At 38.0% G+C, this 144,179-nt stretch overlaps 12 protein-coding genes across 12 annotated transcripts in view; 5 read left to right on the top strand and 7 right to left on the bottom strand.

Moving 5' to 3' along the window:
* Positions 1–9,922: 9,922 nt before the first annotated feature.
* On the top strand, positions 9,923–11,941 carry LOC134818078 (uncharacterized). Its single transcript, XM_063827492.1, has one exon. The coding sequence runs from the start codon at positions 9,923–9,925 to the stop codon at positions 11,939–11,941; it is 2,019 nt and encodes a 672-aa protein (XP_063683562.1).
* An 803-nt stretch (positions 11,942–12,744) lies between these two features.
* LOC134819017 (zinc transporter Slc39a7-like) lies at positions 12,745–25,129 on the top strand. Its single transcript, XM_063828770.1, has 8 exons — positions 12,745–13,219; positions 13,455–13,508; positions 17,332–17,509; positions 18,181–18,290; positions 22,694–22,780; positions 22,940–23,079; positions 24,633–24,732; positions 24,890–25,129. The coding sequence occupies exons 1-8, from the start codon at positions 12,745–12,747 to the stop codon at positions 25,027–25,029; spliced, it is 1,284 nt and encodes a 427-aa protein (XP_063684840.1). The 3' UTR covers positions 25,030–25,129.
* Positions 25,130–30,907: 5,778 nt separating this feature from the next.
* Positions 30,908–35,341, bottom strand: LOC134818079 (uncharacterized). The gene has a single exon (XM_063827493.1). The coding sequence runs from the start codon at positions 35,339–35,341 to the stop codon at positions 30,908–30,910; it is 4,434 nt and encodes a 1,477-aa protein (XP_063683563.1).
* Positions 35,342–36,919: 1,578 nt separating this feature from the next.
* Positions 36,920–45,983, top strand: LOC134817753 (protein YIF1B-like). Its single transcript, XM_063827047.1, has 8 exons — positions 36,920–36,967; positions 37,285–37,355; positions 42,291–42,429; positions 42,875–42,979; positions 43,281–43,411; positions 43,676–43,831; positions 45,156–45,249; positions 45,486–45,983. Exons 3-8 carry the CDS (start codon positions 42,334–42,336, stop codon positions 45,660–45,662), a joined length of 759 nt encoding a protein of 252 aa, XP_063683117.1. The 5' UTR covers positions 36,920–36,967; positions 37,285–37,355; positions 42,291–42,333; the 3' UTR covers positions 45,663–45,983.
* Positions 45,984–46,620: 637 nt separating this feature from the next.
* Positions 46,621–49,659, bottom strand: LOC134818472 (V-type proton ATPase subunit G 1-like). Its single transcript, XM_063828044.1, has 4 exons — positions 49,558–49,659; positions 47,510–47,610; positions 47,048–47,191; positions 46,621–46,904 (listed from the first exon to the last, which is right to left on the bottom strand). The coding sequence occupies exons 1-4, from the start codon at positions 49,637–49,639 to the stop codon at positions 46,869–46,871; spliced, it is 363 nt and encodes a 120-aa protein (XP_063684114.1). The 5' UTR covers positions 49,640–49,659; the 3' UTR covers positions 46,621–46,868.
* A 745-nt stretch (positions 49,660–50,404) lies between these two features.
* Positions 50,405–53,396, bottom strand: LOC134818081 (zinc finger protein 501-like). Its single transcript, XM_063827495.1, has 3 exons — positions 52,604–53,396; positions 52,352–52,519; positions 50,405–50,814 (listed from the first exon to the last, which is right to left on the bottom strand). Exons 1-3 carry the CDS (start codon positions 53,394–53,396, stop codon positions 50,405–50,407), a joined length of 1,371 nt encoding a protein of 456 aa, XP_063683565.1.
* A 3,314-nt stretch (positions 53,397–56,710) lies between these two features.
* Positions 56,711–64,624, top strand: LOC134818984 (calponin homology domain-containing protein DDB_G0272472-like). Its single transcript, XM_063828731.1, has 8 exons — positions 56,711–56,966; positions 57,284–57,405; positions 58,538–58,612; positions 60,792–60,854; positions 61,308–62,522; positions 63,380–63,419; positions 63,656–64,219; positions 64,369–64,624. Exons 1-8 carry the CDS (start codon positions 56,885–56,887, stop codon positions 64,371–64,373), a joined length of 2,166 nt encoding a protein of 721 aa, XP_063684801.1. The 5' UTR covers positions 56,711–56,884; the 3' UTR covers positions 64,374–64,624.
* Positions 64,393–100,529, top strand: LOC134818983 (eukaryotic translation initiation factor 3 subunit A-like). Its single transcript, XM_063828730.1, has 13 exons — positions 64,393–64,624; positions 88,579–88,678; positions 89,359–89,490; positions 90,068–90,243; positions 91,385–91,516; positions 91,848–91,931; positions 93,025–93,157; positions 96,665–96,762; positions 96,915–97,040; positions 98,181–98,366; positions 98,565–98,784; positions 99,459–99,663; positions 99,794–100,529. Exons 1-13 carry the CDS (start codon positions 64,400–64,402, stop codon positions 100,452–100,454), a joined length of 2,478 nt encoding a protein of 825 aa, XP_063684800.1. The 5' UTR covers positions 64,393–64,399; the 3' UTR covers positions 100,455–100,529.
* LOC134818986 (cholecystokinin receptor type A-like) lies at positions 64,870–72,159 on the bottom strand. The gene is made up of 10 exons (XM_063828732.1): positions 72,014–72,159; positions 71,734–71,805; positions 71,334–71,520; positions 70,468–70,668; positions 70,144–70,305; positions 69,276–69,340; positions 68,914–69,012; positions 68,499–68,617; positions 66,495–66,637; positions 64,870–65,473 (listed from the first exon to the last, which is right to left on the bottom strand). The coding sequence occupies exons 1-10, from the start codon at positions 72,078–72,080 to the stop codon at positions 65,287–65,289; spliced, it is 1,302 nt and encodes a 433-aa protein (XP_063684802.1). The 5' UTR covers positions 72,081–72,159; the 3' UTR covers positions 64,870–65,286.
* A 23,302-nt stretch (positions 100,530–123,831) lies between the features above and the next one.
* LOC134818160 (uncharacterized) lies at positions 123,832–129,427 on the bottom strand. The gene is made up of 11 exons (XM_063827594.1): positions 129,275–129,427; positions 128,968–129,149; positions 128,652–128,806; positions 128,036–128,121; positions 126,509–126,636; positions 126,180–126,299; positions 125,721–125,849; positions 125,389–125,565; positions 125,004–125,115; positions 124,733–124,838; positions 123,832–124,349 (listed from the first exon to the last, which is right to left on the bottom strand). Exons 1-11 carry the CDS (start codon positions 129,421–129,423, stop codon positions 124,173–124,175), a joined length of 1,521 nt encoding a protein of 506 aa, XP_063683664.1. The 5' UTR covers positions 129,424–129,427; the 3' UTR covers positions 123,832–124,172.
* Positions 129,428–130,379: 952 nt separating this feature from the next.
* On the bottom strand, positions 130,380–140,502 carry LOC134818085 (uncharacterized). The gene is made up of 21 exons (XM_063827501.1): positions 140,451–140,502; positions 140,149–140,287; positions 139,061–139,529; positions 138,038–138,214; positions 137,401–137,626; positions 136,899–137,237; positions 136,390–136,686; positions 135,940–136,278; positions 135,550–135,846; positions 135,100–135,438; positions 134,710–135,006; positions 134,201–134,539; positions 133,811–134,107; positions 133,302–133,640; positions 132,912–133,208; positions 132,403–132,741; positions 132,013–132,309; positions 131,510–131,848; positions 131,120–131,416; positions 130,697–130,949; positions 130,380–130,488 (listed from the first exon to the last, which is right to left on the bottom strand). The coding sequence occupies exons 1-21, from the start codon at positions 140,500–140,502 to the stop codon at positions 130,380–130,382; spliced, it is 5,877 nt and encodes a 1,958-aa protein (XP_063683571.1).
* A 3,660-nt stretch (positions 140,503–144,162) lies between these two features.
* LOC134818086 (dentin sialophosphoprotein-like) overlaps positions 144,163–144,179 on the bottom strand; it is a 696-nt gene continuing 679 nt past the window's right edge. The window contains exon 1 of the mRNA XM_063827502.1: positions 144,163–144,179. This exon is cut by the window's right edge and continues 679 nt beyond it. Within this exon, the coding sequence (XP_063683572.1) occupies positions 144,163–144,179 (17 nt within the window).

The following is a 144,179-nucleotide window of genomic DNA, read 5'->3' on the forward strand; positions in this document are numbered from 1 at the left end:
ACATTTGGAGGACAAAACTTCATCACAAGAAAAAAAAGGCCTTTGGTAAAAAAGTATTTTTTTTTCTTTTCACTGACTTGGGTTAAATGATTTCCCATATTTTCACAAAAAATTACGTCGGGTCAAAAAAGGGGGTTTGGGTTTGGGTGAAATTTAAACTCGGGGCCAGGGGGCCCCCCCCCCCCCCTTTTTTTTGGGAATTTTTTCCACATAAGAAAAATTGCCAAATAAAAAAATTTTCCCTAAATTCTGGACAGTTACCTAATTACCTTAAACAAGTATTTCTTCAGTCAGTCTTCTATAACCACGAGAAAAAAAAAGCGGGGCAAAAAAATTTTGGGAGACGGCGAACGGGGAACACCCCAAATTTGAAGACAGTGGCTGCTGAGTGCTGACCTGCATAAAAATCTATCAGCATCAGTAACTTCAAAACGGGGAAAAAAACCTCCATTTCATTTCCGACAACTACACCTGTTTTTCCCTAGTTTTTCCCAAATATTAAGTAACTGCATTAGTTTGGGTTTAAATTTTTAAAAGGGCCCCTACATCGAACAACCCTAAAAATTAAAATTTAAATGCAAGAGTGCACAATTTATCACAAACAAATTTTTCCCCTTTTTTAAATTCTAATCAACCCCCGGGTTTTTCGTCTTTTTTTTCCCCCCAATCGGGCGATAATCAGAAATTTCATAAACCTCTCCCACTCTAACTTCGAGATTTTTCCCAAAAGGGTTTCCCCAAACGTTTTTAAATTTATATCAAAATTTTTTTTTTGAACATAAATCTATTGGGGGTTCACCCAACCCTATTTTTGGCCCACAGGTAACAAATTACGTTTACTGACCCACTTCCAGCATTGACAGGACCGAAATCCATAAATATAATCAGTTGTAATAATAATTATGCACACCTATAATTAACGATTATCCATCTGCCGATGATCGATTACCATTTAATATTTATCATCGTCCGGATCATCATAATATTTTAATTTAAAGTTACAATTGAACGGTGTTAAGAAAGATAATTTAAGAGAAATGTTTTGAAAGTGCCTGATTTCGAGTATAAGATCTGTACTGATACATTAATTTTCAGATTGTTATTATATAGTTTATTTGTATTTGTTATATTATCTTATCCGCACAAGTTCGGAAGCCATCTGAACGGTATTGCCAGACACAGGCATATATTTATTTTGGGGTATCATGCTCTCAGAAATTTCAACTCAGTCCGATATTATAGTTATACTAACCTGCATTGCATAAGGTTAATTGTCTCTCAGTCTAGTGCATAAACCTTTTATTTTGCATAAACCCTTTATTTTGATTGGGAAAACTTAAGTTTAATGTGGTTACCGTCTCTAAAGTTGGCATGATAGTTAATAAACTCTTATCTATTATGTCACTGAAGATGACGCCTTTCAACATGTTTGACGATAGCCTGTAGATTGATAGTTTGATCTCAGTATTTACAACAATTCATCTAGTTCGATTGATTCAAAGGGAAACAAATTCCTCTCTTATCTATTATGACTATATTTAAATTCAATCCTGTAAAGTAATACTCCTTTTTTAGTAATTTATACATGTGTTTTCTCCTTCTGATTTTTAAACTATTACCGGTCACGCTGAATAATAATGACATCAGTGAATTTAAAGCTATCGTTAACATCACTCAGAAAATGCGCGTCTTTAGCGCGTGTCTTGTTGTTATGCATCAATCCTTCGGTAGATCGGCGAGATGCACCACTGTGCCTCACCGAGCTGCGAAGGATTGACATCGTGAATCAAGGTGTTGAAAGATTTGTATCCACATATCAACAACATTTCAGAGGTTCAATAATTTTTTCCGCGCAGCTTGTTGCATGGAACTATTTTCACGTTTCAAAGTAAATTACCCAAATCACAAATACGCTTACTGGGTCGCGCTTACCCTGTCATTCCGCCTAATCTCTAATATGTTTATAAACATAATAGCCTTTGTCATACATCATACGTTGTATGACCCGCCGCGCACGAGTGCGCGGCTCCCCCTGCATCGTCGAAACTCTACAGGGGTGAAGCGACAGTGGGCGTCACCACGTGATACAAAATAGCCTGGGATCCCCAGGTAAAAATACGCGAGTTATTTAGTTTCAAGTATGCTAATCTATTATCTAGCATACCATTCCCATCGTGCGAATTGATATCACTTTTGCTACCTGAGAGTAATTTTTAAACAGTCTTTCAAAAGGTCTTTTAATGAAAAACATTTTCCAAGTTGTTTAAAAATTGTTTCGCACAGCTTTGGCGGCTTTATAATTACATCACATTTTTAACTTTCTTTGCTGCTCGGCGCCTAGCTTGTCATTCCGCCGAATCCCCATTCGGGCTGAGTGAGTTCAGAATTACAACCTCCATCGCACTGAAAAAAGTTTTTATGCTCATTGGATGTTATGTGTTAGTGCGCGCATGACCAGCATTCACGTGATGGCTTATGATCAATTGTGGTCTTAAGAAACCATGTGTACGCTAACGAACTACCAATTGTAAAGAAAATGACGTATACGCTACAAGAGCCGTGCGCTGAGTTAGATAGTAAAATCTGACTATTGGATCGTAAAATCGCAACAACGCACCCGCTTGCGCGTTTGAGAGGGTTCAAACTAGTAAGTAAGATATATAAGTTACTCGGGGACCTGGGGTCTCCGAGTAAGACTATTCACAAAACATGAATTACTTGTTACAGAGAACCTGTACCGATACCGTTGTTTAATGGAACTTTTTAAGATCATTAAGTCACGAGAACCAATTTCGTTATACTACTTATTCAACATATCAAATAGGAAAGATAATCTGTTCATTACACCCTCTCCAACTAATCAATTTATTTATAAATCTGCATGGCTGTGGAACGAATTCCGTAAAGTTGGCCCGTTAAATTTCACCTCCACATGCGGATCTGTCAAGAATTTACTTAAACAGTCACTTCTAAGAGCTCAAAACCGGTATGGAACTGAGTGGTGTGACAGAAATTTCACTGAATTCTGATTATGAAGTGATATTTATTTGCCTGTTATTCCCACTTAAGCACTTACTGACTGACAAGCTTATCTATGAATACCATGCTTGAATTTAGGTAAACAACATACAACTCATTCCCAGTAACGCTGAGCGCAACCGCCGAATGACACAGTAATATGAGACCGCGCATAGCATTGCGCGCCCATGCTGTGCGCGTTGTCGGCCGAAACTTGGGAAGTTCCCGCTCTAATATTCAGACGACAGTGATGACTCATTAAGAGCACTAATTTCGACCACTTTCCCGGTCGAGCCATACCAAATCAAACTAATTGACCCACGTGTATAGCCAATGTCCTGGCGGTGCTGAGCCGATGTAAAACTCTTCTGTAAACTCTTTTGTCTCTTGTAACTTGTTTATATTTTATATTTTAGTTATACTGTGTACTGTGTACAATAGTTATAGCGTATAGTGTGTGTAGTGTGTAGTGGTTATTTTGTTGTGACGTGTCACTTTATACTTTGCTACCAACGTCAGCCTTGACTTACCATTTATTGTAATTGGTACAGCATATATCAAAACTAAAACACTGTTTTCGATCTGACGGGTGATGGGCTCTCTCTGATGGGACACAGTTCTAGGGGGTACCCGGGGTACGAGTTAACGAATAGTGTTCGTGTCCTTCCACAATCCCCTCTCATTGTGTTTTTGACGGAGGAGAAGCCTAGTTCATCCGTCTGCATCGCTTAATCGAGTTGAAAATTTAGCCAATAACAAACTAAATTACATGTTAGACTGATAGCAGGTGTAGAGTTTATAACATACAAATTCTAAATTTTTGACGGCTGACGATGGTAAGTCGCTACGTTTAATTCGGGACTTTTATAGTCTTGGAGCTCAAAATGTCTCGTGCTGTAGGCCGTATAAACGGCGCACACCACCGCCCCGCCTTACTTCACGGTTGCGGGGCGGAGCTGGTGCCGTTTGTCTCGGCCTCAAGTGGCGAGTGCTTGCCCATCGAATACACGATTGAAACACTAATTATTTATTGGAATTCTACAGTTTCCAAAACGAAGTACGAAGATATATTAACTTTGAGCTTTGTTTTGGCGACTGCTTCATCGATGGGCGAGTAGGTATTTGTTGTTTAGCAGTGTTGAATATTGGAACAATTATATAATGTATATCTCCATCATAATATAGGCTAGTGTAAAGATATATAATCAAGAATACAAACAAACGCGAACGGTATTAGTAACTCGCTAGATTATAGATGTTATTTAAACACATATGTTTACGTCAATTATTACTAAAATTAATATTCTTTTTTGTTTTTGCTTTAATATAATTACATTGTACATGTCACATGGATTAATGGATTAGTTGAATGAAACGTGTGCTACAAATGTCTACGCCTCACGCAGAACTGCGTACCGCTCAGTACTAATTCATGCTCATGCTTGAGCGGTACTGCTGTTCACAGTGGCGCGCACTCAATTTAATCACAATAAATAACGAGCGCGCGGTTTTTTGGAATCTCTCCATTATTATATTAATTAGATCGCAGTGCTCACGGCCTGTACTTAGTAAAACAAAATTTCTAGTAATTAAGAAATGTGACATGTAATTGTAAGTTAACAATTAAATAGATCCTGTGCGCGGCGCCTACATCTGACCTACGAATTTCTGAACAATTTTAAATTGTGGCTGTGTGCGCGGCGTACTGTATATGTGTTTGAAATTGAAATTTGAATTTATTTATGAATATAACATTATGTATTGATTATTTGTGGTAAATAAAAATTTTTCTTTCCAAAAAAAAATTTTTCTTTCCTTTGCGAGAAGCAGGCAATATAATAGCAAGCTAAGTATTATGTAAAGGATTAACACTGTCAATCAATTGAAACGGATGTTGCAAAATAAGGCAAAAATTTTGATACTGATTTTGTTAGATTTAAAAAATAAGATTTTCAAAATTTTAAATTCTGTGTATATGTTATTATTAAGACCACCTATCAAGAATATGCTGTCGCATACTTTAAGAGACTGTCCAAAATGTGTTATATTGTTAGCTATTTTAGATTTAATAATAATACAAATTTTGTTTTACTTAAAATTTTGTTTTACTTAACAACACTAAACAATTACTGTTTAATCTGTCTGTACCACCAGCACTTACATTATCATATGGTACCAACGAACAAGATGTGCAAAATAATGACAACACTTATATTCTGAAGTTTATTAGGAATAAGATAGGCACATAATATTATATGTCATGACAGACGTTTCTCAAGCCATGCACCGGTTGCATGGAAATCTCTTCCACTGATGTGAGATTTATTACTGATATTGACTGTTTCAAGCGAATGTTTAAGAACCATTTATATAACAACAAAAGCGGTAGTAAAGTTAAGATATCAGATTTAGATATTAATTTAGAGCCAACAAATTGAATTGGCTACTTTTACTACTACAACAAAGGGTTTTTATGAAATTTTCTAAGATTTTTTATTGAATTTCTATATAGAAATTTTATGTAGGGTTATTGTTATATTATGTGTATATTGTTTTAACTGACTGTTTACTCTTTATATAATAATAAATAATAATAATTTTAAACTTTTAAATTATAGTGGCACAACAATTTAAAATGCACAAGTGTGGCACGAAAACAGTTCAGGACACAATAAAACCTGAAAAAGCAACCCACATTTATGTTCTAAACCAGGCAAGTTAAGGGTAATAAACTTGATACACTAAATAAACGTTAATGTGTATGCATTTTCTAGAAATATGTAGGGAAAAACTTGATAGTGGCAGCAGGCTAAGACTAGGTTCAATCAGATAGATAAGATGATTAATATAGTTAAAAAGAAAAGCAGATATGGACTGCTTTAAAACTTTTATTTTGGAAAAAGTTTGTTTCAGTAACCATTGAGAACCAGTGGCCTTTTGTAACTGCATCTTTAACCTCAGTTTCACTTTGAAACGTCAAGTGACTGGTAAAGTCAAGTATTCTGTTCTATGAACATTTATTCTAGTATTTTGAAGTGTAGAAATTGTTAAGATCTTTAATTTTGTACTAAATTACTGATGTTTTATAACGTTTTAACGGGGTGTAATTTTGTTAGGTAGGTATTTAAAATTATTAGTCTTTTGGAAATTGAAGTTTTGATCTTTACTATTTATTGTTAATAAAATGCTCATTGTAGCCAGTTATTTTAAGATTTTCATCATCAATAGGTTGACGGGGAAAAGGAGTGTGTGTGTGTGTGTGTGTGTTGTTCGCTATTGCTCACACCAAACGGCAACCTAGTAAAAGAATGAATAGAATAAGTTACATTCAATTTCAGCAATGGCCAATTGGCTGACTATAAGGTCATGGCCTGAACAAACAATTTTTTTAAATAGTCAAGTGATGCTAAAGCAGAGCACAAATGTGTAATAAGTTAATAGTAAAAGTGTTGTACTGGCACCAGTCTCCATCTTGGCTACTACTGGGAACTGTCATATGAAATCTTTGATAGGATAGATGAGTCTGTCTAATAGGAATAGTTATATGAAAGAGAATCCAATGATAGCTAAGAGGAAGAAAGTTAATATCAAAGGTATTTAGTTGAATTTTTTTAGTTTGTAATTATGGTTTTAAACGTAAATCGTTAATTTTCTGTGAATTTCCTGTTGAGATGCCCAGAGAGGCATTATTTATATTTATAATCAGGTAAACTAAAGGCTGCAATCTGGCAACTTTAAAATTGGTTCTTTTTATCATTTATTAAATGTTATTAAATATTCCATTAAGACACTTACAATCAAGGAGTTATAACTTGTACTGAATTATGTTATGTTATGTTATGTTGTGAATTCTGTAACTGATAGGCAGCCAATGAAGGTCTTACAGAGTATCTCCTAGATGATCATGTTTGTAAAGTCCTAATCAGTTTTGATGTTTTTTCTTTCCTTTTGTCTTCACTTTGCAAGATACTTAGTCTTTTCAAGAAAACAACAATTTCAAGAAATTGTTGCACTGCATTTTATGGTATATTGTCCTTTATCTGCGTTCTGCTTTCATAGTTTCAACAATAGTGAGTTCTAAATATACAGCTTTAAACCGACTATGTATGAATGAATGACATTCCGCACTCCTGCAACTCAAAAGCATGAGTAACTCGTAATAGTATGATGTATGATCAAATTAAATTTGGCGCTCACAGGTCCTCGTGATCATGTGATTGCTGCGTGAGGTTTTATACATGCGTGGCGCACCTTCAAGCTTAAATTATTCTCCTTATTGAGGCAGCCAACCAATGCAATGCGCGGCTCTATTTCTATGATATGATATGTTTTGATTGTGGAATCCAGTTGCGGCTCATGGAAGTTTGGGGATTGTTTTGGAGCTGGAGAGCGTCCAGAGGCAGTTTACCTGTCTTATTGATGAGGTGGGTACTCTTCCTTACAGCCGTAGACTGGAAATTCTCAATTTGACAACGCTGGCAGAGCAGATAATACGTGGGGACTGTATTGAAGCTTTTAAGGTTATTAATGGTTTGACCGATTACGGCTCAGATTTGTTCAAAGTGAGCAGATCTGGTCTTAATCTTGTATCATCCAACAGATGTTGTAAGAGTATGGCAAAGATTAGGAATCTCCAAAGTTCATTTCTTCCAGAGCGAGTTATTCCTTACTGGAACAAACTCCCTCCAGATTTTAAGAACTCAGTGACTGTTTTAAGTTTTAAGACTAAATTAGAAGGGTTTTAGAAAGATATGATTTCTAAGGATATTTCTAATGATTCACATTTTTGGAATGTTTCAAACGAAGTGTTAGGGAGAATTGAAGGACCTAGCTATGTTAGTAATAAAGAGAAGCATAATGATTATCTTTATTTCCACCCTTTCGTGGCAAAAAATCGATTTGTAAATCTTTATTCCACTGGGAAGTATGAATAGGGTTATCTTTTGTGGATGCTTTTTGAATTTATTTTAATAATGTTAATAATTTATTAATTTTGGTGGTAAGATATTTATATTTTTCCATATAGTGATTTGATACTTTGTAGACATGTGTGATGATGTTATGTCATAATTTTTACTTTTCTTTAAGTAAGTAAGTAAGTAAGTAAGTAAAGATTATGACATAACATCATCACAAGTGTCTACAAAATATCATTGCACTAAATAAAAAAATAATTTAAATAAATATATTTTTCCATCAACATTAATAATTTATCAAATTCAATTTTATTAATTAATAAAATCTAATACTAAATCTATAAATAATTCATTAATACTTCCCAGTGGAATAAAGATTTATGAAACGCTTCTTTGCCACAAAAGGATGAAACCAAAGATATTCATTATGTGTCTCCTTATTGCTTAAATAAATTACTTAAATTTACTTAACATTGTTTTTAATAAATACCAAAATTTAAAACTTGTTTTGTCTTGATCTCTACCTTTCTAGGATCTGTTCCTCTTTTGGTTGATTATGTCATTGTACTAACCTTTATTATACCTACATGTATTGTATGGCTTCTGCTTCCTTTTAGTTTAGTGTGGTTTACAATAAAAGATGTTTTAATTTTGTCATAGCCTCATAATGAGTTATATTTTTGTTCACTTTTACACATTTGCTCACATCACTCACACTCAGCCGCTCTGACATGGTAAACCACCTTCCTTGTGTTGTTGGTTAATCATATGAGCAGGATATAAATACTTCATTTCATTTCATTTCATGTTTGAGATAAATGAATGACAGGTTTATCATGAAAGGTATTTTTTGGAGAGGTTGGGCCTGAGTGGCCCACGGGAGGATAGCAGAAGTCATTTAGTTGCCTTTTTTAAGATTCACTTGATTATGAGGTAATCACAATCCAACATTCTGGTTATATATAGTATATTGTAGGTACTGTATATAATTCAATATGTATTGATTCTTCTGTGGAAAATAAAAATTGTATTTTACTTAAATTGTATTTTACTTGTAAAAGCTAGTTGGTGTATTCTTCATATATATTTATTTATACACTTGTTATCATTTAACTTACTAATTTGTAGTAAGTATCAACTTAAAACATGAAATAAAGTAATGTGTTGTGAATTTGACTAAATTATCCATTTAATCCATTTCAGAAAGAATGTTCAGACACAGTTAAATATAAATTGTGTCAAAATGTACTGCTGGCGATCCAACTTTAAAGCCTTATATCAAAACTTGTTTCAGATTTATGGCTGCACATTGCTTACAACCCACTGAGCATAGTGCTGTTAATATAGTTGATGTTCAATCAGAAAAACGGAAAAAGAAGCGCAAGAAAAAGAAGGAACCTTCTTACTCTGTTCATGGGGAAGTGATTTGGAATGATAACATTTGGGATGATAATGAATTAACTTACTATAGGAGACTTAGAGAGTTTTGGTCAACTCTATGTATTGATGATCGAATTCAAATAGCATCTTTAGAAAAAGACTTAGTTGTTTTAAAAATGAAAGAGCAGCAGCGGATAACTTGCAATTGCGACTGTTGTACTCAGGAAAGGCGGGAATTTGAAGTTGATGTTGAAGAGTGTTTTGCTCTTTATCATGACGAATTAATTCGAATGGATATGAGGAATGATTATGGTGATAAGCTTTCTCAAATGCCATTGGAAGAATGTGCTTTAAATGACACTGAATTTGTTTTCTATTGGAGTCTTTCATCGGATGGACATCAGATATCAGTTAGTCCTGAATTAGTTGAGGGTGGTGCTTTGTTTATTGACCTTTTAGAAAGTAGTCAGTATGATGATGTTGATGAAGACTTTTATGATAGGGATTTTGAAGATATTCAAGAAGCTACAGATGATCTTACAGAAGTTCAACTTGCATGGGCCAGGTTATTAGTGGGTAGGAAATTTTTTCAGACATTTATTGCCAGAATGTTTGAAGAGAGATTACTTGTAGCTTATCGAGAAAAGCTTGCATTTGACAAGCAGCAAAAACTTATTGCTGAAGAAGAGGAGGAAGAGAGACTACGAAAGGAACGAGATGAAAATAGACAAATTGCCCGGCAACGAAAACGTGAAAGGAAAAAGGAGCAGAAAAAAGCTGCTGCAGATAGGAAAAAGGCTGAAGTTGAGGAATTTCAAAAAGCTGAGCAAAAGAAGATTGAACAAGAAATTCTTCACAAGCTTGATGAAGAGAAGAAAAGGAAGGACAAAAGAAGATTAACTCGGACCTTTTCAAACAATGATATTAATGATGATGGTTCTTCTAATTCCAGTGGGAGTCGAAGCTCTAGTGTAGAGCGTGCTCTCATGGAAAATGTACCTGAACAAGCAAAGCTTTCAGAATGCATGAAGAAGAAGAACATATCATCAGAAAAGAAGAATCTAGACTCTTTAAAGCCGTCTACGAAGTTAAAGAAGGAAAATAAACCTCCATCAGCAGTGCCTACCAAAAATGGACTACAATCTTCTCCAAAGAACAGTTCGGTGAACATTATTGAGGAGGAAAAACCTTTGGAAACATCAAGGTCAAACAAAAAGCGCAGGCGGAAGAAGAACCAAAAGGTCAAAGATGTGGATACAGACATTCTTGTGAACAACACAAACATTCCTGGAAGTTCTAGCATTATTCCAAATACTGCCACTAAAAAGGATGATCCACTGAGGATAGTCAGAAAGACAGCTGAGACTCCCATATCTAAGAACATAACTGTAGGTTCTAATAGGGTTTCTCCTCCAAATATTACTAAAGCTGCTGCTGCCGTTTCTGCCACATCACCAGAATCTCCCAAGATAGTTGCTTCAAAGCCTCAAGTTATTCCTGCTGCCCCAAAACCTGGTAAAGTTAGTCCCAAAGCTTCTTCGAAACCTCTATATGAAAAGTCTATCCAAATACCTATTCCTCAACTGAAACCTGTATCTAAAAATTCTATTCCTAAGAATATCACGATCAAGAAAACTCAAGCTCAGGTTGTAACAACAACTACTACAACAACTGTTGTAGCTAGCAGGGCTGCGCCTGGTTATGAAAGGTCTATGAATTCTGCTGCAGTTTCTTCTTATGTAGCGATGACAACTTCTCAGGCAATGCAGATTCTTAACTCGCATACCTCGACAGCAGTGTCAATGGGAGCAACTACACAATCCGTGTGGGGAAATACTAGTCCAATTCCAATAACATCTGTGATAGGTGATTCCAAGACCACGCCAGTGAAGTCAAAACCAATACAAATGGAGAGTGAAATGCCTGAGCCTAGAGTTCCTACTCCTAAAGCTATCGGAAGTGAAAGAGCTGCAGACAGAGCAATTGGAAGTGAACGGGCTAAGTCTTACCATAAAGAAATGCCTCTCAATGGTTTTGGTGATGCTACAAACTGCTCTCCTTTTGCCAATTCGAATCCTCAGTTCTTTTTGGGTCTTCAGGAGATTTTGTCTTCGGCAAAACCGAATGATAAGAATCCTTCAGAAATGCTTTTTGAAAATTTGGATCCAGATTTCAGTTCAGGGTTTCCAACGTCTTGGACAGCAAGTTCTCAGAATTCACTATGGTCTGCAACCTCTCCGTCTTTACAGCAATCTAACATGAGCAACGCTCCTGTGTCAAACTCACTTGACTCCAGCAACAGCTCGAGGAGTAGTCCGGAAGTGAACTCACTGTGGATGCAACAACCTCCGCCCAGTCAGACTCCGCCGTGGTCTTGCACCCCAATTGGTACGCCCAAAGTTCCTTTAACACCCCCTCCGTTAACTCAGCAGCAGCAACAGCAACAACAGCAGCAGGCAAACTCGAACATGCCCATTCCTGGCATCATCCACATACCTCGGTCTCTGGCACCCAGCCTGTCACCATTCCAAGCTTTCTCAGGGCTGGATCAACGTGGTGTCCGGCAGCCTTGGACTCAACAAAAGTTGCACTCGGGGTTTGAAATGCAGCCGATGAGACCATCATGAACGATGTTGTGATATTGATGTATTGTAGCAATTTGGGTGATGTCTCCTGCCGAGTATGTTAGTTTTTGTTTAAGATTATTTCTTTTCTGCCTGATATTATGAATAATTTAGACGATAGTGATGATAATTTGTGTTCAAGAAAATATACGAGTGTTTTTTATGAAAGCATTTAATGTACACTAATCTTAATCTTTGGTAAATTTAAGTTATGCTTTTTTAAGAAAATTAAAAGCTATGTATTGATATGAATGTTGTTGAAATACGAGTACACTGTTTACTGCTGCATTGAATCAAGAGCTTGTTGAGTTTATATGATCTGCAAATGAGTGCCATCCCATTCTAATGAGTACACAGCATGTCACGTGAACAACTTCCCATGACCTTCTGAGAGTTTGAACAATTTTAAGCTTTTGATAAAATATATGTGTCGACTGGGTATATTGTTGTTTTGAAATTTGTCGTTAGGTTTAGAAATGCGAACGTTCGTGTTGAATTACTAATACTGGGTTTGAGAAATAATTGAACTGATCATGTCTTAATTACCAAAAAACTGTAGTTCAATTTGTGTGTTTCATTGTCGTGTTACAGTTTTCTTCTAACCTGACTTTTATTTCAAAACCTGAAAAAGTTGATTCAACTGGAATTATAGCGATTATTCGAAAACTAAATGCTTAAGTTTCTCAGTTTTGATTAACATTATCAATTACATATATTTTAATTTCATAATTTGTGTGCATATTTTTATGTATAAATTAAAATATCTCATTATACGATTACTGACAATATTACTTTATTCTATTAGGATGGTTCCAACTCGACTACTCCTCCTCGCTGTTCTCGTTGCTGTTGTCAAGATAACAGATGGGAACGGTAAAAGCAAATGGACTGACCCGTCACTAAACACGCCTGAACAGAATGAACGGGTTTTAGAGGAAGTTCGACAGGGTCTCCACAAAGACCATGGACATGAACACGATCACGGACACGATCACCATGGCCACGATCACGGACACGACCATGGGCACGATCATGGACACGATCATGGACACGACCATGGACATGATCACGGACATGATCACGGACAGGATCACGGACATGATCATCACCACGAAGCTCCTGCGGAACCAGAAAATGTTTGGCTCAAAGCATTTGGGGCCACTATACTTATATCATTAGCTCCTTTCCTTGTTTTATACCTCATTCCTATCGACAGAAAAAACAAAGAACAAGAAAACTTCCTTAAAGTTCTACTCGCATTTGCCTCTGGGGGATTATTAGGTTGGTAAGTAATTTTACTAACTTCATTTTGATTGCTAAATTCAGAACCTTGAAATTGCAACAAACGTCATCGAATCAAATCAATGACCAAAGCTGGTTTTATTTAATGTAAAAGTAAGATTAGTTCCAATTATCAGCCCACCGACATGACCATTAATTTCTTCCCGGTTCAATATTTTCTTTCAATCTGTGTATTTTAACCAAACACTTCTTCATTGATAATTTTATTTTTCAGGAGATGCGTTCCTTCACCTTATACCTCATGCCATATCACCGCATAGTCATGGAGGTTAGTAGACAATTAACATCTTATCAATTCTTATCTCTTTTTTACTATGTCTGTTGAGACTTTGTAATAGTTCCCTCAGTCGAGCTATCAATTACGTAATTTTTAGCCGATTTAGGAAATTCTTTGCAGTTTGCTAAAATAGAAATTATAGAAGCTCAGAGCTGCATTAATTGCATTCCAATACTATCGAGTATCGGCTACAATACTAGCCACTACATTCCATAGCATGCACGAACTTGCAGCCGTAGTATTACTGTGTAGCTATAATAGTATTTCAAGTTTGTGAGGTTTTGTAATGAACTAAATTACTCATACCTCTAGACACAAGCTGTCAAAATATAGAAAGGGAAATACCTGTAGAAAGGGAAATACCTCAATCTAGAGAGAAACAGTCCTGTGAAACCTGTTTCTAGTTAATAATCCTGGACACTGTAACACGTGTGTCACAGTGTAACACGTGACACTAAACACAGTGTAACACAGTGTGACACTGTGACACGTGTGTCACAGTGGGACGCCACGTGTAACACAGTGGGACGCCACGTGTAACACAGTGGGACGCCACGTGTAACACAGTGGGACGCCACGTGTAACACAGTGGGACGCCACGTGTAACACAGTGGGACGCCACGTGTAACACAGTGGGACGCCACGTGTAACACAGTGGGACGCCACGTGTAACACAGTGGGACGCCACGTGTAACACAGTGGGACGCCACGTGTAACACAGTGGGACGCCACGTGTAACACAGTGGGACGCCACGTGTAACACAGTGGGACGCCACGTGTAACACAGTGGGACGCCACGTGTAACACAGTGGGACGCCACGTGTAACACAGTGGGACGCCACGTGTAACACAGTGGGACGCCACGTGTAACACAGTGGGACGCCACGTGTAACACAGTGGGACGCCACGTGTAACACAGTGGGACGCCACGTGTAACACAGTGGGACGCCACGTGTAACACAGTGGGACGCCACGTGTAACACAGTGGGACGCCACGTGTAACACAGTGGGACGCCACGTGTAACACAGTGGGACGCCACGTGTAACACAGTGGGACGCCACGTGTAACACAGTGGGACGCCACGTGTAACACAGTGGGACGCCACGTGTAACACAGTGGGACGCCACGTGTAACACAGTGGGACGCCACGTGTAACACAGTGGGACGCCACGTGTAACACAGTGGGACGCCACGTGTAACACAGTGGGACGCCACGTGTAACTTCATGACCAGTCCAGTGTATACTTTACAGAAAATGTTCAGTTAGATTTCCCAGATTTAGCCGGTCGTATTGTGTGACCAGTTTTAGCCGGTCGTATTGTGTGACCAGTTTTAGCCGGTGGTATTGTGTGACCAGTTTTAGCCGGTCGTATTGTGTGACCAGTTTTAGCCGGTGGTATTGTGTGACCAGATTTAGCCGGTCGTATTGTGTGACCAGTTTTAGCCGGTCGTATTGTGTGACCAGTTTTAGCCGGTGGTATTGTGTGACCAGTTTTAGCCGGTCGTATTGTGTGACCAGTTTTAGCCGGTCGTATTGTGTGACCAGTTTTAGCCGGTCGTATTGTGTGACCAGTTTTAGCCGGTCGTATTGTGTGACCAGTTTTAGCCGGTCGTATTGTGTGACCAGTTTTAGCCGGTCGTATTGTGTGACCAGTTTTAGCCGGTCGTATTGTGTGACCAGTTTTAGCCGGTCGTATTGTGTGACCAGTTTTAGCCGGTCGTATTGTGTGACCAGTTTTAGCCGGTCGTATTGTGTGACCAGTTTTAGCCGGTCGTATTGTGTGACCAGTTTTAGCCGGTCGTATTGTGTGACCAGTTTTAGCCGGTCGTATTGTGTGACCAGTTTTAGCCGGTCGTATTGTGTGACCAGTTTTAGCCGGTCGTATTGTGTGACCAGTTTTAGCCGGTCGTATTGTGTGACCAGTTTTAGCCGGTCGTATTGTGTGACCAGTTTTAGCCGGTCGTATTGTGTGACCAGTTTTAGCCGGTCGTATTGTGTGACCAGTTTTAGCCGGTCGTATTGTGTGACCAGTTTTAGCCGGTCGTATTGTGTGACCAGTTTTAGCCGGTCGTATTGTGTGACCAGTTTTAGCCGGTCGTATTGTGTGACCAGTTTTAGCCGGTCGTATTGTGTGACCAGTTTTAGCCGGTCGTATTGTGTGACCAGTTTTAGCCGGTCGTATTGTGTGACCAGTTTTAGCCGGTCGTATTGTGTGACCAGTTTTAGCCGGTCGTATTGTTTGACCAGTTTTAGCCGGTCGTATTGTGTGACCAGTTTTAGCCGGTCGTATTGTGTGACCAGTTTTAGCCGGTCGTATTGTGTGACCAGTTTTAGCCGGTCGTATTGTGTGACCAGTTTGACCACACCCTCTGAAGGCTTCTGTAAGGGAGCCTTTTATACCAAGCTTGGACAGTATGAGCTCAGTTATGTGTTTTGTAAATTGCTCAATGCTCTTTGACTATATAAGAATAAAAGCTGACTCGAAAATGGGACTTTCCCACCCCTCATTTCACAATAAGGGAAATAAGGGACATTTCAAGATCACCTGAAATGCGGTTATATTTTGCAATCCTCAGCCAGTCAAAGCTACATATTACACATATATTATGTTTGTTATACAATGTATAAATGTATGTTCAGTTTAGATTCGGATGATAACGTGTTGTTACTAATCTGGCCACGCCCCAACGAGATAAGAAATTGATCTAATGAGTAAGCTCAGGAGAGTACAACATCATCTGAGTTATATGTTTTACTAAATGCTTATTTAATAGTTCTTCACTTGTAGATCAGGTACTACAAGTTATTCAGATAGTCACTACAAGAACTACAAGCGAAGAAATATTAAATAAAAAGGGGTTCCAACGAGAACATTTTGTCTAGTTTTCTCTGATAATTACTTTTATACCATTGTATGTAGATTATAGTGTACTGTAAACATAGTACTACGCTCTGACTCTATAGTTATTAAGGAGAACATCTTAATTCTTCGTATTAACTTTACTACAGCCCTGTTTTTACTCAACAACAGTTCCACTGTATCTGTTTAATAACACTACACGTTATGTAATGTTACATCACACGTGCTGTGACGTCATCACACGTGCTGTGACGTCACCATCCTACACACCATCCACACAATAGCTAAATCTTTTAAACCTGTATGTAACATTACACGAGCTTTAGGAGCCTGCGTCATTCAACACATGCTGCTAACGCTTACTTTTACTTCTGCTGTTTAGTGTTCAGCTGAACTTAAGGTAGTTCCCCGGAATATAACTAAACATGTGACGTCATCACACGTGCTGTGACGTCATCACACGTGCTGTGACGTCATCACAATCAAAACTAAACAACAATATTAGCACTCTCGCGTGTTAGATCGAAATGTGTGTGTGAAGATTGCGTGTAACCAAACAATTGGAAGTTATGATACTTTGAAAGTTTAGTTTAGTTACATATAGAATAATAATCTAGAACTAGGAACCCTTGCTGCTGCTAGTAGTTGTCCACACACAATAGGTGTTGTGTTGCAGAGGGCGGCTCTGTTTAGTTATCCTTGTCAATCAATTCCTTAAGTAGATTTTTAAACATATTTCCAGCTAACATTGCTGAATAGTTGTTACTGTGGGACTGTAGAATCAGGTTCCATATCGATTAGGACTTAAATTTTACTCACCAGCATTTGATTTTCTGATGCTACACTATGTACGTAATTATAGTCTGTAATTTATGCTAGCAAACTTACGTCACGATTTCTGCTATTTAGTATTCTGCTATTTAGTAATATGTACTCAATTTCTTTGTTTCAGATCACGACCACGCACACGACCACGCACACGACCACGCACACGACCATGGACACGACCATGGCCATTCTCACGGAGCCGAAATGGCCGTTGGAATGTGGACGCTTGGTGGAATACTTACATTCTTGCTTATAGAGAAGTTTGTGATCGCAATAAAGGGAGGACACTCACACAGCCACGGGTAATTAATTAGTGAACTACTCATTAATTAGCGAACTATCAATTAATTAGTGAACTACTATATAAGGATTAAGTTTGCAATTAAGGAACTTTGCTTTATGTTGGGAGTGCTGTCTCGGGCGACTCTGTCAATTGGACATGCATGCAACATTTCTAATTGCTGTTCCGAAAGAGAATAATAGCAACGTCCACTAAGATGTAGTATACCCAATACCCATGTGTATAGTACCTATGTCAAGTAAGTAGTAACCCTGTGTAAAGTGTGGTAAACCTATGTCAAGTAAGTAGTAACCCTGCGGCTACTGGCTTAGTATTCTACACTTGTTGGACATGTCAGTGATGGGTTTATAAGCTTAAGCAACCAAACCTGAGAGCAATTGTTACGTGTCCTAAACAAATATACTCCTGCGAGAAACTTAGGCAAGGTGGAGTCCAACTTCAATTCTAAAATCAATTTGATCCTTTTTCATCTAACAGAAATTGAGGTGGCACCTAATTATGTATCTGGTATTTTTGACTCAAACCTTGCACGTTAGTTTGTAATGCTATCCTTAGATACAAAATGGGAGGCCGACCCTTTGTCGTGCAGCCTACAAAATGATGAGTCACCTCTATTTTGTTTCATCGTTACGTTTGCTAGTGATCAGGTGATATAATATCTTTATCTTACAGGCCGGTAGCACCTGTAGAAACACCTAAAGAAGCTAAGAAGAAGGAGAAAGACTCAGATGATGAAAGTGATGAAAAAGAAGAGAAGGAAGATGAGAAGATAGAAGAACCAGGTACTGATCAATATTACTCATCAGGATCATACCACTCCCACCGCCGCGCTAATTACGCTTCGGTCAAACGGTCGAAAAAGGTCTTTTAATCTCGATCGTTGGAACCAACAGTTGCGCTTCCTACCTAACATTACAACTTTCATGGTATGTTGGGCAAGCATAGTATACAGGTAAATATATGTGCTTGCATACACCCCACAGTGGGCTGTGAGTGGGGGTCATGCTAGCATAGGGTATTTTAGACCATCACACATGCCCCTAACTTTGTTTCTAAGGTAATTTGGGTACAAAAATACGATTCCAATCATTTACAGGGCAGAAAATGTCTCAGAAAAAATTTTTGGGCCGATTTTGAGCAATCTTGTAGTCCAAAAATAGGAGGCTGATCCCAGGAAAAGTTGTTTTTTTAGAGGTTTAATCAATTTTAAAGCTCTTCTATGAACTGTAAACGAAGGACAGCTATCTTAGGAACTCAAATCTTTTTGAATTATGAAAAAATATTGATCAGAACAAAAGTTGTGCCCATTTATATGACCAAAATTTTCTGAAACACCAAAATTGTTCCTGTTATTTTCAAAAATTTCGTTTAAAATCACGATTTTTTGGATTTTTATCAATTTTAACTATAATAATTGTGATATTTTGATTTTTCATCCATATGCATCTGGTCTAGGATGCAAAAAATGCCACAAACATGGAGAATAACTAAAATATGTCAATTTAATAGCAAAATTGAGCTCATAAATTATCTAAAAATGCAGCAAATTTTACCCAATTTTTGAGTTTCTTAATTTTGTAAACAGAGTTCCCCCAAAAGTGCCCAAAGTGATTCTTATTGCATCTGATAGGGAATTGTCTAAGCTTTCTGATGATACCATGCATTATACCGAACTATTGCAAACCAACAACGATTTCTGTCGTTAAATACCCCAAAAATTGCCTAAAATACACGCCATAAAAAAGGCGCGGTCAAAAATCAGGTGAAAATGTTAAAGTCACACATTTTTTTTTAGATGGCTGAGTATTCTTAAGTACTATACTATATTTCAATTATTAAAAACTGCCTTGATCAGGCATTTTAGCCCAAAATAATAAATATTAGGCAATTTTTGGCTAAAAAAGGCAAAATTTCTTGACAGTGAAAAATGCTATTTTTTCACGCGACGCCATTTTGGCATCTTGCAAAGTTTTTAATTACGGTTTCTTGCATGAAATCGGGCTAGCGTTTTACAATAAGGAAAGCTTATTTTCAAAGAAATTTAAGAAAGTCGATTTTAGGCCTATGCTAGCATGGTAGCCCACTGTGCACCCGCCACTTGACACGCTGGCCTCTGGGACACAACCCGTCGCAGTTTCCGCCATATTCGTTCTCGAAGTTTCTACTCGATCGCTTACAGACAGGACTGCGTTTAGCATTTCGTGACGCGCGCAATTTGCGCGCGCTCGTAAACTGGATTGCTACTTGTATGAAAATATGTGCGTGTACAAACCGTTGAAATTCCGATGTAGGATTACGAGTTAGATTACTAGTACAGACAGATCCGTCTGAAAAAATCGATTTGCCGACACACAAAGCTTACAAAGGATTTTTGACGTTTTTGAGTCCTAATAGATGTCCTTTATGGCTGACCAACTTTTCCAAACTTTTCCACGTGTCTTAAGGCCACTTTTTGCCACTTTACCACTTTTTACCACCTTTCTTGTTTGTCGAATATCTTTAGTTGTGAACATCGTAAAAGGTTGCGGATCAATCGAGTGTGTTCATATTACCATGAAGAAAAACTTTTGTTCTAGCAATTTTTACGTCAGATAATCATTTAATTGGATAATTATCAATTACTATTAGCTAATTAGCAAAATTCTAAAAATTTTTATTGGCTCAAAATGATCGGAATAGCTTAAAACACGGAGAAAAGTAGTTTTTAGAAAAACTTTGAAAATTTTTCACTTACATTTTTTTTCGAGACTTGGAAAAATTTCGAAAATTCAAAAAAAAATTTTCCGCCAAAAGTGATCAAATCGCATGAAACGCGGAGAAAAATGCTTTTCAAAAAAACTTAGTGAATTTTTCGTTTCAAGAATACTTAAATCACCAATATTTGTAGTTGGAGTTCAGTAAATCGCGGCAGATTTTAGTAATCAGGAATTAATAAGTGGAAAGGTATGAAACTGAAAAACGTTAACCATACGATATAAGAGTTTCATAACTAATTACAATACAGCCTTATCGATTTTCACAGAAACTGCACCAATGGCACAGTCAAGATCGAAAGACGAAACGATAGCCTGCTGTACTATCATTTTATTGACTTCAATGATGAATCAGTGGGGTTAAGATAATCACATTTGTAATGAATAAAACCTCTCTGTACCGTCAATTGTGCTAATCTAAACCGGCCTACCTGGATTACCAGACCTCTTCTTTTCCTCAACAATCAAACCAAGTTGTTCATATAGTATTTGGTGGGCGATGTAAGTACTTATCGAGCTGTATTCAATCACAATACGACACAATACGTGTATATTATATGGCTCTTAATGAGGTTTATGAAACGCTTAATACCGTGAGAAACCCGGTATAGAGACGTTTTACAGTTTATCACGAAAACGTATACTTGGCCTCATGGCTCATTTACAGTTCGAAGAAGGCAAGAACAGACCAGGGAAACTAAGGAACAGCCAGATCCAGGAAGCAAGTGTAAATACACCTTCCAACATCTACTGTGACTTGTTTTGTATTGTACTGCATACCGCTTCATTTGCTATGCGGTATAAAATCACCCCCATATGTCAGGGTCGGCTAAAAGTAAAATCAACAAGGGTAACATACGGGCAAGGATAAGATTTAGATACGAGCGTCGGGCAAGGGGTAGTAAAGAACCGGTAATAATTCATTCAGTAAAATGTTCCACGAGGGCCATAATATAATATACACGTATTGCATTGTGTCGTATTGTGATTGAATACAGCTCGATATGTACTTACATCGCCCACCAAATGCGATATGAACAACTTGGCTTGATTGTTGAGGAAAAGAAGAGGTCTGGTAATACAAAACAAGTCACAGTAGATGTTGGAAGGTGTATTTACACTTGCTTCCTGGATCTGGCTGTTCCTTAGTTTCCCTGGTCTGTTCTTGCCTTCTTCGAACTGTAAATGAGCCATGAGGCCAAGTATACGTTTTCGTGATAAACTGTAAAACGTCTCTATACCGGGTTTCTCACGGTATTAAGCGTTTCATAAACCTCATTAAGAGCCATATAATATACACGTATTGTGTCGTATTGTGATTGAATACAGCTCGATAAGTACTTACATCGCCCACCAAATACTATATGAACAACTTGGTTTGATTGTTGAGGAAAAGAAGAGGTCTGGTAATCCAGGTAGGCCGGTTTAGATTAGCACAATTGACGGTACAGAGAGGTTTTATTCATTACAAATGTGATTATCTTAACCCCACTGATTCATCATTGAAGTCAATAAAATGATAGTACAGCAGGCTATCGTTTCGTCTTTCGATCTTGACTGTGCCATTGGTGCAGTTTCTGTGAAAATCGATAAGGCTGTATTGTAATTAGTTATGAAACTCTTATATCGTATGGTTAACGTTTTTCAGTTTCATACCTTTCCACTTATTAATTCCTGATTACTAAAATCTGCCGCGATTTACTGAACTCCAACTACAAATATTGGTGATTTAAGTATTCTTGAAACGAAAAATTCACTAAGTTTTTTTGAAAAGCATTTTTCTCCGCGTTTCATGCGATTTGATCACTTTTGGCGGAAATTTTTTTTTGAATTTTCGAAATTTTTCCAAGTCTCGAAAAAAAATGTAAGTGAAAAATTTTCAAAGTTTTTCTAAAAACTACTTTTCTCCGTGTTTTAAGCTATTCCGATCATTTTGAGCCAATAAAAAATTTTTAGAATTTTGCTAATTAGCTAATTGATAATTATCCAATTAAATGATTATCTGACGTAAAAATTGCTAGAACAAAAGTTTTTCTTCATGGTAATATGAACACACTCGATTGATCCGCAACCTTTTACGATGTTCACAACTAAAGATATTCGACAAACAAGAAAGGTGGTAAAAAGTGGTAAAGTGGCAAAAAGTGGCCTTAAGACACGTGGAAAAGTTTGGAAAAGTTGGTCAGCCATAAAGGACATCTATTAGGACTCAAAAACGTCAAAAATCCTTTGTAAGCTTTGTGTGTCGGCAAATCGATTTTTTCAGACGGATCTGTCTGTACTATACGAGTGTTCAGCCTTCTTGTGGCTTCATCACTGTTAAAAGTATTGGATCTGAGAATTATGATTGTATTTTAACAAATGTACACAAGCTTTTAAGCGCGAAGAATCTTGCTAATAACCTCTGAAGGTATAATTACCGTGTTTTTCAGAAGAACCACACAGAGAGGTAAAAGTGTCTGCTTACCTAAACATGGCAGCTGATATGACGCACAATTTCACGGACGGGCTAGCTATCGGTATGTTTTAAACTGATTCTTGTAAAATTAGCTTATCTTCGTTCAGTTCCCACCAAAACACGAGGTGATGAGATATCTGATGTACACATTGCTTTCTAGCATTTACTAAGCCGCAAATTTGATTTCGTACAGAGAGTTTGATATCCCTCACTCTCCCAGGCTCCTCCTTCTTAATAAGCGATAAGATGGGATACATCACTACATTCCTTATCTTGGTACACGAAATACCTCATGAGATCGGTGACTTTGCTATCCTTGTACAATCTGGATTTACCAAGAGTGATGCTATGAACTTCCAGGTATGCGATCTAATCCTGTGTTTCTCAGACTGATAAATATTTTCTGTTGTGATCTGATTTAAAGGCTCTAACTCTGTTAGAAATATCTGATAACGGTCGTCTTACGAGCCTACATTAAATGTAATTATACCAAATGGCTCATATCGTTCACTTGCAGAAAGTGGAAGTTTAAGATGTGGCAATAACTAGTAATACTGACGTTTGACATATAAACGGACCTCTAAATATTCCTCTTAGCCCAAATGTCAGATATATTTTATGTTACTACTATAACATCTATATATATTATATACCTGACACAAACATATTGTAACATCTTCCCATTTCCAGTTGTTAACAGCCCTTGTAACATCTTCCCATTTCCAGTTGTTAACAGCCCTTGTAACATCTTCCCATTTCCAGTTGTTAACAGCCCTTGTAACATCTTCCCATTTCCAGTTGTTAACAGCCCTTATAACATCTTCCCATTTCCAGTTGTTAACAGCCCTTATAACATCTTCCCATTTCCAGTTGTTAACAGCCCTTGTAACATCTTCCCATTTCCAGTTGTTAACAGCCCTTGTAACATCTTCCCATTTCCAGTTGTTAACAGCCCTTATAACATCTTCCCATTTCCAGTTGTTAACAGCCCTTATAACATCTTCCCATTTCCAGTTGTTAACAGCCCTTGTAACATCTTCCCATTTCCAGTTGTTAACAGCCCTTATAACATCTTCCCATTTCCAGTTGTTAACAGCCCTTGTAACATCTTCCCATTTCAGTTGTTAACAGCCCTTATAACATCTTCCCATTTCCAGTTGTTAACAGCCCTTGTAACATTTTCCCATTTCCAGTTGTTAACAGCCCTTGTAACATCTTCCCATTTCCAGTTGTTAACAGCCCTTATAACATCTTCCTATTTCCAGTTGTTAACAGCCCTTGTAACATCTTCCCAATTCCAGTTGTTAACAGCCCTTGTAACATCTTCCCATTTCCAGTTGTTAACAGCCCTTATAACATCTTCCCATTTCCAGTTGTTAACAGCCCTTGTAACACCTTCCCATTTCCAGTTGTTAACAGCCCTTGTAACATCTTCCCAATTCCAGTTGTTAACAGCCCTTGTAACATCTTCCCATTTCCAGTTGTTAACAGCCCTTGTAACACCTTCCCATTTCCAGTTGTTAACAGCCCTTGTAACATCTTCCCATTTCCAGTTGTTAACAGCCCTTATAACATCTTCCCATTTCCAGTTGTTAACAGCCCTTATAACATCTTCCCATTTCCAGTTGTTAACAGCCCTTGTAACATCTTCCCATTTCCAGTTGTTAACAGCCCTTGTAACATCTTCCCATTTCCAGTTGTTAACAGCCCTTGTAACATCTTCCCATTTCCAGTTGTTAACAGCCCTTGTAACATCTTCCCATTTCCAGTTGTTAACAGCCCTTGTAACATCTTCCCAATTCCAGTTGTTAACAGCCCTTATAACATCTTCCCATTTCCAGTTGTTAACAGCCCTTATAACATCTTCCCATTTCCAGTTGTTAACAGCCCTTATAACATCTTCCCATTTCCAGTTGTTAACAGCCCTTGGTGCTCTAGTAGGAACTGCTGGAGGGTTACTCGCTGAGAGTTTCTTCGCTTCCGCTTCCCTGTTCATCTTGCCCTTCACTGCAGGTATTTTATTACACTTTATACAGTTGTGGAGCTCTTTAATGGGCTCGGAAAAACGATTAGGTTGCTTGTATCTCAATCTCTATATTACTGTAAAGCACTTACACCGGGACAGTCAACTCTTGCTTACTCTGCTCTAGCTAATTTTACCTTATTTCAGGTGGATTTATATACATAGCGACAGTAACTGTCCTGCCTGAGTTGCTGCATGGAGGTTCCTCGCTGTGGCAAGGAGTAAAGGAGATATCAGCTCTGACAGTTGGAATCGGAATCATGGTTTTAATCGCAGAGTATGAGTAGTTTCCTCTGTTCTTTTAAATTAAATTTTGGGTATTCAGATCATAAAAATGGTTTTAGCTGTTTTGGTATATTTATTGTGTTTTAACTAATTTGCATGCGAGGGGTCATAAGATGCTTTCAGTCTACTTTTTGCTGAGTTTCAATAAAAATGGTTCACAATTCCTTGTAAAGTAAAGCAGTCAATTGTTATTGAGACAACATATAACTGTGGACCGCTTCCAGCTTCACTAACCAGAATTATATAATGTTGACTAAAGGATTGACATTGTTAGTTTATGATTGATCTGATCTACTTAAATTGATTTTAAAAGTTACCCAACAAAATCGAAGGCTCCAATTTGAGTATTATAGGCTTACCTTAGGGCCAAAGACCGTTCACAAGTTACGTATTACTACAGAATAAGGTGGAATAAAATTAGCGACATCATTTCCCCACTTTCACCTTTCTTTTCTACACGTAAAATTTTACAAAGACTTTCTCCCCGCTGCCGTGAATACATTATCTAAAATCAGAAAACGTATTTGTATTCTATACACTATAATTGATATGATAGTATTAATCTTATTATATGGTTTCGGCATTTCTGCATGAAATGAATGATTTGTTAGGTATGTACATTGTGCTTACAATTTGCATTATATGCATGACTTTATTTTTCCATTTTTATTACTGGTAAACATTTATTTTAACCCTTCTTTTGAATCCCTGTTAACCAATATTTTTATGTAATATAATTTATTATTCTAATCCAAGTTACAGTTGAATTTTGGCTCGATGGTTCTGATTTGCATTGTAGTGGTTTCGAATTTCCATGCAATTTTTATGTTAGATAAATTAATTCGGTTGTAAACAGTAAAAGAATTTTGATTTTAATCATTGCATCACTTAACTATTTTGGCAAAACATTTCTTTTTTTCTGAATATTCTATTGCTTGATGTGAAACCAAGAATTATCATTTTGTCAGATGAAATAGAGCACATACACCACAAGGTGTCTGTCGTTACATATTCATCCCATTTGAACGAAAACCTATTAAATCTTAGTTAAATTTGGCCATTGTTCAGTCGGGAGAAAGTACAATTCTTAGCCTTTCAAAAGTATTCCAAGCGATCTGTATAATATAAGTTTGATACACGTTGTAACCCGCTTTCGCGCGCTCCGACAGGAGTCAGAAGTGCACGCTTCACCGTCGCGTGTATGGTGTACGAGAGTTTTAGCGCGATGCACTACTTAACTGGGCCGCGCATCTTCTCGCAACCACAACCTTCGGTAGATCGGCGAAATGTACCACTGAGCCTCGCTGAGCTGCGAAGGATTGACATCGTGAATCAAGTACGAGTCAGATAAGAGAGGCTTACAACGTGTAATTGCATATATTTAATGTGGTTACCTGCGCACCCAGGCTATAATGTTCAAAAAAATAAAGAATTGGTAGAATGACAGGCCGCGCCGCCCAGTGAGCACGAGCGAAATAATAGGAGCCCTTTCTTTTGTATTGCCAAGCTTAACCACATAATTAATAATGATAAATAATGGTCGGCTACAGGCTAAGCAACGTTTACCTGGGGACCTCAGGCTATCATGTTCATAAACACAATAGAGATTAGGCGGAATGACAGACTGAGCGCGGCCCAGTAAAGCAACGTGAAATCTTGTAGCACGATGCACTACTGCGCCGCGCATCAAATAATTATTCTCGCAACCACATATGCAAATCGGCGAAATGCGAAGGATTGACATTGTGAATCAACGTGAAATCGTGCATACAAGTCGGCCTCCGCGAGCGAAAAGAGGCATACGCGTACGACGTGTATTTGGTATGTGTCCATTGTTAGTGGACTTACTGAGCGGCGCTCAGTCTGTCATTCCGCCGAATCTCTATGTTTATAAACATTATAGCCTGGAGTCCCCAAGTAATAATAAACTAGCCCTAAGCGCGTTACTTCGTAGCAATTGCTTAGGGCGCTTTCAAGAAAAAAGCGGCGCGCGCTACTTCGAAGAAATTTAGACGAGTAACATTGAACATCCGTCAAACAAATGGTTGTAGCGTGATGCGTTACTGGGCCGCGCCGCGCACTCAATTATGCTTCTCGCAATCAACCTCGCCGAGATGCGAAGAATTGACATCGTCAATTAAACAAATGGCAGTGTTTGATCGAAAATTTGGTTTCAGCCCCCCGTGGTTGCTCTAACCAGAGCCCTCTCGCTTGCAGTATAGTAGCAGTACGCAGTACGCGTATACACATGGCTATATGAACCCCTGTGGAGTGAAAATAATCAAACTTCGTTCAAGTGGGTATTTCTCGGAAAGGAAAAATTTAGGCAAACATAATACGACTATTATATTTTTGAGCTGATTTAATACGATTGCAGATTGCAGATTGCAGAAAATTATTTCAAATTTAAGCAAAAAAACACATTTCGACCACTTTTTTGTATTTTTAACCGAGAAAATTCTGGAATAGTAGCTTAATTTTAATGCCATCATGTGCGGCTGTGTTTCAACTATATTCATGCAAATTTCGTTGATATGCCAACGAAATTAACTTGCTCAAAACTTTTAAAAACATGGTTTTCGGCTTATTTTTGCCCCAAAAATCGGTTAAAAAATCAAAGTCATTTATTGCCATACTAGATCTTAACTTGGAGCCACAAGGCCAAGGGTAATTTTTGATTTTTTAGGAAACTTTTTTAATTCTTAAAGGGTGGATTTTATATAGGGTCATTGCTATATTATGTGTATACTGTTTGAATAATTTTATACTATATATTTATTGCCTTTAATAAAGACTGGGTACTGTCCTTATTATATAATCTGTCCAGTTCGACAATGAGTTTATCAAGTAAAACAAATTTTTTTTAGTAAAACAAATTTTATTTTATACCCACAATCAATTCATATTTAGTTCAAATATTTAAAGTCAAAATAACTATTTCACATAAGTGGTTATATTATAATAAAATAATTTGTGATAAATTAATAAATTAATTTACACTCAAAAATGAACAAAATATACGTACAATTTTTACCTAGTGCAACACTGGTTCAGCGCGCGGCTGATCGAAAAAGTTTGATTTGATTTACTAACTACAGTGTACAGCGTACATGAAAAAATTACTTACTGAATCTTTTAATACTAGACACATTTTAATTCAGATGTTGTTCAATGAGTTAGCCACAAAAATGTTCAAATTATGTAGGAGGGTAAAGGACACAATTGCTAGTAGTGCTTCTTTGTGCCCGTTGACTACAATGAACATTTTGCGGAGTTTCTCCAGACGGCTTTTATCGGAGTGCGTGTTATTTACTTGGTTATGCACAAGCCAGGCCAACATTTTGTTTTTGTGTCAGCCGTGCTACCAGGTTGCAGAGTATTATAAACACTAAACAATTATACACTATACAAATTTGCTAATACAATATCATGCAGAGTCCGATCTAGCTGCAAACGTCAGACACCACAGTTCAGCCGCCAAGTACCGTTTAAGTGAACACCGAAACACGAGGTTTAGGTGTCATTTTGTAAATCACTTTATGGATGGATAATTCAGTAATTGTTGAAGAAAATTACAGTCACTGCCACCTATAGCGTTATGTCATGGGTCTGATTAACGGCCAAGAATAAACGTACGTGCGCGCTTAAGAAACCCGCGCAAATGTTGAGGTAGGGAGTAGCTGCGGCGCGCTTTTAACATATATTACGTATAGCGCCGTACGGAAACGGCAATATTTAAGTAATTAAGTATTTGTTTACATAAATTCCACGTTTTTATCAATAATCTAGCATGGTCCAAAACTGTTAAAGTTGTCATTATGCCACTCATTATCGAACCTGCTTTGGGCATCTAGAAGAGATCGGTTTAGCCTTGATTTGATTGAGTTACAGGATGTGTTCACAAAGTCAGGTTTATTCTGTGGATTGGAGTCCTTGAATTGATTCCAAAGCCAAGAAGATTTATAAATAAAGTTATGGCTTGGCTTTGGTGGTATTAGACGGTCATCCCTCAGTTCAGACATGTTAAGTAAAGAGTAGAGAGATATGGGTACCCTATATTTCACTATTTTAAAAAGTTCAGTTATAGTACGAAGTTTGTAAAGATTATGAACAGTAAGGAGTTTATGACTGTTAAATAATGGTTTGGTTGATTCCTTGGAATAGAATTCAGCTCCTAGTTTTTGACAACATAAGGGTCTAACAAGTTTATTATGAACTACCGATTTAGAGCGGACACACTTTGCACATGGTTTAATACGTGGATTAACAGAGTTATTAACATTAGACTCATATTTACCCAGTATTTTACATTGAATAGGTCTAGAACGAGCACATGTTTTGAATTTGTTTTGGTATGAGTTTGCATCTCCAAAAATTATTCTAATACATCTCTTCTGTGTTAAGAATACAGGGTTGATAACTTGGTTAGAGACACCACCCCATACTGAGATGGCGAACGTAAGGTGTGATTCAAATAGTGTGTGGTATATCTGCTTGTGCAGTTTTATAGGTAGACAGTTTTTTATGCGGTAAATACGTCCACAAGCACTTCTTAGTTTCTTATTTAGTGATTCGATGTGAGGTTTCCAGTTCAGTTTATCATCAATCAGCACACCTAGAAACTTAGTTGTTTTAACACGTATTATTATGGAGCCGTCTATGGAGAGATTTAAATCATCGGGTGTACTGCATATCAACTCCATCTTCAGCCCGTAGTACATCTATTGTCATGTTTATAGAGACCTCTTGTAGCTTTCCTTTCATGTTCATAATCAGTTTACTAGCTTGTTGTTTCTTTGTTGCTGCGGTGCCAAGCTGCCATATTAAAACTTGTTTTCCATGCGCTATAATCAGCGCTGTCGTCTAAAACTGGTATCTTACAAAGACTTAAAATCTATCTCTAAAATTGTCTCTAATAAAAAATTAGTCTCTAATTGTCTCTAAATAATAAACAAAGTTCCATGTACAAAACCTGTAAAACAAATACGCAACTGCCTGCCCCAACCGGTTATCTCTGGTGACTTGTCATTGCTAGAAATGATAAACTTGGTTATATTGAAGTCTATCACAGAAAAGGAAATAAAGGTGTTATCAGACTAACATCTGTGGCGTTGCTCTAACCAGAGCCCTCTCGCTTGCAGTAGCGCGTGACCGCCGAAGGTGGAAAAGATATTCTACTTGTGAAACAAGCGCGTCATGCAGTACGCGTATACACATAGCTATGTGAATCTGTGGCGGGTGTAGTGGAAAGACACAAAATCGTCTTTCAGCCGATTAAAATGTAGCACGCACTTTAAACACAACTCAATTACCATAAGACCAATCAAAATGTCGCTCTCAAATCTTTGCACATACACTTTTGAACACCGTTACCATGGTTACTATGCAACTTCCTATTTTTCATATTAGGACGTTGTGTGTGGGCAGCCAATGTTAATTCAGAGAAGCAATGACACACGTTGATAAGTCAGGAAAGAAGTCAATAGATATACAAAGACCCCACGGCTAACAGAGACATCATATATATAACATACTCCTGAAATATAGGGAGTTAACTCACATTCAAATATAGATACAAACATATAAAATATAATAGGAGAATATCAAGTTCACAATCTCCCTAAACTTTCTCTCAAATATTAAAAATGTTTAAATATTAAAAATCCCTAAAAACAACATACCCAAGTATCAAACTGGGCTACCTTTAAAACACAGATTCTGCCGTGGGTCAATTCAATCAAAACAATAGAATTATATCAAATAATTCATTCTCATTCATTCACACTTTTTATTTTAAAAGTTCAGTTCTAACTTTCATTATACATTACAGTTTAATAGTTCAATTCCAACGTTCATTACACATTACATCAATTACTGAGCTTACAATACAGAGTACTGTCTCAGTTCACTAGGAAGTGTCCCTTTTTCTAACACCTCACGCAACAAAGACGAAGATGCACCAGCCTTTGTCAAACAGTCTGCAAGCTGGAGATTTGTTGGAACCCACACATAACGTACTTCATTTCTGTTGAATCGTTGTCTTAGACAAGCCATGGGAATCCTCAACCCTTTGTCTTCAAGGGTGTTTGTTGTTTTCACAGCATCAAAGAGAGACTTGCAATCCGTTATACAGACTATAGGAACATCTATTTTCACAATTTCATTCCACTGCGCTTTAATCAGCTCAGCAGACTCCAGGCCGTCAACTAATGCCCAACTTTCAGCAGCTAATGTGCTCTTACATACTTTCTTTATCTTTCTACTCTGCCATGTAAGTGGACAGCACTGACCAGATCGGTCAACCATCAATACAAGATGCCCACCTTGTGAGGATCCATCAGCCAGGTTACCAAAGGAAGCATCACTGAATACAACCATTGTTGTGTGTTGAAGGTCAAGTGAAGGAAACCTGATTGACAGTGGGTTTTTCTGCATAAACACAATTGTCTTGTTCACCAGTTTCAGATCTTTGATCGTTCCCGAAGCATAGGAGTTGGATGCAATGCATGTGCCATACGCAATATCTGGTCGTGACTGTGTTGCTGCCCAGAGCAGCTGTCCTGCTACTGATCGCAACTGACTTCTTTCTGCCTCATTGATTGGACATGCATTCAGTTTTACTTTGTTCTGGTCGATTTTGATTCTGCTCACTTGATTTACATAACCCAGCTGTGATATTTTGATTGCCCTGTAACTTTGACTGAGATCGAGCCCAGTGTACGTAAAGGATGTATCGACTTCCATACTGAGCTTGTATTTCATTTTTAAGGCACCAATGACCTCTTTGATGAATATTTCCAGTCCTCCAAACATAAGATCATCAACATGGATCACTATGATCCCACACGGCTTATCATTTCTCTGTAAAAAGAAAAATGATTCATCGTACACTGACACTGTTACACCAAGCTCTACTAGGGTATCTCTTAGTTCGACATACCACATTCTTGGACCATCGACCAAGCCATAGATGCATTTGAGGAGTTTCCACAATTTTCCAGATACCTTAGCTTCATTTGGTGGTTTAATGTATACTGTTCTTGAGATATCTTTTCCCTGTAGAAAAGCAGCCTGTACATCAATGTGCTGCAGTTTCCAATGCTCTGCTTGCAAAAGAGTAATTGCCAATCTGATTGAGTCCCTACTGCATGTTGGGGAATCTGATCGTATTGCTTGATTTTTCTCCTGATAGCCTAGAGCAACTAACCGTGCCTTGTACACATTCGTGGTATTCTTTATCTTCTTTGTGATTACCCACCTCACACCAATCGTTTTCTGACCTTCATCAGGAACTTCCTCATAGACTTTATTGGTACAAAACTTTTCAAGCTCTGCCTCCTTAGCATCAACAATTGCTTGTTCACATGAATCTGTAACGCTTGTAAACATAACTTCATGTTCCTGCTCCTCTTCTGTATCTTCGTGCCATTCCTCTGTTAACTCAAACCAGTCGACACAATGAGTTTCTTCCTCCCCATCAAGCTGAATGTTCAGGCAGTTTTTGTATTTTCCTCCAGCCTTACCTGCTCTACTAAGGATGTAAGCCTTCTCCCAGACATCCTCTTCTCCCTCTTCAGGGTACTTGGGTTTGTACATCACAGAAGTTTTCGTCTTAGGCAGGTTTTTATTTCCATTACCATTAACACTGGCTGTGCTTACAGGAGCACTAGAAGGAGTATCTATTTCATCAGTTATTTGCGCCTGAGCCAATGGCAAACTGTCATTTTCATCCAGATTTCTTTCTTCTGTTCTTGTCATATTTTTCTCAAAGTCAGATAATTCATCATCGTTCGATTCTGAAGGAGCTTTGACACTGACGGGATCACTTTTGTCCTTCAAATTACCAGTTTCTTCTAATTCAGGGACATATGTTGGCTTAATGTGACAAGGATGTACCTTGATGATTTGAAATCCATGCTTTACAACAAACGTCTGACCATCCCGACCTATGACAACACCTGGTCCATGCCAGGAGTCACTGTTGTTTCTTTTATAGAAAATCTTTTCCCCTGGATCGAGATGAACATCATTACATGTTCTGACCTGGCTTTTCAAAGCTCTCATGATCTTGGAACTATTCTCTGCTCTTATAAACCCCTCTCTGGCAATCCTCATTGCTCTTAGATGATTCTCTACAGTTTCACTACAGACACTACTACTCGATTCCATTGCAGGAAGCTTACTGTCTATCACATTGGGGAAAGATGGATTTCTACCCATAACCAACTGCATGGGTGAATACCCACCCGTCATTTGTAAAGAGTTTTTAGCACTAAGTGCCCAGCTCAAAGCTGTTTTCCACGAACAATTCGAATCTTGCTTTGTCTTTATCATACTTTCAGCTAGAACTTGATGATGGCGTTCAACCATACCATTGCTAAAAGGACTTTCAGCTGCCGATTGTTGTGATTCGATATTGAATCTCTCACACATTTCTACATATTCTGCATTAGAAAACTCCCCTCCATTATCGGCCATAAAACGGCGGGGAGGCCAGAACTGTGCTATCCACCCAGAACAGATTGCCTCTACAATTGTCTCTTTTCGTTTATTTGGAACCAACAATGCAACTGAATATCGTGTAGCACAGTCAATCATGTGCAGAAATGTTACCTCTCCCTGGACCGTTTTCAAGTCCATAGCTACACAATCATTAAACACTGTTCCTCGTGGGAGACCAACTACTGGTCTGGGCTTTGGCTTAGAGTATCTTTGACACACTTCACACTTTTGGCATACATCCTCTAGTACCTCAAGAAATAGTTTAGAGTCAAAACCTGCATTCTTTAGGAGGGTCTTTAGTTTGTACATCGGTGCATGGGCAAACTGTCTGTGGAGTTTAAGTGCCTTTTTCGCCATAAGCTTTTTGTTGTTCCCACCAAAAGTTTCATCTGTAACTGTGAGAAATACTTTCACACTGGAGTCCACAAGACTCCTCTTTTTGTTACAGATAGGCACACAATAGTGTCCAGATTTGCACTCCAAAAGGGGTATTTTCTCTCCATTGAACTCGAGAGTATCTTCAAGAAAGTTAAGGATTGCACCAACCTTTTTTAATGCAGGCTTGCTCAGCAGAAGAGGAATATCACATTTGACAACATTTGCCTCAATCAAGATTCTTTTGCTTCCGATTCTTCCAGGAATTTTAATGAGCTTATTTGACACAACTGACTTACCATCTCCAAACGTGAAAGGTGTCTGGCAGCTAGTTGAAGACATCATGATCCCTCTCTCAGCATCATCAAGTGTTTCTATGTACTGGCTGACCCAATTCTCGCCAACGACAGATTTTGTACAACCTGAATCGATAACTGCACAAGAAAGAGTCTCAAAAACTAGTGAATTCACTTCACTGTTTTGCTGGTAAAGCACAGACTCTGGATCAGCCACTGTAGTAAGCAATGTTATGTATGTACGTGACAATGAGTCATCTACTTCCATCTCAGCAGGTTGACCTTGAACCAAGAAATTTCTCGATGTCCCTTGTTCAGATCTCCAATTTGGGTTTGGTGCTGCTTGATTAGTACACTCTCTTGAGTAGTGACCATTCTTCCCACAGTTGAAGCAATTGATCTGAGATCTGGGCCTCTTACCTCTCACATACGGATTCCCCTGATTTCTAAGAGTTCCCCTACTCCTCATGGGACCTCCTCTATCTTGTCCTCTACTCCGTCTGTAACCATGGGAGGTAAAATTACATGACTCTTCTGGTTCAGTCTTGATACAAGACCCCGTCACTTGGTCAAGTCCTGATCTGTTCACATGTACAGAAAAAATCTTTGATATCGTTGAGATCATTTCTGCATATGTAAACGCTTTAACCGTTGCCAGTGCAAGATCCACTTTTTCACTTGACAGATTTGCACTGTTTAGAACTCTATATGCTAGTATTGCATCTGGCAGTTCCATCTTGTGTTTCCTCAGGTCTTCATACAACTTAGCGAATTCAGAAATAAATGCCTGAAGATTCATACCCTCTTGACGTTCAAACTTTTCAAATCGACAATATGCTCGATATGCCATGTGAGATGAGTCCTCCTGGTATATACTGTCCAGGCGTTTTATAACTTTGTCCAACCCGTCATCAGCAGTTAAGACGTCTATTCCTAACGATCTCACATGGTTCTTCACCGGTCCCTCAGACAATTCCAAAAGGAATGCAGTTGCCCGACGCTTCTTTTCGTAGGATGTGAAAGTATTCCATAGGTCAATATCCAACCGCCAGTCTTCATAATTCTGACCTTCCTTGTATGCCGGTGGGGCCTTTTGTGGTCCAACAGCTTTCCTTTCTACCACCTTATCTTCACCTGTCATTTTTGAACCACTTCCTGCTACCAATGTTAATTCAGAGAAGCAATGACACACGTTGATAAGTCAGGAAAGAAGTCAATAGATATACAAAGACCCCACGGCTAACAGAGACATCATATATATAACATACTCCTGAAATATAGGGAGTTAACTCACATTCAAATATAGATACAAACATATAAAATATAATAGGAGAATATCAAGTTCACAATATATACATACAGAGATGATTCTTTGAATTATAAGTAAGATACCTCTCTGAACATCTCACCCATCTATCAGCAGCCATCAGAATTTAAACACCTTTAGATTTAGCTCAACGGTGGGAGCATTCATATTCTGTTAAAAATGCTTACACTCATCGAAATCAACTACTTGTTGCTCCATCTAGGTTGTTATCACAGTTTGTCAGCATTTTTTTTGAAAACCTTTCTCTCATTGGACCCTTGACACCCATTGAATACCCTGGGTTTAACGCACAATGATGTTACCAAAACATTGGGGTATTTTTTGTTACAAAATTCAAATAAACTTTACATCAATGCAATGTATTACAACTTTATATTTAGAAAAGACCACAATATCTCCTGTGAGGCTAGAAAAATATGGCTAAAAAAATTTTGTTTTACTTAATAATAATATATCAATTTATCTAACCACGTAATGGACCGGACCTTCGCATACTGCATAACGCGCTTGTTTCATATGAAAAAGAATGGCGCATTCTACTGCAGGTGCAAGGGGTCTCACGTTATAGCAAATATAACATTTATAAAGTAAAATATATAATATTCCAAGATGGGCCGTCTAATCAGGCCAGCATAGTGCATACGTCAGAAGACCACAGAAATTCAGTTAGCTTTGTTTTGAAAACGGAAATTTTCTCAGTCTGTCTAACATAGGCTGGTTATGCATTCCACAGAAGCATTGTTCTATAAAAGAAGCTGTTTCTGAAACTATCGCAGTTCAGTACAACAGAGCAGGTATATGTGCTGGTGTCAAGTCCTTCAATGACTGACGCTGTGCTCCTTGTGTACCTCATTGTTTTAGCCTCAACAACAGTAATATATTCAGGTAGAGATATACTTTCTAAACCATTTACTATTTTATAGAAGAGCGTAATTAAATTATGGATGAACTTACATCTAATCGGTAGAATTTTAAGCTCCTTCTGCTTCTCATAGAATACAATATCACTATAATGATCAAACTGTTGTCCATTAATCCATTTGATCGCCCTTTCCTGGATTGCCTCAAACTTCGACAGGTGTGTCGATCACTGAGGACACCAGATTGTTGTATTGATTTTTGATTTTTTTGATTTTGTATCGATTTTTATATTTTATATTTCTGTTGGAGAGGAAGTCAACGAAAGTTTTGGGTGCTTTTTCAACTTTTAAATTATCATGAGACCAATCGATTTGGTTTTAATCAGCAAAAAATGACTTTCTATAATAATTTGATATTGATTGTGACCAAACATTTTGGCCAATTTTTGTGTGCTGAATTTGATTGTAGCTGAAATAAAGATGTAAATAGTGGAATAAAACTAAGTTTGCAGTTTTAAATAAATCACCTTACTACTTAGGGTGCATGCTTGGGAGAAGACTTGGTACATGGACTTTAACGGTAAGACATTGGAGATTTGTGTAGTTAGATAACTAATTAAATAACTAATTAAATAACTAATTAAATAACTAATAAAATAACTAATTAAATAACTAATTAAATAACTAATTAAATACCTAATTAAATGTTGTTTATTATCTGTAATCCTGTAAACTGGCAAACTACTTAAAGTATAATGCTGCGATGTCATATTCCAATGGTTTATTATCTATAAAATGTAGGAATTTATATATATTTATATATAAACTAAGATAAATTGAATTAATTTTCTGCTTTACTTTGACTGAAGTTGTTCTTAAATTGAACTTTATGTTCAGTACACCAAAGGGCTCCAGCAGCACCAGCAAGCCAACCAGAACTGTTTGAAGATACCAGTACTCCGCAACAGGTATAACATAGTGGTTACTAGTGTGGTTACTAGGGTTACACCTTTTAAACTGATGTTTCTTTCATTCAAATTTCTGATTGTTTGATTTCAACACTACTAAATAACAAATAATTTGAGAATATGAGTATGACGTAAAAATGTCGATACGTTATTCAGCTATTTATTTTCATTAGAATCTGTCTTCACTGAGTCTATTCAGAAACAATCAGAAATTTGAATGAAAGAAACATCAAATCATGCTCGACTCAATAACTCTACACAAATCCACCAGAATACCTGTTTAACTGTGAGAATGTCTAGCGTGGTCGTATGTGGTTACTAGGTGTATACTGTAACTAGGGTGGTTACTAGGTGTATACTGTATACTGTAACTAGGGTGGTTACTAGGGTGGTTACTAGGTGTACACTGTATACTGTAACTAGGGTGGTTACTAGGGTGGTTACTAGGTGTATACTGTATACTGTAACTAGGGTGGTTACTAGGGTGGTTACTAGGTGTATACTGTATATTGTAACTAGGGTGGTTACTAGGGTGGTTACTAGGTGTATACGTTATACTGTAACTAGGGTGGTAACTAGGGTGGTTACTAGGGTGGTTACTAGGTGTGTACTGTATACTGTAACTAGGGTGGTTACTAGGGTGGTTACTAGGGTGGTTACTAGGTGTATACTTTATACTGTAACTAGGGTGGTTACTAGGGTGGTTACTAGGTGTATACTAGGACGAGTGGGTAGACACAGTACTAATTTGTATGATATCATTGTGAAAAAGGACCTATTTAAGAGACAAATTTATTTGAAAAATGAAGATGATTTTACCAACTTAGTGAACTTAGCAAGAGATAGAGTAGGATGGAGGAGTTTATTTACTTTGAGACATATTGAACGAATGAGTCTTCGTAAGCGTAAATAGGCCAGCACTTTGCTGAGCCTCTTTAGGTGCTCTTTTGTTTATAGATGTTATTATATATATATATATACTAGGTGTATACTGTATACTGTAACTAGGGTGGTTACTAGGTGTATACTGTTAACTGTATACTGTAACTAGGGTGGTTACTAGGGTGGTTACTAGGGTGGTTACTAGGTGTATACTGTATACTGTAACTAGGGTGGTTACTAGAGTGGTTACTAGGTGTATACTTTATACTGTAACTAGGGTGGTTACTAGGGTGGTTACTAGGTGTATACTGTATACTGTAACTAGGGTGGTTACTAGAGTGGTTACTAGGTGTATACTTTATACTGTAACTAGGGTGGTTACTAGGGTGGTTACTAGGTGTATACTGTATACTGTAACTAGGGTGGTTACTAGGGTGGTTACTAGGTGTATACTGTATACTGTATACTGTAGGTGTATACTGTATAATCACTGCCCTGATTTAGTTTAAACAAAAAGTTATGAAATAAATAACAATTAACCAGCATCGAAATTTGCCAATTTAAGTGAAGATTATATCTTATAATATTAATAGCTAATGCGGTTAGATGCATAGCATTTTCTGCAAACGTTTGCGGATGTAAAACACATATTTCTCCCGTATTTCTATTTTCTAAGTACATATGAACTGATCGATGCATTAAATATAATGGCTTATACTTCATCCGCCATTTTCACTTGAATCTCGAGAGTTAGGCCCGGAGAGTACTTAATTGGGTGACCTAGGAATTCCAGGTGCCGTATCTATTCGGAGCTAATCCTAATATTATAACATTGTTATCAATAACAGGGAATTATTCCACAATTATCATCATAATAGGCATTGTCCATCGCAGATCAAGTTTTAGAAGCATCATTTATAACCTGTATATTGTATATACATATATTGTACATACATATATTGTATATGGACACGTTCATTTGAGTTTGAGGATATTGGTAAACAAAAATAATAGCGTTTTTGACGATAGTGGCTTAATTTTGACATCTATTAACCTAACACGTTCAGAAGTTCTGAACATTAGCCACGTAACCCATACTCCCATATGCACCGCTCAGAAATAAAATCTATTGTTGTTAGGCACTGTAATGTTTCAAATGTCACATTTTGTGTGACTTAGTTAACTGCAGTTGTCTAATTATCATTCCTTGGTCTGAAATATAGTAAATTAGGTCAATCTAACAATTATGATACAACATTGGTTAATGGGCACGGATCGAACGGTTACAAGGCAATATTTGGGTAACTTTGTCACACTCATGATACCATACCTCTATTCTACTGTGAGGTGTCCTAAAAACCCTTTCAACTCATTATTTGATGGTTGCTCTACCAATCATAGCCCTAAAATATGTTGTTTTGAATAGTTAGCTAATACAGGCACTTGGTTATTGGGAAATGAGGTTAATTCTGTCACAATATATGAAATTTAAAATTTTGGGCGAATTATTTATATCTGATTTTGGTTTGAAAGGCGGGAAAATTTTATATGATGACAATGTAGTTGATGCAAGTTAAGATCAGTTGATGTTTAAATTGTCACAAAAAATTATACGAAATCGTAAATAGATTAAAAACAATGATTATAGAATGAAATAGTCTCTTATAATAACTCTTATAATAACTGATGTGACAAAGTAAACATGTCTTGCCCCTATTTTGAAGATCTATATTCTATACCTCTATTAGAATATTGTCCAGAACGTCAGAGCTTAAGTTTAACAATTTTAGGTTAAATTTGTCCAAGTCACTAAAAATGTGACAAAATTAACTTTTCATGCCCCAACAATTTCAAGATAGTGTGTAAAAATTAGCATAGGCTGCTTTATTACCTATATAAATCAATCCAAACTACAAAAAAATATATGTTAATGTGATGACGATTACCTAACTCTTATAATAACTGATGTGACAAAGTAAACATGTCTTGCCCCTATTTTGAAGATCTATAACTCTATTAGAATTCAACATTCTTTCAGAAACGATTGGAAGAATATTGTCCAGAACATAAGAACTCAATTTCTAAAATTTAGATTAATTTGTCAAAGACATTGAAAATGTGACAAAATTAACTTTCCCTGCCCCAACAGTATCAAGATAGTGTGTTAAAATTGGCATAGGATTTATTACAGGTATATTAAAGTATTAATCGATCCAAACTACGAAAAATATCTTTTAATCTGATGACGATTACCTAACTCTTATAATAACTGATGTGACAAAGTAAACATGTCTTGCCCCTATTTTGAAGAACTATACCTCTATTAGAATACTATGTAACTTTATCATCAAAAAAATTTCGATAAACTAGTTATTTTGCCAGCAAGGAGCTAACAGAGCTAAAATAATTTTTTGTGACGAAATTACCCTATTTTTGACCATGTAGCGGTAGTTTAATTGTGACACTGTTAACATATTACCACCTGATAATGATTTATGTGACTGGTGCATGGTACTAGCAGTGTTGTTTGATCCATAGTACGTATAATATAAGGGGTTTAAGCTGGTATATCATTATTTGTTCAATTTCACACATGTTCAGATATCATCAAGATTATGTGACAAAGTAAGCTTGGTTGTGCCTTCTGTGTTTTAATTCCTTACGACTATATGATATAATAAAAATTCCCAGCACTTCCAGGCCATCAAATAAACTTACACTACTCAGCATTGCTTATCAGGGTGCCCTAAACATTCATCACATATTTTCTTTAATGTGTGACAGAGTAAACCTGAGTGCACCATCTAACGAAAAAAGTCGTCAAATATGTAGGTAATGGTCATATGAACCCATCCAATCAACTGGACACTCAAAAATTTGGTCAAAAACGGCAGCAAGGGGTCCATATTTACTCCGTCACATGTTTATAGTGTGACAATGTAACCATTTCCGTGCCGGCCGTATTTGAGCGATATCTTATCACCTGATTAAGATATCGTTATGTGACAAAGTTAGCCTGGAGGATGAGACGATTATCCTAACCATCAAGGGTTTAAGTAATTTCATAGTGTGACAAAGTCAACTACACTGTGCCTTTTAATAGGGTCACTTATATTTACCAATATCCTCAAACTCAAATGAACGTGTCCATATACATAATAAGACCTATTCAGTCTTGGTCTGTCAATGATCAAAAATAAATAAAATTGACAGTACTAAGAGATGATTTGAGACGAACAGTTCACAGTCTAAAAATCTCTACGACCTTCAAAAAAAATTGGACTTCTCAAATCTCATAAAATTTAGAAATCGGCCAACAAACTTAAAATTGGCAAAATGTGCAGATTTGCTGCCTTAGTGGCACTTCCTGTTGGGAAATGGCTTTTAACAGTTCTAGTGTCATCGGATCCGACCTAACTATTAGATAATCTATACGATCTTATGTAGTAGTAGTAGTAATGTACTTATGATAAGAGATGTTCATCTCAGCCGGTGATATTTGGTGGATTATTCTGGATCTATCCTACAGTAAGCTCATTTTGGGAGAGCATGTTTTATCTTGTATCTAACAAGATCCAATTTACATGGTTTATAATTTACTGTTCTTTGTTTCCTCCCCTCTTCTCCCCATCATATTCTTACTGCAGCTATATTTTAGTTTACTGTAGACACAGTACTATACTATCCTGTGTAATCCTGTGTAGTACTATACTATTGTGCTATCCTACACTATATAACTTTGACAACTATTATAAACCTCGCCGTTATATCGATTGAACACCACAATTTCAGTCCTTTAAAATGAGTTTCAGTCTAGAACAATCTGACATTTTCTCTCGACTGACAGACAAGGTGTCCTCCCCTCTCCTCACTAATTAAAATACATCGCGAACTATTGATAAGTCTTCTGGTTATTATCATGTATATCTCGCTACGGTTTACTTAGAGTTTTAATGGAAGACTTTATTGTATGTGATGTTTTTAACGTGAATAGTTATTCAGTATTGACTACTTATTAACAGTTTGATATTTGAATCTCCCAACTTGTTTCAGGTAGGCAGACCGCAGCCCCAGGCTACACCCTCATTCCAACAATATGGGACAATACATCCAGGACCCTATAGTGGCCAACATGGCCATGGAATACGGCTCCTCTTTAGCTACCTCGGGCAAAGCATACGTGGAGCAAAATGTAAGTTAACTTTTGTTTTTTGTGCAATTAAGTGGTTGGCTGAAGTTAATTTGCTATTTGAAAGTAAGTTCATATTTTAACCAAATATGATTTTGTTTGAACTGTGTGCTTACAATGTATTATAATAATAATGATAAAATTATTCTACTGTGACATCAAGGAAGTATAAATATATAAATTATCTTATACATTAAATAATCCTAGTACTGTATTATAGTACCGTATAGTACTGTATAGTACTCAGTACTTAATTCTCCGGGAACTTAACTTCAGCCTTGAAATGTACCAAACTAAATCTCAATCTTGTAATCATAAGTCTAAACAGGGCTAAAATTAGATTCAATGTATAACAAATTACGGACTCTAATTTCCCCTCCAGCAAGATTTTAATTAACGATATGGCTAAACACATTTGCACATGTTTCTTATGTTTAGACTATTTCAGTTGGATCGCTACATACCAGTGTCACGTGTAAAGTTCTATTTCGCCGTTACCACCGACTATGTGATCCACAAGTTGATGCTGCTTCTCTTTCCTTTCCTCAACAAGGTACGCTTTTATTTTTTTCCTCTACTTATCTAACCGCTGAAGTTGATGATTGATTTTAGAAACACCCCACTTTTTAAGCTACTTACAAGGCTATTGTATAGAAATTGCACTTACAAGCTTTTCTAACCCCCTCCACCGAAACAATATAATATGGACTATCCCTCTAACTCTTATATCTCAATTATTAGCTCTTATATCTCATTTAACAGTGAAATGTATTCTGTAATATGTAATGGTATAGTATAGTAATATGGGGCTGTGAAATGTCCTCAATCTAACTATCTAACCAACTTGTTCCTAGGAGTGGGGAGCCTATAACAATGCAGGAGGAGAACCGACCAGACATCTCAACTCACCAGATCTCTACATCCCCGTTATGGGCTTCGCTACCTACGTTGTGGCTGTAGCTGTCGCTCTCGGCAGTCAGGGGAAGTGAGTGTGGGAATTACCAACTTAAACAAACATTGATTTCGGCGATTTTCCTGTAGAGAATGCGCCTGAAAGTTTAATTCTTGAGTACACGAGGATTTAATTATGTTCGACTTTTAAACGAAACAAACTTTCTTATCACGTTTATGTTTCAAGAACCACACTACAGACTACAGTTCTAAATTGCGGCTAATTAAAAGAACAATTAGTTATTTACAAAAATAAAACAATTATTTAATTGCTAATTAAACATTGCAATTGTTCCAGGTTCTCACCAGAAATGCTAGGAATAACAGCCACCACAGCATTTGTGTGGCTCATGATAGAGATCGGAATAGTTCAGCTAGCTATGTACCTGATTAGTGTCAGTACCGATATCAAGATATTCGACCTCGCCTCCTTCTCTGGATACAAATTCGTTCAGTAAGTCACAAAGTATTTTTATTTCTTATTATCTGGCCACTTATTTCATTGAAACAATTGGTCCCAGTTCAACTGCAGAACTTACATTTCTGCGAAGACCTAATTTGAGAGAAGACGTAACGATAATAAAAACGTGGCAATCTAAGGAACCGACAGTAACGCGCAGCGCTCTTAAAATGGGGAAATATCACGTACATTCGCGCGCACCAATAAAGAGATCCGTCAATACAATAATATTAGCGTACATATATACGCTACGTACCTGATTAATGATATAAAAGTATAAAAGTAGATACTATATTGTAAAGAAGTTAAATAATACATTTAGACTTATAGATGATATTACTACCCTTAACTCTGATGGTTACTTAGAGGAATATTTTAAGTTAATATATCCAGACTCTCTTACTCTTAATAAGGAAAATGAAGTAGATAGTGCCGCAAATGTATTAGATCTTGATATTTCGATAAATAGCGAGGGGAAGTTTTCGTGTAGAGTTTATGATAAAAGGGATAAGTTTGGTTTTAAAGTGGTCAAGTTTCAACCTTTGATGAGTAATCAAGCTAGTAGTGTATTATATGGCACGTACTGTTCACAGGTTGTGAGATATTCTAGGATATGTAATAACGTTGTTGCTTTTTCTGATAGGGTTTTGAAGTTTACTGATGATTTAATTGAGTTGGGTTTTAGACGGGATCGTCTTAGTAAAATATACTTATCAGTGGTAAAGAGGCATGGGCTAAAGAATAAGTTTGGTATTGGGTGTGGAAATATATTAATGCCATAGCTTGACCTATGGCATCCCTTTCTAATGGTACGAAATATTTGTCGCACGTGTTGAATTTAGTTTTATAATAACTTTGCGGCGGCGCAAATCGGAGTTCTAGGATTACGCGGGAAATTACGCGGGAGTAATTGTAGTTTGGGTCAGTTCGTTTTATGACGTGTTGACTACGTTTACTTAGTATACTTTATTCCTACCGTTTTATTACACATTTTACTTTATCTACCTATCACTATACAGTATACATATTTAATCTTAAATTATCATTTTAGTGGAACGATGTAAAAGGGGATCGTTGCTAGCGTTAAAACTGTTTTAACCCTGCCATAGTCAGTTGAAAGTCTGATAGCATATGTTCCATTTGATTTGACCAAACTAATGCCTTTCATTGCTTTATAATAATCCTGATGCGATTATTATATCAACAATCCAGCAACTTAACGTCACAAGAAACTGCCCCTTGTTTTATTCAAAATATTAGACCCAGCTAAGTGCCCTCGTTAACAGTGACTAAAACGAGTAAAACCCCACCATTTCAGTATGATAGTATGTGTTGTTGCCGCCATGGTTCTCGGGTCGACCGGTTACTATCTCTCCTTCATATACTCCAGTGCTGCTATTGTATACTTCCTGGTGAGTCAATCTAAATGTTTCTCCTCTTTAATCGTATACTTCCTGGTGAGTCAAACTAAATGTTTCTCCTCTTTAATCGTATGCTTCCTGGCGAGTCAAACTAAATGTTTCTCCTCTTTAATCCCTCCGTAAAACTGACTGAGGACGCTAAAGTTAAACAGATATTGCCCTTAAGTAAAGCATCATTTGAAATTAATTAATTATAATTACTCTATTGATGACTAACCAACCTCTAGATCTGCACGTTGCGGTATATAATCCTCCCTGACTCTAACGAAGACAGAATAGCCCGCGGCAGTAAACGCCGAAACAACCTCCTTCTTCTCATCGCCTTTATTCAGCCTCTTATCATATTCTGGCTGACACACCATGTCACGTACGGGCCGGATCCTGTTCCTTTAACTAAAATATGAACTGGACTCTGAATTTCTTAGTTTTGCTAGCTGGGCTACGATGCATTGATTTGCTATTAATTCTTATTTCTTCATTTTCAGACGTTTTCGTGAATTTTCTGATTTTATTCAATTTAATACCTGCCTTCTCTCCGACCACTAACATTTCACGATGAATTTTGTGGTTATTTCCTAAAAACTTTCCTAATATGCAATAGCACTAATACCAGTTGTATTGTTAAAGGTAAATGATTCTAAAGAATATTTGCTTTTGAAATTGTTTGTTGTCGCCCAACACTGTAGAAATATCGTATATATGTATTTGGTTTATATCACATTAAACTGTTTCATTAATTGTTCTTACGAAACGAAACGAAACACTGTATTTACTACCCCGCTACTATGCGACAAAGATATTGTATAAAGATAACTAAATGATTTACACAGTACGGTGTCCATGTCTGATTTAATTGGCTCTCCTCAAAAAACTGGTCAACTCTGGCGAGATGACCAGCGAACCTCCTCTCAGCTATCTTAATACTTATCAGATGCTCTTTTAAATGAGGTACACAATTTGGTATTAGTCTGCCCATCCTCAGCATTCTCATATCCATTTATACGCTTTGCGAGGGTCTGGCTGACAGTCTATGAGTTTATGATTCAGAGCCATATAGAAGGATGCAATGGGCTCTACTTTAGCCAGGAACAGTCGTGTCTCTCATTCCATGGAATTCTATGCGTTTTCCGTTCGTTGGTGCCGTACATAATACAGTCTTAAATGAGTTTCGAAGTTTATGCATTGGCGAAATGAGAAATTGGGATCAGTTTTATTCAGGTGTGCCCAAACCGGGCTCCAACACCAACTACACTCTCTCATTTCTAGGTATCGCGGAAAGAAATTTACGTGCCGCGCGGTAAACATTACAAATTTGCCATTTGGGTAGACCCTTCTGACCGGAAATACTAGTAATAGACCGGATGTTGACATGAGACGTGAAAAAGAAAACTCTTTTCTAGCAAAATTACATTAATTCATATTGGACCAGCCAATTCATCATAATCACATGAAATCTGCAGAAACTTACAATCTCTAATTTAAATTAAGTTCAGTTATCAAAGTCAGGTGAAATTCTAATCACAAAGAAAGCAGATAGTTATATATCAGTTTTTAGTCTGTTTAAGCGGAGAAATCAGGAACCACAGCGGAAAACAGTCACAGTTAGAACTTTAAGCGAATCCAGTTGTAGAGTAATTCCGGTGTACCTGCAAGAAATAATCGGTGAAAATTCAACAAAAAGGTTTGAGTGTCTCAAACATAGAGTTATGTCTAATGTTTATGCATTTCGATTCTAGAAACTTTCCAAGTCCTAAGTTTTCAAATATTCGAATCAAAAACACGAACAAACCTCAGGTTTGATATCAGAAACATGATCAAGCAGCCAATCCACAACTTTTCCCTGATTTGAAGCGAGCATCTCATCTAACTTAGCCGCCTCTACTTGTCCCTCCTTGTTGATCTTTGCAGTGTAGTCGTCTCCGTAACCTTGAGACTGAAAAGTTTGAACAAAATTAAAAACATTAAATGTAATATAGAACTGCGAACTCTGATGCGGGACAGGGATATATGGAGCAGGGGTGTAGGTAAATCGCCCCCCCCCCCCCCCCCCCCATAAAATCCGGACAAGGGGCCAAAAAGGGCCAACTTTTTTAAGGTTTCTAAAAAATGTTGTGAAAAAAATTGTCAAATATTACTCGAGCAGGAGCGAATGTGCGGGGGGGGGGGGGGGGGGGGGGGGGGCAATGTGGCCGTAGTTACAGCAGTTGAAAACAAGGAAATGGACAACACACTGTCATGTAGGCATACTAACCTTAGCCATTTTATCCTGAAAAGCAACTTCCTGATTGTTCTTGAAAAGTAGGATTTCCTTCTTGGCTTCCTCTTTCGCCTCTTTTAGTCTCTTCTGCTTCTCTGAAAGTTGGCTCATGTTAAAATTAGACTAACTGTTATTATTTGTAGCAGAGAGTTTATTTCGATCTAAACTGAAGACCACCATTTCGCCAGTGTGAAACTGCATTATATATCACTGTATATTATGATCATTTTGATGTTAATTGTACTATAGATGTAAAACTAAACCGGTAAGAAGTTTATGTCTGCTACTGATAAGGAAATCATTCAATACAACGTTTGCTGAAAAGGATATAAAACAAAAATTTGGTCAATAAATATTTACACTTATTTTCAAAATCATTTCCATAAACGGGCTCTAAGTTAGTGATAACCAGGTAACCGAGTAACCAGGTAGTGATAGTGCCAGTACCCAAAATGTAGAGGTTTGGTTGTATTCAGGATACACCTCTAGTAATAGCACGACATCAGGATCACATACTATACGGCTTCTGGACTTGGTGTTTAGAATACAAGCTTAGCTCCACTAGCTCGGTATCATGGATTGTATCTAATTTGAGATATGGATTATGAATATAAGGCTAGGTAACGCTTCAGTTACTATGGTAACTAGCAGTGTTACTATGTTTTAGCACCAGGCTTAAAACGTTGAAGACATCAGGAATCAGGATCAGTATCACACATGCGAGGGTCGAGGTAAGGTTCTGGATGCGGTCCTGTGCGTAAGCAACAGGAGGTTTTGATGGCTAAATTAATCTGTGACAGGATCTGGATTAGGAACATCGTCAGTAGGGTAGCGTTGAATTGAACTTTAAAATTAGGGACTAGGGTCAGGCAGCTTTTTATTATATAGCTTCAGAAACTGTCACGTAAGATAAACTCTCCAGCTTGTATCCAAAACATCTTCTTTTCGCTTTTGGCAGAGCTTTTCGTTTCCCAGTAAGATCGTTCTGTCGAGCGGATGTAGCTGACTTGAGGGATATTACCAGAGTAAGGAGATCGTTGGTGGTAGCATCGTGTCCCAATCTGGAGAGAGCCACTTCAGCGTCATCAGCAGTGTAGCCGAGTTTGATAGCGTACTGAACGAAAGTGTGCATCTTACAGAATGTGATGTTTGAATAGTTGTAGGAGAGTTTTTAACTGGTAGTTGTTGAGAAGTTGATAGTTTGTTGTAAGAATGCTGAACTGTTAACGAGTGATAACAACGAGAAGATATTACACTCTTATATACTATTATTGGTTTGATAAACGATAACTAAGCGTGTCTGATGTCTAAGAGTCTGAGAGTCTGGTTACAATATTGATTGGATCGGATAGTCTGAATCAATATACTTGTTATGATGCTGGCAAATCATGTGATCTCTCGAATAATCAACATCACCAATCACCAATGAGTGTCTCGTTCAAGTTTCATAAGAATTACCTTATCAATAGCAAAGATCCTTGATGGGGAAAAATACCAACTCGCTCACATCTTTAGCTTTATTTCCATGTTGTACATTATTAAGTTTATTAAGGTTTGGCAAGCCTCTAATAGAATGTTTTATGAAGCAACTTAAAAGGAAAACAGATGGATGGGAGATTGGCTGTAAAGTTTAGTTTAACCAATAAACATTAAACATCCAAATAAAACTGCAAGAGGTGCATTTTAATATCCGTGATGAAGTAATGAATGAACCAAATGAACTTAAATTATTCTTTTTTATCTCGTATAATACTCGTATAATAAAGAATAACACAATTAAACATGTGTCTCTGATTGGACGTCATATCAGTGGATTTTTCCAGTGTGTATTTGTACTTGTATTGTAAAGGTAAGGCACCAACACTGTGCAGTAGCCGTGGCAGTTAACATTGCCGATATAACAGAGACAAGGGAGCTATGTTTTTAAACTACAATACTACAAAACTCAAAAAATAACGTAAAGAATAACATTTGGGGTACGATAAATGAACATTAAAATAATGGAATGAAATCAAAGATTTAACATTGCAAGATTAACTTACTTTTCTTTGCTTCAGCAACCTTGGCATTGGCCCTCTGTTCTGCCTGCAGTAAACGTTGAATTCCCTCTGACTTTGTGGCCATCTCCTAAATTGATATATAGTTAGTTAGTACTCACAGATGCTGTGTTTATATGCGTATATGGCATATTGACGGAACCAACAGTTTTAATAAGTGGTCAGTCAAAAAAGCGATGGAGTGTCAGTTAGCAGAAAAACGAAAGCAATTGTCAAATAATTAAAAATATAATTTTGTTGTTGTGCAAGCAATGTGTCTGTGAAGGTATTTTCACTTGTAGATAAGGTAACAGGGAGCTAGTTAATGAAACTAATTTATCCACCCACATCCAGAAAGTTACTTCTAGCTTACAAACTATATTAGACACTCAAATCACTTTTTGATCTACTAAAAATCAAATCATATAATAGTAGCTATTTTAAAACTTATTACGGGGGGATTTCAAACAGATACAACCACGACGATGCCCCATTACTTAATGTCACCAAATCATAATGTCTCACCATCTTATCAAGAACTGAACAACATCTTGCAGGACTGCCAATTTAGTTTCTCACCATAGTGGATTCTAATATTTCTTGTAGGATCACTCATTTTTCTTGCAGCATAGGAGCTCTGTGAACAATGAACATTTGAATCATTTCTCCCCAGAGTGAGTTTCTATAATGTGTTTAGTAAGATGCATTGCTTGTCTTGTAGCATATGAACACTCAGAACATTTGAAGGGTTTCTCACCTGAGTGAGTTCTCATATGTCTAGTAAGATCACCTGCTTGTCTTGTAGCATATGAACACTCAGAACATTTGAAGGGTTTCTCACCTGAGTGAGTTCTCATAAATGTCTATTAAGATTACTTGCTTGTTTTGTAGCAAATGAACACTCAGAACATTTGAAGGGTTTTTCACCTGAGTGAGTTCTCATATGTCTAGTAAGATCACCTGCTTGTCTTGCAGCATATGAACACTCAGAACATTTGAAGGGTTCCTCACCTGAGTGAGTTCTCATATGTACCGTAAGATTACATGCTTGTCTTGCAGCATATGAACACTCAGAACACTTGAAGGGTTTCTCGCCTGAGTGAGTTCTCATATGTTCAGTAAGACGACTTGCTTGTCTTGCAGCATATGAACACTCAGAACACTTGAAGGGTTTCTCACCTGAGTGAGTTTTCATATGTTCAGTAAGATGACCTGATCGTTTTGTAGCATATGAACACTCAGAACACTTGAAGGGTTTCTCACCTGAGTGAGTTCTCATATGTCTAGTAAGATCACCTGCTTGTTTTGTAGCAAATGAACACTCAGAACATTTTAAAGGTTTCTCTCCAGAGTGAATCTTTTGATGTTCTATAAGTGTTCTCGAATATGCTGCACTGAATATACACTGTGAACACCTGAATGGTCTCACAGGCTGACTCTCACTAGGAGACAGAACTAATGTCCTCTGTGGATCTGTTCCAGTCAAGTTATCTGAAGTATCAAAGTGGTCAGGAACTTCTGGGCTGCTATGATCATGGTGCTGTTTTATATGTTCTATTAACTGAGTGTCTGAGTAAACATGTTCAGCACAAACTGGACACATGAAAACAGATGGTTTATTTGATTCAGAAATAAGTTCTTGTTTTATTGCACAATTTGATATTGTTTTATGTTCTTTGATATGCTCAACAAAGTAGTCTTCTGAAAAGTAATGTGCTCCACACATTGGGCAGAGGAAACCGTTTGACTTTTCTGGGTTCTCCACTTGTTCTGATTTGATCTCTTGTTTACAGTCTTTAGACATTCTGAGGTGTTGAAATATAAGAGATACATTTATTTTAAATTCGATCGGGAAGGAATTTGGCATTCATAACGTGCCTTATCCAATGAAAATCACAAATATTTGCCCAGTTAAACCAGGGGTTAACTAGGTATCCATGGTGAAAAATTGTGTAAAATGGTGAATGATTTTTATGGTGAATCAGGTTTCCAAATTGTAAAATTTCACTATTTTCTGCCGTTTTTTCGATGATTATATTTGCCTTCTAGTTTTAGTTTTGACCTGGTGTTATCACCCTAAAACAATATTTCGTTATTAACTCAGATTTTGAGGATATAAAGAAACAATTAAACATGTGTTTCATTAAATTTAAAGTAAGTGTAGGTTTTACAATTCGGAAGCTCGATTCACCAAAACTATCAATCACCATTTTTCATCAAAACTAGTGAACACTAAACATGGTGAGAAAAGTACATTGAAAATGGTAACTTTAAATGAAAATGGTGCAGTGAGAAAGGTACATTGAAAATGGTAACTTTAAATGAAAATGGTGTAGTGAGAAAGATACATTGATACTGGTAACTTTTGGTGAACATGGCGAGTAAGGTAAATCAAAATTGGTAACTTTAGTTCTTTAGTGAACATGGTGAGTAAGATATATCATATATAGTAACTTCCAAATTATTACGCTCTAGTGTAATTTTGACAAAATAGCTCTTTGTAAAACTGATTACGGAAGGATTTCAAACAGATACAACCACGACGATGCTCCATTACTTAATGTCACCAAATCATAATGTCTCACCATCTTATCAAGAACTGAACAACAGGACTGCCAATTTAGTTTCTCACCATAGTGGATTCTAATATTTCTTGTAGGATCACTCATTTTTCTTGCAGCATAAGAGCTCTGTGAACATTTGAATCATTTCTCCCCAGAGTGAGTTCTCATGTGTCTAGTAAGATGCATTGCTTGTCTTGCAGCATATGAACACTCAGAACATTTGAAGGGTTTCTCACCTGAGTGAGTTCTCATATGTTCAGTAAGATGACCTGATCGTTTTGTAGCATATGAACACTCAGAACACTTGAAGGGTTTCTCACCTGAGTGAGTTCTCATATGTCTATTAAGATCACCTGCTCGTTTCGTAGCAAATGAACACTCAGAACATTTGAAGGGTTTCTCACCTGAGTGAGTTCTCATATGTTCAGTAAGATGACTTGCTTGTTTTGTAGCAAATGAACACCCAGAACACTTGAAGAGTTTCTCACCTGAGTGAGTTCTAATATGTACAGTAAGATTACTTGCTTGTTTTGTTGCATATGAACATTCAGAACACTTGAAGGGTTTCTCACCTGAGTGAGTTCTCATATGTCTAGTAAGATTACTTGCTTGTTTTGTAGCAAATGAACACTCATAACACTTGAAATGTTTCTCACCTGAGTGAATTCTCATATGTACAGTAAGATCACCTGCTCGTTTTGTACCATATGAACACTCAGAACACTTGAAGGGTTTCTCACCTGAGTGAGTTCTCATATGTACAGTAAGATCACCTGCTCGTTTTGTAGCAAATGAACACTCTGAACATTTTAAAGGTTTCTCTCCAGAGTGAATCTGTTGATGTTCTATAAGTGTTCTCGAATATGCTGCACTGAATGTACACTGTGAACACCTAAATGGTCTCACAGGCGGACTCTCACTAGGAGACAGAACTAATGTCCTCTGTGGATCTGTTCCAGTCAAGTTATCTGAAGTATCAAAGTGGTCAGGAACTTCTGGGCTGCTATGATCATGGTGCTGTTTTACATGTTCTATTAACTGAGTGTCTGAGTAAACATGTTCAGCACAAACTGGACACATGAAAACAGATGGTTTATCTGATTCAGAAATAAGTTCTTGTTTTATTGCACAATTTGATATTGTTTTATGTTCTTTGATATGCTCAACAAAGTAGTCTTCTGAAAAGTAATGTGCTCCACACATTGGGCAGAGGAAACCGTTTGACTTTTCTGGGTTCTCCACTTGTTCTGATTTGATCTCTTGTTTACAGTCTTTAGACATTCTGAGGTGTTGAAATATAAGAGATACATTTATTTTAAATTCGATCGTGAAGGAATTTGGCATTCATAACGCGACGTGCCTTATCCAATGAAAATCACAAATATTTGCCCAGTTAAACCAGGGGTATCCATGGTGAAAAATTGTGTAAAATGGTGAATGATTTTTATGGTGAATCAGGTTTCCAAATTGTAAAATTTCACTATTTTCGGCCGTTTTTTCGATGAGTATATTTGCCTTCTAGTTTTAGTTTTGACCTGGTGTTATCACCCTAAAACAATATTTCGTTATTAACTCAGATTTTGAGGATATAAAGAAACTATTAAAAAGATGTCTTTCATTATATTTAAAGTACGTATAGATTTTAAAATTTGGAAACTTGATTCACCAAAACTATCAATCACCATTTTTCATCAAAACTAGTGAACATGGTGAGGTACATTGAAACTGGTAACTTTAAGTGAAATTGGCGAAAAGGTACATCAAAACTGGTAACTTTTAATGAGCACTGAACATGGTGAGAAAGGTATATTGATACTGGTAACTGTTGGTGAACACGGCAAGGAAGATAAATAAAAACTTATAGTGAACATGGCTAGTAAGGTTCATCAAAACTGAGCTCTAGTACCAGAAAACACAGAAAAAAACTAAAATGATGAAAATTGGTGAAAAACGGTGAGTGATTTGTATGGTGAATCGGTTTTCCTTACTGTAAAATTTCACCATTTTTCACCATTGGATACCCCCACTGTACTGCTGCAATTTCAAGTCAACTGTACTTTCACATCCATTTATCATTTCTAATCCACTTCAATGAAACAAGAAATTTCAATGAAACAAGAAATTTAATTACAGAAATTACAGAAATTTTACAGAATAAAAAGATGTAAAACAACTCATAAAATATAATCAATGAAACAAGAAATTTCAATGAAACAAGAAATTTAATTTTAGCACATTTTTACAGAATAAAAAGATGTAAAACAATTCATAAAATATAATGCCCATTTGGTGTATGACTTTTTGTCCTTGACTGCTAGTTTGGTTTTGGAAGGACAGGTAACTAACGGGGCGAGGAATGCGCGTGCCTGGAAGCTTTTGCACACACCGAAACGCTAGTTCAGTTCAGTTTTTAGAGACGAGGTTCATATTAGGACTAGAAGAAAAATTGTTAGCAGACATTAGGGGTTCTGTTTATAGTTGTTACTATAGGTTGCAGTCTTGTTGTGACAAAAAGTCTACACTATATAATATGCTTAAGTTTAAATTTTGTAGTTTGAGGATATAAAATGCAACTTTAAGATTGATATTGGAGAGCTGGTGAAAAATTATGGTCTTTGTATCAATGGTTATAATAAGCTATAAATATCTTAAACTATACAGTGCTAATTAAAAATTTCTTTATACTTCATTCTCAAATTAAATTTAAAAAATTCAAAAATATACATTCATTTTATTAAATCTTTCTCACACATACTTTACTCACAGGACAAGACTTGGAAAACAGTAGCCTAGGATAATTTAATTGAGATATGTGTGACCAGCCAGTTATAACTTATAATGTTTGGAAAATAACATTTGTGCAGTCAAAATCTTTTATGGTCCAATCAAGCAGGGCGTGCTTATGTAGATTAGCTAATAGCGCACGTTTTAGCTTACCTCGCAAGCACATTACACTAGTAGTAAAAAATGCCCATTTGGTGTATGACTTTTTATCCTTGACTGATAGTTTGGGTTTGGAAGGAAAGGTAACTAACGGGGCAAGGAATGCGCGTGCCTGAAAGCTTTTGCACACACCGAAACGCTTGTTCAGTTAGGTTTTTAGAGACAAGGCTCATATTAGGACTAGAAGAAATTTGTTAGTAGACATTAGGAGTTCTATTTATAGTTGTTACTATAGGTTGCAGTCTTGTTGTGACAAAAAGTCTACACTAAAACATACTTTAGTTTATATTGTGTAGTTCAAGGATATAAAATGCAGCTTCAAGATGGATATTGGTGCAGTTTAACCTGATATAACCCCAGTACCAGTAATTGTAATCTTTAACACATGTTGGTTTACCACACCAGGATATAGGATATAGCTTTGAGTTTGAACCAGAGCTGTCTAACTTTTCAATAACAAAGTGAAGTTTTGGCATGTCTGGTAAATGTTTCTGATCTGAATGCAACAAACCATATTTCATGCAGAAAGTGTCTGGGTCTTCTCCCTCTACAGCAGTTGCTGTTAAAACATACTGTCGATCTGCATATTTGGTATCTGACAACTGAAAATTGAACGAGTTGTCCTGCATAACAATATTCTTTACTAAGTCAGTAGAAGAAAGGTAATAAAAAATTATGACTTTGGCCTTCTTTCTACTCTTTGATACAAGCTTATCACTCGACTTAAGATGAAGAATTAAATGGCATGTATCTTGATCACTAAAAAGTCAGCTGATTGCCTCAACTTTGATTAATAGTAATTTCAGTTGACAGAAGCTGAAGGATGGTGGTTCAAAAGGCACAGTGCACTATCGACAAGATCAAGGACTCGAGTGCCAGTAATGGCTTTTCCGAATCAATTTTCGCCGATTTGCTCAGTGCTCCTAGTGAGCCGCGTCCAACTGCTAAACGGCACATGATGGTTTTTGTATTAATACTTATTAATTTAAACAATAATTCAGTTGATGGTTTATAAATTATAGATCATGTTTCTTTTTCGTTTAATAATCACACCTCACGGCTTGACAATTCAGTCATACCACAGTCAATAGTGTTGAAGCAACCAGTGTCGGCTGATTGCCTCAATTTGGATGATAATTTCATTCTATGAAATTTAAGAATTATTAATGTAAAATTGTTAAGGTAAATTTTTTGCTAAAAGTCTGCTCTAAACAAAAGCATTTAAATAAAAAGTACAAATTCATGTTGCAAGCTGACAAGTGAATTATAAAGGGAGCTTAAAGTTAAAACGAATAGTAGTAGTTCCTAACATGTTAAGCAAGATTGGCCTCTTTGCATCAGTCCGAGTATAGCGCTCGACTTGTAATAATATAACATTCGAATTAATGTGAATGAACTTGAAGATGCGCGGCTCAAGACAGAAATGTACACCAATAAAACTAAAATTATCATGCATGCTGTAATAAATTTTAATAAAAATATCTAGTAAGAATTAATATAATAAAATTGAGTTACAAAATAAATATAGGAATAAATGTTAAACATTTGAATGAATATAATTTATTGGTGAATTATAGTGTACGCCGCGCACTCAGCCACAGTAACCCGTGAAGATTACCATATCCATTTACCTCCGCAAAAGCTGTGCGCGCATTTTAAATTGTACAATCGGCTATTTTGCGTCATTTTAGTCTATGTGGCAAAATAAGACTGGCAATGCTTGTTTAGGCTGGTAAGCTGACGCCTTTAAATTGTGCTACTGTCTACGGAATATGCACCTGAACTGTAACATTTGAAAGTTTTTAAAGTTGTCTAAATAGAATAAAATGTTTCGCTTTTTGTTGTGCTTCTTTTTTGTCGTAGCCACCAACGCAAAAGTCAGGATGTGTGGTAATCACTTCTGCACAGGTAAGTCAAATTATTGATTGTAAGTCTTCTTAACATTGTTCATTTCGTAGGGATTCATTTGTATCATAACATGCATTCATTATTATTGTACTAGTGCCACTATTTATGAATTTCTTAAAGGGTTAAACATAAGTCAAGATTTATAATAATGCCTCTCTGGGCATCTTCTAGCAGAAATATGTTTGTTGGTAAGGTATATTAATCTTGTACCCACTTACCACCGTACACTATTCAATGGTAAAATCAATTTCCCAAAAGCTAACCAGTATTTAGCAGGTAACTAGCAGTGTTACCATGGTAACCATTATTTATTTCAGTGGCTCTGTACCGTGGTCACGCGTTAGATGATTGGGGAGAAGAAACTCCAGGCTTTCTGAAATTGAATAAGGGTGCTTTTGTAACTGTGTTTGGGGTTGAAGGAAAATACTTTGATGCTGAGGTAAAATGTGCACCTGATTACCATGGTTACCTTGGTTACTACGGTAACTAAAACTTGAGGTTATAGAGCTACAGAATTATAATAATTTATAATGTAATTAATGTAATACATTTAAAGGTATGCACCGAGTATGCCAACTTAACCATTCAAGGAGATCTGGTATTCTTCAGATAGCATGGTTTGCATGTATTGACTAATGGATAACTGACATTATGCAATTCAACAGTGTTAAAATATTTTGTAATACTAGAGTCGAACTTGGAGTTGTTAATTACCTGACGAAACCTTAGAAATAGAACTGCATTGCTTGAAAGCAGCATCAAGTTACAGTGTTGAATGTCTGGAGCAATTTACTCCGGATGTATCTCTCTATTTAAAGAAGCAACAATATGAACTGCCTAATATCGGACTAAAATTCTAGGTATTGAACTATCTTTGAAATTTTTCCGAAACTACCATAGAACAATGAATATTAAGCACCAGTTTCTTGTAGAAATTTTAATAAAGGTTCGGGTAATCTTCGCCTGAAAGTAAAATTATTCTTAGTATTTGAATAAATTACATGCAAGTCACACATTTTCTGACATTTTCATCATAAAGACATAATTTCGTGACATATGTTTACTCCCTGCCACAATGTTTATTGTTTATAAATAATTAAACTTAAAATAAACACTTGCAAAGTTGCCATTAAGTCACACGTGACATTCGATAACAAACATAAACTTCCTATCTTTAGCTATAATAATGTTTTAGTGAACAATCACTAATATAAAGTATTCTTGTGTAAATTTGTATTTATCCCGTTTGATGCGACAAGGAAAAATGCTCCTATCTGGAAAGGAATTTACTCAACGTTTCAATGTTACAACATCGTATTCATGATCTAAAAATATTTCTATCAAAAATTCAAAACGTAAAAATTTGCAAAAGAATACATTGCAACCATTGCATGCGACTCATAAACAACACTCCAATCCGGATTTTACAATCACTATTATAAAGGCTGTACAGTAAACTTTTATGAACCTAGAAAACTATAATATACATTATAATGAAACCCCTTTCATCGATATATATTTCTATAAAGTGTTAATGTATTCTAAAGTAAATAAATTGTTTTTACTTTCAGTCGGAAGGAGTTCGAGGTTTTATGCCCAAAGAACTGGCCGTTATCTCGGAGACCCTGCTCGAGCCTACTGTCGAGGTATATGATCACCATGGCAACACTTCACAACCACTCACCACTTTATTCACCTTTCTCACTAAAATATTCAACTTTTATGTGAGTATCGTGCTCTGTATGGCCCACATATTTGTACATCAGGTACATTATTGTATGCAGTTATATTCATCAGCACTGAAATTTCAGTCAAGTATAAAAACTGTACTAAAGTACTATGTAGTCTGTACAATGTACATATATTTGTATATCAACTACATTCCTATAGCTGTTGTATTCACCACGGAGTCTGAAACCAAAAGTATAACCGCTGTACTTACTGTACTACTATATGTAATGTACACGAGAGAGAGGGAGAGAGTACAAGTTACCAATCACAAGTAGTCCTCTGCTCTCACCAGATACAGCTTACTATTACAGTGTATATTATTAGTTAGATACAGCTTACTATTACAGTGTATATTACTAGTCAGCCTCTAATAACCAAGTGTCAGTATGTTGTCCTGTACGTAGTTAGAATACAATATACCCGCGTTTAGTTGTCTTGTGATTGTTCTGAAGCTGTCTTGTAACTAGCAGTGTTACTATACTAGTATATAATATATATAGTCTTGTGATTGTTCTGAGGCGCTGGCCTCTGAGTACTTTTCAGTGGCAACCTGTTGCGAATGTTGAATTATTGTGGAGTAGATCCTTACTTTGTGTTCTTCCCTATACATATTACACACCATGTTGCACTTGATAAAAAGCTTACAGAAATTCTAACTCTTGGAAAAGCTTTCCATTTAGTTACTGTCGGAAGTGTCTGTATTTCCTGTAATCACGTAGTGTAATGTGGGAACTCTCACACAAGCTATAATTACCCACTATTTCCATGAGTACAATATCATATCAGTACACAAGGTATACACAGCATCATAACAAATATTGCCGCAATATACCTAGCGGAGCTATCGCTAGTTTTAGCATATCACGTGTTATATAAAGTTCAATATTGCCAGCCTTTATGTCAATGTGGCGCAGGTTAGGTTACTGTAGTATATACTATACGTATGTCTACTAATCCACAGCGTTAGGTCGACTACTCTTACCAACTATATAATACACTGTAATACAACTGTAATGTACACTTACCAACTAATATACGCTTCTAAGCTAATTAACAAATTAGTAACCTAACACGCTCAATTTCTGTTGCGCGAGAGCAGATGAAGTGTTAAATGTAAAATAGCTGAATAAATGGTTAATGAAGGCAATGAATATCTAATTATAATGTTTTGCATAAAATCCGTTAAAAGTTAATAATGTAATGATTCCTGACAAATCCTAAGCTTAATACCTTACTCTCGCCAGCAAGTGTATATAATATAACAAACTATAAGGAAGGAAGTATTAATTAGAACCACAATTAGAACCACAGTGTAATTACCATGGTTACCAATTATTGCAAATCTCTCTTCCCAAACATGGCATAATCATAACCTTATGAATAATAACCACTTTGTTACTATATGAGACAGTGTGCTGCTGTCTTCTTGTACATTTTCTGTTGTTCGGCCAGACCCTGTATTTCTTAGTAGTCATCAGTAAGGGTTGATTAGTAAGAGAATCCTGCACGGACAAATTCCGAACATTTCGTCTGAGTACGTTGTGGTACTGATGTTCCCTAGTAACACTGCTAGTTACTAAGTAACACTGTTAGTTACCATAGTTACCAATGTTGACGGAGCTTTCTAAAGCTGGAGCCATTATTTTGTTCGCTGCTTTCCTTTTGGTACGAGATTGGAATGTTTTTACCTCTCCCACATTTCATGCTTACCCACACTCACAACTGACATTCGATAATGTTAATGACATAATGTACATAATGATACCATGTTGAAATATCCGCCTTCTATCAACACTGTCATTCACCCAAATAGCATAATTAGTATTAAATAAAATACTCAAAACCTATCATGCTCTTTGGATAAAACAGTAAACAGTTTTGCTAATACCCTCCTAGTTACCATAGTAACAATGTTAGTTACCATAGTAACACTGCTAGTTACCATAGTAACACTGCTAGTTACCATAGTAACACTGCTAGTTACCATAGTAACACTGTTAGTTACCATAGTAACACTGCTAGTTACCATAGTAACACTGCTAGTTACCATAGTTACACTACTAGTTAGTTTTGCTAATACCCTCCCGTCCTCAGTTCAACCCGTACTACAAGGAGGAGGAGTCAGCTGCAGATACCTCTCAGGATCAGGTTGCCCAGGTAACAGAACAACATGACCACCACCTGACAAACTCCACCTCCCAACTCTCCACTACTGATAATACTAACTCTGACGACAAGACGACAACTAACTCTAACGACAAGACGACAACTAACTCTGACGACAAGACGACAACTAACTCTAACGACAAGACGACAACTAACTCTGACGACAAGACGACAACTAACTCTGACGACAAGACGACAACTAACTCTGACGACAAGACGACAACTAACTCTGACGACAAGACGACAACTAACTCTGACGACAAGACGACAACTAACTCTGACGACAAGACGACAACTAACTCTGACGACAAGACAAAATACTCACCTCGGGAGCATGATGATTTAGACGACCTAATGTACGGCGAGGAGGAGGTGGACGGTGAGTTTGAGGGTCTGGTGTTTGACAGAGGTGTGTTAGTTGACACAAAACAACCCTCCCCTCAGAATGGTGACAGTAGCAACAGCTCTGAAGAGGATATGGTAAAGCGAGAGGCTGGGGAGGAAGAGAAGAAAATGGCTGAAGAAGAAGAACTTAAACGTTTGGCAGAAGAACTGGATGTGACACGGCTTACTGAAGAAGCAGAGGCAAAGCTGCTTGCTGAAGAAGAAGAAGCAAAACGGCTTGCGGAAGAGGCAGAAGCAAAACATCTTGCTGAAGAACAAGAAAAGATACGACTCGCCAAAGAAGAAGCAAGGCGGCTAGCTATAGAAGAAGCAAAAAAGCAGGCTGAAGAAGAAGTCAAAAGAAAAGCTGAAGAAGAAGCTAAAAGAAAAGCTGAAGAAGAAGAAGCTAAACGTGCCGAAGCAGAGATGTTGGCTGAACAACAGAAGCTTGAAGCGGAAGCTGAACGTTTACGTGTTGAAGAGCAAGCTAAAATAGACCGGGAACGTGAACAAGAGAGAATAAGGAAAGATCAGGAGAAAAGAAAGGAGGAGGCGGCAGAGAAACATCGCGAGGGACTAGAGAGATTGGAGCAGGAGCGGCTGGAAAAAGAGAGGCTGCAGCAAGAAAAACGAGATAATGATAGGCTGGCAAGGGAGGAGCAGGAAAAGAAGAAACAAGAAGTAGAACGTCTCAAGGAGGAGAGAGCAGAAAAGAAAAGACTGGATAAAGAGCGCAAAGACAAAGAAAGAGCAGCCAGAAAAAAGTTAGAAGAAGAAAGGTTGGCACATGAAGAAAAGCTCGAACAAGAAAGACTCGCCAAGGAACGAGAGAGGCTTGAGCAAGATCGACTGGAACACGAAAGAGTCGAGAAAGAACGTGCTGCTATAAAAGAGGCAGAAATAGAACAAGATCGTATTCACCAGGAGGCTATGGAGCGAGAACTGAAGGAGAAGGAGGAAGATAGACTCCGTCGGGAGCAGGAACAGCAAGAACTAGAGCAGCTGGAACAAGAAACAGCTGCCGAGGAAGCGAAGCTTGAAAAACTCAAGGCAGAGCAACAAAAGCGCATGAGGGATCAGAAACAGCACGACGACAGAATGAAAAACGGCCGTAAACAGAAAATGGCCGACAAGAGGAAAATGGAGGAAGATTCCAAAAAGTCAGAGTTCTTGGCAAAGAAACAGCAGCTTCAAGAGCAGTACCAACTGAAACGAGAACAGATGAGACAGGCTCAGCTGGAGAGGGAGCGGAAACAGAATATTCACCGCACTGGCGTAAGTTCATATTCGTGGCACATATTTGTAGCATCCTTTCAGCTTTGTTTCGATATGTGACGGAGTTCAAGATATTGTGTTGGTTTTGTTAGTGTATTATAAAGTATCATACTCCCTGCACTGCATGGTAATTAATGTTGACATGCTTAATGCCCGTTGACATAGTTGATTGTTTGATAAATGTAATTTTAGACCGCCTCAATATATTTTGTGCTTGAGTTGATACTTGAAGTAAAATTTATATTTTCGCATATTAATTATTTCCCTTTCTAATCATAATCCTGTCAATTCATATAGCAGAAACCTTTAATCGATTACTTCTAGAGTCCGTAATAACCAACGCATGTTGTTCGACGCTTGTTTAATGTTTAAGTAATAAACTTTTCATGTTTAGAGTACGCATTGAATTGTAACTGTAAGCATTGTAAGCATTGTAATTGTATAAATATTAAATACAGCTTACCTTTACATCCCTCAGTTAAGATTGCTCCACTGCATCAGTAATTAAATGTTCCATGTGCTTTTCAATGTTTGAACTGGTTTGAAATGTAAATTTGCATGACAGATTCATTGGCGTAACGTTGGTTACGCCACTAGACAGATTGGAGACCACTTGAACACTGACTGACTTGCAGACTTTTATTTCTTTGCAAATGTAGAATAACGGAATGTTGTTTGATTTGATAGAACCAACAATAATTATAATATGGTGATCTATAAATCCCAAAGCACGTTCATGTAAATTCTTTAACATATTTAATTTCCTGATATACAACACAATCGTGTGAATATTTTTCCAACTGCAACTGTTCCCCCTGTTTGGTAATATAACGCGACAACATGTTTCTATTATCCAGGTCGCTAGTAACGAACAAGTTGTTGCTCCGAATACCGAAGGTTTGTTTCTTATTCACACGATCTCTATATTTTTTCAAAACTTCTGAATTCAAGATGTCGAATTCGTATCTAAATCTTTATCAAAACGTCGTCAATAACTCATTTTAAATGTAGATAAACGTGATTATTACGCACGATGAGCTGTATTGTAACCATGGTAACACAGTGTTGTAACCATGGTAACACACCATCGCCAGAGTAGTTAGGTTTTTAGATCACTAATTTTACATTTTCAGGAACTTGCGATGGCGAATCTTGTGGTCAAGAAGTAACTGCAGACAAACCAGATGAACAACATATTCATCAGGATCCTCCTCAGCAAGAGCATCAGGAACAAAATCCTAACCCCCCTCAAGAGATCGCTCATCAGGAACCTATCCACAATCAGGAACCTCATGAACCTCATGAACATGTTGAAAATGTTGAAAATGTTGAACATGATGAAAATGTTGAACATGATGAACATGTTGAACATGATGAACATGTTGAATCTCATCACGAGGAATCTAATCAACACCAGGAACCCCCTCCCCAAGATCAGCAGCACCAAGCTGAACAAACTAACCAAGAAACTAACCAAGAAACCCAACAAGGCACTGAAACTGAGCCTCATATTGTAGAGACTAAACCTGAGGACACTGATCTGCCAGCACAGCCTGATGAATCTCAACAAGAAGCTAGTAGAGAGGGACAACAAGAGGACAACAAGGAGGCCGACAAGGAGGCTGACAAGGAGGCTGAGGTAACGAGTGGTGAGAAGCCTGTAAAGGAGGAATACGATGAAGATTTAGATGATCTAGGTATTTAAATATAGTTTAGAAAGTTGTATTAATTTTATTTCTTGTTATCATTTGATCAGGGTACTGCTGCTTGTCAACATGTGACTGAGCCTTATTAGTTCAACTGAAAGTCATCAGCCATGTAGATTAGAACTAATTCCTAACTCTAGGTTAACTATTTCAGGAGAACTCCCTGATGAGATGAAGGATGAGGAGGCACTAGAAAAAGAGGAGGAGGAAAAAGAGAGGGATCTCCTGGAGAAGGAGAAGGAGGAGGAGAGGAGGGAGTCGGACAAGGAGCTACACTACGACCACAGTAAAAGGGATCTGGGGATACAGCAGGGGGTAGACAAGTTGAACAGGCAAGATGGCATGGAAACTGCCGTGAAGAAACCTGCCCTTCCTTTCTACTGCAGCATACCTATTGTGAGTCGTTTAGTTTTATCTATATTACATTTTCATGTGGTTATATGTCCAGTTATAATACCCCTGGCCCTCCCCCTCCACCTCCTTTAGCTTATACCCCATTTTTAATGTATGTCCACTATCCTGTCTGAATGTCTTGTCTTGTTTATTCAGATTTATTGTGTTTCTTAGTATCTAGCCTTTACACCTCTTCTTGTCTAGCGTTATCATATTATTATGAAGCTGATGAATAAAAAACTACTTTTAGTAAAGCAAATTATTCAAAATTAAAATAGCAGCTGCAGGGTCATTCTGTTACCATGGTTACATTCTGGAATTTAATATTCATCAAGTGCAAACGTCATCCCAAAAATGATTGGTTAAAATGATAGCCAAAACAAAAAATAATACACAATTAATAAATGTTATCTCATCGGTTCCAAAACCGTCCGTTATCAATATTCAATAACAACATACAATTGGACGTGACGCACTTTTAGCTGCCTTGGATAGCAATCTTCAATATTCTATAACAATTCCATTATTTAAAATTCGACTGTGTATCGCACAGAAAATAATAAAGTGACTGCATTTCAAGTTCTCAGCATCTGAACAAATAAAAAGCAAAGCAACAAACAAATAAACAACTAGAAACTGAAAGTGTAGTGTGTTACCATGGCTACTCAGTCCCTAATATTCTTCATGATCAGGAATACAGGACTCATAAGAATTGTAATGAAAGTGCGGGCTGTGTCCAACATGGACTCCTTGATAAGCGTACATCTGCTGTAATACACTATAACGTTAACCGCTGCGTCAAAATACACTATTATTATCTGGCCCGTCTTCACACAGGATAGAGCGATAAACCTGAAGGTGTGTAGTTAGTGTGTTACCATGGTTACAATATTGTAGTTAGTGTGTTACCATGGTTACAATATTGTAGTTAGTGTGTTACCATGGTTACAATATTGTAGTTAGTGTGTTACCATGGTTACAATATTGTAGTTAGTGTGTTACCATGGTTACAATATTGTAGTTAGTGTGTTACCATGGTTACAATATTGTAGTTAGTGTGTTACCATGGTTACAATATTGTAGTTAGTGTGTTACCATGGTTACAATATTGTAGTTAGTGTGTTACCATGGTTACAATATTGTAGTTAGTGTGTTACCATGGTTACAATATTGTAGTTAGTGTGTTACCATGGTTACAATATTGTAGTTAGTGTGTTACCATGGTTACAATATTGTAGTTAGTGTGTTACCATGGTTACAATATTGTAGTTAGTGTGTTACCATGGTTACAATATTGTAGTTAGTGTGTTACCATGGTTACAATATTGTAGTTAGTGTGTTACCATGGTTACAATATTGTAGTTAGTGTGTTACCATGGTTACAATATTGTAGTTAGTGTGTTACCATGGTTACAATATTGTAGTTAGTGTGTCACCATGGTTACAATATTGTAGTTAGTGTGTTACCATGGTTACAATATTGTAGTTAGTGTGTTACCATGGTTACAATATTGTAGTTAGTGTGTTACCATGGTTACAATATTGTAGTTAGTTTGTTACCATGGTTACAATATTGTGGGTGTTTATCAGTTTTATGAGACCACGGAATGCGACGTCGTTTTAACTTTAAAGATGCCTCTTCCCCAAACATACGCTTTTCTTAACGATATACGTCAATAATATGTCAAAAAAGCAATCATTTGTTCGTTATACTAAAAATAGAAATTTAATCTCGCTCCAATTAAAATGTCATTGTAACAAAACCGAACCTTTACATCATTGAAGTTCAAGAAAATGGGGAATTTAAAGCATGGTTACTGTTTATTTGGTAACTTATTTGGTAACTTATTTGGTAACTTATTTGATAACTTACGAAGTGTTAGACATTAACTTGACGTCGCTGAGAGAGTCTATCCCCTTGAAGACATCGTTATAAAGTACCCAGTACATTATGTGCATCACGTGGCACAGCACAAATGCTATAGACACTATTATCATCGTCTGTATTGCTCTCCACTGGGGGTGGTGGGGTCATGAGAAGGAGATGATGGGGGGGGGGGGTGTTGGGGTCATGAGGAGGAGATGATTGGGGGGGGGGGTCATGAGAAGGAGATGATGGGGGGGGGGGGGGGTGTTGGGGTCATGAGGAGGAGATGATGGGGGGGGGTGTTGGGGGGTGTTGGGGTCATGAGGAGGAGAGATTGGGGGGGGGGGGGGGGGGGGGTGGGGTATGAGGAGGAGAGATTGGGGGGGGGGGGGGTCATGAGGGGAGTATGGGGGGGGGGTAGAGGAGGAGATGATTGGGGGGGGGGGGGGTGGGGGGTCATGAGGAGGAGATAATTGGGTGAGGGGGTGTTGGGGTCATGAGGAGAGATGTATAGGGGGGTCATAGTATGTGATATTGGGGGGGGGGGTGTTGGGGTCATGAAGGTGGGTATAGATGATTGGGGGGGGGGAGGGGGGATGGGGGGGGTCATGAGGAGGAGATGATTGGGGGGGGTCTGAGGAGGAGATGTGGGGGGGGGGTGGGGTCATGAGGAGGAGATGATTGGGGGGGGGTCATGAGGGGAGATGTTGGGGGGTGGGGTCATGAGGAGGAGATGATTGGGGGGGGGGGGTCATGAGGAGGAGATGATTGGGGGGGGGGGTGTTGGGGTCATGAGGAGGAGATGATTGGGGGGGGGGGGTGTGGTCATGAGGAGGAGATGATGGGGGGGGGTTGTTGTGGTCATGAGGAGGAGATGATTAGGGGGGGGGGTCATGAGGAGGAGATGGTTGGGGGGGGGGGGTCATGAGGAGGAGATGGTTGGGGGGGGGGGGTCATGAGGAGGAGATGATTGGGGGGGGGGGGGTCATGAGGAGGAGATGGTTGGGGGGGGGGGGTCATGAGGAGGAGATGATTGGGGGGGGGGGGGGGTCATGAGGAGGAGATGATTGGGGGGGGTTGTTGTGGTCATGAGGAGGAGATGATTAGGGGGGGGGGGGTCATGAGGAGGAGATGATTGGGGGGGGGGTCATGAGGAGGAGATGATTGGGGGGGGTTGTTGTGGTCATGAGGAGGAGATGATTAGGGGGGGGGGGTCATGAGGAGGAGATGGTTGGGGGGGGGGGGTCATGAGGAGGAGATGATTGGGGGGGGGGTCATGAGGAGGAGATGATTGGGGGGTGTGGGGTCATGAGGAGGAGATGATTGGGGGTGGTGGGGTCATGAGGAGGAGATGATTGGGGGGTGTGGGGTCATGAGGAGGAGATGATTGGGGGGGGGGGGGTGGGGTCATGAGATATGAAAGTTGATGATCAGTTTGAGCGATGTGATGCAAACAAAAAGTGTGGTAATATGGATTATTGGGGATCGAAAAACTAAGTTAGGAAGCATGTATTATCTAATTAAAATTGAGCAGTGATTGGTTTGTTCAATACATCAAAATATTACAACTTAATAAAAAATGTGTTTAAAGGGACGGTCGTGGGTAAATGATTAAATTATTAAATCGAATAAAAGCGATTAATTGCTTCACTCAAAACTTACATATAACATAGTCCCAGAATCATCATCCTAAATTTTCAGGCTTAGTTTGTCTCGCAATCACACAATCACACAATCACACGTCACTACTCAAAATTCACTCTTCATCATGACGTCACAGTGACGTCACGTTCCTCTTAATCATGACGTCACAGTGAGTCACTATGACGTCACGCCACTCTTTCATTTCTCACGCTCCTTATCTCGCTAGTCTCACACAGTTCGCACAATATTCGTTACTATTAAAAATAAGTCAAAATTAAACAGTAAACCAGGACAGCTCTAGGATTTTCAATTGTTATCTTTATGGATAATTGAAATTGTAGAGTTCAGTGTATTTGGTTAATTTACCTGATTTCGTTTAAAGTGCGTTCTGTTGACCTGCTTGGTGCCTGTATGAAGCTTCAACATGTTGTCTAGCATAGAGAACCTGCTCTTCCGTCCTGATTTAGGAGACGAACAGTTCACACCTGAGAACAATAATATACTTATTTAATATTAATTATTAATTATTATTAATTATTTATTATTAGTTATTAATTATCATTATAGTTATTAATATATCATTATATTATATACTATCACCCTTCTACCAGTGCAATGTATAGCTGATACACCTTCTATCTGGTGTATCACTTATAAGCCAAATGTTTAATAGTAGTATACTCATTAGGTAATTAATTAGAACTAATAATCACATACTAATTATTACTAATTATTACTAATTTTTACTAATTATTACTAATTATTACTAATTATTACTTACCGTTAGGTGAGATGTTAGCTAGCTGATTCTCGTCCCCAATTGTTGTGAGGTCCTTCTCCCCCATAGCAGTGGAGTTAGCGATAATAACTGAACTCTTAGCTGTAGAAAAGCAAATATTAGGAAAATGGAACAAATTGTAAAAGTGTATGCAAAGTAGATTGTAATATGTATTACTAGTAATTATTACTATGCTAACAGCACAATAATTGGTATCATTGATAGGATAATGAAGTTGTGTTAAATTAGAAAAATTTCTGCAGAATTAAGAAAAAAAATCACATTTTTGTATATTCGAAGTATTCACTTAGTAAATATATATAAATATTTACTTACTTACTAAATATATATAAATATTTACTTACTACATTCATGTAATTTCCTCTCCGCCATTATTCGTGGAAGTAGCTTCTTCATAACAAGACAAGTGCTGAAAAGTAATCAGTTTTAAACTTTCAGTAAAAACGTTCTCGAGCCTGCGAGCCATCATATATTAATCAGGTTTGCGGAACTATAGTTAAGGTGTAACACTTAGTGTAACACTTAGTGTAACACTTAGTGTAACACTTAGTGTAACACTTAGTGTAACACTTAGTGTAACACTTAGTGTAACACTTAGTGTAACACTTAGTGTAACACTTAGTGTAACACTTAGTGTAACACTTAGTGTAACACTTAGTGTAACACTTAGTGTAACACTTAGTGTAACACTTAGTGTAACACTTAGTGTAACACTTAGTGTAACACTTAGTGTAACACTTAGTGTAACACTTAGTGTAACACTTAGTGTAACACTTAGTGTAACACTTAGTGTAACACTTAGTGTAACACTTAGTGTAACACTTAGTGTAACACTTAGTGTAACACTTAGTGTAACACTTAGTGTAACACTTAGTGTAACACTTAGTGTAACACTTAGTGTAACACTTAGTGTAACACTTAGTGTAACACTTAGTGTAACACTTAGTGTAACACTTAGTGTAACACTTAGTGTTACACTTAGTGTAACACTAATGTAAAGTGTAACACTTAGTGTTACACTTAGTGTAACACTTAGTGTAACACTTAGTGTAACACTTAGTGTAACACTTAGTGTAACACTTAGTGTAACACTTAGTGTAACACTTAGTGTAACACTTCTTCAATTTAGAAACTTAAAACTATCTGTTGCTTGAATCATGAAATTGTTCTATTAACAAACACACCAAACCACAATTAAACCCTAATAAGTACCATGTGACGATGACAAGTATGGGCAGCATGTAGAGTGTAGAGTAGTACAGCACCACATACACATCCAACTTCTCCATTTTCTCTCCGACCAGCGCGTTCGCGTCCCAGATATCAAACACACACATCGGCATATAGAGATCCGGTAGTGAGAACGGGGATTTTCTGATAGGGCGGTTCAATTTTACTTTATATTACTAATTATTACTAATTATTACTAATTATTTTTCTTCATATTTACTGAAATCCCGTTTTTGTGCCTTCTAATAAACGGGCCATTAAGCTGTTGAAACTCAATCCCAAGCACCTAGTCCCACCCTTACTCACGCGTTAGGTCCAGTCTGCAGAAAGAAAGGCAGAGCAGCAACGAGAGGAACAAACAGCCAGGTTATGAGGATGAGATACTGAGCAGGACACCGCTTGAGGTTGTTGGAGTAGTGGAAGGGGAAGTAGGTGGCGTGTACCCGGTCCAGTGCCACACACATATTCGAGATTAGTCCCATCAGCATGGTCAGGTGGAATATGTACCTGGGAGAGGTCGGGTGAGGGGTGAGGGGTTAAAGGTGAGGGGTGAGGGGTTAAAGGTGAGGGGTGAGGGGTGAGGGGTGAGGGGTGAGGGGTGAGGGGTGAGGGGTGAGGGGTGAGGGGTGAGGGTGAGGGTGAGGGTGAGGATGAGGGTGAGGGTGAGGGTCAGGGTCAGGGTCAGGGTGAGGGTGAGGGTGAGGGTGAGGGTGAGGGTGAGGGTGAGGGTGAGGGTGAGGGTGAGGGTGAGGGTGAGGGTGAGGGTGAGGGTGAGGGTGAGGGTGAGGGTGAGGGTGAGGGTGAGGGTGAGGGTGAGGGTGAGGGTGAGGGTGAGGGTGAGGGTGAGGGTGAGGGTGAGGGTGAGGGTGAGGGGGAGGGGGAGGGGGAGGGGGAGGGGGAGGGGGAGGGGGAGGGGGAGGGGGAGGGGGAGGGGGGAGTGGTCGGGAGAAGAGGGTGAAATCCTATTACTAAAGAGTTACAGTTTAGATTGTAGGAAATGTATCATGTTATGTATATCAAATATTTTAGACAGCCCTATTGATGACGAGTAGACATCGCATAAATTATAAATGTGTTACGGCATAATTTGATAATTTCTGTTTAAACTTTGCCTGTCTACGCTAATTCCACGTACTTACCTACCTACCTATGTGACCTACTTAAACACTTACCCAAATATTTGGCACTTGGTATCGTTCTCAAATCCGTCGGAGTTACTAAAATAGTCTGATTGAGTGAGGTAGATGGAGTAAGGCATGCAGAAGAGGGTCTTTAGAAGGTCGGAGAAGGCTAGGTTGAAGAACCAGGGGTACACTGACTTTCTGTTGCGACTTAGCGAGCTTAGTGCTAGTGCGTTGCCTGGGTTATTGATGCTACTTTTAGCTTAGTTATAGCTTAGTTATAGCTTAGTTGTAGCTTAGTTGTAGCTTAGTTGTAGTTAATAGCAGTCTCACGAGTTTTAACGGAAGATTAAGATAATACGAAGTTATCGTTATTTCCAATAAAGAAAGTAAAAATATTAAAAAAGTAAGGTTTAAATAGTTTAAAATCATATTTAAGTTTGATACTGACCGATCAGCGAGAATAGCATAATGAGAGCTATTATCCATACGACCACGGTAGCGTAGGTGTCCGGTAACTCATCTGATGAAGCAGACTTTGTTAATATAATGCTCATAATATTATAATACTAATATCATCCACAAGTAGACATTATCTGCCATCAATAAAGTTCGCATTAATATTGGGAGTATAGTTTTCAAGACAGTTTAATACTTATCATATGGATAAGGAAGTTATTAATTATTAAGACATTACTTACTTGGAAGAGGAAGTTTAAGACATTACTTACTTGGAGTGAGAGTGGTGGAAATGTGGTCGGAATGGGGGATGATATCGGTGGTAGGGTCCACATTCATTATAGCGAAGCCTAGAGAAAATAACGGAACGTAAGAATGTGTTATTTGATAGAAAATGAAAATGAGATTGGGAATCAACTTTTTAACATGCACATAATGAAAAACTTTACATTGCAACTGAGTACAAATTCAATCAACATAATAATGGTCCGATAGTACTGAAATTCAAGATAAAGATTAAGCAAGGAACGCGATGAACCTAAGCACAGAAACTAATTAACACCCTGAATTTGGGGTCACAGATTTGATGATCACAACATAATTTGACTTCAGGATGAAATGTATATTGAAACATGTTACTGTGGTGTCCAGTGGCAAGGAGAGGTAGTAGATTATCCTCTAGGTGACATGAACGGGTCATGAACGGGGTGGCACTAAAATTGGGTGCAGAATTGACTATGACGCAAGTCTGGCCAACCTCCTCCCTCTCGAATCCCGCATTATTAGTACCAAGATCATACAGAAATTATGGGAGCAATATTGACTCGAAGCACCACCATTATACAGCTATAGAGTCCCTATAAGCTTGATAACTAGACAACTACTCACGAAATTAGCGCGGGATTCCAACAATCTGCCGTATAATATGGGGAAGGTTTAATAGCAATTTAGAATTTTCAGTCGGTGGAATTTAAGAAAGGGAGACGGCGTAAATTCGCTTAATAGTTCTTGCTGAAACGTTTGTTAAACTTCTAATAGCCAGGAACTGGTTGCAAGAGCCAAAATGAAGTTAAGAAAATAATAAGCATTACAGGTACAGTTCATAAATCGTATCAACGAAGATAAAAGAAAATACAAGGGTAGTAGTTGTAGCTCGTACCGCTACTTAACGACATTTTACCGCAACTTTAACGACCTTGTACCGCAACTTTAACGACATTTTACCGCAACTTTAACGACATTTTACCGCAACTTTAACGACCTTGTACCGACGGCGTATACTGTGTAATAACCTGTAGTTCCATAATGGCTCTCACGAGTACCAGACCTCACAGGACCTTACATTTATTACAAGGCCTCTTTTGTTTTAGAGACGAAAATTGTTGCGGTCTAGGTCCTTCTTTTGTTGCAGTACATAGAGTTAAGTTGTTCAAAAGAGGACAAAAGAGGTGTTGCGACACAATCAGGCTCAAATCTTTATAAATGTATATTGAAATGAAGCAATCCTTATCTTTCAAACGATGCTAGACACTCCAATGATTATTGGGGCGCGGCTCGTTTTGACGTCTGAGACATTAAAAATATGAAAACAATTTACGATCGCAAACAATAATATTAGAACATCAACAAATGTTTGGGCTCTTGTGTTTACCGTCCTCGTGTCTTATGCCCATCTTAATTAAATATGAATTATGAGGGCTAAAACGAAATTTCGGGTATATACGAAGCAAATGTGACAATAAAAATGGAAAGATTTTGTAATCTGCAGGAATTCCCAAAAGCAAATTTGCTCTGTCCCCCGACCTGCCTATAGTCGTAGTAGTACACCTGCCTATAATATAACACATAACATACTAATTATGTCGATTATTATTCCAACAAATGGAAGGTTTGGCGTGACGAATGAAAATTGTATACCTTTACGACTAATGTTGATATGGTAACGGCAAGGCTGTTGTCATGGCAACGGCTATTGTCATGGTACCTTTACGGCTAATGACTTTGTGCCGTCACGAATTTACATTTTAAGTAGCATTTATGAACCAGAGACAGGCTCAGTTACAAAATCAAGCGCTCAATCACCCCACAATGTGATTGCGGTTGTTTGGTGTAATCCACTGCTTGAAATCCTCAATTAGCGGTCTAACTCTAATCGTGCGGCTTCACAAACAACAGCTGACCCGGAGCCTCCTCTACTAATGTTATGTGACATCAAAGCGATGGTTAGAGTTGTGATTATCAGCCAGAGCACCGGTATGAGAAACAGAGCTGAGCTGAGAGTGATCTGGATAATCATTAAAATTAATGTATTGTTGAATCACGCGAAAGAGCATTCTCAGGGTTGTGTATGATTCGCCTCTCCAAACAAATCTAAAGTTAAACTTATCTCGACTTGCACCCTTACAGATCTATAACAACACAAAATATCTGGTGAGATCTTATCTCCGAAATGGTGAGTTATATCTCGACTTGCACCCTTACATCTACAACAACACAAAATATCTGGTAAGGTCTTATTTCCGAAATGGTGAGTTATCGCAATTAATGAAAGCTGTATCTCCACTAACCGGACAAGCAGTGAACATGAAGGTATTTACTCATGAACCATTCTCTATTAGCTTATTACTCTTCTTAACGTGAAATGAACAGGATCTCCGACTCATAAGTTGTTTCTTGCTGCTTAGAGTTACACGAGGTGATACTGATATTTACTATTATATAATATACTATTTACTATATCACTATACGATATATTATGTAATATAATGGCTGTTCGTCATCATCCCCTCCTGGTCTCGTACAGATTGTAATAAATTAATTGCGCAGGGCCGGTTAGGGGGGTTGAGCAAGCATTAAGGAGTTAAGAAACTTGACGAACTGGACTAGTTCCTCTGGCGAATGTTATAAACGTAATTATTTACCGTAGTTTAGTCACGTGTTAGCCACGTGTTAGTCACGTGTTATCGTGATCACGGAAGGTAACTCCTCATACGAGCAAAAGTAGGGTGAGCAGCTGGGTTCCACCCTCGTACGAAACTATGATTGTTATTCTCTCTCTTTTTACATTATTCTCTCTCTTTTTACATTATTCTCTCTCTTTTTACATTATTCTCTCTCTTTTTACATTATTCTCTCTCTTTTTACATTATTCTCTCTCTTTTTACATTATTCTCTCTCTTTTTACATTATTCTCTCTCTTTTTACATTATTCTCTCTCTTTTTACATTATTCTCTCTCTTTTTACATCATTACATTAAGAGCCCCATTTTCATGTTGCTAAAATAATTATATCCATTCAGTCGCCTTCTCATTCAGGAGAATTTAGGATATCATCATAGTAATTGAATGCTCTGTAACTTATGATGACTTGCAAGCTGAACATTTCTAGAAAGAAACTTAAACAATATGTCGATGGACTGTTTAAAGGTGATAAAGCAGACTCATCTGCCATTTAGATGTCTGCCATATCTGCCATTAAGATGTCTGCCATTATAAATAGAGCAGATCACCAAAACAACAGCAACGAACAAAATACTCCCATTAAAAAGCTCCAACAGACGCGAAAAAAGAAGAAAGGACACCTGGCGGCTGGCGTACGATTTATTTTAGATTTAATTGGCGGTTAAACTAAAACTGAAGCTGTTAAGAAATACAAAAAAGATATGATTATAGAAGACCGCGTGATCGCAAACAGTTACAGCTACTTGAACAGTTGGCAGGGTGGTTGGTACCAAACACCGGCTAATAAAAATAGGTACCACTATCTAGTCTAATAATCCTGGGTGGCTGCTAATACCAGATAGTTTTTATGATAAAAGTCAGGGCTGTTTTTGTGTCCACCTGGCAGAGCTGTTATAAATATAATATTGGACAACTAAGAGAGGGGAGAGAGGGCTTACTAAGGCTCCTTCAAGCGGTCTCTTTCTTATGGTGTTAGGGCAGATGAAACTCAAGCTGCGCTCATTTATAAAGTCACGAGGCATAGGGGAGAGGGGAGAGGGGAGAGGGGAGAGGGGAGAGGGGAGAGGGGAGAGGGGAGAGGGGAGAGGGGAGAGGGGAGAGGGGAGAGGGGAGAGGGGAGAGGGGAGAGGGGAGAGGGGAGAGGGGAGAGGGGAGAGGGGAGAGGGGAGAGGGGAGAGGGGAGAGGGGAGAGGGGAGAGGGGAGAGGGGAGAGGGGAGAGGGGAGAGGGGAGAGGGGAGAGGGGAGAGGGGAGAGGGGAGAGGGGAGAGGGGAGAGGGGAGAGGGGAGAGGGGAGAGGGGAGAGGGGAGAGGGGAGAGGGGAGAGGGGAGAGGGGAGAGGGGAGAGGGGAGAGGGGAGAGGGGAGAGGGGAGAGGGGAGAGGGGAGAGGGGAGAGGGGAGAGGGGAGAGGGGAGAGGGGAGAGGGGAGAGGGGAGAGGGGAGAGGGGAGAGGGGAGAGGGGAGAGGGGAGAGGGGAGAGGGGAGAGGGTTAGCGAAGGGAGATGTGAGGTAGTGAGAGAGGGGAGAGGGGCTGTCTTAATCAACACTGAGAGCTAGGAAGTAACTGGGTAAATTTCATTTTCCCTAGAACGAAGATATTTGAGGTATTTGTAATAGGGAAAGGATTCGCTAAGCGTAAGAATGATTGCTGCTATTGGTATGCCAACTTGTAAGAAATGTCACGTGTGTTTGTCCTTGTCATGAGTGATTGTCAACCTTTAAATTAAATCTCGAGACATCTAACATTCTTGAAGTTTATGACATGTCCCTCATTAATTCGATAATGAAAACAACCACCAATACACCTTAGCGACTCCCCAGAAAATTAATTTGATCTATAATTCATTACTTTCAAGCAGTTTAAGTCGTGTTCATTAATTTCACCAAAATAGCAAAATTAAGCTCGAGATTTCTCAAAGGAAGGCTAAAGAAGACCCATACCACTACCAGCGACCTTATGATCCAACCCCAATAAAAAAGCTGGATAATGGATAGTGCTGATAGTGTTCTAATACTTAATCAGGATCTACTAGTAGCTAAGAAGAATAACATGCAGATTGACCCACCTTGAGTACTTAATATTTAAAATGAACATATATATATTTCATATTATGTGGGTCAGGTGCAAGTTGTCACGATTTGATCGTATACTCGGCAGGTTGACCTCATAACTACATATATATAGTAAGTAAGTTTGATTTCCTGGTAAAGTAGGGACCATTATATACCAACAAGCACTCTGATTTACAATTTAATGTTTAATGGGTTTTGGTCTAGCCAAGGTTGTCAGAGTGACACTGACTCAGAGTGGGAGAAGGGAGAGAGGGACTCATAGTCACTTGTTTCAGATTGCAAACGGGATCTCCTTGACTCCTTGACAACCGTATACGTTCTCGCACTCGTAGTGCAGTCTCAAGTCTTGACAGCTACGTTGGTTAATCGTGTAGTGAAAAACAAGCATCAAGCTGTAAAGTTACAAGAACAAGCTGTAAGGTTACAAGAACAAGCTATAAAGTTACAAGAACAAGCTGTAAGGTTACAAGAACAAGCTGTAAGGTTACAAGAACAAGCTGTAAGGTTACAAGAACAAGCTATAAAGTTACAAGAACAAGCTGTAAGGTTACAAGAACAAGCTGTAAGGTTACAAGAACAAGCTGTAAAGTTACAAGAACAAGCTGTAAGGTTACAAGAACAAGCTATAAAGTTACAAGAACAAGCTGTAAGGTTACAAGAACAAGCTGTAAGGTTACAAGAACAAGCTGTAAGGTTACAAGAACAAGCTGTAAGGTTACAAGAACAAGCTATAAAGTTACAAGAACAAGCTGTAAGGTTACAAGAACAAGCTGTAAGGTTACAAGAACAAGCTGTAAAGTTACAAGAACAAGCTGTAAGGTTTTTTTATTTTTATCTAGACACTTATTTTACTTCGGTGTATTCCAACAGCCACAATGTTACACAAGTGCAACCAGCCAATTACAGGAAGCCGAAGGATCTTTTTGGCCAGTGACGGTTAAGGTAGTGTGTACCATACTTTAAGGTTTTTTTTTCTGGGTGCCACAGACCCACCCAATGGTGCTGACTTTTTTGGGTTAAAGACCCACTTTTCCATTGAATGTGGCTCGCTGGCTGAGCTGCGCTCGCAGTAACAGTTCACCACCAAATTTTTTAATCCAATTTTTTGAACTTTCCCTATCAACAATCTTAGAGATTGGACTAAATATTACATTCCATAATTTAGGACTTGAAGTTGATGACCTTCTTCCGTCAGAATGATTATATGTACTATTCATATATGCAATATTCCACCACATTTTGGTTGATAATTTGATTTCCAAAGTCCACTCATACATATGTGGAAAACTTACAAATACCCCATAAAATGCTGGCTTTATACTCATAGTATAAAGATGTAGGTATAGGTCAGGGACGTAGCCAGGATTTTTATTTGAGGGGGGCTGTCGGCGAGCGAAGCGAGCCGACGCGTCCAATCCAGCTGCGCAGCGAGCGAAGCGAGCAAGCTGTGGCTGGGGTCTGGGGGGCGCAGCCCCCAGCGGGGTCCAGGGGCGGAGCCCCCCGGAAAATTTTTGCGAAACAGGGTGTTTTAGACGACATTTGGCATTAAAGAAATTTGTAGGACAGCAATAAACTGGGATTGAAAAGAATCAAGTAATCACGTACAGGGACGTAGCTAGGATTTTTCTTTGAGGGGGGCTGTGTCCAATCAGGGGTCTGGGGGCGCAGCCCCCAGCGGGGTCCAGGGGCGGAGCCCCCCGGAAAATTTTTGCGAAACAGGGTGTTTTAGACGACATTTGGCATTAAAGAAATTTGTAGGACAGCAATAAACTGGGATTGAAAAGAATCAAGTACTCACGTACAGGGATGTAGCTAGGATTTTTCTTTGAGGGGGGCTGTGTCCAATCCAGCTGCGCAGCGAGCGAAGCGAGCAAGCTGTGGCAGGGGTCTGGGGGCGCAGCCCCCCGGAAAATTTTTGCGAAACAGGGTGTTTTAGACGACATTTGGCATTAAAGAAATTTGTAGGACAGCAATAAACTGGGATTGAAAAGAATCAAGTACTCACGTAAATTTGGTAACTTCACAACAGCAATCTGCATTCTCCAATCAGAATTTACGACTAACTCAGGCCTCATCGTCTTAAGATTTTTACATTTCCTACGGTCTAGGGGACACTATTGACTATTTATAGAAGTCTTCGATAGAATGTTTGCTTGGATGTTATGACAGATATTTACTAATCCACAGTTCAAATCTTTGACTGACTGCAGTCATAAACACAGCCCAGTTACCAGGCGACCATGGGGGAGTAGACACACAGTTGATAACAACATACCCACTATCAATATCAACAGACCCACTATTTCATCTTACAGACCAATTTCAGAGTAGCAAAGACCCACTATTAAGCGAGTAGACACACACTTAATAACAATAGGCCCACTATTTGACCTTACAGACCCACTGCCAATAACAACAGACCCACTTTGTAACCTTACAGACCCACAAGTCAATCTACAGACCCATTTCAGAGTAGCAAAGACCAACTATTAAGCGAGTAGACACACACTTAATAACAACAGACCCACTATCAATATCAACAGACCCACTATTTCATCTTACAGACCCACAGGTCAATCTACAGACCCATTTCAGAGTAGCAAAGACCCACTATTAAGCGAGTAGACACACACTTAATAACAACAGACCCACTATCAATATCAACAGGCCCACTATTTCATCTTACAGACCCACAAGTCAATCTACAGACCCATTTCAGAGTAGCAAAGACCAACTATTAAGCGAGTAGACACACACTTAATAACAACAGACCCACTATCACTACCCCCCCCCCCCCCCCCCCCCCAAGAAAATATGTTTTTTTTTCGTTTCAGACAATTTTAATTTGTCGATGAAAAAATTTGAGGCAAGGGTGCTGGCACCCTTGGCACCCTTAAAAAAAAAACCTTACCATACTTTCTTCGTCCGAGACTTTGCTGCAATGTGCAGCTCCTCATTTAACCCTCACACCCGATTTCTCGAGTATTCGGCTGAGTAGACCGGGGGGCTGCATAGACCACTCATGATCCTTAGCTGAACGTCGACGACGCTCACCCCACGACCAGGCAGTCAGTGGGTTTCGAACTCGCAACCTAACGATTGTAAGACAGGCGTTCTACCAACTGCGCTACCTGGCCGTTACAAGAACAAGCTATAAAGTTACAAGAACAAGCTGTAAGGTTACAAGAACAAGCTGTAAAGTTACAAGAACAAGCTGTAAGGTTACAAGAACAAGCTGTAAGGTTACAAGAACAAGCTGTAAGGTTACAAGAACAAGCTGTAAGGTTACAAGAACAAGCTATAAAGTTACAAGAACAAGCTGTAAAATTACAAGAACAAGCTGTAAAGTTACAAGAACAAGCTGTAAGGTTACAAGAACAAGCTGTAAGGTTACAAGAACAAGCTGTAAAGTTACAAAAACAAGCTGTAAAGTTACAAGAACAAGCTGTAAGGTTACAAGAACAAGCTGTAAGGTTACAAGAACAAGCTGTAAGGTTACAAGAACAAGCTGTAAGGTTACAAGAACAAGCTATAAAGTTACAAGAACAAGCTGTAAGGTTACAAGAACAAGCTGTAAGGTTACAAGAACAAGCTAGAAAGTTACAAGAACAAGCTGTAAAGTTACAAGAACAAGCTGTAAGGTTACAAGAACAAGCTGTAAGGTTACAAGAACAAGCTGTAAAGTTACAAGAACAAGCTGTAAGGTTACAAGAACAAGCTGTAAGGTTACAAGAACAAGCTGTAAGGTTACAAGAACAAGCTGTAAGGTTACAAGAACAAGCTGTAAGGTTACAAGAACAAGCTGTAAAGTTACAAGAACAAGCTGTAAGGTTACAAGAACAAGCTGTAAGGTTACAAGAACAAGCTGTAAGGTTACAAGAACAAGCTGTAAGGTTACAAGAACAAGCTGTAAAGTTACAAGAACAAGCTGTAAGGTTACAAGAACAAGCTGTAAGGTTACAAGAACAAGCTGTAAGGTTACAAGAACAAGCTGTAAAGTTACAAGAACAAGCTGTAAGGTTACAAGAACAAGCTATAAAGTTACAAGAACAAGCTGTAAGGTTACAAGAACAAGCTGTAAGGTTACAAGAACAAGCTGTAAGGTTACAAGAACAAGCTGTAAAGTTACAAGAACAAGCTGTAAGGTTACAAGAACAAGCTGTAAGGTTACAAGAACAAGCTGTAAAGTTACAAGAACAAGCTGTAAGGTTACAAGAACAAGCTGTAAGGTTACAAGAACAAGCTGTAAGGTTACAAGAACAAGCTGTAAAGTTACAAGAACAAGCTGTAAAGTTACAAGAACAAGCTGTAAGGTTACAAGAACAAGCTGTAAAGTTACAAGAACAAGCTGTAAAGTTACTAGAACAAGCTGTAAGGTTACAAGAACAATGCAAGCTGTAAGGTTACAAGAACAAGCTGTACAGTTACAAGCTATACTTATCGCTCCTACATTTCTAATTAAAGCTAATGTCACCTCACCTCGTGCAACCCTTTCATTCTTTGATCCGACAATTCATTATTACCATTGCATTAGTTATTATAACTGACACATCATATGTCATGTTTATAATTAATTTATCTTAAGTAAACAAATAAGGTTTTCGCCATTTATTTGGAATAATCCACAAGTCGATATCGAAAATGGGGATGATCTTCTTTGGCCTGAGTTGACGAAATTCCAATGATAAAACGACGAAGATAAAGTGCGTTCATGTTAAACATGTTCATCATGTTCAACATGTTGATCATGTTGATCATGTTCAACATGTTTAACATTGGAAGATTGGCAGTCAGATTTGCTTAAAAATAATAATGCTAGACTTCACCCAATACTCCCTACAAGCTCAACCTAGGTCGACCTCTAAATTAAAACTGATTTATCGGACCTTTACCGATAGTTGAAATTCGACATCTAGCGTCAGATAGCGTCAGATAGCGTCATTGAAAGGGTGCACGACAATTGGCGGCATTGTCGCTAATTGTCGCTAACTGGCAGTATCTAGCATCATCTCGCGTCATTTCACGCTAGATGACGCTAGATGTCGAATTTCAACTATCGGTAAAAGTCCTATTTATCATCACAAAAGTCTTTCAGTTACTGCTAAGTAGTTCATTCAAAGATGAAATTTATATATTATATTACACATTATATAATAATCACCATTGAATAGCTTAAATATCCAAAATGACAATAATATAAGCCAAGATAAAGTAAAGCTGATTTTAGAACTGTAGTTCGACTGAACTAAATCGTCAACCAACTGTGGCCAAAATTAAATTACTGCTTGACGATTCGCGGGAAATCTTTAAAAACCAATACAATCAAGGTATTGTCTGTACTCAGTAGTTATTATTAATGGGAACTATTTCTCTGTTCTGAACCATCGGGTCATTAAAACTTGTGCTGATTAATTTATTTGATTTGATTCGAAAATTTCACTAATAGAACATATAAAAGGAAAGACACGCAGGGTAAAAAGTGTCCTTAAAAGACCATAATATTTTATAAATAGCGAGTGCATGGTAAAGTGGTACAAGTTCTGGAGATATACCAGGTAACAGTTTTACCCCAGACTCACTAACACCACCTCACTAACACTACCCCAGACTCACTAACACCACCTCACTAACACTACCCCAGACTCACTAACACCACCTCACTAACACTACCCCAGACTCACTAACACCACCTCACTAACACCACCCCAGCCTCACTAGCACCACCTCACTAACACTACCCCAGACTCACTAACACCACCTCACTAACACTACCCCAGACTCACTAACACCACCTCACTAACACTACCCCAGACTCACTAACACCACCTCACTAACACTACCCCAGACTCACTAACACCACCTCGCTAACACTACCTCAGACTCACTAACACCACCTCGCTAACACTACCCCAGACTCACTAACACCACCTCACTAACACTACCCCAGACTCACTAACACCACCTCACTAACACTACCCCAGACTCACTAACACCACCTCACTAACACCACCCCAGCCTCACTAGCACCACCTCACTAACACTACCCCAGACTCACTAACACCACCTCACTAACACTACCCCAGACTCACTAACACCACCTCACTAACACTACCCCAGCCTCACCAACACCACCTCACTAACACTACCCCATTTAAGAACGCGCACAATTGTAAAATCACCAACAAAATATTGATAGAGTGCGTGTATTATATAAATATAATATAATAATAAAAATATAATATAATAATACCTGTGTAGAGTAGGTTTCATAAATTAAATGAATTTGTTATATATTATTTACGTTACAGTCTTTAAATATTCAGTATCACGACTGTATAATCGGTGGCCCACTTTAATAAAACAACATTTTAGTAAAACAAAAGTTTATATTACCTTACGAGACACATTTAAACGGCAAGTAGTAGTAATAAGTAGTAGTAGTACGGGGTTTAAATATTGTATCGAATAGTCATACTTTAGTGCCTTTAATGGAACAATCACAAGCAACAAATTGCTCCCCCTCTTAAATTAAATGTTACTATGAGACTATTGTCCAATATTTGTAGTTCTAATAACGTTAACATTTATATTTAATACGTATAAGTGAACAGTATGATATGGTGTGTCTCGGCTTAAGGAATAACCAGATATCAGGGTAGACAAATCAGAGAGTAGTGGGGGGGGGGGGGGGCTACATTGTGTTGTAACCATGGTAACAATGTGTTGTAACCATGGTAACAATGTGTTGTAACCATGGTAACAATGTGTTGTAACCATGGTAACAATGTGTTGTAACCATGGTAACAATATGTTGTAACCACGGTAACAATGTGATGTAACCATGGTAACAATATGTTGTAACCACGGTAACAATGTGTTGTAACCATGGTAACAATGTGTTGTAACTATGGTAATAATGTGTTGTAACCATGGTAACAATATGTTGTAACCACGGTAACAATGTGATGTAACCATGGTAACAATGTGTTAGTTCTCACTGCTAGGATCGGCTAAGGATTGGGAACAACTCTTGTAACATTTCGTGAAAGAAAAACCAACATTCGTATACAAAAGTGCTAGTAAGCTTGTGCACGAAAAACAAAGTTACCTCAGAAATAAGAGGAAGGAAATGAAATTTTGTAGAATGTTTTACTCAGGTGCAAGTTTAGTACTGGAGCAATGTGGCTCACCTCCGGAATGCACTACTTTCTGTAAAAGTGTTTGAAACAATGTACTGGAGCAATGTGGCTCACCTCCGGAATGCACTACTTTCTGTAAAAGTGTTTGAAACAATGTAAATGTAAAAATAAGTAGCCTGGCCCTTCGATCTGAGTAGGCTCAGTTAGCCCTGAGTAGGCTCAGTGTGGAGAATGTGGTCTAAACATTAATACAACTACTAGATATGTATAGGAGTGTGAGTTAAAGTTGTAACCATGGTTACAACACATTGTTACATGGTTACAACATATTGTTACCATGGTTACAACATATTGTTACCATGGTTACAACATGTTGTTACCATGGTTACAACATATTGTTACCATGGTTACAACATATTGTTACCATGGCCATGGTTACATGTTGATGTAAGACAACTTAGGATAAAGTCTCGTTTTAATCCCTGATATAATAAACAGTAAATTTGTAAATTATCACTTCTGAGGAATAACTAAAATGTCTCTACCAGCTGTCGTTACCATGGTTACCATGGTTACCACAGCTGTATCCTTCACGACAGATCACAAGATCCAATCTTGAAATACGCGACTTATTAGAAATATGTAGTATTTGTAGTATTTGTAGTGCCCAGTATGAAGCAAGCAAGCGCGTGAGTAGACACGTTAATAACCACGTCAATATCTTGTAAATGGTTGTCAAGTTAGGTTGATTTATTTGGCCCTGATCTCATAAGGGGAGTTAACTAATTCTGTGAATATACGAGTTACCATGGTTACGTGAATATACGAGTGTCAGGCCGGACCTCACAGGAAGTTTATTGATTTCACGTAAAAGATTTTATTTCTGCCGATATTGCACTTAAGCAGATAAATGTCTTGTCACATAGCCTTTGTCGTTAGTAGCAAAATATTAAAGTTGTCATACGAAAAAGAGATTCTTGACTTCCGTCGACGCAACCAATCAAGGGCTATTTTTAGCATCTTCATTATGGGAGTGACTACGAGTGGGTGGATAGTTCTAATGATATAGAGTGAAACAAGTTGCGAAATCTGGGCCTAGTTAAGAAGAAGAGCACAATTTGTTGATAATCCTGACCCAGGTCGTGGTTACAAGACACGGATGATATCAAACCACTATCAACAAATACTACAATATATAAGTTATAGGGAAAATAAATATGCAAATTTCATTACGCGATCTGCTTAACAACCCGTTAGCGGTATGAGCAAGAGATATCCGATAAAGTTAATAATCCTAATAAATAATACTCTCTCCCCATAAAACTTATCTTGATTAATTGAAACTATCTCAGATCTAGAGCTGATGACATGCTTCGTATCGTAATAAATTATAATGTCACCCGTGCGTTATGGGCCACGCGTTATGGGTCACGCGTTATGGGTCACGCGTTATGGGTCACGCGTTATGGGTCACGCGTTATGGGTCACGCGTCATGGGTCACGCGTTATGGGTCACGCGTTATAGGTCACGCGTTAAGGGTCACGCGTTATGGGTCACGCGTTATGGGTCACGCGTTATGGGTCAGGGGTGGTGAAAGTATTACAAAATAAGAATTTCGTAAAAATGAAGTTAGCCCTTTCAGACCCCGCCCCCTCTATTTACCACTTTAGACGTCATACTACGTACATAGTGATTGTGTAGAATTTACAATTAAGTTGTGATCTTTAGGATAAGAGTTACATACTAGGAAACATGTTTAGTTGGCAAAACGTGCGTTTTCAAGATAACAGCTACAAGTTACAACCTTGAAAAGATACAACCCCCACCTACTAAGACACTGTGTTGTAACCATGGTAACAATATGTTGTAACCATGGTAACAATATGTTGTAACCATGGTAACAATATGTTGTAACCATGGTAACAATATGTTGTAACCATGGTTACAATATATTGTAACCATGGTTACAACATATTGTTACCATGGTAACCTACTAAGACAATGTAATACTTCATCCTGCTGAACATTGGTTGAAAAAATGTTGGAACTCTTAATAATAACGAGGACTGAATAAAACTGAATAACTAAGCGAATTTACAAGTACAGACAAGCTGAACAGTACACGTGCAACATAATAAAATTGCACGTGCAATATTACCGCACGTGTGGACTCTATAAATCTCATTTGACCTTTTTTCATCAAATAAAGCACCTTGCACTCCAAATCCTAATTCCTGAACTGTCCGATTGATACAGGCCCCAAATCTAAAAATAGGCCCATATTTTAACAAAAATTGATCAACAATTCGGAAATAAAAAGCCGGATTCCGTTCAAATTTTACCGCTGAGTGATTCATGACAACGTACTAAAGTATTCCAAGTTTGAAATAACATATTACTTAATAACTAATAATGACATAACTAATAAAATTAAACATATTATAGCATATGCATAAAATATATCATTTTATCAATAAATATCACGATATGGCTGACATCTGCCACGCTGCGAGGGTCCATTAAAATTGAAATGCTGTCAAAGAAATAAATATGGCAAATATTAACTCTCCAATCTGGTCATTTTAACGTTATGAAGCTGCATGCAACCATGGAATAGTTTAAGAAATAAATAAAAGCTGCTTAAATATATTTATTTAAATATATTTAATTTCACCAACATGGCCGTTCGTCCAATATAAAGGCATGTAGCCGAAACGTCGACAAAATATGATGCAATCGATTTGGGAGGAGGCACTTAATCGTCTTCTTTGTAAAGAATAAAAGCTTAAATCCTAGGATCTAATGAAAATATGATCCATTTTCAAGAAGGACTAAAACGAAATTTAAACTCAGTTGCAGTTATCATTGTGAAGCCCAAAGATATAAAACATTTAAAATATTTAACAACAAAATGTTTCAACAAAAGAAAGATATGCTCCAAACTGTGAACTGAAACTCACGTAATAAAGGTGCGGTTAAAATAGAAAATTACACACGTGTATAACAGTGTACAGGTTCTATTTATTGTTATTGTTTCCAAGTATCAGTGCATAGTACATGCGTCACTACATCCGTCATTGTCTTTAAAACTGTTACAATGTGACGCGCGAAGAGAAGCAAATACAACTATTATTTTTGTGCATGTTGATTGTTTAATTTGCGTAACAATATCTCGTAGTTGGTTTTGTTAGAAGTTTTTCTTTGAAATGCCTCATCTGTACAGTTTTCCGTCTTAAAATCTGATCCTTAACAACTCTTAACTCGATTATACCTTTCTATCAATAACCGTTTATAGTAATAACTGATAATCTAGTTGAAACTTTGCAAATCTCGACTCTTAAAAACATGACCTCTCACTTCACAAATCACGTGACGTTACAAGTAGTGAGTCAACACAACACGTGACGTGTAACACGTGTAACACGTCACGTGTTATGACACTACGTGTTACGTTATACACTACGCGTGAGTTACGCTGAAGCAATCAACATGCACTTCAATGAAACAAGTACAAGTGTACTCTAATCATCATACGTTTTAGTTTAACTAAACAGGCCTTTTACATTTACCAGGCCTTTTACATTTACCAGGCCTTTTACATTTACCAGGCCTTTTTCATTTACCAGGCCTTTTACATTTACCAGGCCTTTTACATTTACCAGGCCTTTTACATTTACCAGGCCTTTTACATTTACCAGGCCTTTCACATTTACTTGGAATTGTGAAGTTCGTTTGCTTGAGCGATTAAGTATTCCAATTTTGAAATTATTGTTGAATTCTGTGAAATAACTACTTTATAGTTAGGGTTTGGCAGAATTTCTGTTTGAGCTATTACAGCGAGCACTTAATTAGAAATGTACATGATTCGTATTTACTCTTCAGTACCGCTACGTGTCCTTATTATTGATGTGTTTTGTAAGCAATAGTGCATCGCCTCCCTTTCAAGAGCAGATCTTGTAATAATGATTATGTCAGTCGCCTGGTGTTCATGGTGTTGGTTTAGTCTCTTGTTGCAACTTAAGTAGACATTCCTGGGTATAGTAATTGATCAGATATGTAGTTGTATAATTGTATTATGTATAGACCTCCGCTGCGCAGTCTTGCAGACAACTATTGGCTTTGGCAATTTTTGCCAATTTCCGTAATAAAAGCAAACCATTGCAGAATTCGTATTGCGCGCGCTTCGGATTAATATAATTAGGGCAACCAAGGAGAATGATTGCTTCATCGACAATTGAATGGAGTGTAAAGTGATATGTGCCTTAAATTTTTGTTTAGTTAGCGCATTTTCCGCGGTATGCAGGGGATTTGTGCAGTTTATTATCTGTTGTGGCCCCGTTGATTGTGATAAAACTAGTTGTAGACACGTCAGCAATTATATTGGATCACCTGTTCAGTTAACAGTTTAGGTTTGTTACATTCTCTAGATTACATGTTGTTATGTCTTGATGTTATGTCTTGATGTTATGTCTTGATTGTTCTCTCAGCTAATCCCCCAATGCCCTCATTTATGCTTATTTGCAAGTTCTGATATATTAAAAATGCTTATATCCAGCCAACTGGGCATGAAATCACGAAATCTGAAATTCTATATGAGAATTAAACACGTACTAGATACTTTGTGTTCGACAGAGAACAGAAGTTTTTACATTCTATTCCCCCAGATATCAAGCTTATGTGAAAGTGAAGGAAGCGAAGCAGCCATTCTCATCGTTCTTGCCACGATATTCGTGGCTGGCCTTGTAGCCGTGGTCTTCTTCATGAGTAAGTTTAGGAGTAAGTTTAGGAGTAAGTTTAGTAGTAAGTTTAGTAGTAAGTTTAATAGTAAGTTTAGTAGTAAGTTTAGTAGTAAGTTTAATAGTAAGTTTAGTAAGTTTAGTAAGTTTAGGAGTAAGTTTAGTAGTAAGTTTAATAGTAAGTTTAGTAAGTTTAGGAGTAAGTTTAGTAGTAAGTTTAGTAGTAAGTTTAATAGTAAGTTTAATAGTAAGTTTAGTAAGTTTAGTAGTAAGTTTAGGAGTAAGTTTAGGAGTAAGTTTAGTAAGTTTAGGAGTAAGTTTAGTAGTAAGTTTAATAGTAAGTTTAGTAAGTTTAGGAGTAAGTTTAGTAATAAGTTTAATAGTAAGTTTAGTAAGTTTAGGAGTAAGTTTAGTAGTAAGTTTAGTAGTAAGTTTAGTATGTTTCTTTAAAGTTCTCTAAATCAACTTTCTCGGTTGATCATTTAGAATCTCTCCAAACAATCAAGCATCCCAAGTTTGAATTGGATCAGCCCGGTCAGGCCTTGCCTTGTTCAATAATATTTCTTAAAAATTGCCCAATGTTTGGTCGTTCCGTTTTTGTTTTTCATTAGATATTTAGTTAGCATCAGCATCTTAAATTTATATATATCTTATATTTATATTATCAATATTTATGTCGATATGAGCGGTTATTAACATTCCTTTCAGGCCCCAATTCTGATACCACTTTGAAAGGTGGTGCTGGACCTCGTGAGATCGTTGCTAAGTCTGATCCAAAGGTTATGGAGAGTTTGAAGGAGCATACCAAGAATCAGAAGCAGCTTGCGGGAAATATTGACGGTAAAAAATCCCATAAATTACACCTTTATTCGAATCTATACTAATAATCTCAAGATTATTAGATCACTTTGATCTCTAAGTGCGTTTAAATGGAAGCATTTCACACGTTCAGAATTTGCAATAATCATGTGACATAAATTGCATTAAATTGGAAAGCATGGAATCAGCATGATTAAATAGTTAAATCATGGTGATATCTTTGAAAGTAATGCTCAGCCCAATTCTCATAAGTTCTACACTCTACAGCTGCACATGCATTTATTACAATATTTAAAAAAAGTATTTTACTTTGAAAAAGTGTATTCTGGGTAAAATTATCTTTATCCCGGTTGTTGCGACAAGTAAAAATGCTCTTATTAGGGAAAGGAGATTACTCGACGTTTCAATGTAACTACATCGTATTCATGATCTCAAATTATTTGTTATATAGTAGTGTTGAAAGTATTAAAAAAGTAGTGTTGAAAGTATTGAAAAAGTGTCAGTCTTATTTATAACAGACTTTATCGGAAACTTAAAAATCATGCATTTATATAAATATTACTCATTATTAATAACTTAACGATAATTTTGATTGCAGATGTGACGAGTAAGCTAGTGGAACTGGCATCCGAGATACAAGATATAAAATCAGAGAACAAATCCTACAAAGAGGAACTGAAATCCACCCAAAACAAACTAACAGGATCTCTGGAGAAAACAATAACTTTGGAGCGAGACGTTAGAGACCTAAAGAGTGAGCTGGACAAACAAACTGTGCGTAACTTTAGTAACCATAGTAACCATATATATGTAGTAACCATAGTAACTTTAGTAACCATATATAATTGGGAACCCTATTTACTGTTACAAACTGTTTTGTACTTACCCTAATCGTAGTGACACTCTAATTGGGGAGGGGGGCAAAAGTGTAGTTTAAAATACGGTAAAAAAGTGAACCCCAGTGGGTTTTATAGTTTATACCCTTGCCCTAATCCAAATGATGGGGTATTGAGGGGTGGTGCTGCAAGTTTTTATGCGCCGATTCTGAAATTTTATTGATCAAAGCTGCTCGCTGATAGGTTTATCGGGGTCACGTGACTACGACAACGTGCACCTATAATAAGTAGAAATATGAGGTTAATGTTTGTACTTGGCTAGAGTGACTTTGTTGAGTTTCTGAGAAACAACGCTCTCAAGAGTGGGCGTGTTTTTAAACATGCAATATCACTGTCAGAATCACGACTTGCTAAAGCAAGGTTACTCTAAAATACGCAGAAAAATAGAAAATAAATGGTTTGACCTGAATATTAAAAAACTGCAATAATATTGTGCCAGGCGGACCGTTACTACAAAAAACACCTATTATTCTTCCGTTATTCGTCCCAATGTCCCTCACTGACGTCAGAGTGACTCTTTGGTTCATGTTACTTTAGTAACCATTTATAGTAACCATAGTTACTTTGTCTAGACAGGACCAACTGCAGTAGAAGTTATCCTTGTTCCACTGCCACTCTATCAATGGTAGGTTTCATACCTTTGTTACCATGGTTACTATGCACTACCTTTGTTACCATGGTTACTATGCACTACCTTTGTTACCATGGTTACTATGCACTACCTTTGTTACCATGGTTACTATGCACTACCTTTGATCTGCTTCTTCGAAACTCGACAGGCTGTTGCTGTCCACCCCAGATAGCAGATGCCTCTCGATCGTTACGCAAGTCCAGTATAGAATTGGAGTTCGGTGATGTGAAGCCCCGGATTGGCGGTTTATCCTGCAAGGAAAGCATGAACGCCGTCATATGATGCTTGAAGCCAGTTTAGCGTATTGTCTTCTAAACATTACAAGTTAACTTATAATGGTAGTCGAACTTGTTATCTTCTAAACATTACAAGTTTATTAACCCAACAGAGATACAACGCTGGTTTCGAAGAGTTAGAAAAGACCCTGAAAAAGCAGATAAGAGACCTAGAGGTAAAACATGAAACCTCTCAAGATATCATCAAGACTCAGGAGTTCACAGCTAGTTCTACCTCCGACCAAGTAAGCTATAAATCTCTCAAACTGTCTCTTTAAATAGCGGTATTTGCCTGTAACTGGGAATTTAGGATAATATTTTAGCATATTTATAATTTGATTAGGTTGGCTGTCTACGGTAGTACGGTTTATTTAAATTATCGGATCACGACAGATTGGACATGGCAGCTAGTTTACTTGCAGCAACTGTAAATACTAGAACTATCGTAAATCGGCAGATTCAATTCTATCCAGGATATTTGGTGGACGATGTCATATTTATATTTAAAACCAGACATAATACCACAACCCGACTGATACTGCCAAGCTAACCAGTAAACAGTAAACACCCTGTCAGATTGCGGAGCTACAATCTCAGCTTGAGCTTACTATCGAGGACCGGAACACAACACGTGAAGAGCTTGAGTCTGTCATGTTGCAGGTAGGCTTATAGTGTCACGTGACTGTATTCTACCGTAAATTGACATGTCCCTTGCTGAGTTGCTGAGTTGCTGAGTTGCTGAGTTTAGGAGGATAAGTAGTTTGACTAGGTAATTTAATCATAAACTGGCTACCAGAAATATCAGTATCTTACTTTATCCTAATCCTCGGCTCAAATGTTACCATGGTTACTATGCACTATCCAGTAAAACTATGTCCCCACTGTAGCACTATCTAGTAAAACTATTACCACTGTAGCACTGTCTAGTAAAAGTATTACCAGTGTCCCCACTGTAGCACTGTCTCGGAAAGCAGGCCTTGTTACTATGGTTGCATAGTAACCATGGTAACGGAAAGCTTGCGAGCTTTAGTGACAATAACTCTAATAATTCCGTTGCATTTGCGGCGGAAATATAGAAATATAGTGCTATGAGAAGCTGTTCAATGAAATAACCTCTTAAAGCCGTCAACAACAAAGCATAGTCAACGTGTTTCGGTTGAGAATTCCACCAACTACTTGTCAAATGCTCGCCATATGCTTGTCAAAATTTTGGTAGTTAAAGTTGACGCCATCGAATATGATTTTGAGACAAATCATAGCAATAATTATTCTGACCGCTTAAAAATATAATCACCCGAAAATCAAAAGTACAGCTCTCTCCGTTAGACTGAGTTGTGAGTGGGCGGCCAAATGGTTGTCATAATAACGAAAAGGAGCAGGTACAGGGTGCGTAAAAAAACTATACACTTTGATTCTTAAAATTCCGGAGGAAAAACTATATGAAGTTGGCACGAATCCATTTGTATGGTATCAGTTATATGCCTTGAGATAGCTTTTAATAGTGGTGTTATTTAACTTCAATTTATTATTGTACTATATGACGAACTCCAGGAAGCCATGTTCTAACTACCATCTAGTTGCCATATTAACACTGCTAGTTACCATGGTAACACTGCTAGTTACCATGGTAACACTGCTAATTACCATGGTAACACTGCTAGTTACCATAGTAACACTGCTAGTTACCATGGTAACACTGCTAGTTACCATCTAAGTAACACTGCTAGTTACCATGGTAACACACATTAATCAGGTTGAGAAGCTCACCACGGAGCTGGAGAGCACAGTGGAGAAGCTGGAGACGACCCAGGACCTGCTCGAGCAAGCCCAGAGTGACACGGAGGCCTGGACTGTTCGGGTTCAGATACTCTCACTCGAACTCGGAGGTTAGTTTTGTGTAGTTCTGTGTAGTGAGGTACAGTTAAACCTCTGTATAGCGACATACCATGTTCCTCGATATACCTTCCTTCCTCTCATAACTGTAGTTAATTAATGTTTTGCAGTAAATTTGATTTATCATAGCTTATATCGCATTTGAGGGCCGGTTTATAGAGGTTAGACTGTATTACAAATTGAAATGAGTTACCTTAATAGTTCGTGTATTTATGGCGGGTAGTATTGTGGGCTTGTGGCGGGTAAAATAATGGCGGGTAAAAATAATGGCGGGTAAAAATATGGCGGATTTTCCGAAAGCCCACCAAATTTAACCCACCACTAATTTACCTGCAAAATTATTTTCAGAAAAAAATTTGAAAATCCACTGCCATATTGCAAAATTGTACCCAATTTTCCTTCCAGACTCTGTTTTTGCTTGCAGTTTCAAAGTAAATATCATCTAAAATTAAAAGTATTGTAGTATAATATCTCTGTTGATATGAATAGGTACTAGGTAGTAAGTTTGAATAGTATCATAGCATGATATCGATCAGTTTAACAGTACTTGTTCGTCCATTACAACCAAAGTATTTGAATAAAATCACCTCGCTATGGTCGGACTACCTAGAAAGTGAGTTTGTGACGCTTGTTTCAATGTAAAAAAAGGAACGATAAAATTATTATGCTATATATACCCTGTCAGAACTCCAAAAGTTGACTCGGCGGGTTTATTATAGTGGTTAAAATAATGACGGGTTAAAATATGGCCACATTTAACTCGCCATAATTAAACGAACTAAGGTATATAATATTAATAAGTTATGATTTCATGCGCCGAAACTCCATTTATTTGGACAGGATTGCTAATGCAATTTTGGTTGTTCAATCATGAATACTCACTTTTCATTGGCTACGATGCTTTACTCTGTATAAACTATTAAACCAAGAGAAAATTGGGGCTCCGTTATTAAAACAAGAGAACTTGTCGGTAATTTCCTCAAACTGATAACAGCTATACAATACACATGAACTCCTGCTATAAATTACAAATATTATTACAATACTCAAAAGAAATGGTTCAGTACAGACGCCGGAATGAAAGGGAGCTAATCTTTCTAATTTGATTACTCATCCTGCATAATTATACATAATTATCACGGGTCATGTTATTATGGAGTCTGCATTAATCATGAACTATTCTTGGGTTGGACCATAAATATTTGAATACTAACTAACACTGCCCACATCGCGAAACTAAGATCTTTAAAAAAAAGATAAGAGACTCCAGTTGTAGATGTGCCAGAATGATATCGATGATATTGATAACCTAGATATTGAGCCTGAAAACATAAGCGACGATAAAAAGTCCATCAGATAGAAAAGAAATGGTAATATCATCAAAAAACAAAGTTCATATTCATCTCAGCACTGAATAAGCTTCTATTGGGTCTCTCGATATCATGGGAATAACCAAGATCATCACAGCACGAACGTTTACCCCCTTTACTTTTATTTTTTCAGTTAGACTCCTCAAAAGTCGTACTACAGGATTAAAGATGACAGGAATAAAAATAGCCGTATTGAGGTTTCTAAGAAATTTGTACGAAATACGCGCCAGCATGCAGCGCTGTCATACGAAATTCTGTTAAATACCCCCAAAATTGCCATATTTATATTTATATAAGATATTTATACATTTATATTTATATATTTAGGCGCATAAAAAACGCGAGTGACCGATTTAATTCTCGGTTTCATTTTGCGTTTGGGTAAGGGTAGCTGTTTGAAAAAAGGAAACAATGGTGACGCGGAAAGAAATGTTTCAGGTTGTTCCAATTTAACGCTCAACATTTTATCGTGGGCTTGTCGAGATCCACGAGCATGTCTTTTGAGTCCCCTTAAAAATCGCTCATCATATTAGATTCTTCTCTTTATAATTATGATTGCTTTGAATGCAGCGGGCGATGGATTGAAAGTCAAAGACGGATTGATCTGATTGTAAAATCAAGAAATAGTCCGGAAACTTTGGAACGTGAGGCAACTCCCGTCCAGAATGTGCTCCCGTCCAGAATGTGCTCGGGAACGAAGTTAATTTGCTTAATTGCACAATGTCACGTTTCTAACCCATCTCTAATAAAAATAAGCAAATATCGAGTGGATGTGGGGGAGGGGGGAAATTTAAGAATCATTTTAGAGAGAGATAACAAATATTGTGGTAATGAAACAAGAGATGAAGTCAGATTTTCGATATAATGTCATGATTTTTCTGCTGTGATGTTTTTAAATATTCTCATTACACGATAGATATTAAAATAGATAAAACTACACTAACTCCTCCCTTGCCAGGCCAGGGAGCCTCTGGACTAGCACGTGTTATAGCCAACCACTGGGTTAAACCTAAAAACAATCTAATCAATAATGTCTAATGGATTGGTAAAGGACGTGTTCAAAATGTCTCACTTAGTTAACTGAGCAGGGCTGATAAACTGAATCTGTATTACTCACTATTTTATAAGTCATAATATATGTGCATAATGTAATATGTGCCTAGAGAGGGCAGTTAGCTAATACTGAATCTGTATTACTCACTATTTTATAAGTCAAAATTTATGTGCATAATATAATATGTGCCTAGAGAGGGCAGTTAGCTAATACTGAATCTGTACTACTCACTATTTTATAAGTCATAATATATGTGCATAATATAATATGTGCCTAGAGAGGGCAGTTAGCTAATACTGAATCTGTATTACTCACTATTTTATAAGTCATACTATATGTGCATAATGTAATATGTGCCTAGAGAGGGCAGCTAGCTAATACTGAATCTGTATTACTCACTATTTTATAAGTCATAATATATGTGCATAATATAATATGTGCCTAGAGAGGGCAGTTAGCTAATACTGAATCTGTATTACTCACTATTTTATAAGTCATAATATATGTGCATAATATAATATGTGCCTAGAGAGGGCAGTTAGCTAATACTGAATCTGTACTACTCACTATTTTATAAGTCATAATATATGTGCATAATATAATATGTGCCTAGAGAGGGCAGTTAGCTAATACTGAATCTGTACTACTCACTATTTTATAAGTCATAATATATGTGCATAATATAATATGTGCCTAGAGAGGGCAGTTAGCTAATACTGAATCTGTACTACTCACTATTTTATAAGTCATAATATATGTGCATAATATAATATGTGCCTAGAGAGGGCAGTTAGCTAATACTGAATCTGTATTACTCACTATTTTATAAGTCATAATATATGTGCATAATGTAATATGTGCCTAGAGAGGGCAGTTAGCTAATACTGAATCTGTATTACTCACTATTTTATAAGTCATACTATATGTGCATAATATAATATGTGCCTAGAGAGGGCAGTTAGCTAATACTGAATCTGTATTACTCACTATTTTATAAGTCATAATATAATATGTGCCTAGAGAGGGCAGTTAGCTAATACTGCAATAACAAACAGTTTTACCGTTACTTTCCACAGAAGCGAATAGTGGGATAGCAGATCTGGAAGAAGAACTGGTAACCAAGTCACGTGATGTTGATGTTATCAGAGAGTGCCTGGTTGATCTTCGTGCACAGGTAACTACCGCATTATATACGTACTTACAAGGAAATAAGAAATATTTGAGGAATACGGGTTTTAACAGAAACTACCAGATTCACATTCTCTCCAAATTAATAACTCCTCTATTTTAATTACTCACTAATTATTAATTACTCCTCTATTTTAGACAGAAGAAGATGAGGAGCTAGACTTCGCCTCTCACTTCAAGGACATGATAGATGTGAGCACTGTAAAGAGTGAAAACGAGCGGCTTCTGGAGACGAACAGGGACTTGGCTGAGGAATTCGAAAAGGTAAATTAATAAAGTGGTGCTCCTTCAACAGTGGTGCTTAATTTAAATGGTACAAAATTTAATATTTTAATACTACAATTTCATTGGTATGAACTATGAAAGTTGATGGTTACCATGGTTATTGCGATTGCGTTTATTTCTCTGGATTACTCCTTATAAGTCGCGGCTGGTATTTACTGGCTGGGGGCCTTTGACCGGATTATTTTTAAAACTGCTAGTGATTAGTGAGCAGACATTGGGTTTAGTAGATTAATCTGCCAGACACTGTGCTGGATCACTGCTTCCCAATTAATTTGAGTTCTTTATTGAATGTTCTGACAAAATATCTGAATTCAGTTAACATGTTTGTAATTCAGTTAAAAGAAGACTGTGACGTGTATGTATGTATTTCAGTTAAAAGAAGACTGTGACGTGTATGTATTTCAGTTAAAAGAAGACTGTGACGTGTATGTAATTCAGTTAAAAGAAGACTGTGACGTGTATGTATTTCAGTTAAAAGAAGACTGTGACGTGTATGTATTTCAGTTAAAAGAAGACTGTGACGTGTATGAAGAACGAGTTAAAATGTTTGTATTTCAGTTAAAAGAAGACTGTGACGTGTTTGTAATTCAGTTAAAAGAAGACTGTGACGTGTTTGTATTTCAGTTAAAAGAAGACTGTGACGTGTATGTAATTCAGTTAAAAGAAGACTGTGACGTGTATGTATTTCAGTTAAAAGAAGACTGTGACATGTATGTATTTCAGTTAAAAGAAGACTGTGACGTGTTTGTAATTCAGTTAAAAGAAGACTGTGACGTGTATGTAATTCAGTTAAAAGAAGACTGTGACGTGTTTGTATTTCAGTTAAAAGAAGACTGTGACGTGTATGTATTTCAGTTAAAAGAAGACTGTGACGTGTTTGTATTTCAGTTAAAAGAAGACTGTGACGTGTATGTATTTCAGTTAAAAGAAGACTGTGACGTGTATGTATTTCAGTTAAAAGAAGACTGTGACGTGTTTGTAATTCAGTTAAAAGAAGACTGTGACGTGTTTGTATTTCAGTTAAAAGAAGACTGTGACGTGTATGTAATTCAGTTAAAAGAAGACTGTGACGTGTTTGTAATTCAGTTAAAAGAAGACTGTGACGTGTATGTATTTCAGTTAAAAGAAGACTGTGACGTGTATGAAGAACGAGTTCAAGAAGTGGACGATGAACTAGAACAGCTGAAAAACGAAAAAGAGGAGGAAATAGCGAAGAGAGTGGAATATGCCACTAAATATGATACTCTGTCGACTTACTTCAAAGAGAAGGAGGACGGTCTCCACTGCAGATTGTCTGAGTTGCAGGTTAGTAGTAACGGTCTGCACTGCAGATTGTCTGAGTTGCAGGTTAGTAGTAACGGACCTTGATCACGTGATTATTCACATCTGGTATATATAAAATACTTCTCTCGTTCCTTCTTAAGAAAAGAGGACACCCAGGATTGTAGATAGGAAATTTTACTTTAAAATAATGATCATGAACTGTAACTCAAACTTCACCAGGTAAAATGTAAGCAGTTGGAAGAGGAAAGCAGTGAAGCGAACATCTTATTCTACAAAGAAGAACTGTCCCGACTGAAGAAATCCCACGCCGAGGTTGAGAGAAATCTCACTCTGCAAATACAGACAAACGAACGTAAAGCAAAGGACGCCTTCACTCAGCTCAGATCCAAGGATACTAAGTTGAAAGAATCGCAGGAGTTAGTGAGAAAACTCAAGAAATGTGAGTTTCCACCATGATTTTGTGTACATTATAATTTGTCGTCAGAGATCTTGTTCAGTAAAAACCAGAGAAACTTAACGACTGGTTACATTGAGAAATGGACCATATGTTCAGGTAAATACTCCAGGTCCACAGCCAGAAGACTTTTAGGATTATTGAAAATTTATCACTTGGACCATGAGCCGTGTAATAGTCTGAACTAAGATCTATCAGGCGATTATAACGGTAAAATTAGAGTGACAAAACACTGGCGTAGTGGGGTCCCGGAGGACGCACTTATATATTAGAGTAATAGCCGTCAACTTTTCATCACCACCAGCTGACCCCGTCTACAGAGACCTCTATAATACTTGATAATCCCAGTAATAATATGGGGGGTCCCATTGTTGAAGGGTCCTTTAGTTTATCAGGACTCAAGACTAGACTCCTTACTGTTGTGGCAGATAAGTGGCACCTGGGCGTCCCCCTCCCAGGTTATTTGGTGTATTTTATGAGAGACTCTCTCTGGGACAGGTCATTGAGCTGTTTTAGTGGCTGTTACTATGGATCCACAGAGGAGATGTGACAATGTTAATATAGGACGCCTTGGTAACACTGTTATTGTACACACGGTGGGAGATTAGACACACAGTATCCTCGTTTTATCCCGTCGTTAACAACTGTTTTCATTACAGCAAACGGCAGCACCACTGTTATCCCGGAAGAAGGTCCGGTACCTGGTCCCCCCTTTATAGACTTTCCTCCTCATCTCCGGAAAACTGGGCCTCCTGACTCTCCGTCAGAAAGCAGTTTAACATCCGCGGAGGACCTTGAAAATAGAAGATTGGAGAGGAAAATGGATTTGGATAAGATAAAAGACCACTTTCCTCCGGACATGCGGTATAGTTAATTTTGTTAAAATAAATTTTAAAATTTAAAATTGATAATTTCTCTTTACAATTGTAAATGGATTATCGTAAACCGATCGGAAACAGTAACAGTATGTGAAAACTAACCATCAACTCTCTAGATCGTACGATGACGGGAGGTACGTGCCCCGACCGTACTCAGACGAGATGTACCGTGACCCCCGAGATATGGTCTACAGGGACTACCCCCACCCTCCCTTCGACCCCCGAGTCCTGGACAGGTCCCGTCCTTCCTCCGTGGGACGAGAAGATCGCATCCCTCCAGCCATGTATCATGGACCACCTAGAGACTTGCCATCTCGGGACTTTCCTCCCGGCGGCATGGACTTACCTCCGAGAGACATGCCCCCAAGGGATTTACCTCACAGGGACTTGCCTCCAAGGGATATGCCGCCAAGGGATATGCCGCCAAGGGATTTACCTCTCAGGGACTTGCCTCCAAGGGATATGCCGCCAAGGGATATGCCGCCAAGAGATATGCCTCCAAGGGATATGCCTCCAAGGGACCTCACCCCAAGGGACTTACCGCCTCGTGATTTCTTGCCACCGCGAGACAATGGAAGTGCACTGCCTCCAAGGGGTGCGATGCTGCCTCCACGCGAAGTTCCCAGACCCCCGTCCCGGGACGGCAGTTTGCCACCGCCCACAATACCTTTCAGAAACTCTGGTGGTAGGGCAGACAGTGGGGACCTGAACAGGTCCGGGAGTAACAGTAATTTAAATAAAGTTAATAGTGGCAGTAATCTCAGTTTAGGGATTTGATTTTAGATTTGAAGTTATATGTGTGCGGGGGTATAGTTCGAAATCCAAATTTATTTTATTTGTTAGGAATTCAACTTTTAGTTAAATTTTACTTTATCTCAAAAATTAGGATTAGTTCATTGGAAAATCTTCAAAGAGACGCTGACTTCAATATCAAATTTGATACTTAAGCTAGAATACAGTGTGTATAGTACAAAACAAAAGAAGTTATATTCGGTATTCTGTAACATGTTTTACTTTCCTTAATGATCACTAGGCGAGGAGATCTGTTTCTAAAATATGGATGACTCTTCACTCTTCACTCGCTTAATATCTTCAATCGCCTCATAATAGCAAAAACTTTGAGAATATTTGGGTTTCATGTGTCTAGACGGGTTTCCGTGATAAATCTGTAGTTTGTTAACTGTTCGTATTGAATCAAAATAATAACTTAAATTTAAATTATCGGTTAAAACACTTTAAGTAAATTATTTGATTTTTTTCGAAGATTGGTGTTGCAGTATGGAATTGGAAATTATTATGAATTTGCGATGTTTTAAGATTCTAATTTGATTTACCAAAAACTATAAATGCTTATTTGTCGCTTGGCTTAAATTGTGACCTTGAAGTAAAAAAATGCTTATGTTATGATAAAAATGAAGAGTTATAACAAGCTTGAAAACGATACGAACATATCTAGGTGAATCAAAGTTTCTGCAATCAAAACCTTCGTGAAGTATCCTGTACGAAGAAGAACATTAATAGGCGGAAAATTTATTCTGACTAAAAAGTATAACAGGAAACAAATTCATAAACTGTGACAAAGAAACGTGTGAAGCTGATCTCGACAGCCTCCAATCAGACTGCATTGAGATTACATTTCCGAGATCCTCGACACCGCTCCAACTAAATCGTTCGCCCAAATTTTAAGAAACTTCTTGTGAAAAGGCCCTGAGGGTATGACAGTAACCTTGATCGGTGTATTTTTGGACGAATCACCCCCATGACGTAGGGTAAAAATGCTTCCCTGGAAAATTATGGGCAAAAAAACCCTTGATAATGATATCATTTCCTTTTGTTTGGGAAAGGCCGGAGACACTTGCAGCGGTCCACTACCCAGGCCATGATCGAAATGTATTAATATTTTAATTGTTAAAAGGTGAAATTAGGCCAACCTGCAAGTTGCTTAGTTGCAGTGTCTTCTGGTACTGGTAGTGGTCGGGTCTACCTGGGGGACCCCAGGCTATTATGACAGGCTGAGCGCCGCCCAGTAATGGTCGGGTCTACTCACATATTAACGTGACAAGTCAACTATCGGTTTGTAACGAGTCAGCCAGATTGGGAACCGGTCACTGCGGCGGAAGTCACTGCGGCGGTGGACGGTACAGCGGAGGACGGTACAGTGCAGCGGAGCTGATGACGGTACGGCGGTAGTTTCCAAAAAGGTTGGACGGTACGGCGGATCACATGACACCCACTTTACTTTGGATAGTACGGCGGTACTACTACTACTAGAAACTGTACCTAAGACAGAACTTACACATTCAACTTGTTTCTAAGTTTTGTTCTAGATTCGCATTATAAGTTTTATATCCTTGTAGATGGTGGTATCCTTGTGGGTGAGAAGGATGTAGATGCAAGGAAAGACCCAGGTAGCGTCCTCGTTGAAGTTGACCATCTCAGCGTGAATGGTGAGGAGTTGGTAGAAGAGCTGAGGAGAAGAGGAGAAGGTCGCGTCCACGTACCAAGAGCTGCTGTCCTCCAGGGCTCGCAGGTTCTTCTCCGTCCCAAAGATGATAACTCGTCGCTCGTCGTCTTTGTTATCAAACTGGAGCATAGGTTCGCCAGCCAGAGACATGCAGTCGTCCTCCTCCAGTTCAAGGTCTGCCAGGTTCGTCGGAGCTCTAGGGACAGGGTTCTCCTTCCGGTGGGCTCTCTGAGCTTGCTTCTTCACCGCTTGTTCGCTGGGGAGGAGGAAGCGAGCAGTCTGGGACAGCGAGCCAGTAACGGAGCAGTAGATTCTGTGGTTCTGAGTAATCGTAGTCGCAGCCAGATCGTGGACTTGGGAGAGGGTTTCTCGGACTTCGCAGTCAGCTATGTCGGCACTGTGGTTGTGAGGCTGGGTGACTGACACCAGGGATCCGTTGAGGGTGTAGAGTCGTCCCTTGCATCTGTCGTTCTTCTTCACGCACCTCCAAGCCTTTCGTCCATCCAGAGTCGGCTTTCCATCTTTGGAGTAGCGGAAACCACGGTGTAGAAGGTTCTGACTCTTAGCAGTTCTCCCTCTGACCACCTTCACCGTATCTTCATCGAACATCGTTGTAGCTGTTGTACTCAAGTTGTAGTGTTGCAGTACTGGAGAGTGGAGATGGTGGACGGTGGTGCTAATGAGATAATCTCCTCAACTTTGATGCCTCTATCATTATCTACGTTTCACTGAGCTACGGTTGATCAGATTCCTGGATGCGATCCCTCGTGACGTGTTCTCATGCCCTTGTTATTACCCATTGCATCTCGGCGCAGTGATATGAGATCTCACCGTAACAACAAACAAGCTCATCGTGCACTCGCTTAACCACCGTTGTGCAGACCGGACGCGATCTGATACGAACCAGAAAGTGGAACAAGAACTGCTCTTAGTAATCACAATGCATATGTCAAACTTTATCCAATTTAATTTTAATTAAAATTAATTTCGAAGTAACAAAGAGGAAAATAGAACTTTTTATATCTAATCGATATTAGCAGTGCTAGGTCTATCTTATAGGTACAGTTTCTAGTAGTAGTAGTACCGCCGTACTGTCCAAAGTAAAGTGGGTGTCATGTGATCCGCCGCACCGTCCAACCTTTTTGGAAACTACCGCCGTACCGTCCTCCGCTGTACCGTCCACCGCCGCAGTGACTTCCGCCGCTGCGTCTTCAGATTAGTTTGTTGAAAATAAAGCTGCTAAGTCAAAGTGCTAACAGTAACAGTAACCTGAACCAGTAGTCGTAGTCAATATTCAGTCGTCAGTACTACTACTAGTAGTCAGGGTCATTGTGACCTGTAGTCACTAGTCATTTTGTAAATTAATCGTTATTCATATATTATTTGATCAAAACCCATAATCATCACTATCCATTATTATGAGTTTTTTTTTCAAGGAGCAGGCTTGCAACATAGGTTCGGGAGTTTTGAAAGTTTAGGCAGGGTGCTAGGTTGTGGTACACACTCAACTAGGTAGTCTGCGAGTCCGAAAATCTCCAAAAAGAGATGTCATCAGAGTGTGAGCCACCGCCTGACTAACCTGTGGGTAGAGTTCGCTATACTCTAATTTATGGCAGGTAGTATCTTTTGTGTGTTGTTGAGATCCTGAGTATCCATTCACCAGGGTACCAATTAACGACTTTTGGTGCAGATGGTTATAAAGGGTCAAGGGTGGTGGGTAGTAGGAGGGTCATCAAATCAGAAAAGGCAGACCTGAGTTGATAGCACGTGTACTTGTAACGGTTTCCTCAATCTGGTATACGTTGTCTCAGTCTGACTAATGTCTCTTGCTAAAATGATCACGTCTCCGATGTTGGGGATTGATGTATTCTTTAACACAATCGAGCCAAGACTTTCGAGGTCTACCTTTGGATATATTTCAATGTTCCGGTTTCCACTTCAGCAATTTATTGGACAGCTGTTCTTGAGGCATTCATGTCACGTGTCCAAACCACCGCAGTCTGTTGTTAGAGATGAAGGTTGCAACATTTGTGATAGCAGCCCGCTGTAGAACTGTTTCATTGCATCAGCATGTCTTCGTAGAATCCGTAGAATCCTCTTCAGACACCTCTGATGTAACACCTCTACTCGGTGCACATGGCTTTTGATGTTTGGCCAAGTCTCGCTTCCGTAAGGCAATACTGTTAATACAGATTCTCTGTTGATTCAGGATTCTGATCTTTGTCTCTGTAAGGATGCCTTGCCAATCCTACTAACCAGATCTTTATCCAGGGTCCCAATAGCAGATATGAAACAATGAGAACAATACAAAGCTAAGAATTATAAACATGACTTACTTGACTTAAGGCGGGTGGTATTCCCGAGATCCATTGACAACAGTTCTCCACAGCTTTCTGTCCTCCATCAGTCTAGCTATCTCATCTACTGACTTCAGCCCAGTATCTGCTTTTAGGTTATCTAGTAGTGTTAAATGAGGTCGCCCCCTGTTAGTATGCCCATGACTCGGCTTCCAGAGGATCAGTTTGTTCAGTGTCAGCTCCGGATGTCGGTGAGCATGACCTGCAAGTCTGAGCCTTCGTTGGGTTATCTTGGAGCTGACTTTGGGAAGATCACCGTACAGGCTGTGGTTGCTGACATGGTCTCGATATTGGTTGATGTTAAGGGCCATTCTTAACATTCGCGTATAGCAACCATCAACCATCTTCTCTAGCCTTTTCGTCATTGTCCAAGTCTCGGAACCGTACAGTAGCACCGACTCCACTAGTGCTGTAAACACTCTGATCTTGATAGACTTTCTAAGCTTAGAATTCCAAAGCTTTTTGAGTGTGTGGCATGCTCCCCATGCTCTTCCTTTCCTAACCCTGATATCACTCTCACTGTCTCTGATTCTAGAACCCAGATAAGTGAAGTCTTCCACATGCTCTATTATACTGTTACCACCCAGGGACTTGATGGTATCAGGGTTCTCGATGTTCTGAGTAATGAATTTGGTTTTCCCTTCATTCATTCTAAGTCCCACTGTAGCAGCAACCCTTTCTACCTCTAGCATCAGCGTCTCTGCCTCCTTTACAGTATCTGCTATCAGAGCAATGTCATCTGCAAAACCAGTGTCTGATATCTTCTCCGCCTTAACTCTCCTACTCCTATAAGGCTTAATGGTAAATCCTATTTCAGGGTGCTTGCTTAAGGCTTGTCTCATGCAATAGTCAAGGGCTATAATAAACAAGTATGGTGCTAACGTATCCCCTTGAAGAACTCCTGCCAGGATATCAAATAGCTCAGTATCCCCATCAGGTGTAATAACTTTGCCCTTTGTGTTTACATAGAGTAGATTAATGATATCCACAATACTGTCTGGTATCCCATAGGCCTTTAGTATTTGCATCAAAATTCCCCGGTGAAGTGAATCAAAGGCCTTCTTAAAATCAACAAACACCATAGCTGCCGGTAGGTTTCTCTGTCTAGCCCCCTCTAGTATCCTTCTGAGTGCCAAGATATGACTAGTAGTGGACCGTCCTTCCCGAAAACCATTCTGAGTGTCCCTAAGTACCCCTTCTATGGCCGGCTGGATCCTATTAAGCACCATTCTATTAAGAGTCTTTGCTACAAGTGAAGTCAAAGATATCCCCCTCCAGTTTCCAGGGTTTGTCAAGTCTCCCTTTTTGGGGACCGGAATGATGTTGCTTATCCTCCACTGATCTGGCGCAATACCATCTGTCAGGGCTTTGTTGCAGAAGGACAACACGATTTCATCCAGGTCGCATCTTTTGAGGACTTCAGGTGGTATACCGTCATCACCTGGTGCTTTACCTTCTTTAATCCTGAGTTTAGCAGCTTTGAGCTCCTCTAGAGTAAAAGGTTCTGTACTGATGTTGAGTCCTTCAAATTGAGTCTCGATCCTAGGATGTTCGTTTTCCACATCAGGTGTACTCCCTAAAAGATTCGTGAAATGCCTAAGCCAATTTTCCTTCCTCTCTTCGGCTCCGTTGCCCCTTATTTGAGTTGCCCCCTTGGCCTTCCTACCAGTAATCTCATTTATGACATTCCAACTTTCTTTATTTTTGCATCTGTCTGCAGCCATTTCGACCCTTTTAACCTTGGCAACTAGATCTTCTTCAAAGATGTCCTGGTACACCTGATCCAGTTCAGTTTTAAGTACGTTAACAGAGAGTCGACTGTCTTCACTAGGATCCCGGTGATAGACAGTCTCTGCTTGCTGCAACGCTGTACGCACGTTTTGAACTCGCTGATCACCCGCGAAATCGTCACGTCTCTTCTTTTCTCTCTTAGGCAGTATGGCTTTGTTGGTATCAGCAATCGCATCAACAAAATGCCCATACAGTTCCGTAACCTCACTTTCATCAGTTTGCTCGCATAAAGCAGAGTACCGATTCTTGACTTCTACTGCATATCTCTTCTGTAGGTCTTCATCCGATTTTAGTGCTCCCCAATTATACCAGGTTTTCTTGGGTTGCTTTTTTGCTCGTCGAAGAGATAGCTTGATCTTAGACAAAACAAATCTATGATCAGTACCCAATGTACTAAAGAAACTGTAGACTTCAGTGTCTTTGATACTGTTCCTCCACTTCTTCCTCACTAGAATAAAGTCTATCTGAGACTTATTCAGGGTTCCATCCGATAGGTGAGTCCACATCTTACCCCGCTTCTTTCTGAACCTGGTGTTTGTAATCTCCAGATTACATTCCAGGGCAGTATCCCGAAGCAGCTCCCCATTTCTGTTGGTTCTCTCATGGAAATACCAACCACAGTCATTCTCGTCCCTCTTTGATAGGTGAGCGTTAAAATCCCCAATCACCTCCAAGAAGTTGTGAGCAGGGATCTGCGAGACTGCACACCTTAGATCGTTATGAAACTTTTCTGCTGCTTCTACACTATCTGCCTCCGTAGGTCCATAGACACAGACGAAGGTTGGTTTAGGATTCCCATTGAGAGATATCTTAAGGATTCTCTCCGTCACTGGTGTTATCTCCGTAGTTGCATCAAATGCCTTGCTTGTTAGGATGAATCCCACTCCGCCCACTGATGCCTGGGCCCTATTCCTAGTAGCTGATGAAGTAATTAGATAGCTGCTCTTGCCAACTCTCTCTACTCTGACAGGCTCTTCATGAACTATCCTGTGCTCTTGGATACCTACAATCTCTGCGCCACTCTTCTCGAAAAGATGTACCATCTCCAGTTTCCTCTGGGTAGTTCTTATCGTTCTAGTGTTAAGAGTGCCTACCCAGGTAATGTCGGTACATGAAAATAAACTTTTTTTGTTGTTTTCGTTTATGCTGTTGGGTGTTTCAGGTTGATTAGGCTCATCATTCACCAACCTTCCATTCGGATTTAAGTTGGCGAAATCATTACCACCTTCTCGTCCAGAAACAAAAGTAGGGGCTGATACCCTAGTGCTGTAAGAACTATTCATCATGTTTCTTTTCTGTTGGCTATGTGACACGTGAGCCACCTGCGCCACTGGAATGGCTCTCTTGATAGCTACTTCATCAGTAGATGTTCCCACATACAGTAAATAAAACGGTAAGATGACAGATGGTGCTCCCATAGTTCCGGAATCTGTTACATCTAGATTAACCCACATCACCATCATCACGGGCTTGTTCTGAGGATGCCCGGCTTGTTTTTCGGGGGTGCACCCCTAGATCCGCTGTGTTCAGTTACAACTCCATCACTGAAGTTGCATGCAGCCCCACCTCGAGCAGGATGTGGCTCTTCACCACGCACAGACGGTCTGAATGTACAGAGTTGAATCTGCAGCATCCTAGGTTTACCCGTAATAGAGCAAAACCTTTGGGGCCATCAATAACCAATAAAGCAATATGACTATCAATAACCAATAAAGCAATAACCATTAGCCATGCCTCAAGATAATATTAACAAAATGCTAGGGTCTAAATCAAAATGTTTAAGTGTGCTTCAAATTAACCTGTAAAAACAGTAATAAATATAATGTATAAGGAATAAATACCTTGACTGAAATATTTCACGGCTTACGAATTTTAATAAGTTTCAATTAATTACATCAATGACATGCTGTAAAAATCTTTTTGGGTTGTTCTCAGGTCGATACCTAATGTTTTGGGATAAGGGTGGTGGTTAGTGTCCAATTAGCTGATGTTTATTGAATCTTTATTGCCGAGTACAGCTGCCTTCGGATAGTTCTTCTTAATCTATTACAATTGTATATGTCATGTCACTATATGAATGGGAAAAGCGAGCGACCGATTTCATTCTCGGTATCATTTTGCATTTGCGGACGGTTGTCGGTTATTCAAATTAATATCACTTTCAGAAATTCTAAATATGATATGACCCATATCTATATTCTCTGAAATTTTTGTGAAAATAGATCAATGACATGACACGAATTACGTTAATTATTAAAGGGTTGCGTGTGGGTAGTTAGTGTTAGTGTTACTTTTGAGCCACCCTGTACAATATATTGATATTACACTTAATCATTAATATGATAGATCAGTAAATATGCTACATTCGTCATTCAATATTTGATATTATTTGAGGACGCAGCCGGCAGTACGCACCACGCACCATTGGCATTATTATTAGCAAACTCTCGACTTTCATTGACATTATTAACTTATACCTGGCTTTGGATTTTGATTTAACGGGTGATACTCTTAAAATATTTGCAATTTGTTCCAAATATTCGACCGGCGTCGATCGAGTCCAACTCGGTGCGCGTCTTGGCAGGTTATAAACCTACAAGATTTTTATTCGTATGACCATATATAATGGAATAATATAATGGAATAATAGCACGTGATGAAACCGTGCGCATATATATGTAAGGTCTATTTAGTTGCCTTCTCACTTCAATTCTGTTTGCTTTTGTTGAGAGTTTGACTTGCGCAACGTTGACCTTCGATCTTACGTCATTTTAAGTCCACACTTATGAATTGATCTTATCTGTTATCGGTTTTCAAGGATGTATGTAATGGCTATAACGTTCTTCGGACAAATGTTTCGTTATTCTCAAAATCTAGATTTAGGTTCTATAAGTAAATTACTTAGTCAAAAAAAATTAGACTCCATACTATTTCTGCTATTATGAGTAAATCTAAATACTAATAGCCAATAGAATTAGATTAGGCAGACTAGTCCCGTTTTTAATATTTTTACATTCTTCATTATTTGGGGTAATTTTTTGTTGTTTCCAAACCACGAATGACGAATGTAATCACTTTGTTTATTCTATGTTTATTCTATGTTTATTCTGGCCCATTCATATTATTTTATAAAAGTAAACATTTTGATACAAAACACTGTAATATCTAGCAATAACTCAGAAAGGATACGAAAGGATACACAATTAGATAATAATAAGTTAGTAGGTGAAATTATCTGCAAGTCATAATTGCTAGCCTAATATATTTGTACAAATGTCACCTCAGTGGCGTTATTGGTTAATTGATAGCCTTGGCCCTTTGCACTTTGACCTCAGTGGCACAATTAGGCTCTTTAACCCGGAGGTAGCGAGTTCGAAACCCGGCTGGGTCGAAATTTCAAAAATCGTCAATTAGTTCACGCATTAATAAAGGCTTTGTATACATGTTTCAGAAAAATAGAACTAGTCACCCACCAACGTTATTACACAGAAATATAAGATTTAATGCCATATGATACGAGCAAAGCTACTCAGTTTACGTAACAAAGGTAACATGTAATTGTCTAATGTTTCACCCTCCAATGGGAATATAAAAACAGAGCAGTAAACACGTGCTCTGGATAACGCTAAGTAAAGTTTAGTCAGGTCCTCCTCCCTGTACCCCCTCACAGTATTGTGCAGTACTATTACAGCTGGCCACTGAGCAGAATAACTAGACCCACTGTTACACACTGCAATATTACTATCAGTGTTCTTACATCTCATATTAACACTGTCCTTAACCCGTGACATTACACTACTAGTGACATAAGTAGTAACTATACCTATATCAGAATGATTTAATCCATCACACAATCTATCTAATTCATTATTAAATACATGCATAATACTAGTAATTACATTGTAATCATTAAACACATGTATGACAGGTAATGTACCGTGTATAAAGTGTCCTGGTAATTGTGTAGGTAAAACTAAATCTAAAATATCTGATTCAAAAGAGCATAATTGAACGAATTGATTTCTAATTACAGATAAAATATTCGATAAATCTACTGTATTTCTCAAGTTCATAGATAAAGTAGTACTCTGATGAGGTGCTAACATATCAGTATTTACATTAGCTACGATTGAAATGACACCTGTGTTTAATATCGCCCAAGCCTGAACATAATCACATGCTATCCACACAGTCTTATCTGCTGATAAATCTTTTAACTTGTTAATCAGTTCACTCCACATTTTAGATGTGATATCATATCTAATTATTGTCTGTATATCATCAACAAACAAATGATAACCACTCAGTACACTGAGTCTATCTGTTAAATATGTGGTATTTGGACTACCTGTTATCTCCACAATAATAACACTACACAAACTCCCTGTAATCAGATCAGCTAGTTGTGCGGGAGTTTGATCATCTTGTGCACTAGTGCTTATCAGTTTATATTCTATACTAGCTTTATCCAATGCATCTTGATAGTGCTGCGAATTGTTCCCTTTTCCTGTAAACTTAAATACAACTACTTTATTGTCACTATCAGATTGTATAAGTTGTATTATCTTACCACACAATATGACAGTCTTTCCCGCCCCCGCGGGTCCATTGATCCACAACATATTCTCATTTGAATTAAACACATCATTTTGTTGTGTGGTTAAATTTTCAACCCCAACATATCTGCTTATGACATCAGGAGCTTTTACAACCCCGGGATTTTGTTCACGTTTTTTACCTTTTTTAGGCTCGAAAGTGATGCGACCCTCCTTAAGTTGTTTGTTGACATTCACAATACATTGTCCTAAACTGCACTTGGATTTATCACACGTGTCTCTTTCTGTGGCCCATATGGCTAGTAAAATGTTCCTTGCTTTCTCATGAGAATCTTGATTGTATCCAGATATTGGTATTTCTGTACTCGATACTGTTTCTTCAGAAGCTCTTCTAACAGATGGTATGGCCTGAGTTTCTGCCAACCAAGCATTAAAATCATTTACGTCTTCTTCAAACATGATAGTCGACAGTTCATCATCACTTAACCGGAGTTCTGTCATCTCACTAAGTTGAAACTCATCTTTAAACCGTTTACTAAAATTAGGATAGGCAGTAAACTGAAGAATTTTTGCATCCTTATCCATACACTTGATCAGTCCCACTATCTTGTTTCTTTGTTTGACTGATTTCTGGAACGTACCATTCAATGCTCTCAACTTATTAGTCGTACACTCTCCATAAATATGCTCCATGTTCTTTACCTCGATAACAATGAAACTGTCCGCACAAATGATAAGAAAGTCACATTCCCCGTCCAGTTTTCCTGCATTTTTGCCTTTACATTTAGAACATTCTTTCCGAATGTGACTTTTACCTACACACGTACGAAATTGATGATGCGTGTATTTGAAGCTGTGGAGAACAATAAAGTTTCCATCTACCTTTTCCAAAGCCCTATACACCTTAACTTCAGTCTCGTAGTCTGACTGATGTCGTTTGTCATCTCTAAAGCTGGGACCAGGTTGATCTTCTTCTGGATATTTGTCTACGTAGGTCTGCTCTGGCGCTCTTGGAAGCATCGTGGGCAGGTTTTCTGCCGTTGCGCAATATTCTTCGAATATTTGTTTGCCATTTTCCAAATATTTATCCATTGCTGATCAGTTGATATATCTGAAATGAAAAGAGTATATAATGAGGGAGTGATGTGGATTCCAGGATTGATATAATATGTTCTTATCTTACAGCTCTCAACAGTATAACATCATTATAAAATTTCAACTAACAAATTATTTAAATTGGTCGTTTTTAGTGCTTTTGAAAATGGTGGGTCCGAAGTTTGTTACAGTGACAGAATTCCTTAATGTCCTATAAAGCATTAGTTAAATTGCTCGAATAGTTTATAAAGCAATGAAAGGCATTAGTTTGGTCAAATCAAACAGAACATATGCTATCAGACTTTCAACTGACTAAGGTAGGGTTATGTCATTACATACTCTGAGCAGTCTTTAAATAATAAGTACTGCCTAAAGTTTAGTTACTTTTTTGAAATTAGGAGGAGGTTTTTTCCTCCTATTATTTAATTATCAAGCAGTATATTCCAAAAATGTATATATTCTGTAGGACGCTCCTACAATTGCTATTAAGTTGTTTGTAATACTTTTCCCCCAAAAATGTTGGCACTTTCATGTAGTTAGTTCATTTTATTTTTGTTAAGATTACATAGATATAAATTGTTTATATTCATGAATCAAGTGATTTAGATGAAGTATTGCTTTTATATATCAGGAATTACCTTGAAGCTTTTTCTGATCTGAAATCTCTTAGTCCGGATAAACTATATTAATCATATTTATCATTCTCGGTAAAGCTATAACTCTCATTTTTTCAGGACAAACGTAATTTAAATGACCAAACACCATTCAATAACATTTGGCTCGATCCGACTATCCACCCTATCTAATAAATGCGAAAATGAACCTTCATTTGAAAAAATAAACACGAATATTTTTCGATTTGACAAATTCCTCGAACCAGTGGTAGTAGTAAGTCATACCAGAAAGAATGAATTCAATTGGGCACTCAGTGACTGAGCTATTAAGGCCAACGTATGGGTACTGACTTTTGGCCCCCCCCCCCCCCGGCCCCCTGTATATTAATCATATTTATCATTGGCTCCAGAATATTTCTATTGTCCAGTGTCTACCTTAACAATCATACAAATGTACCGTCACAATAGTGACTTAAATATACAAATTACATAACAAATATTTTAATTTGGTACCTGGTGTTGAGAGACTGTTAAAATTGGTAATTAATTGAGTTAGTGAGTTGGTTTGATCCTCTCTTTGAATCCTGAAATACTCCATGTTATTTTTCTTATACTTTACTTCAATTAATCATGGCAGCTGTAATTTATGATAATATAATATAAGCTGTAACGTTATCAAAGAGTATTGCTGGGAAATGGGGAGATTAGGTTTGGCCTCTATACAGCCACGATACAGCCACTATACGTCCTTGATACGGCCACCATACGGTCTCTATTAAATTACCTCTATACAGCCACGGTACAACCACTATACGTCCTTGATACGGCCACCATACGGTCTCTATTAAATTACCTCTATACAGCCACGGTACAACCACTATACGTCCTTGATACGGCCACCATACGGTCTCTATTAAATTACCTCTATACAGTCACGACACAGCCACTATACGTCCTTGATACGGCCACCATACGGTCTCTATTAAATTACCTCTATACAGCCACGATACAGCCACTATACGGTCTTGATACGGCCACCATACGGTCTCTATTAAACGGCTTCTATACAGCCACCGGCCACGATACGGCCACGATACAGCCGCTATACGGCCTTGATACAGCCACCATACGGTCTCTATTAAACGGCCCCTTGTAGTGTATCTTTTGTTGAAGCAGTATTATTTATTCTTAACTTTATATTGCGCTCTATTACCTTGCCAGAGAGCTGAAACCCTATCTGTTTGGCTGGCAATTATGTAGCTGTTGCTACGATAATGCCTGAGCTCTCATGTTAGATCCATTGTAGGGTATATACGCGCCCTCCAAACAGGAAGTGTATGAACTCATGCATCACAGAGCTAGTGGTATTGGATAAATGAGCTCAGTTCTTCTAAGGCTTTTTGGAGTTGGTCACTTGTCCTAAACAGAGTTCTATGCACCTTGCAAACTTAGCTGTTGGTGACTCCCTGCCAGTGGGTTTATGAACAGGGGTGTTGCCATGAGAGGTTCCGACTGGGAACTCTGACAATGTTGAACGATTGTTCATGCTATTCCTTTTGATGAAGTTCACGAGTCCTTAATTATTACTATTATTTAATTATTTGAACTGTTCAAGTCTTTCTTGACTAAATCAAAGATACTAAAGACAAAGAAAAGTGCACAACCACAAGTTAAACCTTGTAGATGTAAGATTGACCACAAGGACGAACCTGAGAAAACAACTGAACACTGGGCAGTGTCTTTAAGGCAACTCTTACTTACTACACTCTATACAGCCACGATACAGTTATTATATGGCCTTGATAGGCCACCATATGGTCTCTATTAAACAGCCTCTATACAGAGGCCTCTATATTATATTAAATTTCCTTCAAATTAATCAACCAATTAAACAACTAATTAAGAACGAATACTGAGGGAAGATTGAGTTATCTGAACACTGTAAAATATTCACAAACCTGATAATATAGCTGGTAGTATAGAGTCTTCACAGCTGATTGACTGAAGTTAGGAAGTAGTTTCTTGAATAAGTCGTTATGATCTTCTACTTCTGTTCACCGAAATCTGATATACTCCACGTGAGTTTTCTAAACTTATAGTTTTAACTTTAAAATAGCGTGCTGGCTGTTGTATTATTAAATGATACTTCAAATTAATCAACCAATTAATTAGCTAATTAAGAACCAATATGGAAGGAAAATTTAGTTATGTGAACACTGTAAAAAATTGACAAACCTGATAATATAGCTGGTAGTATAGAGTCTTCACAGGATTGACAAAAGTTAGGAAGTAGTTTCTTGAATAAGTCGTTATGATCTTCTACTTCTGTTCACCGAAATCTGATATACTCCACGTGAGTTTTCTAAACTTATAGTTTTAACTTTAAAATAGCGTGCTGGCTGTTGTATTATTAAATGATACTAATATATTAAATTTCCTTCAAATTAATCAACCAATTAATTAACTAATTAAGAACCAATATGGAAGGAAAATTTAGTTATGTGAACACTGTAAAACATCCACAAATTTAGTTATGTAAAACATCCACAAACCTGATATAACCTTGGGCCGGGTAGGATAGAGCCTTCGCAAGATATAGCTCACAATAAGGATTTAGGAAATAGACTTCTTCTCAGAATCGTATTTTAAATGTTTCTTTAATTCAGCCACTGAAAAAATACTGCTTTCAATAAACAACAGTACTCAAAAATTGAAGTAGGAACATATCACAAGTTATGATGGCTGTTATAGCTTCCCTTAGCTTTCCGTTTATTTCTTAGATATTATAATCCTAGCTTTAAATCTGCCTTTGTTTTACTTTCATTATGTTGTTGATCGCTTATTACAAATGTATTTCATGATAAAAACTACTATTATATACATTATACAAACTAGGCCAAAAATATATATGAGTTTTATAACTTGGCAACAAAGTTTACGTTAATATAAAACTTCCATGTACCTGCCAAAACGTTATATAAATGTTTCGCCGACAAAGATGCGTCGATTAAAACAAGTTTACAAATCAATAATCAGGCCGGGTTCAGTGTAAGCTTATACGAAATCAAAAGGATTAAAGCTGAGTAACAACAAACTCACCGCAACAGAATTATGGGTGTAGATTCTGCAGCTACAACTGCGGAAGACCATGATCTAATGAGTCACGTGCACTTCATGTGACCCGTTGGAGAGTGCTTCGGATATTGAGTTACATATCACGAGGTTATATAACGTGACATTTCATTAGATCACTGCGGTGTTATATAACTTCCTTCCCTCTTCAACATGTTGTCAAAGACTGAAGGAAGTTATTATGGCCTGGTGGGGAGGGGACTGTTATACTCAACTCACAATTTTGTTTTATCATGTCACAACAGTGGTGTAAAGCTGAAGTTACAATTCACAGGGGAAGGGCCCTCTGTAGCTCTTCCTCTTGTCTTTTAATTACACCCTGAAGTTATGAGGATGGATCAGGGATGTATAATGTATATACATTACATTTATAACAAGTTTTCAGCAGATCATTTTCCAAAACAAATTTAGTTATGATTAGGATTGAACAGGATGTGTTGCAGTGGTATTATATTTATTATATAAGTATATACAGTTTATTAAGCATGAACATGTATTTAACTTGATATTTTCCGTACAGATTTCACTGCAACGATAGAAGCAACCCCATGCATAATACATAATATATACATAATAATACATAATATATACATAATAATATGTACTTTCATGTTCGCAGCTCTAATGAGCTAATGAGGGCCACTATAATACACATTAATCACACCATGGTTTGGTGAGTGATTAAAAGTTTACTACCGGAGTCTTATCGTGGATTTAAATCTTACTATCGAGTTGTTTTAGTCATAAAGTTTGTTCTCCAACTTGCGGATGCCGGATTCTAACTTAAGTCAGTGTAGTAACTCTAATGAACTCTTAGTGAAACTCAAATTTAAAGAATAAATTAATTTTCATATTACTGTTGCCATTCTGCCGTCGCCACAACCTAGTCCGACCTGGAATAGCATTTACATTCATGAATATTGAATACAGATTCTTAATTAACTACTTGTCTTCTTTAACTCTTTATTAATCAGTGCAGGCTATGACTTGGGCTGAATTTGGTTTACGTGATTGTGATAGTAAGGGACCCGCTATGAAAGCTAAGACACCTAATATACAGCCATTGTAAATATAGTGAACGATCTATCCCTGTCCCAAACATGTGAACCAACTTCGGCCGAAGTTTAACATTGGCCGAATTTAGCTATATCTTGGTTGATACAGTTCTCTGTTATATTATAGAGGTGTAATCTTAATATCTCTTTCAGAACGGAGGGAACTTGGGTCTGGACTCTGGGACCATTACTAAAACCTTATTACAACTTTACAACGGGTATCACGCAGTGAACACTGAACAGGATACGTGGGGTCACATGTTATGACGTAATAAGGTTGCCATGACGTCACTAGGTCTGCACGAAGTTTTCATGACGTAACCTAACTTTACAATTACAGCGGAAGCTGCAGATCTAACTAATAATCCCAGAATGTGTGTTTTCTGTCTGTCTGTCTGTCTGTCTGTCTGTTTGTAATTTCCGACCGGCTTAATCAAGAAAACGGTAAGAGTTGCGGGACTGATTTTTTCGGTAAAGTGCCGAAAAAACTCTGACGAAGTTAAATGATAAAGGTTTTTTAAATCGGTCGTTGGTAAGTGGTTTAATTGATGGTTTTGTACCACAAATGTTACATAAAATGGCTTGAGCAGAACGGTAAGAGTTACGGGGCTCGCATATGTAGCTGCATAATTAGTGTAATTGAGTTACCCGTGTAAGATTCGCTGTCTATACTATAATCTTATTAGGGGAGGGGGCACTGTTTGGACTGCAGAGAGAGAGTTCATACTTTCATACGACAATGTTATGCGTGTTCACAAATATGATAGGCTGGTGTGGTGTTAAGGGTTAATTTCTATTGATTATTGTTTAAGATACTATTACTATTGTTTAAGATACCATTGGATACGTGAGGGCACTCCGAATAGAATTGCTCACCTAATGCGGGTTTTGACTCAACGGGTAAATGCTCCTACCCTTTTTAACTGCGGCAGTGAAATCCCGGCCGGAGGCCGGGTTACACTAGTAATATTATAAATTTGAATTGGGGAGTCACTTCCACGATGCTTGAAAATTTACATTATTATGGTGTTTATTAGGCTAATAAACACTAGTAATATTATAAATTTGAATTGGGGAGTCACTTCCATGATGCTTGAAAATTCACATTATTATGGTGTTTATTAGGCTATGTATGACGTCTTAGTCCTACGATAATCTATATAGTAAAATTTACTTTACCCGTCATCTTTGTGAAGTCATTCACATTGACTTGACCGTGACGTCATTTATTTTGGATGTGACACTGTGTCCACTTTAATAGTAAAAGCTGGGTTAAAAAAGAGTTTAAATGCATTTTGTGGCTACAATTTAACGTTAAATGTGTTGTATTTTTGATAGATGACGTTGCGTTCTTGAAATTGAATTGTGATATTATTGACTTATTGAGATGATACCTTTACTCAATCTATAAATGATATTTATGGTTATTTTGTGATTTTGTAAGATACTGATTTGTGTGCACAGGGTTTCCTTGTTTGTTTGTTTGGGGACCGGTTTTTGGTACACCGGCCAATGTTTACAAAATCATATAAGGCATAACAATATAATTTTATGTAGGGTGAGAATCCTTGCCACGTTTTTGGTCAGCTTCGCCGGGGCTCATGTCTTTCCTCGAGGGAGCATTAGTGTCTACAGAAAAACTGACAAATCCTAGCGAAGTCCAATCCGAACCACATCTTCCATCAGAGGTGGTGCAGGGTCAGCTGGTTACTGAACGGATTGGCCTGGAGAAAGGCATAGTCCTGTTATTCTCAAGTTAACCATAGAGGGGGTCAGGCGCTGTTCGCTCACGGCTGGTTCTTGGAGCCAACACCCTCAGCCCCACAGAAGTGGGAGCACTGTCTGTGGTGGCTCACCCAGATAACGGACGGTGTCTCTCCTTCTTTCTTCCTGGATTTGCATTGTTGCTGGTGAGTCAGCTGGCAACAGTGTACCATACTTCATATTCATGTTTTCTTCCCCACTTCTCCTACACCTCACTTTATTACTCACTCATTCACTCACATGCCGCCTTAGGGCCGCTACCAGTTAGAGGGGATCTAACAATCAGACAAACTGCCAGCCTTAGGGCTGCTACCAGTTAGAGGGGATCTAACAATCAGACAAACTGCCAGCTATTGGAGATATAGCACTTAGATTATTTCCAGCAAACGTAAAATTAGCAATAATTACGTGAACAAAGAAATTGCCAAATTGCGACAGCAAAAGGGTCTACTCAAAATGCAAATATCCGATGCAAATTCGTGAGTCAGCACTTTAGTAAAGCGCGGAAATTGAGCCGCGCAAAGACAAAGAATTAATACAAAAATAACAAAGGAGATGGGTATATTCCATTTGAGGCTCAGGCATGCCTGGTAGGTTCCTGTCAGCCCACTAGAATGACAGGGGGCAGCCTGTTCTATCGAGTACCCGGGAGAACATCTAGGTATGGGTGGTGTTCTCCCGTGAACGAGCATTATGACAGTTTCCCTTACGGGAAACGTCGCTCACCAGGCTTTATCCTCTGGAGGGGCGGGATCACTAGCCCATGCCAAGTGACCCAAACCTACTGACACCTACAACCAGAGGAACCCCAATAGACGTTAGTCACTAATGACGGACGTAGCCTCCCAATAGGGAGGTAAAGTGGGTGCCCCAACATAAAAAAAAAAAAAATATAATTTTATTTAATATATTATATAAGTGAAAATGAGAGCTGAAAATTATGACGTAACCTTTATCGTTTATTTTTTATAAAAAAACCAAAAAATTTAAAATTAAAACTTGCATATCATGATTTATTTATCAAAAACATAGTGAAAAATAATTTGATTTGATATGTGATACGACAGATGATCACACGCACTGTTTTATTATATAAGCTACTTGTGTTGGTAATTAACAATTAGTGAGCAGGGCAGAGTCGATAGTATAGTGCTCTTTATAGTGCTCTGTTTGAACCGTTGTTAAAATAAAGAAAAGTAAATGAGCTCATGTCTTATCAGCACCTGCACCTGCTATCATGACAGTGAATGGGCAGTGAAAAATGTGGCATATGGTTGATAGTGACTAGTGTGCTAATATAATCGCCTAGTTTTACTTATTCCGCAGGTAATTCTCGGTAGTTGATTTGTTGTGTGCCCGATCTTGTTGATTTACGTAGCCCGAGTAAATTATGGAACAGAAAAGGTGGCCATTCTTCATTGTGAGCTTTGTAGTTCTATCATTACACGCTTTGCTGTTCCTTATAAATGCTTATTGAGAAAATACTTATAGATGGGCAAGTTATATGCGACTAATATAATGTTGTGCTCGTTAATAGCTAATATAGTAATATAGGACCTTTATAGAAAAAATAAGCGCGTAGATCTGGATGAGAGTACGTTGTTAGCCAGTTGATATTGTCGTCATAAGACGTGCCATACTTTGGTATATCAGAAGGGAATAAGACTTTTATCGACGACGGCAGAAGGCCAGGCATGTAAGTTATCTTATGCATCAGAGTCAGAGCATTTTATATAGTGTCTATCTCAATGAAACAAGAAATTCAATGAAACAAGAAATTTAATTTTAGCACATTTTACAGAATAAAAGATGTAAAACAATTCATAAAATATAATGCCCATTTGGTGTATGACTTTTTGTCCTTGACTGCTTGTTTGGTTTTGGAAGGACAGGTTACTAACGGGGCAAGGAATGCGCGTGCCTGGGAGCTTTTGCACACACCAAAACGCTAGTTCAGTTAAGTTTTTAGAGACAAGGCTCAAATTAGGACTATAAGAAAAATTGTTAGCAGACATTAGGGGTTCTGTTTAAAGTTTTTACTATCTAGGTTGCAGTCTTGTTGTGACAAAAAGTCTACACTAAAACATGTTTGATTTTATATTGTGTAGTTCAATGATTAAAAATGCACCTTCAAGGTGGATATTGGAGAGCAGGCGAAAGATTATGGCTTAAATTTATCAATGGTTATAATAAGCTATAAATATTTTAAACTATACAATGCTAATTAAAAATTTCTTTATACTTCATTCTCAAATTAAAATTTAAAAATTCAAAAATATACATTCATTTTATTAAAACTTTCTCACACATACTTTACTCACAGGACAAGACTTGGAAAACAGTAGCCTAGGGTAATTTAATTTAGATGTGTGTGACCAGCCAGTCATAATGTTTGGAAAATAATATTTGTGCAGTCAAAGTCTTTTACGGTCCAATCAAGCAGGGCGTGGTTATGTTGATTAGCTAGTAGCGCACGTTTTAGCTTTCCTCGCAAGCACATTACACTAGTAGTAAAATCAGTCATTCTGAACTTTGGGGTTAAAATGTTAAAAATTTTGGTTGATCTAGTGTTGTGATTGTCAGGTGGGTCTGCCTGACAGATTAGAAGGCAGGGTTTCCTTGATGAACATGTGTAACCCTCATGTAAGGATATTGGAGCACGGAATTTCATTATCTTGTAGAGCTCCAGGTAACTGTGGTATGTATATAGATTTTGTACAGCTAGAATATTATTATGCTTGAATATCGGTTTGGTGTGCTCTTTTATGAAGAATTTTTGGTCTAGTTTCTGGTGTCCTATAGGCCTAGTACGTGCACAAGTCTTAAACTTATCAAGGTACGCCAGCCTATCACCAAATAGTACTCTGAGACAGTACTTCTGAGCAGTAAATAATGAGCTTATACGTTGCTTCGCTGCCCCACCCCATACAGATATACAGTAAGAAAGATGTGATTCGAACAGGGTATAATATAATTGTTGGTGTAGAAATTCTGGAAGGGAGCAGCGGAGTCTACATAAAGTGGATGTGGAATGATTTAGAGTTCGCTTAAGAGCTTTGATGTGATCTTCCCATGATAGGTTCTCGTCAATTATAACACCCAGAAATTTTGCGGATGAAACCTTTTTGATTGGAAAGTTGTCTATAGTTAGTACACCTTCAGGGTGTGATAAAATCTCTGATTTAGAACCTGCCATGGTGGGTTTGAAGTGTATGTAGCAGCACTTGGACATGTTTATATGTAACTTATTCGCTCTCATATAAGACTGTAATGATGACAGAAGCTCATTTCCTCGTTCATATGCCTCACGTTTTGTTTTGCCGACAACAAATATATTGGTATCATCAGCAAAGGTAACAAATGACCCGAGTTTAGAACTGTTTGTGATGTCGTTCATATAAAGAAGAAATAGGAGAGGTCCAAGAATTGAACCCTGCGGGACACCAAATTGAATAGATAGGGTATCTGATTTTTCTCCTACAACTTCGGTGTATTGTTGCCTGTTTGTCAAGTAGCTTTTTATGAGGTTATTTGCAACTCCTCTCACTCCACATCCCTCTAATTTTATAAGAAGTGTTGAATGATCGATGGTGTCAAAAGCTTTGCTTAGGTCAATGAATATTCCTAAAACATGATTCTTAAGTTTAAGAGATTTCGTAATTAAATCTACAGAGTAATTAACTGCATGAGATGTAGAGTGAGATTTCCTAAATCCAAACTGTGTCTTCGATATAACTCCCTGGGAGCTAACAAATCCGTATATTCTAGAATATATGAGCTTTTCAAAGATCTTACCGAAGACGGACAGTGTGGAGATAGGACGGTAGTTCTCGATTTCTTCTGGGTTACCTTTCTTATATACAGGTGTTATTTTACCAGTTTTCAGGACATCAGGAAATATACCTTGGGTCATAAGGATATTGAAGTAATTCGACAATACAGGTGCAATTACATGAGATGACTTTTTTACTACACTTATTATCTGGCTGTCACTCTTGATGTTAGCATTATCAGAGCGAGCAGGGATGGACGCACGGCCGTCAGGGTAGTGTGTTAGGAGGCAGGAGCAGGCATCAGTATTGAAATGTGGTATCTTCGATTTCAATCTGTCCATAACGGACGTCATGAATCATGATGGTGCAGTCGGGGTAGTCCGTCGGCTCGTGGTGAGTATTTCCGTAGCTATACGGGTATACCCCCGCTTGCCAAAGTAGACCACCTTAATGCCATGACTGCTGGGCTCTATTATCGGAATTTTCTGGAAAATTAATTAATTAATTTCTTGAACAAAAGAACATACCGATCCAGGGAGGAAGCTGTGTAAGTGGTTTTTATTGTGCTTACTGGCCCGTGACAGTGTACCCTGAGGATGGCATAGTCCCTGACAACACCCCTTCCGATTGCAAAATTGGCGACACAGTTTTTATAGATGGGAGTACTTATTAATATTACGGTGCTGTTATCATCGGTTGGACACATTCTCAGGAGTATGGAGAACACCCCAGCCCAAACGGCTCTGCAATTGAATTGGAAGATTGAATTCTAGAAAATCTTTTTAAATAATCTTCTACGACGAATCCAGTACCTTAAGTGGCTAGATCTATTTGCCTAAGAACTAACCGAGGCCGCTACAGAGTGATAATTTGATGTTGCCTATACACCTTAGGCTTAACCCATTAGGGACGACGAGTTTTAAAGTTTGTTGATTTTGATGTCATTTAACACACTAGGTCACTTCACTAAAATGAGATATCCACAAAAGCTAATCTGTATCTCGTTTACTTTAAAAGATGCAGCTATGGTCGCATACGACCCAATCGTCCGGGTCGCAAACGACCCATCACGTTTTTGTTGGCTATTATCTAGCGCCTCTGTCAAACCCGTAACAGTACACGATATCCTTGCAATCGTGCCTGTTAGCTGTTCTTTGTTCACAGCGTTCACCTCTGAAATTAATATTTAGTTAGAATAACTCTATGAATATTGAAACTGAGAACGTAGAATGAATGATAAACGTGCAATTTTAGATTATTGTCATTTATTATCATCTTTTTTATAAGAATCATTCTTATAAAAAAATTCTAAGAATGCTTTTTTTTACATTGATTGAACGTAAAAATCAAATCATATTGTATTTTAGTTTTGCTTCAACCGACATACCAATTTAATAAAACAAATATTTAATAAAACAAATACTTATTTTTACGGCACAATCAAACAATATCAATAGTAAAATAAATCAGGGGAGGTTTGAAGAGGTTTCAAGTGCCGAATTTGAATTTTGCCTTACAGTCTATAGGAAACGAAAATTTAAACAATATATTGTTTATTCAAGAATTTATTTGCAAATTATAATACTTTTACATCTATAAATGTCAAATCTTCACAGGGAAAACTACAAAAAACAAAACTTCAGACTGTTCAGGTAACAGAAAAAAGAACGGGAAAAAAAAACTGTGGTCAGAATAAAGTTAACACAAAACAAAAAAAATGAAATAATAGTAAATAAAAGGCAGCTATCATCAAATGAAATCAAAACATTCAACATTGTTAAAGCAACAGTCATGATTTAGGAACATTGATAGATTATTCATATTTTAGTCTTATTCTTAACAATCGCTCATTATTGAAATATAAATGAATAATATTTTCCCAATTTGTGTCGATCTAGTCATCCGTTGGGCTGATGGTTCTGCAACAGGGAGTAAGAGCAGTGTGATCCCATCTTCCCGTTGTGGTATCGCACCTGGCCTCAGTTCTATCCTCGTTCATTATCACATAGGTCGGATCATCATCAGCACAGGTAACTTTGAACGTGTAGTCGCTTGAGCCGGCCACTTTCTCCTAGAATTGAACAAATATTTCAAACAGAAGACAGAAAGTAATTAATTGAATTTCCATGATCTTAATTTCTCTTGTATTCCGCTACCAGATTATTACATCGGTCCATACAAATAAACCTGGAAAAACATAAAGATAAGACATTTTTGCATTATATAGAATAATCAGGTCATCTAGCCAGACATGAAGAACTTCTGAGTCATAAACTTCTCTTCTGGGAACCCCTTCAAGGACATCGTCGAAGGGGAAGACCACACCTCACATATATTGACATCCTTCGGAAGGACACAAGGCTTGACGACAGCAAGGAGATTAACAAACTCATGCTGGATAAACAGATTTGAAAAAAAAACTATCTCTGTTATTTCCTCTCTAGAATGATTCACCTTTGTAAGTACTGTGTTTGGTGGTTTAGTGAGGGGTCTACACCTCCTCTTCATCGCAAGTTTCACTTTGCTTGTTGTGTATTGTTGGCCATTCTCGAACGTAAATCTGAAAGAAAAGTTATTCAATTTCATGAAGAATCGTGCTCATTATATAGTTGATCAATCAAACATAAAAACTAATTTCTAACAAATTAATTACATCCTTCCATTGGAACCTTAGTAGCTTTAAGTTTGCGTGACATATTTTATGAAATTTTAATTTTGATATTACTTGAAGTAGTAGGACCCATCATCACAGGAAAATGCTTTCTTCATCTCATGGTTCACTTCAAGAGGACGTGAGGACATACTCGGTAAATTCACCGACACTTCTTTACCACTCTCTGAAGAGTGAAACTATTAGAATAAAATGTGGACATTTCATTCTTTGAAATGCTAAGGGATTGCTCCTTCGACCTGAACCACCGAATCTTGGCATCAAATATTTCCACTACCAAAACTAAAATATTGAATTAAAAATATGTGTTGATTACATTGAAGTTGTACATGTAGAGATGTACTCGAGTGAGACCATTTCTTTGATAAAACGTTCTCACAAGTAGTTGAATTGAAAATATTTTCTCTTTTTTCTAGATACTGAAATCATCTTAACTTACGTTCATGAACTAACATTACACTTAATGGTTCGGGTCCAAATATCAACGCTACATGAAAGAATGCAGATTTGCCCTCAAAGTCAGAATCGACCGCTGGCACATTGGCTGAGACAGCTTTCAAAGTGATCAAACCCGTCGTCACTTCGAAACCAAACATTTCAATCCGAGCCTTGTATGCTGAAATACAGGTGTTTCACAATGTGAATTGTAATATTAAATTATTGAGAAGGACGTGTTGAATATTTTTTAACGATCCAAAACATTCTTAGAAAAGTAAAAAACAAATAAAAAATAACAGGTTTAGTTACTTGACTGAGTGCTTGATAATTCACCTGTAATATCGGATGTCTTTATCTTATCAATGACCAGGGTTGCAGACATGACACTGCGATCGTCTAACTTTGAGAGGACGTTATGGTAGCCGGCACCTGTTCCGAGATCTTTCCAGTTGCTGTTCACGCCTGCAAGTGTAGAATTTTTGATGATGATAGATAACTTTTGGGAAGTCGATGTGATAAAGTAAAGTGCAGTAAAACCCTGCAAAGTGCAGTAAAACCCTGCAAAGTGCAGTTAAACCCTGCAAAGTGCAGTAAAATCCTTCAAAGTGCAGTAAAATCCTTCAAAGTGCAGTAAAACCCTGACTTAACGCAGAGTTTGGGGGAAGAAAACAACCGCGGTAAAACGGGGTTTGCGGTAAATCGGTTCATATTATTGATGTGATAAAGCAAAGAACATATTATTTAACAGAGCTAAAACTTTAACGTGAAATAAGATTCTAATTATATTCTTACCCTTTAGCTGCAGCCAGGTAACGGTTACACTTGATGTGCTAGAGGCTGTGAAATAAGCAGTGAGCTTGAGCCTTGCTCCGGAGATTGCCCACTTTGTTGCGGTGTCAACAAATGTCTGTCCTGTTGAGATAAGATAAGCTAATACCAAGATATAGATAGGTTTAATTTATTAAACTCAAAGTTAAAACATATCAACATGCAAGTTCTATTCTCCCCCTCCCAACAACCGTTTGATAATTAATTTCCCATTTGCAATTAAAACTCATGTCACCATAGTAACACTACTAGTTACCATAGTAATACAGAAAAGTAAGTTATCAACTGAGTACCTATTAGAAAGATTTTTCCGGTAATCGAAATTTCTGAAGGCAACCTCGAATTGATAGTGTATTTGTACAAATACTCCTTTTTTGAGAGGTCCTCCTTGCCGTTTACTGTTGCAGTCGCTGAACCTGATCTGAGAGCAGGGCCAGGTGTTCATTACTCATTAGTGACCAGCGTATGCTGGGGGGGGGGGGGGGGGGGGGGGGGGGGGGGGGATTATTTAAAACATATAAGTGATACGAAAAGTTTGTTTTAGCAGGAGCTTTCAAAATACATGTGTAAATCGTCTTCAGCTTAGAATATTTAAATAGTATAATCAGGGTTGTGAAAAACGTAATTGGTAAACTCAAAAAACGTTCAAAACGTGCTTTTTTCTATTTTTTTCAAAAAACGTTCAAAAAACGAGAAAAAACGTTCGCATAATCTAATCAAGCCGGCTCACGTGAAAATTCAAAATGTAGCGGTATGACCAATCAAACTTGCCAGTTGTGTTGACTGTTGAATACTCTTGCTTTCTAAGTTGCTGTACATGTAACACGAATAACTAATAGGGGTGGAAATCAGCTGCCGTTTCATCTTTCTATCAGTAAGCAAGAAATGAGATTATGACAATGCCACCTACTAAGAGAGCAACATTAGATGTTGCTCTTTCTGGAAATATTTGATACTTTCTGGAAATATCAAATATGAAACATCTTAATATGCGCTAATTTATCATTTAAGTTATAGAAATTTCTATATTGTATAGTCTCAGTCTCGCACGTTTGTTTAGCTGCTACACATACATATAATAATCTGACGGTAGGTATAATATAGCTGAGTCTGGAATGTTCGCTTAACTACAATAATAAATTGAGTAATGAGGATATGTGATGGATCGTTTCGATACTTTGCAGTTTTAATAGGAATGTAAGTGTACAGTGTAACTGAAGACTGCAATCTGCTTATGTGATTGTGGCCCCGGCACCAGTTTTCGTACTTCGCAGTTCGCTGGTAGTCGGTGACCGTCAAAAACATTGTAAATTTCCGTATAAATCACAACGTTTTTTAAATGAATACGTAAAAACATGTTAAAAAAACGTAAAAACGCTCCAATTCTAAAAAACGTAAAACACGTATTATATAATAACTCGTTTTTCATTGATCCAATGATATAGTTTAGTCCGAATCCGATGATAGAAATTACAATTGACTGAAATTAAAAAGTTGTCATATCCTAAAAATGAGTTCGCATTGGAATAATTTTGGAAAAAAATCTCAACGGACTTTAACTTGGACGGACCTTGAACGGACGGACTTTATTTGAACAGACATTAAGATGAACGCTAGGACCTCCAGCGTTCAATTAATGTCCGTTCAAATAAGGTCCAATAAGGTAGCTATTTTTAATATTTAGAACTTGATATTTTACAGACGATATCCTGCGATTAGGTCGATTAAGTCGATAAATGTGCGAAATGGAGATCTTTTAAAAAATTAATCTTTTTATACAATCTATGTTGCACGGAAATTAGAATCTATTCGTAAGTTACCTAAAAAATGTAACAACTTCTTTGAACAGTATCCCATCACTATTGACAGTCGTATTTTCCACTTTTGTCTGAATCTCGCTAATACCCTGAAAAAATCACTGGTTAATAATAATATTAATAATATAACAATCAATCAATACTATGTACCAACATTCATAATAGTACGAACCTTAGTAAGCAAAAATTTGAATCTTCAAACATAGTTTTCATCATCATCTATCTTAAATATTTAAGTTAGTCACTTTATCGAATTTGACAATCCTTATCTACAGAGGATAAGGAAAGATCTTATCCGTCGGCAATTCGGTAATGTAGCTACGCACGGTTAAGGCACGGTTAATGCACGGTTAATGCACGGTTAATGCACGGTTAAAGCACAGTTAATGCACGGTTAAAGCACAGTCAAGGCACAGTTAAGGCACGGTTAAGGCACGGTTAAGCGTTAACCATGCCTTAAGTGACCGTGCCTCAACCGTGCCTTATGTAACCCTTGTGCCTTAACCGTGTCTTAACTGTGCCTTAACTGTGCCTTAACTGTGCTTTAACCGTGCCTTAACCGTGCGTAGCTACATTACCGAATTGCCGGAAAGATGAATCTATGACAGGGGATACGTACAGTTGCAAACTCCACGTTGGTAGTGGAAGGTTTGTACTCTGACCAAGTAGAGAAAGTAACCACAGCCCCGTCAGAAGGTGTTATCATAATCCACTCAACGTTCAAGGTTAGTGTTATCAAATTCAGGTTGCTACTAGGTGTCTTTATTGCATGTCCTGGAGATATAAATCCGAATTAATGAGTTTCTTAGAATAAAATTATTCCTTAAACACCCAATTTTCCATGTTTCGTACATAAATCTTGATCGCCCCACTCAAGAGAGTAAAAACACACAGTTACTAAAAGCTGTAAGATTAAACCAAAAATATAAGCAAACCTGTACTGTACATAGCTTTGCACTGAAGGCTCCCTACGGCAGCCTGGGAATGAGTGAAGGAGATTATCGACGTAACATTCGTTGCTGTCCTGACTTTCTCCGCCAGAGTGAACTTCACTATCTCGTTGTCCTTGTTGAGTGTCACTCCTTCCTCACTGATAGTCTTACCGTCTAGCTGCCACCTTGACAAAATGAGGTTAGTAAGTTCCACAAAGATGACTTTGTGTATTTACCGTGTTTAAAGTTCAACACTATGGTGTGTAGTCAATAATTACAATATATTTAGGCTGACATAAAGAAAACGTACTGTATGTAGGAGAGGTTAGAGTATGTAAGACCGTTTAAGACTGTACAAGTAACTGCAGACGTAGTCCCAGCGGTCCCCCAAACAGAGTGAGGAGTCTGTGTGCCACTTGCACTGACCCCCTCAACAGTCAACTTGTCATAGCTCTTCATTGTTCCGTCTGATGATAATCAACAAATTAAATTCCCACTTACTTATACATCCAGATTTCTTAATAAAATGTGATAAAAGTTATCAAATATAAAACATTCCGCTTATCACCTTCCATGCTTTAAATTTTAAATATCCAATAAAATGAACCAACCACCGCTTTTTTTGGAGAATGAACAACCCCAGACGCCATCAGTAGAATTATCAATGTTCAGTGTCAACGTCGACGTTAAGCCTGTGTTCACTGGGTTCCTGAAAAATTATTCGTTTAAAAATGCTGTCTATTTCACATTGAAACTAACAAAATAACAAAAGTGTAGACTGTTTTCATTTTCCAATGTTTCCTTTTTAAATGTATCATTATTGTTTTATTTCATACCTGCAGGCACGAGTTTCACATTTCTTCCCGTCAATAGTCCAAGAGAAGACTCCTTCGCTAAAGACAGTAGAAAAATATCGACAGGTCAAAGTAATATCCGTTCCGGTAAAGACACGACATCCTCCATTTGGCCGTAAAGACAAATCTATGGACATTTGGATGAGCTTGAAGTTGAAACAATTAACAAATTATGATTTTTCAAACTCGCATGGAAAAAACTATCCATTTATCTAAGATATAAAAACTTCCCATCCCTAATTTTGTGACCCTTATAAGTACGCAGGAAGGCTACACATATAATAATTAGTGTCCTCATACTCACTGTAATTAGTGTAATTAGTGTAATTAGTGTAATTAGTGTAATTAGTGTCCTCATACTCACTGTAGATTTGAGATTTGACAGCAGCAGTATGGTTTGTAACTCTATGTTCGTTAGATGTAAAGAGGCACACATAAGTCTCGTTTAAGATATTGAGAGTCCCAGGAATAGTTAAAGTGATAGTTTGAGAACCGTTTGCGGTGATAAACCCGCCATCAGTAACGGTATAGCCACCTTGGTTAGTTGCTACTGGAACACTGCTAGAAGTAGTCCATTGAATCGAGTCTAGCTCCTTCGTCAGACCAGTTACAGTACAAGAGATCGTCGCCTTTGTACCGAATAGTTGTATCGTGTTGACCGTATCGACACCTGCAAATCAATGAACTTATACTGTGGAGAAGGGGGGCTATTCACATTTAACAATCTTAATAACCCATAACACGTTATAATATATAACATATACCATGTAAATACAATCATTTGAATATTACCTAGTTCCAGAACTTTGGCTACAACATTTACGTCGGTAGATGCAGGCGATTCTGTGAACTGAGACGAGGTTACCAAGCACTTGTACGTGAAGGATGATTCAGCAGCAAAATCAGCCAGTTTGGCAGTCTTGATGTTGAGTTCTGCCAACTGGATACCATCAGCATCAACAGTTCCTTGGCTGACAACGTAGTTGGTGGTGTCCGAGATTGAAACTGGCGTTCCACCAGGATCCTTCCAGACCACATTAACAGGGGTTCCACCTACGTCTAGTTCTCCGATATTGCAAGTCAACGTCTGATCTACAGCGGTCGTTATAGACTTGGGTGTTGAGGTGACAGCTGAATTGTTTGGTTCATGTTAGAGGATATTATCTTTATTACACGTACATAATTATTCGTACAGCCACACATTTACACCACTCAAGCACTACACTTTTACAAGTTTAAATAATAATAAAACGTCACCTTCAGGATATACATTACATACAACTTTAAGTTACAATACTTACTAAAGACTTTGGAACTGACTTCAGTTTTCTGATCTGTTAAACCATGTTCAGTGGAAGTGATAACACACCAGTAAGTTGCATCATTATTGTTCTTATCAGCAGGAATAGTCAGAGTGGTAGTTTGAGTATCTACTTCCAACGATGCCGGAACAACGGTGTAGCCTTCTAGACTCGTCACATCAATATCCTCAGAAGTGGTCCATTTTGTGACACCAAGCTCCTCTGTCAAACCCGTAACAGTACACGATATCCTTGCAATCGTGCCTGTTAGCTGTTCTTTGTTCACAGCATTTACCTCTGAAATTAATATTTAGTTAGAATAACTTACCACTGAGTGTCCGACAATCTTTGAACTTCCTTGATTAACAGTATGACATATTCTAAACTCACCCAATTTTAGAATGTTAGCTACAACATCTACGTATTCAGATGCAGGAGAATCTGTGTATTGGGAAGATTTGACTGAGCACTTGTAGGTGACTGATGATGGACTACTAAAACCATGCAGCTTTGCAGTTTTGATAGTCAGTTCTGCTGCCTGATTTCCGCTGCTATCTACCGTCCCTTGGTTCCACCCATAGTTGGTGGTATCCGGTCTTACAACTTCTTGTCCAGCACTATCCTTCCAAGTTACAGTAGCAGGGGATCCACTATTGTCTAGACCTCCGATATTGCAAGTCAACGTCTGATCTACAGCGGTCGTTATAGACTTGGGTGTTGAGGTGACAGCTGAATTGTTTGGTTCATGTTAGAGGATATTATCTTTATTATACGTATATAATTATTTGTACAGCCATACACCACTCAAGGACTAAACTTTTACAAGTTAAAATATTAATAAAACGTTACCTTCAGGATATACATTTCATACAACTTTAAGTTACAATACTTACTAAAGACTTTGGAACTGACTTCAGTTTTCTGATCTGTTAAACCATGTTCAGTGGAAGTGATAACACACCAGTAAGTTGCATCATTGTTGTTCTTATCAGCAGGAATAGTCAGAGTGGTAGTTTGAGTATCTACTTCCAACAATCCCGGAACAACGGTGTAGCCTTCTAGACTCGTCACATCAACATCCTCAGAAGTGGTCCATTTTGTGACACCAAGCTCCTCTATCAAACCCGTAACAGTACACGATATCCTTGCAATCGTGCCTGTTAGCTGTTCTTTGTTCACAGCATTTACCTCTGAAATTAATATTTAGTTAAAATAGCTTACCACTGAGTGTCCGACAATCTTTGAACTTCCTTGATTAACAGTACGACATATTCTAAACTCACCCAATTTTAGAATGTTAGCTACAACTTCTACGTAGTCAGATGCAGGAGAATCTGTGTATTGGGAAGATTTGACTGAGCACTTGTAGGTGACTGATGATGGACTACTAAAACCATGCAGCTTTGCAGTTTTGATAGTCAGTTCTGCTGCCTGATTTCCGCTGCTATCTACCGTCCCTTGGTTCCAACCATAGTTGGTGGTATCCGGTCTTATAACTTTTTGTCCAGCACTATCCTTCCAAGTTACAGTAGCAGGGGATCCACTATTGTCTAGACCTCCGATATTGCAAGTCAACGTCTGATATACAGCGGTCGTCATAGACTTGGGTGTTGAGGTGACAGCTGAATTGTTTGGTTCATGTTAGAGGATATTATCTTTATTATACGTATATAATTATTCGTACAGCCACACATTTACACCACTGAAGGAGTACACTTTTACAAGTTTAATTATTAATAAAACGTTACCTTCAGGATATACATTACATACAACTTTAAGTTACAATACTTACTAAAGACTTTGGAACTGACTTCAGTTTTCTGATCTGTTAAACCATGTTCAGTGGAAGTGATAACACACCAGTAAGTTGCATCATTGTTGTTGTTATCAGCAGGAATAGTCAGAGTGGTAGTTTGAGTATCTACTTCCAACCATCCCGGAACAACGGTGTAGCCTTCTAGACTCGTCACATCAACATCCTCAGAAGTGGTCCATTTTGTGACACCAAGCTCCTCTGTCAAACCCGTAACAGTACACGATATCCTTGCAATCGTGCCTGTTAGCTGTTCTTTGTTCACAGCATTTACCTCTGAAATTAATATTTAGTTAGAATAACTTACCACTGTGTGTCCGACAATCTTTGAACTTCCTTGATTAACTGTATGACATATTCTAAACTCACCCAATTTTAGAATATTAGCTACAACTTCTACGTAGTCAGATGCAGGAGAATCTGTGTATTGGGAAGATTTGACTGAGCACTTGTAGGTGACTGATGATGGACTACTAAAACCATGCAGCTTTGCAGTTTTGATAGTCAGTTCTGCTGCCTGATTTCCGCTGCTATCTACCGTCCCTTGGTTCCAACCATAGTTGGTGGTATCCGGTCTTACAACTTCTTGTCCAGCACTATCCTTCCAAGTTACAGTAGCAGGGGATCCACTATTGTCTAGACCTCCGATATTGCAAGTCAACGTCTGATCTACAGCGGTCGTTATAGACTTGGGTGTTGAGGTGACAGCTGAATTGTTTGGTTCATGTTAGAGGATATTATCTTTATTATACGTATATAATTATTCGTACAAACACACATTTACACCACTCAAGGACTACACTTTTACAAGTTGAAATATTAATAAAACGTTACCTTCAGGATACACATTACATGCAACTTTAAGTTACAATACTTACTAAAGACTTTGGAACTGACTTCAGTTTTCTGATCTGTTAAACCATGTTCAGTGGAAATGATAACACACCAGTAAGTTGCATCATTGTTGTTCTTATCAGCAGGAATAGTCAGAGTGGTAGTTTGAGTATCTACTTCCAACGATCCCGGAACAACGGTGTAGCCTTCTAGACTCGTCACATCAACATCCTCAGAAGTGGTCCATTTTGTAACACCAAGCTCCTCTGTCAAACCCGTAACAGTACACGATATCCTTGCAATCGTGCCTGTTAGCTGTTCTTTGTTCACAGCATTTACCTCTGAAATTAATATTTAGTTAAAATAGCTTACCACTGAGTGTCCGACAATCTTTGAACTTCCTTGATTAACAGTACGACATATTCTAAACTCACCCAATTTTAGAATGTTAGCTACAACTTCTACGTAGTCAGATGCAGGAGAATCTGTGTATTGGGAAGATTTGACTGAGCACTTGTAGGTGACTGATGATGGACTACTAAAACCATCCAGCTTTGCAGTTTTGATAGTCAGTTCTGCTGCCTGATTTCCGCTGCTATCTACCGTCCCTTGGTTCCAACCATAGTTGGTGGTATCCGTTCTTATAACTTCTTGTCCAGCACTATCCTTCCAAGTTACAGTAGCAGGGGATCCACTATTGTCTAGACCTCCGATATTGCAAGTCAACGTCTGATCTACAGCGGTCGTTATAGACTTGGGTGTTGAGGTGACAGCTGAATTGTTTGGTTCATGTTAGAGGATATTATCTTTATTATACGTATATAATTATTCGTACAAACACACATTTACACCAGTTAAACACTACACTTTTACAAGTTGAAATATTAATAAAACGTTACCTTCAGGATATACATTACATACAACTTTAAGTTACAATACTTACTAAAGACTTTGGAACTGACTTCAGTTTTCTGATCTGCTAAACCATGTTCAGTGGAAGTGATAACACACCAGTAAGTTGCATCATTGTTGTTGTTATCAGCAGGAATAGTCAGAGTGGTAGTTTGAGTATCTACTTCCAACGATCCCGGAACAACGGTGTAGCCTTCTAGACTCGTCACATCAACATCCTCAGAAGTGGTCCATTTTGTAACACCAAGCTCCTCTGTCAAACCCGTAACAGTACACGATATCCTTGCAATCGTGCCTGTTAGCTGTTCTTTGTTCACAGCATTTACCTCTGAAATTAATATTTAGTTAAAATAGCTTACCACTGAGTGTCCGACAATCTTTGAACTTCCTTGATTAACAGTACGACATATTCTAAACTCACCCAATTTTAGAATGTTAGCTACAACTTCTACGTAGTCAGATGCAGGAGAATCTGTGTATTGGGAAGATTTGACTGAGCACTTGTAGGTGACTGATGATGGACTACTAAAACCATCCAGCTTTGCAGTTTTGATAGTCAGTTCTGCTGCCTGATTTCCGCTGCTATCTACCGTCCCTTGGTTCCAACCATAGTTGGTGGTATCCGGTCTTATAACTTTTTGTCCAGCACTATCCTTCCAAGTTACAGTAGCAGGGGATCCACTATTGTCTAGACCTCCGATATTGCAAGTCAACGTCTGATCTACAGCGGTCGTTATAGACTTGGGTGTTGAGGTGACAGCTGAATTGTTTGGTTCATTTTAGAGGATATTATCTTTATTATACGTATATAATTATTTGTACAGCCACACATTTATATACATTACATACAACTTTAAGTAACAATACTTACTAAAGACTTTGGAACTGACTTCAGTTTTCTGATCTGTTAAACCATGTTCAGTGGAAGTGATAACACACCAGTAAGTTGCATCATTGTTGTTGTTATCAGCAGGAATAGTCAGAGTGGTAGTTTGAGTATCTACTTCCAACGATCCCGGAACAACGGTGTAGCCTTCTAGACTCGTCACATCAACATCCTCAGAAGTGGTCCATTTTGTGACACCAAGCTCCTCTGTTAAACCCGTAACAGTACACGATATCCTTGCAATCGTGCCTGTTAGCTGTTCTTTGTTCACAGCATTTACCTCTGAAATTAATATTTAGTTAGAATAACTTACCACTGTGTGTCCGACAATCTTTGAACTTCCTTGATTAACTGTATGACATATTCTAAACTCACCCAATTTTAGAATATTAGCTACAACATCTACGTAGTCAGATGCAGGAGAATCTGTGTATTGGGAAGATTTGACTGAGCACTTGTAGGTGACTGATGATGGACTACTAAAACCATCCAGCTTTGCAGTTTTGATAGTCAGTTCTGCTGCCTGATTTCCGCTGCTATCTACCGTCCCTTGGGTCCAACCATAGTTTGTGGTATCCGTTCTTACAACTTCTTGTCCAGCACTATCCTTCCAAGTTACAGTAGCAGGGGATCCACTATTGTCTAGACCTCCGATATTGCAAGTCAACGTCTGATCTACAGCGGTCGTTATAGACTTGGGTGTTGAGGTGACAGCTGAATTGTTTGGTTCATTTTAGAGGATATTATCTTTATTATACGTATATAATTATTTGTACAGCCACACATTTATATACATTACATACAACTTTAAGTAACAATACTTACTAAAGACTTTGGAACTGACTTCAGTTTTCTGATCTGTTAAACCATGTTCAGTGGAAGTGATAACACACCAGTAAGTTGCATCATTGTTGTTCTTATCAGCAGGAATAGTCAGAGTGGTAGTTTGAGTATCTACTTCCAACGATCCCGGAAGAACGGTGTAGCCTTCTAGACTCGTCACATCAACATCCTCAGAAGTGGTCCATTTTGTGACACTAAGCTCCTCTGTCAAACCCGTAACAGTACACGATATCCTTGCAATCGTGCCTGTTAGCTGTTCTTTGTTCACAGCGTTCACCTCTGAAATTAATATTTAGTTAGAATAGGTTGACTCGCTAATGCGTCACTTGAATGTTTCCCGCTCAATAATAATGTTAATTATTATGATCATAAACCAGGATTGTGCACAAAGTAATTAATATACAAGTTTTAACTGCGTTAACAACAGAAAATTGATTCCATTTACAAAAATTGTTTTCAAACTTCTTGAAACACATTTATTTTGAATTTACCCATTTTCAGAATGTTTGCTACAACATCTACAGCTGTAGATGCAGGTGATTCTGTGTACTGTGATGAAGAAACCGAGCACTTGTACGTGAAGGTTGGCTGATCAACAAATGCAGGTAGCTTGGCAGCCTTGATGGTTAGTTCTGCCAACTGGATGCCAGCACTATTAACAGTTCCTTGGCTGACAAGATAGTTGGTGGTATCCGAGACTGAAACTGTCAAACCATCAGGATTCTTCCAGACCACATTAACAGGGGTTCCACCTACGTCTAGTTCTCCGATAGTACAGGTCAGCGTCTGATCTACAGCTGTTGTCACCAACTTGGCCTCCGAACTGACCGCTAAGATTGTTTTGTGTTAGAAACATTGAAATTAAAACTGAATTTAAGTTATTCTAACAAAAACAGTGTTCTCCATCAATATTTACTACTGATCAAACTATACTGATCATACTACTAACTAATGCTTTTTATCAAGTTTGTGCTACTAATATGGCTAACTTACTAAATGTTTTCGAATTGACGACCAAGGTCATATCTTCTTGATCTTGTTCAGCGAATGTGATTACACAGTTGTAAGTTGAATCAAGCATGCTTTGAGCACCAGGAACCGTCAATACTGTAGTTTGAGAACTGCCATCAAAGCCACCTTCATCAAAGGTATAGCCATCCTGGCCAGAGACGATAGCTAAGTTGTTAGAGGTGGTCCATTTCACACCATCTAGCTTCCTCTTCAGACCAGTTACTGTACAGGAAATCAAAGCCTTTGTACCAGCTAGCTGCTCTTTATTGACAGCAGTCACGACTGAATTAATAAATCAAATTTTCATTTCTTCCATATAATTTAATTTTGTACATTATATATGTATAACTTAATCACAGTTTTTCTGCTTGTTTTTGCATTTAAACTTTTCAAATAAATGTATCATTGATCATTCACAGGTTAGCCTAGATAATGTTCCAAATCTAACTCCGAGAAGATGTTCCAGAACAACAACAATTCCATTTACTGAATAATATTCTTAATTGACTAAATAAGATTATCTTTCTTATAGTTTTCAGTAGCCATGTAACGATTAAACAAAAATGGGCACCGAAACCCACTTTTCAAACTTAAAATTGGGTTTTTTCGTCTTCTATACCTGGACAATCGTGAGTGTTGCAGTTTTGGCTCTCAGCAGATGATCCAGAACAACTGCTTCCTCCATGAGCCGGAGTAGGGTTAGTACAAGTTCTACTTCTTGTTTGCGTTCCTGTTCCACAAGATGTTGAGCAGGACGACCAAGATGAGAACGAGCTCCAGCCTCCGTTAACAGCAACTGAATATAATTATTAATTAACTAAATAACATTATTTTTCTTATAGTTTATAAAGACTGTAAGGGGTCTCTTTTTATCTTTATTAGCACAAATAAACAAATGAATCCAGTTCGACTTCCACTTTCCCTAAGGGGGCATACATACATTTGTGTTTAAAACTATTTAAAAAGAGTGGACACACATTTTCTGCTTTAAAGCAAGTCTAATTTTGTGCTAGTAGGTGCTTATGATGGGACTCTCCACAAGCCACTACAAGATACATGACCTCGTACAACCCTACCGGCAGTGGCATCCGCTTGGACTACCGACTTCCAAAATAATTATGTGCCCTCATGCTAATGTGTTTATTTTTTTGAGTAATCGAAGAAACATTTCAGCGTAAACGTTTTAGCGTTTTAAAAAATCATCAAAATGACCGCAAATCCTTTCACCAGTTTAGGTATTACAGCCCCTAGCATGACTGTGTAGAAATAAACCTAACGAGTTTCTGATATTTACCCCTCACCATGCTAACTCACACCTTTATCAAATAATAATTGATTCATCACTATAAATATTGCTAAATTTCATGAAAATAATCGTTACTGACTATTCCAAAATTTTAGTTCAATGGGGTTGCTGACTGCGTGAATTTGATTAAAATCGGAGTTACACAATTCAACTAAACTGCATAGTGCATACTCGCTACTCCAGATAGCAAAGTTTAACTTGTTACTTGCTCCAGAAACTTTGAAAGTTAATTCCATCCATTAGTGATATAAGTAATTTTTGTGAATACCAAATCAGTTCCATATCTCCCAGTTCCATATCGTACTTACCAGATGAAGATTCACATCCTGAGTTAACCTCGATCACATTACCAGTTCTGTACTGACTTAGAATACTTTCCCAGGTAATGAATCTGACATTATCGAACTTCTTTTCCACTTCAGAACATCTGCCACCTTGATACAGCTCTGCAACTTCTGTCCCGCTTAGTTCCTTTCCAAATATATTCAACTTCATCAGCTGTCCTCCGAATACGTCTGATCCATCTGAGCTGCCACTCCACCCACTGTATTGTCCCAGGAGAATGTAGCCGCCCTCTTCTAATGGAGAAGTATTGTCAACTCTGTAAGACCATACCAGAGTTCCGTTGTAGTATACCTTTAGTGTTGCAGAGCTTGTGGACCAGCTCTGGCATTGGTGGGTCCATGTGTTTAGCGGCACTGAAACAGACACACTGCCACCGCTGTTGTGAATGAAGTTCCACCCTCCAGCGTCAGAGATGAGGATTTCGTGAGCATGAGTACTTGTTGCGTAGTTTATCCAGGTTCTATAAATCCCAGTCTGCTGTTTCTTAACCCATGAGCATACCGTCAGAGCGTGTTAAACATTACTCATATCAGGGTAGAATCTAACGTAATCACTGACTGTGGTGCCAAATTGGAGAGCTGAAAAAGTAGACCGGTTAATTTGCTCGAATTTAGAAAAGCAAATTGGCAAAAGGTGCCGAAACATCACAGGATGAGATAATGTAAAGGGTATAAATCACGTACGAGGGAAATTAGTTTAAAAAACTCTAGAATGGTTTGAGAACGTAATTAATCATTTTCGTTTCCAGTGATAAAATTCATAAAACTTGCCTATGAACACGATATAAAATCTCACCTGGATCAATAATTCTTCCGATGATAACTATTTCATTTACATCAGTAGCACCGTAATTTCCCCTATCTATAAAAACTGTGTCACCAATTTTACAATCGGAAGGGGTATTGTCAGGGACTATCCCATCCTCAGGGTACACTGTCACGGGCCAATAAGCACAGAAATTTTGATAACCACTTACACAGGTACACGTGTCTCTCGAGCATATGTGCTTTTTATACGGATAAGACAAAGTATTAATGTAATAATGCCGCACTTCTTCGATACAGTATTTCGTATCTAACGTAGCTTTAAACCAGGAGTCAGATCCGCGAACAACAGTTTCAGTGAGTATTTCCCTGTCTATGGCATTATCTGCGTTAGCCTGATTTGAGAAAGATACGGAAACAGGTGTAATCTCACCCTGTACTCGCTGTAAATAACCTGAAATAATTAAAATGATAAATCATTGTGTTTTATCAATTATCAACTATGTTTTACTAACCTGCTTTTTACAATTTATACAGGTATAAGATAGCTATAAGACTCACAAAAATGAAGGAATTAATTAATTTTGGATAATAAAGTTGTGTAATTAAACATTTACCCTGGAGGGTTGAACACAACAAAGCTGTAAGAATGAGTATCCTTATCTTCATTAGATCAGCAATAATTGCCGCTACATTAGAATATCGTTTTTCCAATTTGTCGAATTAACTGATCACTTTAACGTTACATAATATCTGATATGACTGAAAATACTCATAATGTCACTGTAAGAAGTCAGTATATTGGGAGGTTTGGTGTATTGGAAATCTCACTAACAACCAAATACCTTGAAAATAACCAAATACCTTGTAAAAGGTTGAAAGTTCATGAATACACATACATTATTATTATTCAACGGTCATCAGACATCAATATTAATTCCATTTTGAAACTCGGACAGTAAGTTGGTAATGAGAATTATGCTTAAGAAAAGTAAGAATGTATGTATCAAAAGCATTTTGCACCGCAAATCATCCAGTGGCGTAACGAACGGCACCGCTAACCCTGCCATGAGAATTGAGAGGATGCCAAATCTTCTTTTGGATATGGGACAATTTTGAAAAACTTAACTTTAGTGCTAGCAAAATCGTGCGTATTGCTCTAGACACATATTATTTTAAAGATTTCATCGGCAAATCCTCTCGAATCCTACCTATGGAACCTATTGAGAGGTTTAGAAGTAGGCATCCTCACGGCCATCACGCAATCTGCGGACCACCTCCTTGACTGCACCAGTCTATTATCGAGTTAGAGTTTCTGCACTGTATCCAGGAGTAGGGGGCTTGTCTGGAAGGGTGTCTAAGAAGTTTCCAAAAAATGTGTTGAAGCTTGCCAAAGTCTTTTGAGTATTGACAATTTTGGGGAGAACATTCCATAGTCTTCCAGCTCTCACTGCGAATGAGTGGTCGTAGGCGGCTGATGCTTTTTTGTGAGAGAAGGGAGTATAACTTTAACTTCCAGTCTGGCATTCTCTCCGAACTGTACATCTAGGTCATTTGGAAATATACCTTGGAAAACTTTCCACAGATGTGTGATGGTGTAACGTTCTCGGCGTCTTTGCAGGGATGTAACTTGTAAGTTTCAGTTCCTTCAGTCTATTACAATAATCGGTGTCTTTGAGCCCTAGAATCCGTCTAGTGAACTGGTGTTGTATGCTCTCGACTGAATATCATAGATCTTGGTGGGTTCCAGAGCGGGCAGCAGTACTCCACTCTGGACCTTATCAGGTATTCGTAGAGCTGGAGCATAACAGGTGTTGTCCTGTCTTTGAACTTTTGAATACTCCAAGAGGCAAGAACCCAAGATGCCAACCATGATATTGATATGTGGTGTCCAGGAGTAATCATCGGACATGTTGACTCCTAAGTCACGCACTAATGGGCTTCTTTCTATGACTGATCCATTTGGAGTGGTGTAGTTTGTGATGTCATTCATAAATGGCAGCTCCTCTGAAAGTGATTTAGAGGCCGGTGTTCTATAGCAAACAAGTTCAAACTTGTTTTCGTGCAGTTTCATGTTGTTGTCCTCGGACCAAAGTATGATTTTGTTTAGATCTTCTTGAAGAAGATTGCAGTCGTTTAAAGTTGATATTTTTCTGTCTATTCGGGTGTCATCGGCAAAGCTTTCGAATCTTTCACGTACTGATCTAGATCGTTGACGTAAAGAAGAAAGACGACTGGACCAATCACCTAATTCGTTCACTGATCTTAAAGGTTACATTAACTAATTAACTAATAAATCATAGGTAGAGTGGACCGCTGCCAATTAAATATTAATTAAATAATTAACTTATAAATGCTGCTTATACTGTTATTCAAACTGCGCTGAAACAAATCACAACATCAATTTCAAAAAGTGGAACAGAGAATTACAGTTCTCGAGAATTATTTCTTTTCAGCTAATTTTTTTTCAACAGTTCCTCGTCAGGACAGCCATTGTCAGTGTCACTAATGTGTTACTCTATCTATACTGTTTTACAGATTTTAAACGTCAATCGTAGCTGTGATCATTCAAAGCTGTTGTTCAAAGTGTCGACCCTCTCATTTTTGAGATTTACTGTGCTCAATCATATAAACGAAGCTTAATTATTTTTCAAGACGCGTGCGCGTGGCACGACTTTTATTAAAACGTAAGTCTGCGGTACTGTCATAATTATTAATTACAACGGACGCGGAGAAATTATAAAAAATGAAATGATCGAAAATTAAAAGAATGAAATTAATCACGTCAACAAACTATTTGTCCAGTAATTCACCGTATAGTTGGAACAATTTGGAAAGCGCCAATTCTGCCGAGATTATTATCACAGATAATTAATTAACGGGTGATACTCGTAAAATATTTGTTCCGTCGACGAGTCCAACTCGGCGCGCGTCCTGGTAGGTTGTAAACCTACAAATAATTAATTATTATAGACAATTAGATAATTAATTTTTCCTACCTGCATCTAAGGGTAATAATAATTTTGATCCCTTTAAATCCATAATCGGCGATATTGCAAATTTACATTTAGTCAATCGTATTTTTTTAATTGACAACCGGATAACCATGTAGTATGTATAACTAAAATTAAAATAGAATAAGCTATTTATATAAGTAACAGGGTCCTGTATCTAGGTGGACAAACTCAAACTTAACACTTAAATCATCAATCATGACTTCCAATTATAGTTATTCAATTTAAATTATTTACTGAACTTTCATCGTGGAATTTAATAAAAGTTTAATAACTTAGCCCCCACTAAATCTTAAAAACCCAAGTCAAGAGATCATTTTTGGGCAAGCGAAATAATATGAGCCGATAACTTCACTTTAAAAGCTACTATGAGGATAATTAATCATTATCATTACGTACTGATAAATGTAATGTCACACAGTTATCATATAACAGTTGAACAAAGCTAGCAGTAGCAGCGATTACGTCACGCTACTTGGGGTAAATAGCTAACTAAGACTGAAAGTGTTGGCCCAAGGCGGATACGACTGGAGTATACTTTCACTTTCAGTTTTGACATCATACGACCCGAAAGCAACCCAAATAGATTTGTACAGTATGTGATCGATGTAATTAATCGAAACTTTTTACAATTCGTAAGCCGTGAATGAATGGGAAAAGCGAGCAACCGATCTCATTCTCGGTATCATTTAGCATTTGCAGACGGTCACCGTCTCCGTCTCTGGTTTCGGGGTGGGCCACCCGTCCTCTTCTCCCGGCGCTGGGAAAGGGGACGACTCCTACACCCCCACCTCGCCATCTCTCGAAGGTAAGAAGATGGTCGAATTTTCTACTTTTATTTATATTTAATATTTATACTTGTAATAGGAAACAATTATTTAATTTCAGTTAGATTTTTAGATGCCCATGATTTTGCGAAAGTTAAAATTCAATAAAAAGTATAAAAACTGGGTTCGAATAAAAAAGTTCCGTAGCCATAGATAGTACTTTACGCTAGCCGCTTAACGATTACCACAGAACTTTTTATTTTGTGTGAACATTTCATTTCATTTTAATGAAAAGTAAAACTATTTGTTACACTTTACAGGACAAAATGATTTTTACAAATTTTAGATTAAATATATGAGCTAAATATGTAAATACTATCCTTATAGGATTGGTAATAAACTGTAAACAGGGTGTCAAACAATCTACTTAAATCTGAAACTATTTTACTTAAAATTTTAGCAATTCTATGATCAAGTCAAAATTGAAATCGTACGCTTATTCGCACTTAGATGCGTTGACACGACATATCTTCATAACTGTTTTTAGCTTAGAGGAACCTTGCTG

The sequence above is a fragment of the Bolinopsis microptera genome, chromosome 7 (assembly GCF_026151205.1).
Source record: "Bolinopsis microptera isolate Bmic1 chromosome 7, MBARI_Bmic_1.0, whole genome shotgun sequence".
NCBI lineage: Eukaryota > Metazoa > Ctenophora > Tentaculata > Lobata > Bolinopsidae > Bolinopsis > Bolinopsis microptera.

Excerpts from the sequence above, each read along its gene's own strand:
- LOC134818472 (XM_063828044.1), bottom strand. The coding sequence starts at position 49,639 with ATGGCCACAAAGTCAGAGGGAATTCAACGTTTACTGCAGGCAGAACAG. Across the intron at positions 47,192-47,509 it reads TTCAGGATAAAATGGCTAAG|TCTCAAGGTTACGGAGACGA; the intron begins GTTAGTATGCCT and ends CAAACTTTTCAG. Across the intron at positions 46,905-47,047 it reads TTTCTGATATCAAACCTGAG|GTACACCGGAATTACTCTAC; the intron begins GTTTGTTCGTGT and ends TATTTCTTGCAG.
- LOC134818078 (XM_063827492.1), top strand. The coding sequence starts at position 9,923 with ATGTTTGAAGAGAGATTACTTGTAGCTTATCGAGAAAAGCTTGCATTT.
- LOC134818984 (XM_063828731.1), top strand. The coding sequence starts at position 56,885 with ATGTTTCGCTTTTTGTTGTGCTTCTTTTTTGTCGTAGCCACCAACGCA. Across the intron at positions 58,613-60,791 it reads TGCTCGAGCCTACTGTCGAG|TTCAACCCGTACTACAAGGA; the intron begins GTATATGATCAC and ends TCCCGTCCTCAG. Across the intron at positions 62,523-63,379 it reads AGAATATTCACCGCACTGGC|GTCGCTAGTAACGAACAAGT; the intron begins GTAAGTTCATAT and ends TCTATTATCCAG.
- LOC134818983 (XM_063828730.1), top strand. The coding sequence starts at position 64,400 with ATGAAGGATGAGGAGGCACTAGAAAAAGAGGAGGAGGAAAAAGAGAGG. Across the intron at positions 64,625-88,578 it reads TCTACTGCAGCATACCTATT|ATATCAAGCTTATGTGAAAG; the intron begins GTGAGTCGTTTA and ends CTATTCCCCCAG. Across the intron at positions 93,158-96,664 it reads ACTCTCACTCGAACTCGGAG|AAGCGAATAGTGGGATAGCA; the intron begins GTTAGTTTTGTG and ends TACTTTCCACAG.
- LOC134818160 (XM_063827594.1), bottom strand. The coding sequence starts at position 129,423 with ATGAAGAGCTATGACAAGTTGACTGTTGAGGGGGTCAGTGCAAGTGGC. Across the intron at positions 129,150-129,274 it reads TCTAACCTCTCCTACATACA|GTGGCAGCTAGACGGTAAGA; the intron begins GTACGTTTTCTT and ends CATTTTGTCAAG. Across the intron at positions 126,300-126,508 it reads CGGAAAAATCTTTCTAATAG|GACAGACATTTGTTGACACC; the intron begins GTACTCAGTTGA and ends TTATCTCAACAG.
- LOC134818081 (XM_063827495.1), bottom strand. The coding sequence starts at position 53,396 with ATGTCTAAAGACTGTAAACAAGAGATCAAATCAGAACAAGTGGAGAAC. Across the intron at positions 52,520-52,603 it reads ACATATTAGAACTCACTCAG|GTGAGAAACCCTTCAAATGT; the intron begins GTGAGAAACTCT and ends GAACTCACTCAG. Across the intron at positions 50,815-52,351 it reads ACATATGAGAACTCACTCAG|GTGAGAAACCCTTCAAGTGT; the intron begins GTGAGAAACCCT and ends GAACTCACTCAG.
- LOC134818085 (XM_063827501.1), bottom strand. The coding sequence starts at position 140,502 with ATGAAGATAAGGATACTCATTCTTACAGCTTTGTTGTGTTCAACCCTC. Across the intron at positions 139,530-140,148 it reads GACTCCTGGTTTAAAGCTAC|AACCTGGATAAACTACGCAA; the intron begins GTTAGATACGAA and ends TGGGATTTATAG. Across the intron at positions 135,007-135,099 it reads AGCTAACATTCTAAAATTGG|AGGTAAATGCTGTGAACAAA; the intron begins GTGAGTTTAGAA and ends TATTAATTTCAG.
- LOC134818986 (XM_063828732.1), bottom strand. The coding sequence starts at position 72,080 with ATGAATGTGGACCCTACCACCGATATCATCCCCCATTCCGACCACATT. Across the intron at positions 71,521-71,733 it reads TATGCTATTCTCGCTGATCG|GCAACGCACTAGCACTAAGC; the intron begins GTCAGTATCAAA and ends TCAATAACCCAG. Across the intron at positions 70,306-70,467 it reads CTGCAGACTGGACCTAACGC|AAAATCCCCGTTCTCACTAC; the intron begins GTGAGTAAGGGT and ends CCGCCCTATCAG.
- LOC134818079 (XM_063827493.1), bottom strand. The coding sequence starts at position 35,341 with ATGACAGGTGAAGATAAGGTGGTAGAAAGGAAAGCTGTTGGACCACAA.
- LOC134817753 (XM_063827047.1), top strand. The coding sequence starts at position 42,334 with ATGGGACAATACATCCAGGACCCTATAGTGGCCAACATGGCCATGGAA. Across the intron at positions 42,980-43,280 it reads TCTTTCCTTTCCTCAACAAG|GAGTGGGGAGCCTATAACAA; the intron begins GTACGCTTTTAT and ends ACTTGTTCCTAG. Across the intron at positions 43,832-45,155 it reads TCTGGATACAAATTCGTTCA|TATGATAGTATGTGTTGTTG; the intron begins GTAAGTCACAAA and ends CCACCATTTCAG.
- LOC134819017 (XM_063828770.1), top strand. The coding sequence starts at position 12,745 with ATGGTTCCAACTCGACTACTCCTCCTCGCTGTTCTCGTTGCTGTTGTC. Across the intron at positions 17,510-18,180 it reads GGACACTCACACAGCCACGG|GCCGGTAGCACCTGTAGAAA; the intron begins GTAATTAATTAG and ends TTTATCTTACAG. Across the intron at positions 22,781-22,939 it reads CACGGACGGGCTAGCTATCG|GCTCCTCCTTCTTAATAAGC; the intron begins GTATGTTTTAAA and ends TCACTCTCCCAG.